This window comes from Coturnix japonica, chromosome 7 (genome assembly GCF_054131305.1).
Source record: "Coturnix japonica strain WE chromosome 7, WE-NBRP24, whole genome shotgun sequence".
NCBI classification, from domain to species: domain Eukaryota; kingdom Metazoa; phylum Chordata; class Aves; order Galliformes; family Phasianidae; genus Coturnix; species Coturnix japonica.
In genome coordinates, this window is record NC_140669.1 from 33041724 (window position 1) to 33147852 (window position 106129).

At 52.8% G+C, this 106129-nt stretch overlaps 4 protein-coding genes across 59 annotated transcripts; 3 read left to right on the forward strand and 1 right to left on the reverse strand.

Moving 5' to 3' along the window:
- Positions 1 to 1488: 1488 nt before the first annotated feature.
- COL18A1 (collagen type XVIII alpha 1 chain) lies at positions 1489 to 18383 on the forward strand. 5 transcript variants are annotated; one of them, XM_085553663.1, is made up of 41 exons: positions 1490 to 2849; positions 6236 to 6780; positions 8842 to 8922; positions 9007 to 9066; positions 9144 to 9282; positions 9387 to 9490; positions 9583 to 9609; positions 9736 to 9915; positions 9991 to 10017; positions 10108 to 10170; positions 10285 to 10371; positions 10473 to 10526; positions 10595 to 10744; positions 10854 to 10916; positions 11064 to 11108; positions 11931 to 12071; positions 12159 to 12230; positions 12331 to 12402; positions 12491 to 12553; positions 12729 to 12764; positions 12844 to 12933; positions 13149 to 13178; positions 13274 to 13300; positions 13381 to 13443; positions 13528 to 13602; positions 13686 to 13721; positions 13814 to 13867; positions 14085 to 14159; positions 14293 to 14364; positions 14481 to 14514; positions 14641 to 14703; positions 14776 to 14819; positions 14922 to 15035; positions 15165 to 15309; positions 15386 to 15459; positions 15538 to 15666; positions 15781 to 15816; positions 15894 to 16145; positions 16228 to 16425; positions 16609 to 16724; positions 16947 to 18383. In XM_085553663.1, exons 1-41 carry the CDS (start codon positions 1547 to 1549, stop codon positions 17158 to 17160), a joined length of 5253 nt encoding a protein of 1750 aa, XP_085409789.1. In that variant the 5' UTR covers positions 1490 to 1546; the 3' UTR covers positions 17161 to 18383. The 5 variants fall into 5 exon arrangements, with proteins under 5 accessions (XP_085409790.1, XP_085409791.1, XP_085409789.1 ...); XM_015867689.3 differs by having other exon boundaries at positions 1491 to 2108; XM_085553664.1 differs by lacking the exon at positions 13149 to 13178 and having other exon boundaries at positions 1489 to 2849.
- On the reverse strand, positions 18178 to 23666 carry SLC19A1 (solute carrier family 19 member 1). 3 transcript variants are annotated; one of them, XM_085553719.1, is made up of 6 exons: positions 23510 to 23666; positions 20749 to 21041; positions 19560 to 20334; positions 19210 to 19402; positions 18974 to 19115; positions 18178 to 18897 (listed from the first exon to the last, which is right to left on the reverse strand). In XM_085553719.1, the coding sequence occupies exons 2-6, from the start codon at positions 20968 to 20970 to the stop codon at positions 18733 to 18735; spliced, it is 1497 nt and encodes a 498-aa protein (XP_085409845.1). In that variant the 5' UTR covers positions 20971 to 21041; positions 23510 to 23666; the 3' UTR covers positions 18178 to 18732. The 3 variants fall into 3 exon arrangements, with proteins under 3 accessions (XP_085409845.1, XP_015723185.2, XP_015723186.2); XM_015867699.3 differs by lacking the exon at positions 23510 to 23666 and adding an exon at positions 23166 to 23264; XM_015867700.3 differs by lacking the exon at positions 23510 to 23666 and adding an exon at positions 22466 to 22580.
- Positions 23667 to 23957: 291 nt separating this feature from the next.
- PCBP3 (poly(rC) binding protein 3) lies at positions 23958 to 71192 on the forward strand. Of its 50 annotated transcripts, none has more exons than XM_085553693.1 (16): positions 24467 to 24673; positions 31835 to 32009; positions 32962 to 33060; positions 47894 to 48039; positions 48145 to 48168; positions 48956 to 48988; positions 49587 to 49703; positions 50000 to 50131; positions 50417 to 50566; positions 52965 to 53108; positions 55111 to 55152; positions 57526 to 57604; positions 58229 to 58288; positions 60723 to 60775; positions 63365 to 63534; positions 70994 to 71192. In XM_085553693.1, exons 4-16 carry the CDS (start codon positions 47971 to 47973, stop codon positions 71034 to 71036), a joined length of 1116 nt encoding a protein of 371 aa, XP_085409819.1. In that variant the 5' UTR covers positions 24467 to 24673; positions 31835 to 32009; positions 32962 to 33060; positions 47894 to 47970; the 3' UTR covers positions 71037 to 71192. The 50 variants fall into 50 exon arrangements, 48 of the variants coding, with proteins under 48 accessions (XP_085409839.1, XP_085409830.1, XP_085409833.1 ...); XM_085553696.1 differs by having other exon boundaries at positions 52965 to 53039; XM_085553698.1 differs by having other exon boundaries at positions 50417 to 50545; positions 52965 to 53039.
- Positions 71193 to 75452: 4260 nt separating this feature from the next.
- On the forward strand, positions 75453 to 95291 carry COL6A1 (collagen type VI alpha 1 chain). Its single transcript, XM_015867694.3, has 34 exons — positions 75453 to 76035; positions 76703 to 76832; positions 77908 to 78108; positions 78339 to 78498; positions 78742 to 78864; positions 78956 to 78976; positions 79129 to 79149; positions 79241 to 79285; positions 79520 to 79573; positions 80552 to 80596; positions 80694 to 80720; positions 80867 to 80893; positions 80992 to 81036; positions 81210 to 81263; positions 81677 to 81739; positions 82042 to 82104; positions 82249 to 82338; positions 82449 to 82511; positions 83032 to 83094; positions 85747 to 85809; positions 86306 to 86368; positions 87055 to 87105; positions 87190 to 87225; positions 87685 to 87747; positions 88085 to 88150; positions 88282 to 88317; positions 88960 to 88996; positions 89424 to 89432; positions 89982 to 90115; positions 90859 to 90968; positions 91406 to 91589; positions 91794 to 91968; positions 92498 to 92527; positions 93263 to 95291. The coding sequence occupies exons 1-34, from the start codon at positions 75942 to 75944 to the stop codon at positions 93871 to 93873; spliced, it is 3057 nt and encodes a 1018-aa protein (XP_015723180.1). The 5' UTR covers positions 75453 to 75941; the 3' UTR covers positions 93874 to 95291.
- Positions 95292 to 106129: the final 10838 nt, after the last annotated feature.

Consider the following 106129-nt stretch of genomic DNA (forward strand, 5'->3'; position numbering starts at 1 on the left):
CCCTGGGCAGCATGAGCTCGTGGGGGCAGCCAGTCCATAGCACAGGGGCTGGAAATGGGTGATCTTTGTGATCCCTTCCATCTGTGATCACCCAGGACTTGTCCTCCAAACACTCATTTGGGGTGGAGCGGCCTTGAGAAGCGTCACGGAGCCCTGTTGGGACATGACGGGGCAGGCTGACAGGAGCTGCAAGGAGCTGCTGAGCGGGGGGTGCACGTGGAAACCCGACCATAAAGGCAAAAAATGCATGACATTGGGTGTAGGCTGTGCTGTGTCAGGAGAAAGCTGTTCCACAAAGCGCTCGTGAAACAACATTAGGCGTGTTAGCGTAGCATTATTCCCGTGCCAGCCACCATTTTAGTGGGAAAACCTGCACAAATCACACCAAAAAGGAGCGTGGGAAGCAGTGCATGGAGCTAATGGACATCTGAGAGTTAGTTTCACACTTTTCCTGACTACCAGATCCTTGCCAAAAGGCTGTTTTAAAACGATCGCAAGCCTCATTGACCCCGTTTTGTTCCTGTTTAATTTCTTTACAAATTGGAACAGCGGGAGAAGCAGGACTCTGTAGGGCTGTGGAGATGGTGAAGGGCCTGAGGGTGAGATGTGTGAGGAGTGGCTGATGTCCCTTGGTTTGTTTGTTTAGCCTGGAGAAGAGGAGGCTGAAGGGAGGACTCGTGTCAGCCTGCAGCTCCTCGCAGGGAGTGGAAGGGCAATGCTGAGCTCTGCTGACAGTGACAGAGCCTGAGGGAATGGCATGGAGCTGTGTGTGGTGGGGGGGAGGAAAAGGCTGCCCAGAGGGCAGTGGGTATGGCCCCAAGCACAGGGAGCATTGGGACATCGCTCTCAGCCATTGGGGTGAGGTTTGGGTGGTGCTGTGTGAGGCCTGGGTGTCCCCTGTGGGTCCCTTTCAACTTGGGGTATTCTATGGTTCTCCTGGTCAGCGTTGGGGGGACACTGTGATATTGCAGATCTGGGCTGTCCCTGTGTGGCTCCAGCACTGTGCTGCTCGCTGCAGGCTTTCGCAACCAGCTCCAGCAGAACTGTAGCTCCAGGCTGCTGTTGCTCACACCCTGGCTTGGAGGCATTATGGCACGTGGTGCTGGGGGGGCCCGTCTGTGCTCCTCCACCTCACTATCTGCTGGACCCATTTGCTCACCATCCTTCTGCAGCACATTGGGGTTCTGGCCATGAAACCGAGCAAGGAAAGGGTCGCTGCTCTGGGGACTGGTTGCTTTCATGGCCAGCAGAAATCTTGGACGTATTTTCTGGGTCATTTTCCCTTTCCTTTCTTTGGGGGAGAAGGAGTTAACGCAGGAGCAGCAGCAGCTGGCTAGTGTGGGCCACGAGCCCAAGGAGCTCGCACCGCTGGCTCTGCTCCTGGGCACTGAGGGGCTCGGGAGGGTCGCGGCCCGGCTGTGCGCCCCCCGGGGGCCGTGCCTGCTGCCAAGAGGCTGGCGCTGGGAGAGGAGGGCTCGCGACCGGCGGCGGGGCCACTCCTCCCAACGCTCCGGTTTGAAGGCTGGGAGCTGGAGAGGAGAGAGCGATGCGAGCGCTGCGGGCGCCTCGCTGGGGCCAAGCTGCTTCCTCTGCCCCTGAGCCCCTCTGGTTGAGAAGCCAGGGGGCTCGCTTTCCCCTCCCCATGGCTCTGCTCCACCTGGGGCTTTGGCTGCTGCTGGCTTCCTGCTGCATCTCCTCCTCTAACGCGCAGCTCCTTGACTGGATTTGGGGCAGCCCGAAAACATCGGGGACCCCCACGGCACCCAGCACTGCAGAGACGTCGCCAACTCTGAGCACACCACCAGCAGCAGGGGATGTGGCCACCACGCAGCGGCACTCGGAGCCAGAGCCCAGCATGGCAGCACCCACAGGACAGGAGAGCACTGAGAGCACGGATGGCACCGAGCAGGGGGACGGGAGCACAACGGGAATCACGGTGCCGACCAGCACCGCATGGACTGCCGCTCCCCCTCGCAGTACAGCACCCACCCACAGCCCCACCGAGACTCCGCTGCCCCTGGGAACGGGGAACTCCAATACGACGGAGCTGCCCCGGCAGCAGGAGGGGACGGTGGGTTCCCTGCAGAGGCCAGCAGCCACCCGTCCAGGTAGAGCTCCTTTCCCTTTCCCATCAGGTGACAGTGCCCACCACCCTGCGGCGCAGCAACACGGAGCATCGCCCACGCCACATGCTGCAGACCGTGCTGGGACACGGGGCTGGGGACCCTGGGCTGCCCCCCGGCCGTCCCCCGCCACTCCCAGCGCTGCAACACTGGGTGATGGGGACCCGAAGCGCAGCATCGACGGCGAGGGGCTGGCACTGCTTGGTGTCAGTGGGAACCAGAGCCCTTCTGCGCCCAAACTGAGGGCAGTGAGCGGTGCGGATTCTCCTCCTGCTGGTCCTCCCGAGTTCGATTTACTAACCTCCACCCTGCGAGTCGCTGGCGCGGGGTTCGCTCCCTCCTTCCCCAGACTGCTGCCAGCGGGTGGGCGCTGCCTGCCCCTCCCAGCCCACCTGCCCTTCTGCTCCATTCTGGGCACCAACCATATCAGATTGCCGAATTATCTCAGCCACGGCAGCGAGGCGGAAATTCGGGCTGCTTTGCATGAGTGGGAGGGGCTGCTTGAGTCTCGGTGCCACCGCTACTTGGAGTGGTTCCTCTGCTTGCTCCTGGTCCCTGGGTGTAGTGCCTCGGTCCCTGTAACTCCCCCGCCGTGCCAGGGCTTCTGTGAGGCCGTCAGAGACCTGTGCTGGATGCACTCGGCTGGTGGGCGCCTGCCTCTGCCCTGTGACTCTCTCCCCGAGGAGGACGGAGGGTATTCTTGTGTCTTTGTTAATGTATCCGCAGGTAATGTGGCTGGTGACCCTTGTCCATGTCCTCCCTCCGCATGTCTTACCAGCCTAAGCCTTCCAGCGCTACTGCCTCATCTCTGTGAGAGACCCCTGGCCAAAAGCCTCTCTACCCTACCTCAATTTTTGGGTTTTCACTCCTTCTGCAAAGAGGAACATCCTTGTCCCATCCTCAGGTTGTCCCTGCTGGAGAGGGATGTAGTGCTCACCATGGGGGCTTCAAGGTGACCCCAGGCTGGAGCTGGAGGGAGGCGCGGGGCATCACTCCCCAGCATGGGGCCAGGGCTGTGACCTCGCATATGTACACTCACGTGCCTGCTGCCCTGCCTTGAGGTTAATGATTTACCCACTGCTAATGTTTGATCCCCCTGCTCAGAAAGCAAGAGAGGTGCTTGGTGCTCGACTATTGCCATCAAGTGTTTTTGAGCCCTGCGTGACTTAGCCAGCGGGGTGAGGAGCCAAGGGTGGCAGCTTGGGGACAGAAACACTCCCCTGGAGCAGGGGATGAAAGCCAGAATGGGAACTCCTACTGCTGCCCCTTGCAGCTCCAGTGAATGGGGCTGTGTTCTCATGCTGGACCCTGTGCCCTCAGGTGACGTGGAGCAGACAGATCTGGGGGGTCACGGAACGCACACATGGCCTTGTTGGCCCCCTGGGCTGTCAAAGCAGCTCTCTGTGGGATGCGACGGGAAGGGGGAGAGGCGGGGATGCAGAGCAGCCTTGAGCATCTCTGGAGCCCTTCCAAGGGCAGCGGGAGCCAAAGCTCGGTCACTGTGGCCTCAGGCATCCCTGTGTGATTCTGTGCCAGCACCACCTGGAACTGCAGTTGTGCCCATGTGAGAACTGCGTGACCAGCTGTGAGGGTGCTAACAGTCCTCCATTGCAATCCATGGGCTGCCCAGGAGTCTCTCTGAGACAGTTTGGGGTTGGGATGGATCCATGGCTGGGGGATTCCCCTGCTGCCCACTGTGCATGGTCAGGAATGTCGGCAAGGCGGGAGTCCCGCTGCGGGGGTGAGCGCACAATATCGCATTGTAGTTGACAGTGCTGGCATGTGAGTGCTGTGCTGCAGGCAGATGGACCATCCCCACCCTGCAGATGGGATCTGGATGTGCCTGTGGCCATCATGGGCTTGTTCGCGTGTTGCAAGGTGCAAGCCTGTTTTCTTTGGGAAGCTTCCTTGTATCGTCGCCCAACTCCTGCTCTGTGCCAGGTGCAAGTGTTTGGAGAGGAAGGGGGAACCCAGAGATGGTTGAAATACCAAGGGAAAACAGGACTGTGAATTGCATTGCTAACAAAAGCCTCATTCAGCCTTCCCCTCTCCCCCCCCCCACCACCAAGCCTCAAAGCAGAGGATGGGCTGTCTACATGAAGAACTGCAGAGATGGCTCCTACATCCCTGCCGGTGTGGACCCCTGGGAGGAAGCTCTGATTTCCTCTTAGCTTAAAGCTTTTCTGAATTTGGCTTCCTCCAAGCCAAGATAAGCACCATCCATGCTTCCCAGTGGTGTCTCTTAAGGCCAGTGCTGCTGCACAGAGGGGCAGCTGACGCAGCATTGCATGGCATGGCTTGGCATGATGGGAGCAGCTTTGCCTTTTGCCTGCATGTGCCATCATGTGTGGGGCAACTCATGGTTGACCACCATCCACAGAACTGAGGTTGGCAGTGATAAATGTCCCCTGGCCTCTAGAATGAAGCATTTCTGTCATCCCTCCAGCAGGGCCAGCCGTCCTTGGCTTGGCAGCCACAGGAGCTGGGGGTGCTCCATGTGCTCCAAGTGCCGCCATGCTTTGGAATAGGAACCCAGGTATTCATCTCTTCCTGCCATCCCAAGGGACGTATTTCTCTCCCAAGCTGGGCTGAGCTGATTTGTTTATCTATTTTTAATATATATATTTGGTTTTCTTTTTTAAAATTCTCTGGAGGAAAATGCCTTGCTTCAGAGCAGGGTGAGGGTTCCCAGGCTCCTGCGCATACCCCGATATACCTGACTTGCGTTCAGCAGCAGGGAGGGAGGGGGGCACTGAATTGTCTCAGCTCCTCATATAGAGGCCCTTTGTGCTGTCTTGGTTGGCAGCATGAAGCCCAATCCCATGCTGCAGTCGTCGGCTGTTTTGGGGACCCCAGAATGGGAACCTGCAGCTGGGAGCGGCTGTTGGATATCTGTTTGCTCCTGGGAGATCTGGAGTTAAAAATCACCGACGCACAGCACGCTCACTTACTTGCTTGCATCAAGTTGGCACTGGCCCGAGAGGTTGACATAGGAGAGGAGGAATCCAGCGCCCATTGTGTGGGCGATGAGGATGTGCGTGCTGCCAAAACAACAGGAGTTTGCATCCAGAGGGCTGGCTCACACGGCCAGATGTTCAGCTGTGCCTGGTAGGAGAGACTGTCCTGACCAGAACTCCCTGAAGTGCCTTGAGAAAATGAGCTGGGGCAGGAGACGAGCTCGAAATTGAGATCATCTGGGAAGCCGGCGGGGTGCATGTCAGCCCCAGCCGCTTTCCCAGGCGGTGCAAGGGAAGGGCTGGGATGGTTCCCAGCCGTGGTTGACCCTATGGGGACTGGGCAGTGCGAGGCTGGTCACAACTTTGGAGCAGGCATGGGTGTGCAAGGGCATGACGTGCAGCCGTACCTGCGAGATATCTCACTTTATTGAGTTCTGGGATGCTACACCACCCTAACTGGAGAGCCATCAGCAAGGATTGGGAGCTGCATCCTCACTCTGCAGCTTGAGAAACACTGCTGCCTCATCTGGCTTGTGGCCCTGCTCCCCAGCACCCCCTGCTCTGTTCCAATGCACATCCTGGACCTTGGATATGGTACTGTTCCATTATGTGGATGTGCTTACCCCTGCCTTTTGTTGAACCTTTTGTTCAGAAGAAAGGTTGTCCATCCAGGTCCAGCAGAGCAGCAGCCCATTGGAGGCTTGAGACCTCTCTTGCCGTGTATAAAAATTCCTCTCATTTTCTGGACGAGGTCCCTACTGACTTTGGGAAGCCACATCTGTCCAGTTGGTGGGGCTGGGAGCAGAGTTAGCTTCAGGGAAAAGCACTGAAATGTTCCTCTGGGGACAGTGAGTGTTGGGGTCACATCCACAAGATGAGAAAATGAAGTAGCTATTAATTGACACAGGCTCGAAATAGCCTGATAGTTCACTGTTTGGTTCCCTCGTGGCTGGATGGGACTTTTAGGTTCAGCAGCTGCGATGTGAAGCAGTGTCGCTGGCTGGCTCGTATCCCCAGGCTGTGGAGCAGCATCACTGTGAGAGCAGTGGGTGGCCCTGGGCAGTGTCCCCAAAGGCACTGAAGCAGAGGGACCTGGTGAGGTTGCGTGTCCTTGCTGTGCTGTTTGTCACCATCCCTTCTCCCTCCTCTTTGCAGAGAACCTGAGCACTGAGGTCAGCCTCCTGGAGCTGATTGGAGACCCGCCACCAGAGGAGATCCTCAAAATCTATGGCCCTGAAAACAACCCTGGCTATGTCTTTGGACCCAATGCCAACACAGGCCAGGTGGCCCGGTACCACCTGCCCAGCCCCTTCTACCGAGACTTTTCTCTCCTCTTTCACATCCAGCCCACCACCCCACGGGCCGGTGTGCTCTTTGCCATCACAGACTCCTCACAGAGCATCATCTACGTGGGTGTTAAGCTCTCAGACCTGCAGATGGGCAAACAGCAGATCATCTTCTACTACACTGAGCCGGGCTCACAGAGCTCCTATGCGGCTGCCACCTTCACCGTGCCCACCCTGCTCAACCAGTGGACACGCTTTGCTATCAGCGTGGAGGAGGATGAAGTCGTCCTCTACCTGGACTGCGAGGAGCACGAGCGGGTCCGCTTTGAGCGCTCCCCAGATGAGATGGAACTGGAAGAAGGCTCCGGGCTCTTTGTTGCTCAGGCTGGAGGGGCTGATCCAGATAAATACCAGGTAATGCCTTGGGTCATCCCAGCCAGCACCTCTGAGGAGGAGAGAGGCTGTAGGGATGTGTCACCAGCCCATTGGTTCAAAGAGATTGAACTGAGCTCTTTGACAAGACAAACCAAAGGACGTGCTGTGCGCATCACCTAGGCAAGAAGGATTGGCTTAAGGTGCCATCATGATGTTATGTCCTTGGGCATCCCCAAGGCAAAGCTCTTAAGGCAAGGGGTGATGCGGTAGTGTTGTGGCATCCACCATGACCCCCAACTTCTTCAGCAAATGCTCTCTTGGAGCCTCCGCTTACTAAAAATACCCTTCTCCTTTGGTGCCTGCTAAATGGGCTGGTGAAATGTCTCTCTTAGCTGGAAAAAATGTTCAGGCTGGAGCATATCTTTGTTGGGCCATTATCTACAGGAAGACGGATGAGAGCTGGGAGGGAAGGTGATAGCTCAGCCTGTGCCTTGAGAATGGTCCATGTGTTAGATAAGATTTACTGGAAGTGTGGGGAAAATGCGGCTGACGTGGAAATCCCCCATAGTGTGTGCTGGAGGAAAGCTGCTCCATGAGGTTTCATTTGGGCTGTGTACTGCCCAACAATGGGGCAGTGCTTTTACCAAGGAGCTTTGCAGGGTGCATTTGTGGAATTAAACATTGCCTTGGCTCATGAGCAGAGCTATTAAACCACATAGGGCAGGAGGCAGCAAAAAGGTCCCAGGAAGGTGTTAATGCTTGATGCACCATGGACCAGTGGTTGAGGAGGTTCCAAGAGGTGTCAAGGACGGCCTCTCGCTTTGAACCTGCGGGGATGAAAAGCCACGGCCATGAAGGAAATCCTCCTCAGGAGGTTTGGTGGAGATTTGGCTAGCGAATGCAGGAAGAAAAGCCTGGAGCAGAGCATAGACGCTTTTGCCTTTCTAGCAGGTGATGTTTGTGCCTTGGGGAGGAGGCTGTGAGCCAGCTCTTGCAGAATGGCCCTCCTGCTGGCTGCCCCCAGTTCTCCTGCAGGGAATAATAAGCAGGCATCAAGGAAGAGGAGGCTGAGTCCTTGCGGCTCCACAGGTTCTGCCCAGCAGGCTCGGCATCTGCTTGGCATCTGACTGCCTCATGACCCAGCCCATGCTATTTGCAGCCGACAAGGCTGATTAAATCCTGGCCCCCAGACAAGCAGCAGAGCCAGTCACTGGCAGGCTGCATTTACCATAGAATATCCTGCATAAGGGACCCGTAAGGATCAGCTCGTAGGGTGTGCTGGATATTGGTGGTACAGAGCTGAGCATCCCCCAGAAAATAGACTGGAGAAGCTCAGGGTCCATATGGGTGGCATTTCCTTGGGGGGGTGGTTGCAGTTCCATGTTTTTATGCACAGTGCCTGGCTGCGCTGTAGCTGCCTCTGATTCTTGTTTTGTCAAACCCCTTGTGTTTCCTGAGTGCTCTGTGCTTTCAAGCAAGCTGAAATGTTATTTTAGGTGTCCTGCCCAGTGACAAGGCATCTTTCCTCTTCCAGCTCTCCTCCCTGCTGGGATCAGAGCATGGCCGTGTCCTGTCCTTGCAGCGAGGAGCTGGGCTTTGCTGGGTTGTGCTGTGGCCTCCAACCAGTGCCCTCCTATCAGGTAGCTCTGCTGTGAGGCTCTTCCTGAGGTGGCCTACTTAGGAAGGAATTTGTGGAGGTTTGTTGTATAAATAAGCATTCTGAACGCGCACAGCGCTTGCAAAACCCAAATAAATGGTAAGGAAGTGGGGATTAGCCTAAGAAATACAAAATAGGAGCTTTCCAGCAGCAGGATGGAGCTGGCAGGTGTCCCTTGGTGGGGAGTGGTGAAGAAGAGACGCCAGTTGGGATGGGGAATGCTCTGGCAAGGGGGAAATGAAGACTTGCTGTAAAAGCCTTGCTGTCTGGCTGCCCAAAGCCCGGCTGCAACCTCTCGGTGACAGAGCAGGCAGATGGCTTTTAGCTGTGGATCAGCATCCGGCAGCTCAGGGCTGGTGTGATCCACCCCCATTCTGGGGATGTGGTGGCAGGGTAGGAGGTACCCAGTGTGCATCCATCCCCAGTGGCATGATGTCTTGCAGGGTGTGATTGCTGACCTGAGGCTGCGAGGGGACCCACGGGCGGCTGAGCACCAGTGTGAGGAGGAGGAGGATGACACCGAGGTGAGCACAGAGCAGCTGCAGCCTGGGGGGGCTCCTCCTTGTCTCCCGGGCTGAGCCACTCTGTCTGTCCCTGGTTGAGTGCAGGCATCTGGAGATTTCGGCAGTGGGGCAGAGGACAGGCATGGTCACTTGGGGAAGGATAAGGTGAGTTGGCATTGTGCTCAATGGTGATACACAGGTTGGGGGAACTCAAAGTCAGTGTCCCCTTGTCACTGGCACAGGGAATCCCGGGGCTGCTGGATGCTGTCCCTGTCACCTCCCCACCCGTGGTGGAGGGCAGCGGGACAAGGAGCAGCGTGGGATCCCCCCAGCAGGCAGAAAGGACCAGAGTGGAGGAGAGGCTGCAGGTCTCCACAGGAGGTAACAGCAGCTGTCCTCTTTCCATTGTGCCACCACCCCAGTGGTGCTGGTCCCTGGCACAGTGGGGTGCGTCTGACATCTGTGTCTCTCACACATCCCTGCAGGCACTGGCCCCAAAGGTGAAAAAGGGGAGAAAGGTGAACGTGGCCTGAAGGGAGACTCAGGGACCAGTGGCATCTTGGGCACAGGCAATGCCAAGGGTGAGAAGGTAAGTTAGGGGCCGTTGGGGCTGCCTCCCCCACCAGTCTGCAGCAATGTGTCCACATTTGATGCTCATCTGTCTCCATTTCTGTCCTGCAGGGGGAGAAAGGTGAATTGGGCATCAAGGTGAGCACTGTCGGGGAGCTGGTCAGGGCTGTAGGGCCAAGCTGTGCCCATGCTGGCCACAAAGTCTGGGGTGCAAAGAGGTCAAGCCACTGGTCACAGTCAGACACTTTTCTGTCTCTTTCCCAGGGCAGCGCTGGATTTGGCTACCCTGGCTCTAAGGGCCAGAAAGGTGAGCCAGGAGAGCCTGGCCCCCCTGGCCCTCCCTCACAGCACACTGACGGCATGTCGCTGGAGCAAGTCACTGGCCCCCCCGGCCCCACTGGCCCCCCAGGAAAGGATGGGGCCCCTGGCAGGGATGGAGAGCCTGTGAGTCAAACCTCCCTCTCTTGCTCCCCCTTTCTCCCCTGCGCTGTACTCATCTCTCTCCTTTGCCATCCCTAGGGTGATCCCGGCGAGGATGGCAAACCTGTAAGTGGGAAGGGTTGTGGGATACTGTACAGGACAGCTGCTCTGTGCCCCACCACCCCCTGATGCCTGTTCTCCTGCTCCCCTTTACAGGGTGAGATGGGGCCCCCCGGGTTCCCAGGGACACCAGGAGAGTCTGGACAGAAGGGGGAGAAGGTAAGAGTAAGCGTGCTGGTGGTTGTGCTGGTGGCCATGCCAAATAACTGTGGCCACAGTGGACCAGGCAACCAGTCTGTGCTTGTGAACCATGATCTCTTCTCCGTCCCACAGGGTGACCCCGGTGTGGGGCCAAGGGGCCCCCCAGGACCACCAGGTCCCCCTGGACCTCCAGGACCCTCCTCCAGGCAGGATGGGCTGGTGAGTACTCCTGGGAGGCTGTAGAGCATGGCACCGTTGGACAGCATCCTTGTGCTGTCAAACACCTCAGCCCTGATGTTTCCTTTGTGCTTCTTCCCTAGACATTCATCGACATGGAGGGCTCTGGGTTTGGTGGTGACCTGGAGACCCTGCGGGTGAGTGGAAGACCCCTTCTCTGCAAAGTGTGAGGGATGCACTTGGCCATCGTCCCCTTCTTTTGCAGGGCCCACGAGGGCCACCTGGTCCCCCAGGCCCCCCAGGTGTGCCTGGCTTGCCAGGGGAGCCAGGAAGGTTTGGGATGAACAGCACAGACCTGCCAGGACCACCAGGTCTGCCGGGCAGAGATGGAACCCCTGGGCCCCCAGGGCCAGAGGTAGGTGCTGAGTGACCAAGGGGACCATCATAGGGCTGTCCCATGGTGGTGGCAGCTCTGTGCCCAGTGAAGCCACCTGCACTGAAGGCACCTCCTGGGCACCTTGCAGGGTCCTCTAGGTCCTCCTGGAAAAGATGGGATGCCTGGACCACCAGGGCCTAAAGGAGAGCGGGTGAGCACCTCCTGTTTCTTGCACCCACAGTGTCTCTGCTCTCTCTGGAGGCAGCTGCTGCTTGATCCCCTGGAGCATCTCTGGAGGCCTCAGCTCCAAGGGCCCGCAGCTCACTCATCTTAATATCTTCTTCCTCCTCTTTTCCAGGGTGATGTGGGTGATCTCGGTCTCCCTGGAGCGCCAGGACCCAAGGTAGGGTTCTCTGGGGTGCTGCACTGGGGGTAAATCTTGTGCCACATGGAGAGGGGACTGCTGGAACTCTTGGTGCACGGGCTTAAGGGTGCATGGGGCTGCTAGCCACATGATGTCGTGGGCCTGTAGGATGTCCCCAAGCCTGGAGCACAAAGGGAGGGGTGAACTGCCCACATAGGAAATGTTTTTCTGCCTTTAAAGATGAGAATAGCCCTTAAAGGAGCCAGTGGGCACCTGTACCTGCTTGGAAACACACTGTCTTGCATATCTATCTTCTCTCTGTCTCCACTCCTCCTCTAACCAGAGCAAACCACCTCCTCTCCCTTCCTGCCTGTTCCGGCTTCTTTCTTTTCCTGTCTCTGGGAAAGGCAAGAGGTAACAGCATGTAGGTGGCATGTCTGGACTGCATGCTTGTCCTTTCCCTACCTATGGGGTGAGGCTGCCCCTTGCCCACCACAGCCCCACAGCTGAGATGGGGTCAGGAGCTTTAAGCTGCAGGCCTGTGTGAATTGACATTCCCAGGTGCTATGAGCAGTGAGAGCATAGGTGGGGTGGGAGATGGAGCCTGCACCACTTAGACACCCATAACAAAATGCGGGATGCATGTGAATGCCCCCCTTTGGTGCAAAGTTCACCCTGGTGTCAGGGCAGCATGTAAAAGAGATAAAAAGAAAAAGAAGAAAAAAAAGAAACAGAAGTATTTATGGTTGTAGAAGAGCCTCTGGTGGCCATCATGCACATTGCACGGTGACCTGGCGCACTGTGCTATGTGGGGACAGCTCTGCACATTTCATCCACTCCTATGTTCTTTTCCCTTTGCAGGGCAGCAAGGGAGAAGCAGGACCAGTGGGTCCCCCAGGAGAGCCTGGCTTGGCTGGCCTCCCTGGGCCAGTTGGACCCCGAGGGCAGCCAGGGCCCCCAGGGCCCCCAGGTCCACCAGGGCCGGGATACGAGGCTGGATTTGTAAGTGCTGGGAGCTTTTATGGGGGTGGTGGCAGTACTTGTGGGGTGAGGGGGACAGGCACAGCTCAGCCCCTTCTCTTGTTGCAGAGTGACATGGAGGGCTCTGGACTGCCACTTGCCACCGGCTCCCCCGGACCACGTGGCCCCAGTGGACCACAGGTAGCTGTTGTTGCACTCCATCTCTCCTTCTTGCCCTCACCTGGTGTGTGCCTTGTGGCCGCTGTGCGCTCATGTCCCCTTGTCCTTGTGGTTTCTGCAGGGTATGCCAGGACTACCAGGGATCAAGGGCGAGATGGGCAGCCTCGGGCATCCTGGCCCTCCAGGCCCAAAGGTAGGAGTGGGATGCTGGGAGGGATGGGGTGGATCAAACGTGTCAGGGTGCTGTGCCTGTGGCTCACACCATCCTGATGCTCTTGCAGGGTGATGCTGGTGTGCCTGGTGTAGATGGCCGCCCTGGCCTGGAGGGCTTCCCTGGACCACAGGTAGGATCCACAGCCCCATCCCTGCCCCAAACCTGCTCCTTGCTCCAGACAGGGATGCTGCTTTCTTCCCAGTCCCCATCATTCTGTGGAAACCTCCATCCTTCCAACATCACCCCAAGCACCTTACAGGGCCTGGGTTTCCCCTGTGCTCACCCACGCTTCCATCCTCTTGCAGGGTCCAAAAGGCAGCCGTGGCAGCCCTGGTGAGAAGGTAGGTGTGGGCTGGGCACTGCTGGGATATGAGTGGGGCTGCTTTGTGGCAACTGGGTCTGACAACTTGTGTCCTGCAGGGTGAGCGAGGCCAAGATGGCTTGGGGCTGCCAGGTCCCCCTGGCCCACCTGGTCCCCCTGGGCAGGTCATCTACATCTCAAGTGAGGATGTAAGTAATAGCTTCTGGCTCCCTTGGGTTCGTGCCCAAGTACTGCGCCATTCCTATACTGGAGGGAGCTGAAGCTGGGGGCAAAAGGGCCTGTCCAGCCCTGTCACATGGAAAAAACAGGGGACCTCTGTGGTAGCTCTGCCTGTGCTGCAGGCTGGCCTCCAGAGCAAAGATCCCATTAAAAAAAAAACAACATGTTTTGACTGTTTTTCCAGAGGCCTTTGGCAGCTGTGCCGGGCCCAGAGGTAGGTACCTCCCCATGGCCCATCCCTCCCCCATCCATACCTGGGCAGTGCTCCTCAACAGCCATCTCTTTGCTCACTGTGTGCTCCTCCTATAGGGCAGAGCAGGACATGCTGGTTTCCCGGTGAGTGTCGGGATGTCAGCAGTGGGGCAGCCCCTGGGTACCAGCTGGGTAGCTGATGTGGGCTCTGCTCCTCTGCATAGGGCCCAGTGGGACCGAAGGGGGATCCAGGATCACCAGGCATCCAAGGTGCACCAGGGATGAAGGTAACAGCTTCTGGTCCCTCATTCTTCTGGATGGTGCCAGCCCTACAACACTGGGTGTGTGCTCCATTTGTGTGCCTCTTGCAGGGAGAGAAGGGAGAGCCCGGCGTCATCATCAGCCCAGATGGGACCATTGTTGCTGCCAATGTGAAAGGACAGAAGGTGAGTGTACGATGCTGGAGCATGGTGCTGGTGGTGGTGCTGCCATCCTGGTGCTGACATTTCCCTTTCTGACATTTCCACAGGGGGAGCCTGGGCTGCCGGGACCAATGGGCCCATCAGTAAGTCAGCATCGCTACTCTCCTTGTGCTTATGGAGGGATGGGGCTTTTTCGGTGCACTGAATGTTCCTGTCCTCTCTCTTCTCCCTCCAGGGCCCCCATGGACGAGCAGGGATGAAGGGAGAAATTGGCTTTCCGGGCAGACCTGTAAGACCCATTCTTGATTTGTTTTACATCCCTGCCTCTTGGCCACTTCGGTGCTCTCCCAGCACGCCCACCTGACCCCAAATGATTGTGTCTTCATGGGATGGTGGGGATGGAGGCAATACTGGGGAGGGAACACAAGGGCAGGAACACCAGCTCTGTCCTCTGTACTATGACATGGGGACAGGAGTGAGGCTGATGTTGTGCTGCTCCTCCACAGGGACGTCCTGGCATGAATGGGCTGAAGGGTGAGAAGGGTGACCCAGTGGACATCAGTAGTGTGCTGAACTTGCGAGTGAGTACAGCTGGGTGCACGTGGAGAGGGGAACAAGGGACCAAAGGGTCCTGCATCCCTTTGGCACAGGGCCCAATCCCCTTTGGGAACCTGTTGCATTGTCCAGGACCCTGATGCATCTTCTCTCCTCCAGGGTCCCCCTGGCCCTCCAGGTCCCCCTGGCCCTCCCGGGCCACCTGGCAGTGTGGTCTATGACAGTAACAATGTGAGTAGTCTGTGGTCCCCTCGGTACTTGGTGGGGTTGGAGAGGGCACCCCAGTGCTATCTGCCAGAGCTGGCACATTGGGCTGGCACCAGCAGCTGCTCTCTATGTCCATGCAGGGCTTCAGTGATGCCAGCCGTCCTGCCTTCCCGGGTAAGGGGAGTTCTGCATCCTGAGCACCTCCTGGCAGCCTGTGGACCCCAAGCAAGGGTGCCTATGTTGGAGTGGTGGCCATGGGGCCGCTCCTCTGAGATGGCATCACCCGTATGCTCCCCACAGGTTTCCACCAGTTTCCAGGTCAAAAGGGAGAGAAAGGAGATGTGGGTGCCCCGGGGCCCCCAGGTGAGTGGCACATCCCCATGGACAGAGAGACAAGTGGTGGGTGCCCTGTGTTCACACTCTGTCTCTCTCCAGGCCAGTTCCCCTATGACCTGAGCCGGTTCAGTGCCAGCCTGCGGGTAAGCTTTGCCTCATGGGGATGTCCTCAGCACATGGCCTGGCGCCATCTGGGACTGCGGGATGCACCCAACTACTTGTCCTAAGGGCACACTGTCCCACAGGGTGACAAGGGAGAGGCAGGTCTCAAAGGAGAGAAGGGTGAACCAGGTGGCTCCGCACTCTATGGCCCCAGTGTCACTGGGCCACCGGGGCCCCAGGGCTACCCAGGTCCACCGGTGAGTACAGCACACACTGTCATGAGTACCCCCCACCCTGATGGGGAGTACCCCATTGCACAAAGGGCAGGAGGCTCTGGGTGCTGGGGCTCTGCCTTTGTTTCAGGGATGCTCTTTCACACTATCCAGGGTCCCAAAGGGGACAGCATTGTTGGACCACCAGGGCCTCCTGGACCACAGGGACCCCCTGGCATTGGCTACGAAGGGCGGCAAGGCCCCCCAGGCCCTCCTGGCCCCCCTGGGCCACCCTCTTTCCCAGGTCCCCACAGACAAGGTGAGTATCTGCCCTGTGTCTCTGTCTGCTCCCCGGCACAGGACATCACTCACCATCTCTCTCTCCTTCCACCCAGCAATCAGCATCCCTGGCCCCCCTGGACCACCAGGCCCTCCTGGGCCACCAGGCACCAGCAGGACATCCCTGGGGGTGAGCTGGGGATGGGATGGGTTGAAGATATCACTCATGTCCCCACGCTGAGGCTGAGCCCTGTCTCTGTGCCTGCAGCTACGTGCCATGCCCACGTACCAGGCGATGCTGAGTGCAGCACACGAGCTGCCTGAGGGAGGACTCATCTTCCTGGCTGACCGGCAGGAGCTCTACATCCGCGTGCGCGGGGGCTTCCGCAGGGTGCTGGTGAGTGGGGGCAGGTGGCACTAGGATGCTCCAGCTGGGGTTTAGCATCGTCCTTCTGGGGATGCTCTTGGGGAGGGAAGAGCAGCTCTGCTCTCACACACTGTGTCCTTGCAGCTGGAGGAGCACAACCTGGTCCCCGGCTCGGCATTGGTGAGTCCCGTCCCTGTCCCTTCCATGTCCCTGTGCAGATTTGGGCAGCCCTGAGTGCTGTCTCCCGTTTGCCTCAGGACAATGAGGTATACGACAAGCTGCCTAGCATTCACTATGGAGGGGCCCAGCAACCCGTGCACCCCCTGCACAACCACAACCCACCACCCACTGCCCGGCCTTGGCGTGGGGATGAGGTGGTGGCCAACCAGCACCGCCTGCCCCAGCCACCCCTGCTGCAGCAGCACGAGCTCCTCAACAGCTACTACATCCACCGCTGGCCAGATCCAACCCCTGTGGCTGCCCACGTGCACCGGGACTTCCAGCCTGCTGTGAGTGCCACCAGTCCCTGCCCTGGGCAGCGAGATGGCTTAGGGAATGACGTGTCCCTAACACTGTTCATCTCCTCTGCAGCTGCACCTGGTGGCCCTCAACACCCCACTCAGCGGTGGCATGCGTGGCATTCGTGGTGCTGACTTCCAGTGCTTCCAGCAAGCTCGGCAGGTCGGGCTGGCTGGCACCTTCCGTGCTTTCCTCTCCTCCCGCCTGCAGGACCTGTACAGCATCGTGCGCAGGGCTGACCGCACCACTGTGCCCATCGTCAACCTACAGGTATGGCCTCAGACCCTCCTGGAAGCCTTTCACTGTGGGGTGTCCCTCCAGGTGGCACCCAGAGCTGCCATGAGATTGCTTGGCAGGAATGGCGACTTCAGAGCATCCCCTGCTTGGGGCTGCTGGGAGCCGCAGGTCGACGCTCTGGAGCTGTGATGGGCTGACCCCCATTTCTGCCCCCAGGACGAGATGCTCTTCAGTAACTGGGAGGCCCTCTTCACCGGCAGCGAGGCACCGCTGCGCGCTGGAGCCCGCATCCTCTCCTTCGATGGCCGGGACATCCTGCAGGACTCAGCATGGTGAGTGCAGGGCTGCTGTGCATGACAGGGTGCAGGATGTGGCTACTGCAGGCAGAGAGGGGACAGGGTTGGACTGGACACTGGGTGCCTCGCACTGCATCCTGTGCTGACCATCCTGAGCACCGGGTGTTGCATGTTGCATCCTGCTTTAGCCATCCTTGCAGGGAGAGTGGCTGGGGACTGGATCCCATCACAGCAGCCTCACATCCCTCTGCTTTTCAGGCCACAGAAGAGCATCTGGCACGGTTCGGATGCCAAGGGCCGTCGCCTGCCCGAGAGCTACTGTGAGGCATGGCGGACGGAGGAGCGTGGTACCAGCGGGCAGGCTTCCTCGCTGAGCTCAGGCAAGCTCCTGGAGCAGTCAGCCAGCAGCTGTCAGCACGCCTTTGTCGTCCTCTGCATTGAGAACAGCTTCATGACTGCCGCCAAAAAATGACCCTGCTCTCTGAGCACTGCACACCTCCTTGGGGAAGGTCTGATCCCTGCCACGCTCCTGCCTTCACCCCACTGGGTTTCTTCTCCCCCAGACCTAAAGCCAAAGAGTATCGCCATTGCCACTGCTCTGGCCTGGAGGGGGCTCACCCCTATCCCTGAGGATCAGGGCAGCTGTGGGCTGGCTGCCTTCTTCCTTCTGTACCTCTGGTTCCACTTCTTTTCTAACCCTTGTGTTTAACCGCTTCAGCCATACCCTTGTGTCAGCCACCTGCTCCTCCTCCCTCCTCAGATGCTCACCAGGGAGGCTGGGTGGGGAAGGATGCTCCGCAGGCAGGTTTTGGAGATGCTGTGCAGTGTCACCTGCTGGAAAACCCTGCTCGGTCCTGGACAGGAGCTCGAGGACAGCCCCAAATCCACATTGCTAGGGGTGTGGCATCTCCAGCCTACCCAAGGAGGACCCCAGCCATCCCCTCCCAGGTGAGGGACCGCCCCGTGGTGGTGGTGGGGCTCCCTAGTGCCTCACTCCAATGCAGTCTCCGTCCTCCCCAGGTAAGACCCATCCCACCCAGCCCTGCACCTCCTCTCCATCATCTATCCCTTGCTGGGCACAAGGTGAGCCCTGAGGTCTGGTCCCCATATCTGCCCCAAAGCCCCCTTCCATTTCTGCCTACTCCTGTATAGGGTCAGGCTCCCAGCCCTCTGTGTGCTCCCTGCTCCACGTGCTTTCTTTCAAGCACAGCTCAGTTGGGACCGAGGGGGTGCATAGGGCAGTGGGGCAGCCCCATAGCCAGGGCAGGAGTGGGGTGGCCCAGCATGCCCTTGGCATGTGTTTACATGTGTTTGCATGTGTGCATGTTGACCACATGTGGTACCTAGGCCAGACACTGCCAGCACCGCTGGGCCACCGCTATTGTGCCCCAGGGGCCAAGGCAGAGCAAAGACAGTTTGTATTGGTGTGGGCATATCCAAGGTGCTAAAAACAAAACAAAAAAAAGAAGAAAAAGGAAAAAAAAAAAGATAAATCTGTAACTAGCTTTTTATTATTTTATGGAAATCATTACCATAAAAGCTGTGCGAGTCACACGGCCTCTATTTCTTACAGTCTACTGTATTTTGTGTAATTAATGCAATTTAAAGCCTGTGGATCTTTATATTTTTTTTGTCAGTTGTGTCCCATAAACCATTTTCTAAAGGCACTGAATAAAGAAACGTTATCCTCTTGTAGCCTGGCTCCATGCAGCTCTGCAGGACGACGGGGGTGCCCCTTGCATGGTACCCTTTGGTGCTGCCATGGGCTTCCTGCCTCTGCTGGGGTATGTTTGGGCCCCAAGTAGGGGGTGGAAGGATGACCCTCAGGGCTGGGTGCTAGCTGTGTACTGCCAGCATCTTGCTGTGCACCCCGGTCACGGGGTGGAAGGGGCAGAAAGCTCAGCACCATCAGAAGGGTGGGAGGTGGAAGCATATGCTGGCGGTGACACTCATTGGTTGAGCCATGCCCAAGGTTGACTGAGCCATGCCAAAGGAGCCTGTCCATCCATCCGTCCTGCTATCCTGCCTCACTGGGTGCTGGCACTCAGGCTTGCACAGTAGCTGCCTCAGGGCTCTTCTCCTGCACCTGCCCCTCAATGGGGATCAGCTCTGGTGGCTGCGCATGGCGGCTGTGTCGGATGACCACCACCGTGGCCATCAGCAGGTAGACCAGTGCCAGCAGTGAAAAGTAGCCAAAGTACACATAGAACTGTAAGAGAGTGGTTCAGCAGCCAGCCCCACACTACTACGGGAACCCTCCCTCCTCCTCCCCAGTCCCGTCCTACCTGGGGGTGCACAGAGAGGCCCAAGCCCCTCTTGTCGGCCACAATGATGGTGATGATGGTCTTCAGCACGGTGCCAAAGAACGTGTTGACCCCGAAGACGAGGGCGCAGAGCTCTTTGGATAAGGAGGTAGCTATCTGGAAACTGCGAGATGAGGAGGGTGGTGAGCACCAGCCCCACTACCACCCCACACACACACCCCAAAGCCCTCCCAATGAGGGGTCGGAGTACCACACACATGGCAATGGGAACCAGAAACTGATAGGAGCCACGGAAGAGGACATAGGCCATGTAGCAGAGCCAGATGTTTCCGGTGGTGTTCATGAGTAGCAGCAGCCCTGCTTGTATGGCTGTCACCACACCAATCACCAGCGCTGACCACAGTGCCCAGCGGATCTTCAAGTAGCCAGCCGCGAAGGAGGCGATGGCTCCTGCACAAGGAGACACGAGGGACACCATCAACACTTCACCATCACAACATGCAGCTCCGCCATGTCCTCAAAGCCCACTGACACCACCCCACACAAAGCATCATGAAGACCCTGTCCCCAGGGCACACAACGGGATGAGGATGTCCCAGACACGTACCCAGCAGCGTGGAGGCGGCGTCCACCCCACCATTGTACACCCGCTGGTTGTCCCTGGCCGGGTAGATGTCGTTCCAGAGGATCTGCACGTAGTACAGTACCAGGTAGTAGCCAGCTGAATTGAAGATCCACCAGAAGGACCAGAGCTGGAGCCGGGGCTGCTTGGCCACCGTGCACACCTCCCGCAGCATGCGGCACAGCACGGCTTGACGCCAGCCCCCCATCACCTTCCCATCGTCTGCCTTGTCCCCGCTGTCCATCTTGTCCCCACCAGCCATCTTATCCAGCTCAGTGGGTGAGGCACCATTGCAGGCCACCTCGGCCCTGTTGAAGAAGAGGCTGCGCTTGGGCCGTTCCAGGAAGAGGGTGAGGAGCAGGCCGAAGGTGACGAAGCCCAACGAGATGTAGTTGAGGGTGAGGAAGCGAACGCTGCCAAGTGTGACACAGAGCTGCCCCAGCACCGAGCTGGTGAAGACGCCCAGGAGGACGGAGGAGCGGGAGTAGCTGGCCATGCGCTGGTAGCGGGACGGGGCTACAAGGGAGAAGATGTAGGAGGAGTAGGCGATACGTGCAGCCATGGTGATGCCGTAGAAAAACTCCATCAGCTGCATGGCCAAAACGGAGGTGCCCAGCACCAGTAGAAGCCAGATGGAGATGTGGCTCAGGCTCTGCAGCACCAACACTGGCTTGTAGCGCAGGTAGTCCGTCAGCAGGAAGATGGGCACCAGCACCACCATGTAGGAGTACGTCAGCACCGGCATGATCTCATTAGTCACCTGCCATGTGTGGGAGAAGGCTGAGTGCTCCCCAGCCCAGGGAGGAATTTGGCCCTGCAAGCTTGGCCCAGCTGAGCCCTGACCCCCTCCTGCGCTGGGAACGCGGCGTTCCCATGGAGGCTAGGAGCAGGGTCAGCAGCGCTTAGCAGGGGGCATCCTGCCTAACCCTCTCGCTGCCGGCAGCCCAGCCATGCACTCCCTGCTTCCCCATCCCCAATAGCACAAAGCAAGCTCAGCCTTCTATCCCACCAAGAACCCCCTGCCCCCGACAGCAGCTTCCAGGCATGTGGGGGACAGCAGCTACCAATACCCCATGCTGCCTGGTGCTGGCACCCATGATGGGAGGTGCACAGTTCAAGCCCTAATGCCAGTGGCTGAAAGTGATGCGCCAGAGCGGAGGTACACACGTCTCACCTCCACCCGTGTGAAGTTCTTGTCGGGTCCCAGCAGGTAGGGTGTGATGAAGCTCTCCCCAGGCCGGATCTGTGTCATGAAGCCATAGAAGCACAGGTAGAAGACCTGCAGCTTCCAGCGCTGCTCCGGAGCTGTCTCCACGGGCGGCTTCTTGCCCTCGTCCCGTTGGGGCATGGCGACAGCACTGTGCTGGGGCAGGGGCTCACGCCTGGGCACTGTCATCTACGCGGGTGCCGTTGCGCTGGGCTGCTGTGCTTTGGCTGCCGGTGCTCCCCAGCGCATCGCTGCAGCTTCTGGGGAGAGAGCAGCATTTGGCACAGCATCAATCTCCTCCGTAACGGCAACACAAATAAACCACAAACTTCTCTCCCCAGGAGATGTTCTTGCAACAATGAGAGCCCACTGAGATCAAAAAGAGCTTTATTTTGCCAAAGGGGGCCCTCTGTTTCAGGCAGTGTTTTCAAAGCATAGCTCAAGATCCTATGGATGCACCGTGGTGGGGCTGTCCATCCCCACACCCACCTCACTGCCACCTGTTTTAAAGGCAGGGGAGTTTTACCCCCTCCCCAAAGCAAAGCTGCCCTTTGAGTGCATTTTCCCAGCAGCTGATCCATGAGGATTTTAGAGAACCCAACGATAGTGACATTACCCAAAGCTGTGCTGGAGTGCTCAAGCAGCAGCAACCAGGGAGGGAAGTGCCCTGAACTGTCACGAGGTTCATGGTCTGCTGAAGGATTAATGTCCAAATCCCTGAACTTGGCACCGGGAGGCCTGATTAGCAGTCATGGGATGGGATGGGGAAGGCAGAGACCCCTGATGAGCACACAGGCTTTCAGAAAGGACTTCCAGGAGCTGCTTTTCTGCCTATGCTGTCGTGTAATAGACCTCGTCCTGTTTAGTATCTTTACTAATTGTCTGGACAAGGAGATGGAGTGCACCATCAGTAAGATTCTGGATGACATCAAGCTGTTGGGAAGCATTGATCTGCATGGGGGTAAGAAGGCCCTACAGAGGGATCTGGACAGGCCAATGGAATGAGCTTCAACAAGACTGAGTGTCAGGTCCTGCATTTTGGTCACATGCATCGCTACAGGAGAAGGGTCTGGAGCACAAGTCTGATGGGGAACAGCTGAAGGTTGTTCAGTGTGGAGAAGAGGAAGCTCAGGAGAGACCTTATTACTCTCTACAGCTGCCTGAAAGGAGGCTGTGGTGAGGTGGGGGTTGGCCTCTAACTGTGATAGAGCAAGATGGAATAGCCTTAAGCTGGGCAAGGAGAGGTTCGGGCTGGACAGCAGGAACAGGCTGCCCAGGGAGTCACAATCCCTGCACGAGTTCAAGAAATGCAGAGATATGGCACTGAGGGACATGGTGGGATGGGTTGGTGGTTGGACTAGATGATCTTAGCGGTCTTTTCCACCTTCTACAATTGATTCTGCATCCCCATGCAGAAATCCCTTCACTCCATCCCATGCAACCCCACAGCTGCCAACGACCACATCCCCAAAGCTTCCCCTGCCTACATCTGCCTTCCCAGAAGGCAGGCTCTTGGATGCCGTTCCCCTTCCAGTTGGCATTTCAAAGCCACACAAACGAGGGCACGCGCAAAACAGAGTAAGGAAAGGGGTCCGCAGCTCACCGGAGGAATGAAGCTCCCTCCCCTCCCCACCGTCGCAGCGAACTCCCCCCGCCCCGCCGTCCTCTCAGCTCTCCTCCCTACCCCGCAGTGTTCTCCACGCTCCACGTGTGCGCGCACGAATCCGTGCCACCGGGACCAAGGTCTACGAACCCCGTGACCCGTTCAGCGCGGCTCCTCGGCGCCGTTCCAAGCCCTATCCCCAAATAACCGCAAGTTCACGGCCAGCGCAGACCCGCGAGGACTCGTCCCTATGGAGGGGTCCCTCCACCGGGCTGTCAAACGGCTGCCCTATGGAAATACCCGTAGGGCTTTCGTATGGGGCTCCGGGCGAGACCCAGGCACGCGTGAGGAGGACAGAGCGGTGGCTGTGACCTTGCGGAAGGGCCGCGGGCGGCCGGGAGAAGGCACAGCGACCCGCACAGCGACCCGCACAGCGACCCGCACAGCCCGGCCCGGCTGCGGGGCTGCCGTCCCACGGCGAGAGCGCGTGGTTCTGTGCGGACACGCTTCGGGGGCAGCGGTGGGAAGGGGCCCAGCGAGCAGAGAGGGAGGATGCACGACCAACTGGAGTAACCCCACCACAAAGTACACCCCAGAAATACACCGCCTGAGGGGCATCTCTGCCTCAGATCCCCGCAGCCGAGGGACGGGCGCGCATGGGATGCACGTAGGAGAGGAGTGGGGTGCGGGGTGCCGGGACCCCCGCACGGCCGCATCCCTCGCATCCTCGGTACCGCGGCTCCCTGCATCCCAGTGTCCCCCCCCCGGTGCCCGGCCGTACCTGCGCGGGGGCGGGCATAGGGACGCGGACAGCCCCGCTGCCGCAGAAGCGGAATGAAGAGGAAGAGGAGGAGGGCGAAAATGTTAGGGGGGAAGAGCCGGGGAGACCCGGGAAATGTAGTCCCATGTGCGCGGGGGGAAGGAGACTACAGCCCCCACAGTGCTGCGGGAGGAAGGAAGAGGAGGAGACAGAGCAAAAGGACGAGGGGGAGGGACGCGCTGCCCGGGCGCCAGCCGCGTGTCTTCATCGTCGTGCCGCCCCTTAGAGCTCTGCCTGCGGATCCTCCCGCTGGGTGCTTCGTGTGTCCCCTCCGGGGTCCATGCCGAGCCTTCGGAGCTGCGCACCTCTCCAGGCTCCTCGGAGCCCATCTGCAGGTGGCGGTGGTGTCCCGCCGCGTAGAGATGTATGTCCCCGCTGCTCCCCCCCTCCTGTGCCCCCTAGGGTCGATGGGGGGATATTTCCGATGTCACGGCGATGATCTCCATACGCTATAAATAGCTCAGAAACGGGTATTAACCACGAGTGCTCCGCCCCCTCCCCCTGCCCGCAGCGTGGGCCGGGCTGCGTGTCCACCTCCGCCCCCAGCAGTCACTGTGCCAGAAGCAACTCGACCCGACAGCGCTCGGCTGCTCCATGAAATATTCATAGCCCCGCGCCCGTCTGGCAGGGGTCCCAGCCCGGGCCTTTCTGCGCCCCAGCACCGCACAGCGCGCAGGCCCTGCGGGCAAACCTCTGTTTCCCCTGCTGTAGGGACGTCCCATCCACCGCCACAAGCCTGTATTTATTTTGCTTCTATATTTTTCCACCTTATCTCAAACAATCGGAGATGTTTGTTCGGGTGCGGGACACCGCGGCTGGATGCCGCCTGAGTGCGCACAGGTTTTGCCGGGGGATGCTCGTTTTGTCCCCTTCCTTTTAAAGAGATGAGAGAGGCCCGGCGGGGTCGTTGCTTATTCATAGGGGTCAGGACCCTCCCTTACGTCCTGCAGCATCTCGGTGCGCACTCGGGGTGTTTGCCCCCGCTGGGACCCCCAGCAGCACATCCCGACCCCACACCCCAGCAGCTGCGTCTCGGTGCCAACGCGCTGCCACCGCCCGCTCCAGCCGCCGGCCGAACGTTCCCACTCGGGACGGCGCACCCCAAATCGCACCGCCGGGCTGTGGCAGGGGTCAGCGCCTCCCCAAAAGCCAAGGGCTGTCACCCCGCGGTGCTGCCGGTGGCGGTCCCCAGGTGCTGCGGCGGCAGCGGGAGGATGAGGGTGAGGATGAGGATGGGGTGGGCTCAGCTCGGCGGGGTGGGCAGGGCCTGCGGGGCCGGGCAGGGCGCACAGCTCCGGCTGCCGCCGCCTCGGAGCCAGCCCCGCCGCGCCCTGCCGCCTCCCCCTCCGCCCCCGGCCTCCCCTCCCCGCTCTGCCCCTCTCCTCCCTCCCCGACCCCCTGCCCCTGCCCCTGCCCCGTCCTTCCGCGCCTCTCCAGAGCCCGTCCGTCCGTCCGTCCATCAGAGGCAGGTAGGATTTTTCTTTCCCTGGACTTTGTTCTTTTTGGGAGGGTCCGGCCGCGTCCCCCCCGTTGAGGCAGGGTGGGAGGGAGAGGCAGCCCCCAGGGCTGCTCCCGCCCAGCTGTGCCTCTCCCGGGGCTGTGCCATCTCCTGCGCTGCTAGGGATTTTGTGTTCCTGTTCCCATCCCGGGATGGGATCCCATCCCTTCTTGGATGATGACAGCAAGCCCTAAAGCACTGCCCCTGCATCCCCATCCCCAAGCTGCACGGATGGGAGCAGCTCAGGCCCTGAGATGAGCGGTGGCAAGGATGTTGCATGGGTGGGTTTGGCCCTGGGCACTGCCTTTGGGGTGCGAGCCCCTGTAGGGTCCTGCATGCGCCATGTACCGGGTCACTGGTGGTGTCTGAGCCCTTATCTCTGGCCCTCCTAGCACCCACCAGGCAAACTCGTGGCTGCACCCACAGCCAGGTGAATGTGCCCCCAGCCTCAGTGCCCATAGATGAAGGAGGCCCTTGTACTTTGGAGCCCGTGTCTCCAAGCATTTGGACATCCTGATTCCTCCCATGGCTGCTGTGCTGCGGAGCGTCCCCACCCTGGCACGGATGTTGCATGGCCCCCCGGGAATGGTGCAGAGCGCTGTGTTGCAGTACATCCCCTCTGCCCTGGGTTGGGCAGGTGTTCCCTAGAGAGTGAGCAGCAGCACCCCATGCAGAGCTGTGCCTGCTTGTAGCCCTAGGGATGGGAGGTGAGGAATCTCATCCATGCTTTCGAGGATTGTTTCCATTGCAGCCTTTGGGCGGATGTGATTGGGAAACCCACACCCAACTTGTTTTCATATTGTGAAGGTGCAGCTCTGCTGCATGATGCAAAGCAGTCCCTAGCAGGTGCCAAAACCCGTGCCACTGGAGTGGGTTGGAAGATGCTCAGCTCTCAGGGCTGTGTTGGGGGTCTCCAGCCCAGATCTGTCTGGTGGCTGAGCGTGGGACTCCAGCTTCTGTCTCTGGGCTGTGCGAAGGATGTGGGAGAGTACGGGCATATTTTGGAGCTGAAGCTCCCACCAGTGCAATGGCTGTGCCCTCATTGCTGTGCTGCAGCACCGCCGTGTGTGGATCCCCGTGCTGGCCCTGCAGGGAGCTACGGGTGGGGAACCAAAGCGCATTCTCCTCCCTTCCGTTCCCTCACAGAGATTCCCACGATCATCTTTGTGACCACAAATAGATGCTCTCATCCCTCTCTTTTATCACAGAAAAACTGCTCCTTTAAGCGTCCCCAAGGAGCCAGCTGTGTGTGTCACCTCCCCAAGGTGGCAGAGTGTCCTTGCCTCGGTCCCCACCACCCCATGGCCATATGGCCAGGATGCAGGCAGCCCCAGTGGCCAGTAGAGCTGGCGGTGACAGCATCTTGGAGTTGTTACCTCCCTGGAAGAGGTTAAGCCTGGAGCCAGGCTCTGGTGTCCTGCTGATAGCTGTTTTGCGTCTGGGTGCGGTAAAAGCTTTTACGCCTTGGCTGGGTTTCAAGGGCAGAGGCTGGAGGATGACTCACACTCCCCAGCTGCCAAGGAGCAAACCTGTGCTGCTGACTTCTGCTAGCACAAGGTGATGGCTTCCTGAAAATATACGCGCCTGCTGCATTTAGGGGTGTAGCAACTATCCCTCCTGCAGGTGGGAGGGATTCCTCCCTCGGGAATGACGGCAGCTTTCATCCTTCTACCGGCTGTGCCGCAGACCTTCCCATGCCACCACACCATGCAATGCTAGGGCCCATCACCAGGGGTAAGCAGAGAACATAGGGGAGACTGATGGGCTGCCGGGATGCTGCTCCATGCCTGTCCTGGTGATACTGATGATGTCTTAATGGGAAGTGGATTGATTGATGGCAAGGTCCTCGCTGCCACTGCACTGCTGGGCTTGAACCTGGACAGCTTTAAAGTGTTACAGAGCCAGTCCAGCCCATCACGCTCCCAGAATGGCCAAGGTGAGGGCTTTGGGAAGTGGTAGAAGAATGAATTGGATGAAGAATGGATGTGAACAATTTCTGGAAGAATTTGTAGAAGGATCTGGAGAATGCCCGTGGGGGCACGGAGCACAAAAGGCTGGCTCTGCTGGAGAAGAAAACAGACTGAGATTTCAGAAAGGGAGGGAAGGACCGAAGCTCTCCTCTGTCCCTAATAACCGGAAAGGGAAGGATAAGCTTCGGCTCCGGCGCAGCGAGGCTGCTCGGCGGTGCGGGGTTGCCACCTAGTGCTGCCACTGGCGTCAGCAGGGTTGACATCTGGCTGGATGATGGGCTGAGATAACATGGGAGCTGCCCACGTTACCTGCATCTCTGCAGCCTGAAGGAGATGTGTTCTAAACCAAAATTTGCCTCTTTTTATGTGTTTCCTCTCATTCAGCTTCGTGCCAGCATCCCTGTGCTCAGGATTTGCTTGGACTCAATTATCTTAGAGGTCTTTTCCAACCTAAAAGATTCTGTGATTCCATGAATTGCCACAGAGCTTTGAGTTTTCAGTGTGAAACGATTCCAGCTGGCCACAGCCTGCCATCACCCTGCTCAGAGCAGGACTCAGAGACCTCCAGAGGTTCTCACAGCCTGAGTTACCCCATGGCTCTGTTTTATGTCCAAACACAGGAGCAGTTCACTGCTTAAAGGCATGAAGGCAACATTTTGGGGAGCTGTAGGGAAAAGAGCCCAGAGCACGACTGGAACAAAGCCATTGTCTGGGAAGGTGCTATTCCATAGGGCCACAGTGTTCGGTGACTGCTGCACACAACACACCTTGAGTCAGGCAGACAGCTTGGGAAGCCGCAGTGCCAACAGCAAGCAGGCACACTGCTGACATTCCTGACATCTGTCAGCTCTGGGGAGGATGCATCTGCTTTGGATGCTTTGTGGCTCAGAGGGCAGGCTGCAGCTCCAAGGCGGGGAGGGAGGAGCAGTGTGTTAAATGTCCCAGCCAAGCTATATGGAGATGGTACCTTCTGCTATACTCAGTGCTGGGATCATCCCTGTCCCCCGAGCCAGGGCAACACGAGTGACTGAGGGATGAGAAGCACAGATTTGATGGCAGTGGTCCTCACATGGCCACTCATCTCCTGCTCCATCCCTCTCCCATGGTATGGCACCATGTGTGGGCTCAGCTCCAGGGGTCTGGCTCCCAAACAAGCAACAGAAGCAGCAGAAAGAATGGAAGGCAAAACAAAAGCAGAAGCTCCAAGGAAGGATCTGAATTTGCTTTTGGTTCACATTTCTCTGAAACCACTGCTGGCCTGATATGGGAGGAGGAGGCGAAACATCGAGCATCCCCCTTGTCAACTGCTTTGTCCTCTAAAAGATTACTTCCCTTCCCTGGCTTATAGGGATTTATGGCTGCTCCATCTGCTCCAGCACACTGGGGCCATCAGTGCTGGGGAGGGGTCTGGTGGCTGTCCCCACACCAGGGTTTGCCCCACGGCTTTGCAGCACACACTGACTGCAAGCAGGCACCTTTCTGCAGCAACCCCACCAGCAGGAGCACAATGATGTCGTGAGGTGCATTACAAAGAGCACGGACAGCAGGTCAAGGGTGGTGATCTGCTCTGATCTGCCCATCTGCTCTGCTCTGGTGAGGCCACATGTAGAATACTGTGTCCAGTTCTGAGCTCCCCAGTTCAAGACAGACTGGGAACTGCTGGAGAGAGCTTAGCAGTGGACCACAAAGATGGTCAGGGCATGGAGCATCTCCTGGGTGAGGACAGGCTGTGGGAGCTGGGGCTGTCCAGCCTGGAGAAAGCTGCCGAGACAGGCTGTGGAGTCGTCTCCTCTGGAGATATCTAAAGTCACATGGATGCTTTCTGTGTGACCTGCTTTAGAGAAGCTGCTTTAGCAGCATGTTGGGCTGGGGGATCTCCAGAGCTCTCTTCCAGCACTTATGACTCAGTGATTCTGTGACAGTGCGGCTCCTGGGACGCTGCTCCCACCCTGACCTCATGTGCGGCCTTACATGATTTCCTGCACCTTGTGGCTTTTATTTTTTATGGGTTTTTTCCCCCAAGATTTCCATCAGAGCTCTGCATTTTACATTTTTGTTAACCCTGAGGATGCTCGTAGCTGCTGGGGTGTGTGGGGGGGGGTGTTCTCAGGGAGGTAGCTGCCTAATAAAACCCCCTTGGCCTTGGAGGAAGGAATGGGCAGTTGGGAGGAAAGCATCCTCTGCATGAGGGCAAGAAATGGGCTTGGTAGGCAGACCCATGGTGCCTGGCAGGGCTCTGGGGGATAAATCGGGAGTTGTCTGGCTCATAAGTGCTTTTAGAGCTGTTTGTTTCTGGAGGTGAAGGCTCTCCCCTCTCCCGCTCCATCACTCCTGTCTCGTCACCAGGCACTGGTGAAGGTGGTGGGTAGCACAGAGGCTGGAGGTAAGCTGGAGGAGAGTTTGTGACAAGTGGGCTTGCTGGATTTATAGAGACTGACTGAACTGGGTTTGTGGAAGCGTCGGGGGGGGGTAGTGGTGGTGACGGGTGCTGCTGGGGCTGCACCATCCCACTCCCATGTGCTGCAGCACTGATATGCTGCAGGGGGATGTAGGACATGGGAGCCCAGAGCAGGTCAGCACACCACTGCTCCCGGCACCTCTCCCCACACCAGTGCATTTCAGCAGGTGCAGGGCTGTACTGGGTTGTGAGGATGCACCCAGCGGGGCTGCACTTGGGAAGCAGCGGTTTCACTTCCCACTTGGTTACAAAGCAAAACATTTCAAAGAAGGGAGCTCCAGGTGATGAGATGTGCCACCCCATCCTATATCCCAGGTGCTGTCCCCCTGCCTTTGCCCCCTTCCACCAGGAGCGTGGATGGAGGCCACCAGGTGTCAGCTGGGAAGCTTTCTACCTTCCCCTCTTCTTCCCAAATGGACAATGTCTCTGCTCATTAGGCACCTGCCCAGGGGGCAGATGTCAGCTCAGCTCATGTAGCTCATGGCTTTTCTCAGCTCATCGCTGCTGCAGCTCTGACGGCTCTGGAGCGCTCAGTTCTGATCACATCAGGCAACGGCTGCCTCCCTGCCCGCCCTGCCTGCCCCGCAGCCAAGACGCTCACCTTCCTCCCGCACCCCCACCTCCCTTCCCGAGGAGCAGGGCTTCCAAGGAGGCTTCATTAAGGGACTGGAGAATAATGGGCACCATTGGCACGCATGCGCTCACATCTTCATTCCTCGCTGGGCAGCGCCTGGGAGGAGAAGCCATCTCTGCAGCCTGCCAGCTGAGGCTAATGCGTCCCGACAGCTTGTTCACTGGGACATTAAAATCATTGCCTCTGTCTGTGTAAAACACACAGAGAGTTAGATGATGGGAACACAGGTCAGGGGAGGATCGTTCTCTCCCTTTTGCAATCAGCGGTGCCACTGGGAAGCCAAACAGCAGAACACAGCAGATTTCCCCAGTGCTGCTGCGTCCCACCCAATGCAGGTCCCCACTGACACACAGTAGGACCAGCCCACTGTGGGAATGTGTTACAGCTCAGGTGTTGGGGTGTTGGGGAGAGCACTGCAACCCCACTAGGCCACTCCCTGCCAGCTACACACTGCCTTTTTTTCAAGGGCTTTAGTTTCCCTGGGATCTGCAGCAAAGTATGAGCCTCCCTTTGACCCCATGCTCAAAACACAAACCAAACAGGCAGCAGGAGAAGTGCAAAGTGCCCACAGGTGAAGAGAAGCTAACATCAAGCTTGTCTGGCTGGTTTTGCTCAGGGCACCTGTGCAGGCCGCTTGTGTTAGTCTTTAAATAGTGGTGCTTGTTTTGTGTGCTTGTAGTTAGCAGAAGAGACAGTCTGGGTGCTATGGTCATGGTCATGGTCATGGTCATGGTCATGGTCATGGTCATGGTCATGGTCATGGTCATGGTCATGGTCATGGTCATACCTGTTGGTATTTGGGGCTGTGCAGAGGAGCTACTTCTGCATTTTCAGCCATGATTAGGTTTAGTAATAGGGAGAGTCTCGGCTGGGTCCCTTAAAATCCCTTTTTGCCCAAGCAGCTTCCTTTTGGCACATGTCTGTAAAAGGTTTCCTATGTGTGCTGATGGGTGGGCCAGAAGTAGCCCACCCATGGCTGAGTAGACAGGCAGGGCAGTGTGTGAGCTAGTATGTTCTGTATTCCATGAGGCTGATGGGGAGTGGTGGCACTCAGCATTGGCCAGGATCTTCAGCACATAAGTGGCATCAAGCAAGGAAATGATGCTACCGAGCTGGTATTGATTGCATCCTCAAGGTGCTTTCACCTGGGAGCAATAGGTGTGCTTTGTTGGGATCAGACAAGCAAACATCACGGATTCCCTGATCTCTTTCTCATTGCACCATTGAGTTTTACACAGGGGCTTTTAGCCAACATGGAGAGAGGATTTGGGAGGTAATGGTGAAGTTCTACAAGCAGACAAAAAATCACTCGTCTATAAGCAGCCTTTTAATACAACCACTGACTTGCATTGTCCCCAGATGATCCAGATCCTGCCGTGGCTGGGTCCTTGTTGTGCTTGGCAGTGTATGGGCAGAAGGGTTGTGGTGCATGTAATAAGAAGCAGAGCTTTTGGAAGATGGACCAATATTTGATTAAGAAATCTGCTGACAAGGTCATTAGTGATGCATTTCCTTGATTCTCGGGCTTGGGATAAGCTAAAAACTGGGATCTGGAGGACAAATAAAGCTTTCCTTCTATGTCAGTTCTCAGCAGACTTTTCCCCATAAATGCTTAGAAGAGCCTTCCAATATGTGCTGTAAATGTTTACAGGGGAAACACACAAGCGCTAAGTAGCAGTATTCTCAGAAACAGGCTCCTCTCCTCACATCTGTATCGCAAAGTGTTCCTTGCACCCCTTCTTCCTTGCAGAATTTGAGCCCCTCAGCTCATGTGCACTTTGGTGGTGAACTGGAGCTGTGCTAGGGGATGATATTGGGCAGTGGGGAAACCCTGAGCATCAACATACTGCTCATGGACAGGCCCTGGCTCTGTCCAGAGCTTCACGTTTCTGCACCATCAGCTGGTCAGGAGCTGACGTTGCAGAAGAACAGCTGTGGTGTGGGGTTTGTAGAAGGGTATGGCTTATAACCAAGAGTGAATGTCTGGGAAGTGGGGATATGACCTACCTGGGAGTTTGACATAGAGCAGCATCTGAGCTTCATTGTTTTTTGGGGTTTTTTTCTTCTCAGGGGTGACCAGCAAAACAAAAACCTGCCAAGGACCCCCTGCTTGAGGCTGTTTTATTCCAGCTGCCAGGAGGATGCTCCCATTGGTTCCCAGAGTGCTGAGGTGTCACACCCTCTTCCAGTTCTCCCCCTGCTGCCTGTGCTGCTGACCTCAGCCCTCTGCCCCTGGCCCCTAAAGGTGAGTCTCACTCCACTACTGTTCCTTGTAGGGCTTTGCTTGTGTTTTCCTTCCTTTCCTTTGTTTTGGTGATTTATTTTGATCTTTTTTTTTCCCCCCTGTCTTCTGGGAGCCCATGGGAAAAGGATGCTACCATCTTACCATATATAAACCATTGTACTTCTCATTGGCCTTGGAGGGCAGGGATGCTGTCCAGAGACCGATCTGGATACTTGCAAAGAATCCACTTGCAAAGCAGGAGCTGCCCCAGTGTGTTTGGAGCAGCGATCAGCAGGAACCACAGCTCACCCATCCTGCTGCTCAAAGAGTATTTTGGGCAATAGAGAGGTTTTCCTGCCCTCTGGCACTCAGCTTATTAACTACTCCGGCTGCTTGATTGATTGTATTGACGGGTAATGCATGCCCCAGTTAACTTATTGGGAGCAGCAACAAAAATAAAGCAATAAAAATAACCCTGTGCCCATGTCACCAAAACGTGTAGGAATGTTGCCATTGCTGAAGCAGAGCCATGACCCCCATGGGGCAGATCACAACCTCACTGCTGGGCTCTGGCTAAGACCCTGCCCCTCCATTCCACCCTTCTGATGGCTCTGGTTGGTGGCTGCTGGGGCAGGACCTCCCCAAACCTGAATCTTGAGGAATGTATTCCCATAAACAAGCTGATGGCAGTGCTCCCAGGTGTTGTGTTGCAACCTTTGGATGGGTCTTGTGAAGAAAGAGGAGGGGGGAATGACCCAAAGCATACTTTATTTCTCAGTGAAGTTGGATTTCCCCAGTGTTTCAAAGCAACTCCAGCAGAGCATCTCTCTAGCAAAGGCCCAGCTCTGCCAGCAGGGACCCCCAATATGGAAGGGAACATGGGACTTACAGGGACCATTCCACCTCCAGCAAGGGAACTGGGGCTGAGGGACGTTGGGAAAGACCAGGAATCAACCTTCAGCCCTATACCCAGCTCTGCAGGCTCCTGCTCTGCGCTCAGCATGCCCCTCCCTGGTGGACCCCAACCCTCTGAGGAGTCGCTCTGGAGCTCAAGGCCAGCCTGCAGGGAGAGGTAAGGCAAGCCTGGCCCCTCTCCAGCTCCCATCACCTCTGCCCCTGTCACACTTGGTCACTCACCTTCTGCCGTGCTGGTCACAGGGGTCCTATGGAACCAGCAAAAGAGCGAAGCTGGGCAGAGCAGAGATGGGGTCATGTTCATCAGCCTCTCTGCTTTTGTTACTAAAATAGATCTGCTGTGGCCTGAGGCTGTCGTGCCGTCCCAGGCATTGACTATCACATAATGGAAGGCAGGGCAACATTTTCCATTAGCGAGGAGGAGTATGTGCAATTCTTGGTGAGAAGATGGCCCTGCTAAGCAGGAATGTTATAGTGACTGGCAAACCCAGCTCTCTTCCTTCCCATCAAACAGCTCTATGGTTCTATGAGGCGGGACCAAGGTCACGGTGCCACGGTTGGAGCTGGTGTGCATACATCTCCTGGGGTGTCTGCTGTCATGGGCTGCAGCTGTGTGTGCTGCACGCAGCCTATTGCAAACACATCCATCTGAAGTGGGATTGGGGAGGGGAGTTTCCAGAGGCTCGGAGGCCATATGCTCAGGGAAGGATGTGCTTTGGGGAGCAGTGAGGAAGGCTCTGCTGGCAGCCCCCAAACCCTGTGAGTCTCAGGGAAGGGCTCCCTCTGAGGAAAACCAGGGCATGTCCTTGCTGGAGGACTGCGTGTCTGATGAAGGACCACAACCCCAAACTGTCTTCCCACAAGCTCTCATGACCCTGCTCTGTCTGGCATGCGCGTTTTATCCCCTGGCTTAAGTGAAGATGTTTTTCTGCAGTAAGTGGTTATTAAAGCTCCATTTGGATGAACATTGTGACATCTCGCAGCTCCCATCTCCTTCAGGCAGGTCTCCAGCCTGCTTCCTCTGCCTTCCCACGCTCCCTGACAGAAGTGCCAGCCCCTCTCCCAGTGCTGCATCCCTGCCCTCTGCTGTGTCCCCAGACACGATAGGAGCCTGGTGCCTAGATCTATGCATTTGCAGCTCCTGTCCCCAAAGGCAAGGCAAAGCGTGCTTTCTTTTAAATACTGACACTTCCTCATGGCTGCATCTTGGACATCTCACCCCATGGCACCCATTGAGACACCAGGTTAGAGCTTGGGGATATTTGTCCATGTATCCTTGAGCGTGCCTGCAATGCCCTTCCTCCATCCTTTACATTCAGAGGTGATGCAGTGGATGCCTATGCTATAGCAAAACTGTGTGTACAGGGGAAATCTGAAAAAGGACTTTTTGAGGGGATCGGTTGGCCTTGGGAAATGGCTGCTGTTCCATCTCAGACCCAGGTAGTGTTAGCTCCAGGGCAGGTAAAGTGCTTGCATTGCATGTCCATGCTGGCACAAGGCTGACCAACAGCTAACGATTTCCTAGTTTGACCCTTCTGCTTAATCTGAACTTGAAGGTGAACAGGAGGAGCTAACATCATCGATCCGGGCTGCGGCTGATCAGCGCTGTGCCCCTCTCCCACTGCATTTTCCCTGCCTCCCCTTCACGCCTTTCAAAAGCCATCCGTCAGAACGGGGTGGCGTGGCACTGTGCGGCTGACCTTGCTGGAGGACAGGGGGACAGTATGCAGGCGCCTGCTCTGCCCACACTGCTGGGCACAAGGCTATGGGGTGCCTGAGGCTAAGAGGGGCAATGCCCACGTCCTGCTCCATTGGGGAATAAAACATAAACCTGAGCATAGATTGGAAACCTTGAACTTACTGTTGTTAATGCACAGAAACCTCTTTTTTTGTTTTTTTTTTTGTTTGTTTGTTTGTTTGGTTTTTTGTTTGTTTTTTTTTTTTTTTCTGTCTTCCCTTAGCATCTTCCATGCTTTAGCCATGGATTTCCTGCAGCTGAAAACAACAAACCATTTTAATCTACGTACTGCTTGTTCTGATCTTTTAATCCAGCTTGCTTTCTATCAGCAGAGCGGCCTAAAATCATTTCTCTGCCTGCCCCTATTATATAATTATTCAGCAGATTACTCAGGGGCCAGATGTGGCTGGGCACTGCTCTGAAGGGTTGAGGGGCTGCGGAGGAGCACTGCAGGGTTGGGAGGGAGGGGAAGTGTTGAGCCGACTGCACTGGGATGAGTCCTTTGCATTCCAGCATGCAATAGCAAGCAGGGTTGTCCCTTGGCTCATGTTTGTTGAAAGAAAAAGCCCCATAGTCCGGTTGGAGAAGTGTGGCCTCCAACTTGGGGAGGATCTCACTGCGCTTCTGTGGGGTATTTTATGGCTGTATTTCTGTCTCTGATCTCACTGAGGTGTTATCTACATCTTGAGAAGGAATGGGACGTGTGGATGGTGCTGCCTGTGCAGAACTGCCTGGCATCTCTGTGTAGAGCACTGGGTGGGGAGCAGCCTGGGTGAAGGACCAGCAGTTGGGGGCAATGTCGTGGTGACACTGAGATGACATGGTTTCATCATCCAAGCCTGATCTCAGCCAGCTTTCAAGGAGCCTTAGATGTTTACCTTAGATAACAAAGTCTGGAGCCCTTGGGTAATGGGGTGGTTTGGGATGGCTGCCTTGCAGAAGCAAAATCATTACAACTGATGCCAAAGGAAGATTTGCCCAAGGGCTTCCAATTTGCAGGGATAATGAAAAAGCGAATCTGATGAAATACCTTTTAGGTGTAGGATCCTATATGCATAGGAAGGCGTAGCTGAAGGATTTGCCAAGAGGGGATGGTGTTGCCAGCAAATGCAGCTGCTGACTGGTTTAACTATGGGCTTGAGCCCATAGGAAGAACAACAGGATGTCCTGAGCTCCAGGAATTCCTTTTCTCCTTAGCATCCTAACTCCATTGGGCTGGTACAGAAGAACTGTATTTGTCTTAAACACAAGAAATCCAAAAGCTAGAGGCAAAATCACTCAGAATTAAGCAGCAAGCTCCTTCATCTACTTCTGAGCTCACGTTCCCTTTGGAGCCTGAACATGCAGGTCCACCAGAACTGGTAGTTGAGGGGAGAAAGCCAGGGTTGATGCTTAGCCTGTGGACCACAGCTGGCTTGGATATGATTGGGATGTTTTTTTTGGATTGAGCAGGTGTTCATGGAGGTGACTTTGACATGCCCTTTGTGCCTGGCTTAGCCATGCAGTTTTGGGAACAGATGGTGCCCAACTTGGAGCATGCTGCACTCCGTTTACAAGACACCAGACATCTTGGTCCTTCTTCCATATCAGCTTTTTCAGCTGCTCCTCTACCTCCAAGGTAGGGGATCCATTGGCTCCTGGAGCGGTTGGTTGATAGTAGGGTACTGGTGGATGTGAACAGCCCAATTACGTGAGAGGTCCAAAGCAGTGTGGGGACATGAGATGGTCTTTGTTTGGCCATGCAGTGCTTACAGTGCATTCCCTTCCTTGGAGACCCAGGGAGAGGGTGTACCAGTTGAGATCTGGGGTCTGCAGTCAGTGTTCCAGCCGGGTCCCTCCATCACTGCTGCCTGCTGCAAGCTGGCTGTTCTAACTCAGCTGGCGCCAGCAGCTAAATGTGTGCTGCTGAACACGCTCCTCCCTCCCACAGGCTCCATCCCTGGCTGATACCCTGGCCAAATGGCTCTAAATTTCCCCACGTACAGAGCCCCAGCACTCATTTCGTAGCAGAGCTCTTTCCCCTTCATGTCGATAGCGTTGGCTGGTTTGTTCTCATCGCCTCGAGGCAACCCGATTTGCTCAGTGGCCTTTAAAAAAAATGATGGGAAAAAAAGAAAAAGAGATCAGAGCCCACTGAAATGACAAAAACATCAGTGATGGGTGCATCCCCCTTTACAGCAGACCAAGGGATCTGGGAGAAAATAGGTCACGTGCTCTCCATCCCATGCCACGTGGTTGCCGTACCAGGGCCAATGAGGTTTGGAGCCCTGCGCGCTGTGCAGCAAAAGATCACTGGGATTTTTTTCCCCATAGCATTTTTCATCCTTTCCAAACGTGAAAAGAGTGGCCATCTGCGCAGACCCCGTCACGCGAAATCGGTACGAAAGCGGCTCTTTGGGGAAGGTAAGAAGATTTACAAGGTTGTGTTGGTGGAAGACCACCTGCCGCGCACAACTTCTCCTACAGATGAAAACTGAGGAGGTGATACGAGATATGGTTTAGTAGCTTAGTGCTGGTAGTGGTGGTGGTAGGATGGTTGGACTAGATGATCTTTAGGTCCTTTCCAATCGTGTGATTCTATGATTAGCGAAGAGTTGGGAAGTGAGTCGGATACGGGGCTCCAGCAGGGGCTAAAAGAGCTCTGAACACTTAAGAGCCTTCCTAAGTGCATGTCTTGAGTAGGGAAAATAGAAGTCCATGTTGAACAGAGGTGGGACTGTGGGAGCAGTAGGTAGTGAGCTCCAATGAATGGCTGCTCCTCCAACTATCTGGGCTTGTGGAATTGCCATTCTTTGCTGTAGTTTGGGTTTTATACAAATAAAGAGCATCTTTACTTGCATATCATAGCTAATGCTAACAAGCAGCGGGTCGGGAAGCGCCCAGCTCCGCATTAGCTGGGATATCCATCTGTTATGGATTTGTGTGGGCAGTGCTGCTGGTGGCCGTGTGTGCAGGGTGGGGGCAGCCAGAATCACATCTACCCAAAGAAACAGGGGCTAGAATAACATCGGTGCTCACCACACTTGGGTCTGTCCGTGCAATAGAAGCCCCAAGCCTATTGAATTGGATTTTTGCGTTTTGGTGGAGTTTCCATTAATTTTTGCTCTCGCGCTGAGGAAATGGGTAGAAACTTAATGTGGGGAGGGGAATGCTTTCTATAATGGTTCTCCTTCTGTTCTTTGGTAACCATTTTCCCCGTGGTCGATGCATTTTCTGATGCCGTCGCTGTATTTCGTCTCCAGTGGTGTTTTATTTGGTTGAAACGTTTCTTTGTGAGTATAAGATTGAGTTATTAGTTTTGAAGATTAGGGAAGGCTGAAATGCTCTTGAAACCAATCCCGGGATATCACATCCTTATTATAAAGGGAAAATATTCTCAGATATATTTGTCTTGTAATCTGAGTTTTCTGGGATCGTTTTAATGGGAGCCACATTAGAGAAACCCATTTTATTATTGGGGGAGTCACGTCTGGCTCAAAATAAACCAAAAACAGTGGATGAAGGGCATTGTGTTTAGGTTTCCATAAAATGATTGACCTTTGCTTTGGCAGATGCAAAGGCAGATGCTATAGCTTGTATTTTGATACAGAAACCAATCCCTGAGAAGTCGTTGTTTTACATCAAATTCAGGCTTTCATCTTCAATTCCAAAATAATTTGGTTGTATTTTTGAAGCTCTTAATCTCAGTTCTTCCCTCTCTCTTAAGGATTAATTTGTGCAAACGTTTGTAGTATTTCCGGATATAAAGGCACATTTTGATGTCTTTCCTCTAGGCTAATAAATATCAGAGGTGTTATTTTAATCTAGTTGGATTGAAGGACGTTTGTTTCTGAAGAAAACAGACCATTGTGGGGGGGAGAGGGGGAAATACTGATCAGGATGAAGGAGGAACAAAAGAAGTATTTTTGGGGAGCGGGGTTTGCTGCAGGGAAGGGGAGGTAGGTACCATGTCTGTGGGTCTCCCAGTGCATGAGAATGAGCCCCAGCCCACCGCTAGCCCTGGAGGAGAGCACTCTCCATCGCTGCAACACGCTCTTCTGCTTCTCGCTCATTGCACCCATCCAGGTGCTGTGGCTGTGCACGCACATACAACTGTCTTAATTTATTTTATTCAGGCTTTGCTTATGTGAGTAAATGATGTCAGAGCACCAGACCTGCTCCTCTGGGGCCAGATTTAGGGACAGGGGTGGTAATGGCCCCCTCCCCACAGCCCTGGTCCCATGTTCAGCATGCGTACAGGTTTCTTCCTCGGTGTGCTTGGCTGCGTGTTTGGACCCGAGGTTATAGAGGACCTACCACAGGGAGAAGGAGAGAGGGAAGCATGGCTCTCCTTGATCGTAATCGAGGCTGAGGTTTAGCTGAAGTGAAAACAGATCAGGAGTGACAGTTTTGGAGCCTGCTGTCAGGGTCTGAGCATGGCGCGGCAGCAATCCACCCCCAGCCGCCCAGGGCCACCCTCCTACTCTTCTTCCTCCTCCTCCTCCTCCTCACCGGTGAGCATGGGACAGGGTCACCTGCCTGACTCCATCCATGGGGCATCTCATGCCTGGGGTTGGTGGCACAGCCACTGATGTTGTTGCATGCCACCCCTGCTTGCATGCCCAGAGGCCAGAGTGTCTCTGGCCAAGGTGATTGACATGGGTTTGGGTTTGCGGAGAGCCAGTGGCATGGAGGAGCAACACATGCAGAGCTCTAGGTCCAGCCCCACAGTCAAAATAACACACGCCTTGCCTGTCTCGACCTGCAGTGTCCTGTCTGCCCTCGTGCGCTCCAGGTCAGTCTGTCCATCCAGCAGAGCCTGGACAGACCCCTCCAGGGCAGCCCTCGTGCTGCAAGCCTCATCCCTATTTCCAGGGATTAGAGAGAGAAATGGGGCTGGGATGAGATGAGGCAGGAGATTGCTGCGCTCGCAGTATGAAGGGATTTGTGAGCTGCCCCCAGATCAGGAGATTGAAAATGGAGGGAAATTATTGGGATGATGCTGCCTGGGATTAAAGCCAGTCTAGCCAGAGGCAGTCTCCTTCAGAGGGGGGTTGTGGATGGGCTGCAGGATGCCTGCTGCTCTGCAAGCATTGTCTTCTGCTGCAGAAGACACAGTGGAAGTGGTGCACCCTATCCTCAGCACTCTGGGATGCCTGGAATTGCATGCAGTGTGGTGGACTGAGGTGGGGAGAAGGGGACAGGAATGGAAAGCCACCTCCTTGGTGGCTCCTTGTCCAGCAAGACAAAGGTGCCCCTTGTGTTCTGCTGGGAAACCCAGAGGTGCTCTCCTCTCAGCCGTCCCTGCAAGCAGAAGGATGCTGGGAGCGTGCTTGGAGCTCTTTACAGAGCTGTGCCCTCTGATTTCCTAGCTGCAGGACAATCTGTGTGTCCTCTGAGGGCTGCAAAGCCCCATGTGGCCCCTCCTCCTTGGTGAGCACTCGTCATGGACCTCCGGCCATGAGTGTCCTCTTCTGGGTGTCCTTTGGCCTTCCCCTGAAAAATGGTGTGTAAGAGATGTGTCCCAATAGCATTGCAGGGCATGTGTGCTTACAAGCATCGCTCTGAATGTAACCACTAAAAAATGATGTTCTGTGCTGATTTCTGCTTGATGGAGCATAGGCATGGGGAGATCTTTTTCCATTGATGATGAATGTCGATTATATCATCTACAGGACAGTGTGATCTGGTGTCAGGCTCAAGGTAGCATAAGGTGGTAGAGGGACCCTCTGGGATGGGTGAGGTGGGTGGACCACCAGGCAGCCTAGTCACAACATCTCCTCACTCTGTTTCTTTAACAAGGCTAAATTGGGTGCATCCCCGCAACTGACTGACCCTGGGCACAGCATGTGGCTGTCCTGCTGTGAGGAAGCTGTTCTCCAGCACTAAGCCCAGATCTCCTTTGCTGCATTTAAGACCCTGTGTAATGACCTGTCTCTTGTGGTCCTGCAGACCTTGGTTCCTCTGGCCCTTTCTTCAGTCCCCCACAGGATTGCTCTCTGCTGGCTGGATCTCCCATGAAGACCCATCTCATTATTCCTGGCTTTCTTTTGCAGATCCCAAGCTTTCACGTTGAGCTGTTACTCCCAGCCCTTTTTGGGTGGGTGAGGAGCTCTTCCTCCATGCCTAAACTACACAGAGCCAAGTTCAGTACTTACCCTTCCTGAATCATCTCTTTTCTCCCCATTGCCAAGCTCTGTTTGGCTCCTTGTCCTGCTCTCAGCTATACTAACTCCCCTAACCAGGCTTTTCACCTGGCACTTTAACAGGAGAGCCTCTGATACATGCTCTTTGAGCACTGAGAGGGTTTCCCAGCCATCTCCAAACAGTTTCCTTTACCCTGGGCTTCCCTGGCTCTTTCAGGAAGATGTCACATAGGAAGATATTAGCAGCCATGTTCCTACCACCACCGTACCACCTGTTAGGGCTTTCTCTCTCTGCAGAAGCTCACCTTGGGGCTGCAGATGCCTGCAGAAATGCTTGGCTCTGCTTGTGCCACGTGAGGTTCTCTGTTCTCTGGTGGTTTGGTCCAGCCATCCTCTGCAGCACTGAGTCTCACGACACATGCAAGATGCAGATATGGAGCATAGCATTGAAGCTCTTGGCTTCTAAATCTCAGCAGTGCAAAGCACTTTTTCAGCTAATTAGTTAAATCTTATGGCACAATTTGTTAATGGCAGCAACACCTTTCAAGGGCACTTGTGCTCAATGGAGAGTAGCAAATGCTTGGCCTGGCCCAGCTCCTCATCAGCACCTCCTCTACTTGCTCCCCAGAATCTCCAAAGAGTTGGCTTGAGCATGGGGGGACAGCTGGCATTTCAGAGAAAAAAATCTTCAGCGTGTTGCTTTATTATTTAATTTTCTGGCAGAGTGAAATCTGTGGCTGAGAAGCCGCCTTCCTTATCCAAGGAGATGGTCTATTCTCAGCACAAGGTGTCTTAAGTCCACCCAGCCCCTCCTGGAGGCTTACGGACATCTGCAGATGTGCAGTTGCTCTTGGTGACTGAGCAGTAGTAAGCCCAATGGAGTAATGCCTCTTTCCAGGAGTGGCTTTCATTCAGTACAAAACAAAACCAATTCATTGCAGACCTATTACCATACCAAGCAGTGTTCTTTCACCTTGTTGAGATGGAGGTGTCACAGGTGCAAATTACTGTTTCCTCATTGCCTGCAAGACCTTCATCCTGGTGTGATCAACAGGGAAGTGTTGCAGCTTCTCTTGCTGCCATCAAACAAAAGTTGTCTATAATGGCCATCAGGGCAGATCCAGTACTTCTCTTTGGATTGGGGTTGCATTAGAGGCCGTGGATATTAATGCTGTCTGACATCAAGGGGCCCAGTCTTGTTTTCACATCTGACTTCTCACCCATTCACCATCCACACCAGGGTGATGCTTCTGCAGGAGGCTGCTCACCATTAACCTCTGAGGTGTGGTAGGTTAAGATGGATGCAGTGGCACCCAGCAGATAAGCAGGGACTCCTGGACATCACAAGTGCCTGCTGGCAGGACCCAGGGGTTTGTGGGGTTTTCTTTTGTGATTGGGACTCACCAGCTTTCTGCATCTGGGACAGGACTCCAGTGTGATGCTGCATTTCTGTTCCTCTTGGCTTGCCAATCAGGTCAGAAATCTCACTGAAATGCCTGAAATTTAAAGTAAGTAACCACTGGAAAGAGAGGTGAAAATGGCTAGGGAAGGATTGCACGTTATGTAGAGCTCCTCTTTATTTTCTTCTCAAGAAATGGAGGAGATGGTCTTTGAGAGCCAAGCTTTGACACAGGGTCTCGCTCAGCAGTACCACTAAAACACTCAAATTCAAGGTGTGTTCAACAGAAGGGATCCCAAAAACAGGAAGCACAGCCCAAAACAAACTGTGTGGTGGCTGGTGGATGTGCCACGTAAAGGAGAATCCCAGGAAAGCAGTGGAGAATTTCACGAGGGGGAGAGCAGGTTTTAGCACCTCTTTGTGCTGGTCTGAGGGCAGAGAAACCAACACCTAGAGCCAATATTTCTGTCTGGAAGGCCACCCAGAGTGAACAAGCAGCCCTGCTCTCTGGAGGGCAAAGGACCTGGGGAGCAATCTGTGCTGGCTTGAAGGGGCTAGGAATCAATTTAGGAAATGGAGAAAAGCTTTCAAGAGTTCCATCTAGCAGAGAGATTGGGGGCAGCATCAGCTGGTAGAAGACAATCAGAGGTAATAAGGGTGCAGCACTGAATTTGTGGTCATGGGAGCTGGAAGAAGGGGTGGAGCAGAGGGTCCAAAGCAGGAACGTTTGCATCTCTGCAATAGTAGTTGGGGTAAGTTGGCATAAAAGTGAGGGAAGCTGGAAGAATCCCATGGTGCAGAAGAGCAGATGGGAAGGCAGGTTACCATTGCTCTTCAGCAGCCAATGGGTGACACTGTGGACCATGAGCAGGGACACATCACCTGGAGGAGCGTGGGGGAGTAGGTGGCCAAGAATGAAACATCCAGAAGGCAAGAGCAGGGATCTGTAATGATGATGATGTAATGGTGAGTTGTAATGATGCTGCATCTGCAGTGATGCTTGGGAAGACCAAGGGCTGGTGAGAAGTGGGGATATCATCGTTGATGTACCAAGCTAGAATAGAGGTATCTCTTTTCTGTTGGCTATTAGATTTTTCTAATTTGTTCTCAGTGGAGGTGGAGAGTGAATGGAGGAGACATTAATCAAAATAACTCCTCTGTTTGTGGAAGCCAGCAGCAGCTGCAAATGCAGCTGTGTTGCAAAACAATGTTAGGCATCATGCATTTGGTCTTCCGTGCTGCTGTCCTCTCCTGGCTTCATCTTCAGACCACTGAAGCCTGCCGGTAGCTGATGCATTTCCTTTTGGAGCCTGGCTTTCAGTGTGTACCAGACTTTGGTTTTCACCACAGCAATTTTTATCCTTTCTCTTTCCATCCCCAGCCTGATCTGGCCAGACTGCATTGTCGTCATAATCCTGAGCTCACTGCGGCGCGCTGCCCCCAGCCGCTAAAATGTGATGCTGAAAATCGCTGGATTAGGTTCTTAATGGCAGGATCAACCCACAGGGAGATGAGTGGGGAGAAAGCTTAAGCAAGTGTGCAGGCAGATCTTGGGAAAGGGTATAACCTTGGAAAAAAATGGCTTCTTTCCTAGGCTGCCTTCTGCCCTCTTCATTTAGGGCATGGATTTCAGTCTCCAAGATTCAGAAAAATACTGGCCCAGGATTTAGGAAGTGGGTATCAGGAAGTCAGAGGTGCTTAAATATTTCCTCCCTCTTGCTTAAAAACATACTCTTAGTATGGAATTTTTTAGCCAAGGTGTTAATCTCAAACACAAAACTCAGCCAATGCATTAGAAATATGGCCCTTGCTGTAGCATATCGTGGTGTGCTGAAGGATGCTGGAGCTTTGCAGTTGGAATCCTGCTGGTGGGACTCCTGAAGCACCGAAGAGCTCGTGATATGTGCTGAATGCTTTTCAGATCAACATTGCCTTTGAGCAACCATCAAGGTGCTCTAGAGCAGGATCTTTGGGTAGTGCCTGGGTGGGTGGCACATGCTCCTCATGCAGACCCCTGGCTGGTCCCAGTGCTCTGCCTACATGGACCTACAAAAGCTCTTCCCTTAAGGGTTCCAAGGCTTTGGAGTTGGGGTGGCAGCTTGGACTGAATAAACCTACCAAGAAGGAGTGGTTTTGTGAAGGCCATGCAGTGGGTGACGAGGGTGATGGAGACTTTCTCTGAGTTTTACTTGGCAATGCTTGTGAACATTCCATCCAAACCCTTCTTGGAGGGGGTGGGTTGTGCCTCTGGGATGTTGTTCTCTCTGATTGTTTTTGGACAGCTTGAAGAAAACATTGCTGTCCCCCAAAATAAATACCTAGTCTGTGCAGTGAAACTTGATCTTTGTAACACTGCTGAGAATATTCCATGTTGGAATCTGGGGAGGAAACTCTACCTTATGCATCTCGCTTCTGGCAGCGCGTGGTCCCAGGGGCACCATGGTGACTTCAGTGCAGATAACCTAAGCATATTTTCTGCCTGCTCTCTAGCTTTCTTGTCTGGCTTGGAAGGCAGGTTTAAGAACAGACTTGAAAAATGGTGTCAGCTCAGGACAAGGGTGCTCTTACTCAACTGCAACTTCCACAGATGTCTGGGAAATAACTAAGAATTGTGGCACTGCAAAGAGGGGGCACAGGAAGGAAAACACCTACAAAACCCCAGAGGCGAGGAGGAGAGGAGAGCTTGGGACTGCGTGCCCTATCAGGAGCAGGGACCCTCAGCCTCAAAGGGTGGGATGTGAGGTCTGTGGGCAGCAGTTACACTAGTGATGGACGTCTCTGGTAGCAGATGTCCTGGTTCTCCACCCAATGTTTGCAGAGGGGCTGCAGGCAGCTCTGGCTGGAGCCATGCCCAGTAAGTGCCAGCAGATGCATAGAAGAAAGAGGAGGGCTGGTACAGCACAGGAGGGAGCTGAGGATGTTTCTGCTGGGAAGCAGCTGAGACAAAGAAATGAAGCATTCTGAGGGAAAATGGAGCCATTTGAAGCCTTTTTTTTTTTTTTTTCTCTCTTTTTTTTTTTGTTTTTCGTTTTTAATCTCGGTGATAGTTGGAGGTGTGTGAAATGGCATTTTGGTGACAAACAAAGTGCTCTGAGCCACTGCCTCGCTGTGGTGGCATTTGGGTGCCCTCCGGGAAGACATTTCCGAGTCAAACATGCCATGAGCTGGGTGACTGTGGAGGCAGGAACAAGCCATGTTCCCCCATGGGGACACCAGCACTGCTGAATGGAGGCTTGGAAACCAGGCTAGAGAATGAAGCCCGGCTCAGCATTCAGCCTCCCTCCTCATGTTTTGCTTCATGTTCCACCTGCTGTGAGGGGGCCAGGCCATGAAGATGATCACAGTCTTAAATGGACTAAATTGAATTAAATTAATACACAGTGTTCAGAATTCTCTTAATAATTAGAGTTTGTTCAGTCCTCTGGTGCATGTCACTGGTGCATGTGCTGTTTTGCAGTCAGTGGGTATTCCTGGTGTATTAAGAGCATTTCTTGGGATCTAATAGATTTGTTTTCAAAACCAAAGGAGAGGGGAAGAGCTGGGTTGTTCTGTGTGCTGGTGATGCCTTCTGCAAGCACTCTTTCAAAAGGCAGGTGGATTTAAAACCTCTATGTTTCCTCTGCAGTCAGGTCATCCTTTAGAAAGACATTCTGGGACAGACCAGCATAGGGCGCCATGTCCCCAACCCTGCTCCTTTGCATGTGGTATCCCAGCCATCATGGCTCTCACTTGGTTTGCAGTGTACCTTCCATTGTGGGTCCAAACTCATCTCTTCCATCTCACGGTGCTGCATCTTTGACTTCTGCAGGGCTGCACCAGCTCTGTGGTGGGTTGGAGCTGTGCACTTTGCTTCATGTGTTGGGCTGGACGTAATGGTGTCCTCAGGGCTTCTGAGGGGAAGGACAAAGAAGCAATTCTGAGGATGCTGTGAACAAGGCAGAGCTTGCTGGCCCTGTGAGGAGATGGGTCCTAGTAGATGGGTCTGTCTTTGGGCTGAGAACACTCTGAAATGCTCAAAATGGTGTTTCGGATGAGATTTTTTTTCTCAGTGCTTTGTCTGTGAAGAATGAACAATATTGGAGGGAGTACATGGACAGAGTAAATGCCTCTGATCTATTGTTCTCGTAGCTTCCACCGCATTTATGAACTCCCATATAAAAGACTTACCTTTCACTAGTATGATTAAGAAAAGGCCAATGTAGCTTTCCTGCTTGCTGGAGCATGAAGCGTGTTTAATTTAATAATGCTGATAGATCTTAAAGCCAGGAGCATTTGGCTAACACATGACCCACTTTTTCAATCAATTGGAAACATTTACATAACGGCCAGCTTCAGGGTCTCTCATGTGAGGGATAGGGAGCACAGGGCGGTGGTAGGTGGCTGCAATACAGTGCGTTTGGTGAGAGCAAAGTGGTGGTTTTGATGTGCCCTTGGTGGGAAAGCTATGGCCCACCTCCCTGAGGCTGCCAACCCCTGTGTGGAACAGCTCAGCCAACGCGTTGGCTCTCCCAGTGCTGGTTGGTTTGTGACAGCCCTGTCTCCATTCAGCTGTAGCTGTTCTCTTGCGGAAAAGCATCACCTCCCTGCTCACCACCAGGCTTCTGCCCATTTTTGAGCTCTGTAGGAGCGTACTGGAAGAGGATGCTTTCTCTCAAGCCCATCTCGCAGCCGTTCCTGCACTCCTACATTTCTATACATCCCACCTACCTCTTTGCTTCCAACTGATACTTGAGCACTGGTTTACTTCCCTTTTTTTTTTTGGCCACAGACGCCACTGTATGAGCACAGAAAAGTAGCAGATGCTCGTGACAGAAAAATTTCCCATCTGATGCATACCGAGGGATTAAATAACATGGAGGAGAACTGCTACAGATCTCCTGGCATTGCACACAGTAGGACTGGTCTCCCTATGCCATAGACTGCAGAGATATTCAGCATGCCCAGTCTTTGCACAGAGATGCTATTAAGGAGACACTGGGAAAGAAAGTGGGATTTGTTTCCATACTGTGATTTATCTTCCCCTGCCTCCAAAATACCGGCAGCATTTTTCCCTCTAGAGGGCAGAGGAGGAAAGAGAGAATGAAGGGAAGGGAAGGGAAGGGAAGGGAAGGGAAGGGAAGGGAAGGGAAGGGAAGGGAAGGGAAGGGAAGGGAAGGGAAGGGAAGGGAAGGGAAGGGAAGGGAAGGGAAGGGAAGGGAAGGGAAGGGAAGGGAAGGGAAGATGTCAGCGCCTGGAAAATGGGCAGAGGTTTCATGAGATATGTACAGCTGGAAATGACGTCATTCTTCAGACATAGCACCCAGCTTACAGCTTACAGATCCTTACTCCTTGCTCTTGGGGTCTGATGGATATTTCCACTTACAGAAGAGCTGGCTTTTCCAAAACCCACAGCTCCAGATTTTCTGAGTGTCCGTTCATGCTCAGAATGGTGAATTTTGGTTTGCCAGATGCATGTCCTGAATCTTTTAAAGTCCAAGCTCTGCAGTCAGTCTTTGGACAGAGGGTTCCACCAGCCCTGTGCTCCCTTGTCACAGAGTCACAGAATCATAGCATCATTTGAATAGGAAGGGACCTTTGAAGGTCATCTAGTCCAGTGCAGTTAACAGGAACAGATAGATGACCGTGTGCTGATGCTGGGGTGGCATATGTAGGGGTGGTGAATCCACAAGGAAGGATCAGAAAGGCAAACTCACCCCAGGGGTGCCCATTCTTGCCCCTCTGTCCCCAGGTGATACGGCTGTGCCGCTGCCTTCTCTTGTGCCGGGGCTCCCTCCCTCTGACACTGCCTCCCATCCCTGGTAGGAAATGGAGTCGAAGGTCTCCGAAGGCGGCCTGAACGTCACCCTCACTATCCGGCTGCTGATGCATGGCAAGGTAAGGGCTCCCAGCAGGGCTGCACCCTTCTCCCTCTCCTGCTTGGGTTATACTCATGCCTTGCAACACCATTTATTCTGCGGTGTTTTCTTTTTCTTTTGGTAGGAAGTCGGAAGCATCATTGGAAAGGTAAGCACATATTTTGGGTGTGTGTTTTGGTTCTTCCCGAATTGCCTGCAGCTTTTACTCTCTGTGCTGGGGTAGACACCGGTCATCTCTTCCCACAAATATCCCTTAGGTGTTCGGTCTCCATGAGCTGCATTTGTGTGACAGAAGTGCTGAGAGACTCACAGAGAGGTCAAAGGCTGCTCCCATACAAAGAAAGAGCTTATCTAGAATCGGAGTCCACAGTGCACCATTTAGCTCATGTAGAAAGCTTCACATGGTGTTTTTACTCCATGGTTAAGTCCTGGCCATTTGTGGTGGTGAAGATTTGCAACATGAACTCCCTATGCTTTGGGCTTGCACCTTATTTATCCATCAACTTTTCAGGCCTGGAAGGAATCACAGTTGCAACCGTTTTGTGTCTCGTGATATTAGAGCTTTCTACAGATACTAGAGCAGAAACCATCCTTCGCAGCCACTCTAAAGGGCCAGCTTTTTTGATTATCTGGCTCATTCATGAGCCTTTCCATGAGGTTTTTCTCTGAACAGGAAATCTAGAGAGGGAAATGTAAGGTGCAGTTGTGCTGTTTTGTCTGTATGATGCCTTACAGACGTGAGAGCAGGTCTGAGCTTGGATCATCAGCTCTTCAGCTCACCCATCACATAGGTGTCAAGGCCAGGTGTCACAGAGCTCCCCAAAGTCTTGGTCATGTGCTGCAGTTTGTTAGTGAGATGCATGTTTGGAAAGGTTGTTTTGAAGGTGGAAGTCTTGAGTTTTTACAGTGGCCTGTATTTCTGCTTCTTGTTTCAGAAAGGAGAGACTGTGAAGAAGATGCGTGAAGAGGTGAGCAACTCTGATCTGTGAAGTGATTTGAAAGAGAGGGATGAGGAGTGGGAAGGGCTGGCACCTCCTGACAGCACACAAAGCAGTGACCAGAGCTGTCCCAATGGCTCACTGCCCTGTGAGATATTGTGTTTACTGGGAATTTTCCAGAGACAAGAGGTTTCTACTTCTGAAACAGTGAAATAAGATTGCTCGTGAGATGAGAGAGTTTTCCCATGGTCTTTGTACCTTTAACTGGCAAAGAGCTACCAGATCACTAAGCAGAGCTCTTCACACGCAGTGGTGCCATAGGCCACTCTTGCCTTGAAAGCACAGGTTCATGTTGCAGTAAAATATCCTGGTCAGGCCTTGGAAACTTTTTGGGATCTCAAGGTGAGGCAGGGCTGGAAGTACCATGGGGCAGGGGTGGGAGATTTTAAGGTTAGATGGGATGTCTTCATATGGTGACCAGGGAACAAGTGTGCAATGTGCTCCTGGAGCACTCAGAGTTTCTGCTCTTGGGTGCTGAGGATGCAGCTCAGGAAAAGAGTTGTGCTGGAGGCTGCATCCAGTCACTTGCCTGGCTGTGGCTGCTCTAGGAATGCCCTTCTGTTTCCAGAGTGGGGCAAGAATCAACATCTCGGAGGGAAACTGCCCTGAGCGGATTGTGACCATCACCGGCCCCACCGATGCCATCTTCAAGGCTTTTGCCATGATCGCCTACAAATTTGAAGAGGTGAGTAGTGTGACCCCTGAGAGGGCACAGAGTGAGGGTTTGCATGCAGCCCTCTGTTGGGTCCAGCAGTACATTGGATGCCTTCAACCCACATGTGCTTGGTTGGACTCACTCACCTGGTACACAACCTTGGCCACAACGCCCTCCCATTTCCTCCAGACATCTCTCAATGGGCAAGAACTGGGGCTGGAAGATGTGATCCCTCCTTATTGGCTCTTGGTATTTGGGTTGGGGTTGTGTGGCAGACATCTGGGTTGGGGAACAAGGGCTGATGCACTGTCCTCTTCCTTCCCCAGGACATAACCAACTCAATGAGCAACAGCACTGCTACCAGTAAACCTCCGGTGACGCTGCGACTGGTCGTACCAGCTAGCCAGTGTGGCTCTCTGATTGGCAAGGGAGGCTCCAAGATCAAGGAAATCAGGGAGGTAAATCACACTCAGTTACTGCGAGTAACTGCAGCTCCTCAGAGCTGATCTGCATCCTTGCAAAGGGGGATGCTCATGAGCTGGCATCGTGCGTCAAGGCAATTCCCAGGACGGTCCCTGCTGATGCAGTAGTGGTATCACGGGTTTTGCCCCATGGGACTTGCCGTGTCCTCACTAGCATGGGCCTGCAGCTCTCTGGGGGCACATGGCACAGGAGCTGAAGCTGGATGAAGGGAAGAAGGCTTCTGCATTGAGATTCCTCCTCCTCTCTCTTTCTGTCTCCAGTCCACAGGTGCTCAGGTTCAAGTGGCGGGGGACATGCTGCCCAACTCCACGGAGCGGGCGGTGACAATCTCGGGGACACCCGACGCAATTATCCAGTGTGTCAAACAGATCTGTGTGGTGATGCTGGAGGTACAGTCTGTAACAAAGGGGGTAAAGTATATAGGACAAAACCTGCCCGGCATCACAACAGCACTGAGAGCTGTGGATCATGTCCTTGTCACTGTTCACCACGCGTTAGTGGACCACTCTCATTTCCTGGTACCTCTGTGTGAAACCCACCCAAGTGTGCTTTCCCCAGTGTATTTGTGTTATTTCTAGTTTGCCAAACTGGAAACCGGTTGGGTGCCTGAAAGGAGAAGGTTTGTGTCGCAGCACCAGGAGGTTTTAGGAGTGCTGGGAAGAGGCAGTCAGTGCATCTGCTGTGCTGAGGGAAGGGAGCGGTGGGCATGAACCCAAGCCCAAGCTCCAGTGACGCTGAGGAGGAGAGGTGGTGAGGACGGCAGGTGCAGAGCAGGAGCCATGGCATGCATGAACGTGTGGCAAGGGTACTGTTTGCTGGGAGAAATCATTCACAAAGTCCTCTGCTGTGGAGCAATGCTGCTGTACCAACAGCAAGTTGGTGGAGCTGACTGCAAGTGCTCTATCTCCATGCCCGCTACCTTGGAGAAGCTCAAGAAGGAACCCATTGCTGTCGCAACACAGTGACATCCCTGCTCCTGGTGCCACCCAGAGCCAAATGCACAGACACACTGCTCTGCTGGGTGGCCTTAATGCCATTGTTTTAAAGAAACATAATAGTGGCAGGGAGGAACACATTTCAGAATCACATAATAGTTGAGGTCAGCAGGATCTCTGGGTCCATCTGGCCCACCCCCTGCTCCATCAGGGACACCCAGAGCAGGATGCTCAGCACCATGTCCAAGTGGCTTTTGGGGGTCTCCAAAAAGATACCTCATAGCCTCTAGGTACATTTGGCAGGGCTCAGCATCACCTGCACAGCACAGAAGTGCTGCTTGATAGTCAGAAGGAGCTTCTTGTGCTCCAGTTTGTGTCCAGTGCCTCTTGTTTTGGCACTGGGATATTTGCTGCTGCAAGAGCTCCATAAGAGGATGCTGAGACATGGTTGAGATGAAGCAACTCCTGCCATAAGCAGCTTCAGTTTGTCAGCAGAATGACTAGAGAGGAAAGTCCTTGAACCTTGGTGCCAACCACTGCTGGTGCTCACGTGGACACGCTGTGCTGTTGGAGGAACATGGATTTAGGCACACAGTGGTTCCAGGTCGTGCTCTGCACTGTGGCAGAGATGGGCTCGAGGTGATGTTCACTCTGTGTTATAAATCTTGGGTGGTTGCTGTTCCCACTGACCAAAACAAGGGCTGATGTTCCTCTGTAAGGCTCAGCAATGGGGAAGTAAAAGAAACAACAACCCACATTCATGTTCTTGCAGTCATAGGTCTGGAAAGTCCCCCAGCTTTAACAGTTTGCAGAGCTGCTCCTTGTAGCTTTTATGTCTTCTGTTATCTTGCCACAGAAATTCTCACTCATCCCCTCCAAGATCTGTGATGTGATAAAAGAAAAAGCAGCTTTGTGGTTATAACACAGTGCTTTGATCACACAGCTTTCCTACAGACTAGTACTAAGCAAGGAGATCTGAAAATGCCACGTGGCTACAGGCAGGAGTGTAGAAGAATGTAGAGAAAAATGGTGGGATTTTCTACAAGATAACGTAATTTATGTTGGCTATCCTTACATATTATCAGCGACTGAGCCATTTTGCCTCTGGCAGACTCGTAAGGCTTTCATCTGAAATCTCCCATGATCCAAAGAAATCTCCCAAATCTCAGCTCCTCTGCTGCTGGCACCTGCCTGGCTGCTCCAACAGCTTCCACTGTGAAGCTTGGGGGTGAGATCTGCAGAAATGCTCATCTTACTTTCTCAGTAGGCTTTCCAAAAGGAGTTGCCTCCAACGCCCAGCACCATGGCCAAAGCAGTGAATGAAGCGTAGGAGGCAGTGACAGTGCTTTGCAGTGGTGGTGAGAAACCAAGCCAAGCCCCAGAGGTGCCACTGTGCCCATGGTGAAGATGTGATGCAAGGAGAGCTGCTGAGTGAGGATGCTCTTGTGGGTTTGGCAATGCAGTGACACATCACATTCCTCCCCACCTCCCTGCACCTTGAAGGCCTTTGGAGTGTCCTGAGAAGGATCTTGCAGCCCAGCATCACCTGGTCTAGGGGACAGAATGTGTGTAGAGCAGAGTCAAGGTGGGGAAGCTTGGCAGATGTTCCAAAGTGCTGTGCATTGGCAGGTTAACTCCTGAGGGTGTCCTCCTTGTCCACTAAACGCCCATTTCCCCCATGTCTTCCTGTCCAGAGATGCTGTCTGCCCAGTTCGGGTGCTGCTGGCCGTGGCCCCGGAGGCTGTGCTCACCCCACAGCGCATCACGGGTTGGAAGCCCGTGCTCCGTCGGGTGCTTTCTAATGCTCTTTTTGCTGCTGTTTCAGGAAAGCTGTTCTAATGTTCTCTCTCCCTTTCCTTGTCCCTTTTCCTAGTCCCCACCAAAAGGTGCCACCATTCCCTACCGCCCAAAGCCCGCCTCCACCCCTGTCATTTTTGCAGGTGGTCAGGTAAGAGCCGACCCGCTTGCAGCCTCCACTGCCAACCTCAGCCTTTTACTGCAGCACCAGCCGCTGCCCGTTAGTGCACTCAGGTTTCTTGCCTTCTGACTTGCATGGTGTCATCCCATCTGTGTCGTGCCACAGCAGCCAGACCAAAAGCTCCTTGCAGGACTGCAGGGGACGGGGGTGGGGATGGGTCAGCAGAGAGCATGGAGTCTATAGTGCCCTTAGGACAGAGCTGGGGGACAGCATAGATGCTGTTCTATATTGGATGTGTCTATCTATCTACTTAAGATGCTGATTTTGCTCATAGTCACACTTCTAGGAGACCTGGCTCAAAAATCAGCTTGATTTTTTATCAGCATTTGCTGATAGCTATGTGAGGGTCCGTGCATGTGTGAATATTTCCTATTTTCTAGCATTACCAATCTAATGACAAGGAACATCGCATGTTGCAAATTGGTATCAGGTGGGACAGGCTCCTTCTAGCCTGATCAGGACTGGGCTGTTCTTCTCCTCCATGGGAGGGTCAGTCTCTGCCACCAGAAGGGAACTCCTGCTGCAGGAATAAACCTCACCTGTATCCATGGGACAGCCTGTGTCATGTCATGCCACGGTAAACCAGGCTAAATCAAGGCTTGCAGTGGTTTCTAGCAGCTCTTAGAGGTGACAGCAGACTTCTGTGTGCAGAATAGCTGTGTATGCAACACGTGCCTTACGTCTACATGAAGCACGTGTTCCCGGTTGTGCCTCTGAGTTAAACTAATGAGCAATTGATCTCTGTTAAGCATGGCAGGAGTGAGCATAAAGCCTGGAGGCTTTATCAAGTTGGCCCACAGCCTGACATGAATCACCTGGTGCCAACTCCTACACCACGCAAGCTGTCTCATGCTCTCCCGCTCTATAACAAAATAGCAGAACAACAAGCCCAAAGCACGGACTGTCAGGCAGCGTGCTGTTAGCATCTCGTGGCCATTGCCAGCACCAGGGCAAGGGTTTTGTGCAGCCTGAGCAACCATACTGGAAAGGAGCTTTGGGTCCAGCTGCCTGGCGAGCAGTACTTCTCAAAAGGGAGAGTAAGGGGCAGCACCCTCCTGCTGCAGGGATGCTGCAGGGATGCAGTGGGCAACATGGGCAGCAGAGCTCATCCCCATCTACCTGCCCCAGTGAGCCCCTCTCAGCCCTGGCATCTCCTCGTCGGCCAGGCTGGAGTGAGAGGCACAGTCTGCATCACCCCAGTTTGCCTTCCTGCCTTTCATTTTGCTGCTTCCAATCAATGTCTAATCAAAAGCCAAAGGCCAAATCAGGCTGCCTGGAATTGCCAGGTTCTGCCTGGCATTAAAGGCCCCATTATTTGTGAAGGATGCAGCATGTGTTCGGGAGGTGGTCCATTTTGGTTTTCCTTTTTTTCCTGGCCATCTTTACTCTCCCTTAATCAAGTGCTATCCATCTCTTAGAGTGTTTCTTTCTGCATCATCTGAATAATGTGGCATCTAGCAAGATATATCTTGCTAGCTGGTGGAATCCAAAACGTTGGGCACTCTGGTGGCTCTCAGCCCACAGCAGTGCTTATCTTCAGGTTATTTACAAAAGAGGAGGGATTACCACAAGCAATGGTAATAACAGCAAACTGCCTGGCCAACATCTGCATGGGTTTGCCTGTTGTAAGCCACGGGACATGCAGCCTCACTGCATGGACGCAGCAGAGTGCTGGAATGGATGGGAGGTTTGGAGCCAGCTGGGAGCTGTGTGCCCTAACGGATGGCACTGCTCCCTGCACTGCCTTGCCTGCACTAGGATGCACTTTTAGGCACAAAGGGGGGTAGCGATGCCATCAAGCACCCCTTGCACAGAGCTCTGGCTGCTGAGCACCTTTACACAGTGAAGCCCACTGCAGCTTTTCCTCCCACTCCATACAGCCCTGGGACGTTTGAAGAGCGGAGTTTTTCTTTGGGAAGAGCCAAAGCTCTCTCTCTGGGCTGGGAGGGGCTCCCTGCAGCCCCAAACCCAGCAAAACCCAGGGCTGGCAGGGCTTTGCCACCTCCTGCCTCCTCTAACAGCCTCTGTTTTTCCTTTGCAGGCCTACACAATTCAGGGACAATACGCCATTCCACACCCGGATGTGAGTTTTACTCTTGTTTTTCTTATACCCTGTTATGTCACCTGCATGCTACCGTTAGATGACGGAATATTAATATTAGATAATAATATTAATAGCATATTCTCAAAGTGACTGGCCACATGTAGTCTCTGTAATACCTTGAGTAGCCTTTTAAACTGTGAACACACACTGGATTAATTCTGAGGACTTGGCCTGATGCTAAATTGTGCTATCCCTTCATTATGAGACCAAACAGATCACGCATTCTGTGCCTTAAAACAAGCAAAGGAAGGGGAAAAAAAAGAACTTATCTTCTGTTTCCCCCTTATCCTAGAGCATCGGTCATCCGATGGCTTGCCAAGATGTCTGGGTGGGATGGGAAAAGCAAGAGCTTTGTCAGTGCATGGTTTCCTATTTGAAGCAGGTCCATGTCTCTTCCATGGGATCCTCATCCAGGTGACGAGGGATGGGGATGCTGAAATCCCAACCTGCTCATGGCTTATTCTGATACACAACCAAGGATGGGTGTGGGACCCGCAGTGCATATGCTGGGGGACACATAGGGAAGGGATGCTTTTATAAGATGCTGTTCTTGTAGTGCAGCTGTGTTGGTTTGATGTGGCTCGGGGCTTCTCCTGCCCATTGGGTGAGTTGGGTGTTGAGTCATTGCCATACTCCATCTCCAGGCCAGCAGGCACTGTAAGCGCACGCTGTCCACGGCCCCACTGGGGATGATCTGGTCCTGTGCTTGGTCTGCAGGCTGGGCTGTGTCTGTAGGAGCAGGGACATCCCCTGCTGGTAGCAGAGGAGCACAGATATCACTTTGTTTTGATGGTTTGGCTGTCTATGTGGTACCAGAATGCACGTACTTTGAAGAGCTCGCTGTAATGCTGGTCAGAAATATTCTGAATCACATGCCTTTCACTTCGGCTCCCCAGAGCAGAAGAGAAACAGGGCTGTGTGTTGCAGTGGGTAGATCACCACCTTCTTGTCCCAGTTTTCCTTTGCAAACCCTGGAAGCAATTCATGTTTTCCTTGTTACTATTCTCCTCTGTCTGACAGGAATAAAATGCAGCATAGCACACATAATGCTTTGGAAGTGTTTAAGCTTTCATCAGCACTGGCAAGGCAGTGTCTGATCCTTGCTGCTGCTCTCTGCCCAGCTCCATGCAGATTTGCTGAGATGTGGAATAAAGCCGTGCGTGCAAGAGCTGTGCTCGCCATCCCACCCCTCCTGCAGCCCCTCTCATGAGGATCTGTCATCTTAAATACTGTTCCATAAAGAAGCCCATCCTGAAGATAGTTTGGGGGCATTGCCCTCACTCTTGCAGGTTGCTGTGTTTAGCAGATCCCTTCTGCAGACCCATGGCAGCATTTCAAACACCAAAGCTGAAATGTAAGCTCCTGCCCCCCTGGTTTTTCTCCCTCTCGCAAAACCTACACAGATCTGTGGGAGCTTTGTCTCCTGTAGGGCTTCAGCATTGCCTGGGGTTGCTAAGAACCAACATCAGAACTGTTTCTGATTGCTTGGAGAACACTGTTGTTCCTCAATTAAGCAGCAGTAAGTGTGATGGAGTGTGGGAGGTGATGGAGATCCCCTCCTGCTCCCCACTAAAACCAACCTGCCCACCTCCGGCCCCCTTCATTTTGTTTGGTTTTAATTTGGAACGGTGACACAGAGCCTAAAATGTATTCCCAACAAAATTCTCGCTTCCTGACGGGGCTCCAAAAGGTTCCCATCACAACAAGGGATGCAAGGATCTGAACTACTGCTGGCCATGGCTGAAGCCCACCTTTCCCTGTGCTGCCACAGGGTCGTGCTCACAGTGTCCATGTTGCAGGTGGCATTAGGAGCCACATGGGCTGTCCATCACATGGAGACATTTCCTACCTGAAGGCAGCATCATACGATGCCAGGGAGGTGGTCACAACCAGAGGGGCCACCCATGGGCAGATGCCCCTCTGCTGGAAGCCAGCAGCGAGCAGCAGGCTGCAGACCTGGCAGGGGCTGGAGGTGTTTTTGCACAAAGCCCTGCTGCTGCCTTAGCAGATCATGATGTGGAGGGGCTCTCTACAAAAAGCCAGGACATCTGATGGGCTGAGAACAGGCCTCTTTCTATCTGGTATTGTACTTCAGACCCTGACAAGCACTTCTGCAAAAGATTTGGGCTTTATTGCATCTTACCCAGGCCAAGTCCTTCTGTTAATGCTGGTTTTGCCATGTCTCAACATGGCTTCCAATTTTTTGTTAGCTTTTTTTTTGTTTATTTTTGGTTTAGGTTTCTTTTGGTTTCTTTTCTTTCTCCGTTATGATTTTGTTCTTGCTTTTTGGTGTGACTTGTTGTACTCTATAACAATAACCTTCTTAGCTCTAATGTCCCTCCTACCCCTCAGCAGTTGACCAAGCTCCACCAGTTGGCTATGCAGCAAACCCCCTTTACTCCCCTTGGACAGACCACCCCCGCTTTCCCTGGTACGTACCCACACACCCTTTCTAGATATCCTTCTCTTCTTACCTGTAGAGTTTCTCTCTCTTTCAAAAATCTCTGTATCTAACAGAAACAAATAGGAGAAGTGAAGCTGAGGTCGCAGTGTCCACGGGGAGAGGCTAGCAGGGAGGTCAGGTTAGAAAACTGGGGGATGTGGCAGCGGATAACCTTGCATGCTCGCTCTGCTCCCAGCTTCGCTGGCTTTCTGAGCATAAGCACAAGTGCCAGCACCACCCTTCCCAGCCAGCATCCCTCACCATGCGCTGGGCAGGATGTCCCTGCATCCCGCAGCACCAGTGAGAGATGCTGCCCTGCTGGATGTGGCTGGAAGAGCAGTGGGGAGAGCAATGGGAAGGCAATGCAGTGCTGGGTGCTGGTGTGGCTCACCAGCCTGGGCTGCAAAAACGCTGCTAACAGCTTCACAGAGAGCTGGGAAGCAGATGTAGAGCGCAGGGGATGGCGATGCTGAAAGCTCAGTGGTCGAGGTTCTGGATGGAAATGCCTTTTCTGACCGTATGTTCATCATATTTTGAGCTTCCTAGATGAAGTGACATTGCTTATCTCCTCGAAGGCAAAAGCATTAAATCTGTTTCTTCTTTGCTCTTCAGGAGAAAAGCTGCCCTTACATTCCTCCGAAGAAGCTCAAAATCTGATGGGCCAATCATCAGGTAAAACACAAAGCTACAGGGAAATCAGTAGGCGGCTGCTGAAATATGTATCTGAAGTAGGACTGTGCCACTGTTGTGCTCCTGGATAAACTGTCTTGTTTGTGGAGAAGAGAGCATGTATCCTGGTGGGCAGTATCATGCCCTCCATCCCCTCTGTGAAGCATGTCCAAAGGGAAGTACATGCAGTTTGTTACCTGTTATTGATGTTTTTGTATAGTGGCCATCTATCTAATGGAAAGACACCAGTGTCACCACACCGTTATTCTTCTGTTTAATTTTGCACAAACCTCATCTAGAAAGCATAGAAAAAATACTTGTGGGAATAGCAATAACATGAAATTTTAGCTGTCTCTCAAGTCATTCAAGGATAGCTGCGTTTTTAATGGAGCAGGACCCTGAAGAGCCAAATCACAGCCATCTTGGAGACATTTCCATTTCAGATGTCCCTGGCAGTTGCAAGGCCATGTGCTGAATGTGCTTTCATACCCTACTGTTGCTCAGGGAAATCACCCCAAGACCCCCTGGACATTCTGGGGCGCGGTTCCTGCCTGCCTTGAAAGCATCTGGGAACATCACCTAATCACAGACCATGGAAAGACACCCAGCCAGGTGGTAGCAAAAATAAATGTCGTAATATTGCTCCACAAATCCTTGTCCTCCACACACCCTTCTTTGCCCTTTGCCGTTACCTGTGGCACTGATCCTGCCCTAGCCAAGGATAGGGGTGGCCCATCCCTGGAGATGCTCAAGACCAGGCTGGATGGGCCTTGTGGCAGCCTGCTCTATGGGAGGTTGGTGGACTCCTCAACCAGGAGCCAGGAGTTGGGCTCAGTGATCTTGATGGGTCCCTTCCAACTCGTGATAGTCTGTGCTTTTATGACTCTATGAAATAAGATGTCCCTGATCATGGCAAGGGTTTGGAACTGGGTGGGCTTTAAGGTCCCTTCCAACCCAGTCTGTGATTCTTTGATTCTGTGTCTCGTTGTGTTGCATCCATGGGGACTGCATGTGTGTATCAGAGGGGAAGGAGCTGGTGTGCCAAAATAAGTAATCTCCAGGCTGTAACAACAGCCGTGATGACGCAGAGGGTGATGCAATGCCCCGAAACCCATCTGGGAGAGGCTGTGGAGGGCTGGGATGGCATGTGGGAGGAGAAACACATGCATGAAGGGCATTTAGCATCTGTGGACCCGTCCGCCCTGCTCCTGCTCTCAGTGGCCCAAGGGACGTGGCCGTGGCTCTTCATGGACACCTCACTGTGATGGTGCCGTGCCCAGACAAGTGTGGGTTCAATACTGAGGCTGCTGCTGCCAGACAGACAGATGGGAGCCCATCTTCCCGTGGCACAGAGGGAAGTGCAGACCGGCAAAATGCAGTCATGGCCTGCAGTAGGTGCTCAGTGCTCTCAAGGCAATGGTGCATTGCCATGCAGATGCCCCTCTGGTTTTTCTGACCAGGGCTTCAGTGCTGCTGCTGCGTCATGTCACAGCAGTGTGGCAGTGCCAGTCTTCTGCTGCTTTTTTTCTCCAACCACCTTAATTCCACTCTTTGCTGTGACGTAGGCCTTGCAGCCTTTTGGGCTCTTGCACACTCTGCTGTTAAAAGCCTTCCCTGGTGGTTTATATGTTGTATAGATTACTGAAAATTCCCTATTAGCTGCCAGCCAGCTTCTGTCCTATGTATTAGTATGTCCCTGCCCCAACAATTAGATGATTTGACAGGGAAACCTGTGAGAAATGCAGGCTCCCTCCTGGCTGCAAGCACCCATGCAGCTGTACAAGCAGGTTGGTCTCCCAGTTCCAGCCTTTGCCACTGCAAAGGTGAGCATCTGTCCTATCTCAAGAGAAGCTGGGAGGGAGCACTGTGCTGTGCTTGCTCCTTGCTGCAGGCAGCATGTTTCCATGTAGTGTTGCAGGGAAGCAGGCTCTCCATCTATGTGCTGTTTGCCTTGCCCTAATAGGGTACATTGGCCTTGACTCCAACCAGTGTGTACATCTTCAATTCAGCACTTTATCTGCTGAGCTGCTTTCCTAAGCGAGCTGTGCCCAGGGAGGGCTGGAAGGCACATGGACAGCCCTCCTCCAGGGCTGGGTTTTCCTGCTGCTGTGCAGAGGAGGGTTTCATGGGGATGGGGCTTATCCCACCTCTGAGGGCTCCTCTGCAGTGATACTGCAGCCCTGTGCTATGCACACCTTCTTGGAGCCAGCCCTATTGGGGGACAAAGGGTCAAGTGGCACAGGAGAAAGTGGCACCCCGCTCAGATGAGGCAGGTAGAACCGTCTTCCTCCTCCTTGTACCGGAGTGTGTGATCCCCTTCCTCTCCCAGCCCCTGAGCAGGACGCAGCCTTTGCAATGTCGACTGCTGCGGGGAAGTACTGGCGACCCGCTGCACTGCTGCTGCGAGCTGTAACCATTTTCCCTTGCATATGCCCAGGTCTGGATGCCAGTCCCCCGGCCAGTACTCATGAACTCACCATTCCCAATGATGTAAGTACCGTGGCGCCTCCTCCACCTGTGTGTGTGTTTGTATGTCCACACACATATATATATGCATATACGTATACATATATATATGTAAATTGCATATGTACAGCTTTGTTACATGCGTTTAGAGATGCCCCTTCACTGTCTTCACTCATACCTTGTGCACAGCTCCGCAGTCTGGTTGTCTGGGGTCATGGAGCACCTCATGGGCTCTCCTCTGTTGGTAGCTTTTCTAGGGAGAATCCCCCTCTGTGCTCCGTTTTTCCTTCCCAGGTGAACTTAGTGCTCACGAAAAAGGCCCAGCTGACAGCAGAGGGAAGGGCAGGGAGCTCTCAAGCCCCAGTGTAATTCTTAAGGTACCGCTGGCAGATCTGAGAAGTTTTGGACCTGTCCTTCTGACAGTGCGTTGTGTTTTGGTACGGGCAGCAGTCAGTGTTCAGGTCTTACAGGAGGCTCTGTGGTGAAGTGGATATTGTACTCAGATGTTGGTCAGAAGGAGGTTGGAGTTGTGGTGGTCCCAGAGAGATGCAAAGAGGCTGCTCAGGATGCTCGGGTGGGAGGAGGTGAGATGGAAAGCCCAGGTGGGCAGCACCCACACCTGAGGTCTCACTTGCTTCTGGACTAGTTGCCATGGGATGAAAACCAGCTTGTGCTCAGTGGAAAGTGGAGAAGTGATGTCATGATTTGGTCCCCACCACCATCACCTACCAGCCCATCATTCTCAGAGGTTTCTGGATGGGGTCTGGAGGCTGTTTGCTTTTCTTCTTCCTGCTTAGCAGTCTTTTGTCATCCCAGTGAGAAAGCCTGGGGGACCTGAGCACTGATAGCAACAAAGGCAACTTTGGTAGTATTGGGTGACACCTGAAAAGGGGCCTTTCCTTCCTCTTAGCATGTGGAGCAACCTGCCATGGGACACAGGACCATTGGGAGCACTTGCTAAAAGCCTGGCTAACATCAGAGCTGTGTGGTGTTGGCTGTTATCACCTGCATCTCCTTCCCATCTAGTGGAAGTGATCCCTGTTGCTTTGGTGGCTCTGAAATTCCTTCTGTTACCTTCCCTGGAAACAGAGGACAGTCTTGGCTGTCTCAGAGTGAAGCACCCACTGTCAGGTTTGGGCAGTGCTGAGCAGACAGCAATTGCACTGCAGAGAAAGGAGAGTTTGAGGGAATCTTGGGATGAAGTCCAGCTTGTCACTCCCATGACTGCCAGAAGCTTGAATGCTGTGCAAGAGAACCTTGGATTCTTCTGGAAGTCTCTCAGAATAGGTCTGGCTGTTCATGGCCCCCCAGCAGGCTCACAGCTGTACATAGATCTGTTTGATGAAGCACCTCAGGGCTCTCTGAGCTATTTCTGAAGACCTGGATGGGTGACTCTTGGGCTGAATATCACACAGCAGCCCTGGAGACAGCAGATCTTTCCAGTTCTGTGATGGGCGCATGTTCAGATCCCTTAGCCTTTGCTCCAGGCAATGATGAGATGGACATGGCTGGAAATAGCTCTTGCTTTGGGGAGCTAAGAATCCATCACCGTGGGCTGACAATGGAGCCTTCTTTAGGACTTACAGAAGGAAATCTTTTGGAACAGCATGGTGTATGACAGCGTCATTACTCAGGAAAACTGCAGGTCATTTCTCTGCTCTTCCTAACCCTCTTCTTTGCTGGGAGCTCTAGTGTCCTTGCTGAGAGAACTGCAATGAAGGTATCCACCCAGAACCCACCATCTAACATCAGGACCAGCCAGCATTTGGAGTGGTGATCATCTCTCCTTATTCAGCCAGCGACAAAAGTCCAGCAGCTGATGAGATGAACGAACATCCCACATACAGATTTCCTGTGTGCAACTGTGGAAGGGCATTCAAATGCCAATGGTCAGAAGGGACAGGTTGGATATCAGGAAAAGGTTCTTCACCAGAGGGTGATCAGGCACTGGAAGAGGCTCCGCACAGAAGTGATCACAATACTGAATTTGTGGGAGTTCAAGAAGCCTCTGGAGAACAGATGTCTGGTCTGATTTTTGGGTGATGCCATGTGGAGCCAGGAGTTGGACTCAGTGATCCTTGTAAGTCCCTTCCAACTCAGGAAGTTCTGTGATTCTGTGACTCTCAGGAACACCACGTGCCTGTGTTGGAAAAACACACCTTCATGTGCCTTACCCAGTTATGGTGGTGCCTGAGGGACCCGTGGTTTGGTGTGCAAATACTTGAGAGAAAGCATGAAGACACCCTCAGGGACACCGAGAAAATTCACACTTCTATATGGCTCTAAGGAAAATTAGTTGTTTTTGAAACAGTGTGGAAGACATTTTCCAGTACAATTCTCCTGTCCTGCAGCATCCTTGTTAGGCAGTGAGGGAGATGTCGAGAGTGCAGAGGTCAGGATTAGTGAGTGATGCTAGCAGCAAGTGGCTGGGGGACGCCTGGGGCTGGGCTGATCCCAAGAGCCCTGTGCCCATGTTCAGGTTGGGTCTCCTAGTTTCGTGAGCACTGAGGTCACGGTGTCTCCAGGCAGGGCAAGGAAGGCTCCGGCCGCGCGGTCATGCTTGCGTCCTCAAGGTGCGCTGCTTCACGCCATCCCCCCGCGCTTTCTTTCTAGCTAATAGGCTGCATAATCGGACGCCAAGGGACCAAAATCAATGAAATTCGGCAGATGTCTGGAGCACAGATCAAAATTGCCAATGCTACGGAAGGGTCATCGGAGCGCCAAATCACCATCACAGGAACCCCTGCCAACATCAGCCTCGCTCAGTACCTCATTAACGCAAGGTGAGACCTGGTGGTGGGACGGCTGCCACCCTCACTCCAGGAGGGTTTTGCTCATAGCAGGGCAAAATCGCCGTCCTCCCCCCGCTGAGGAGGTAGCACTGGGTCAGGGCACGGAGGCGGATCTGGTCTGGTGGCGGGAAGGCATAATTTGGGACCTTGCTGTGAAACCAGCCCTCTCTCGCTACCTCCTCGGAGCCTCTCCCACGCACTTCCAGGCCTCCACCAATGCTTTCCTCCATCGAAAGAAGTCAACCGAGCAGTCGAATAAACAGCAGACATGGGAATGGCCTGATCGCTTCCTTTCCATCTCCTGGCAGGGCAGCATGGCAGGGCCGGTGATGATGCAAGCCGGGCTGCGCGTGGGGCTGCCGGCCATGGAGCCATTGGGGCAGCTGGGTGGGCCGAGTGGGCAGGCGGCCCATGAGCAGGGGGGCATCTGGTTGGCTTCGTGCTGTCTCTCAAGGCCATCCATCTGTCTGTCCATCTGTCCATGCTGTTGCTGGCAAGAAGAAGGGGTGAGGACAGGGGAGTGCTGGCAAGGTGTGCGCAGGCTATCCCCCTCCCTTGCACCCACCCCACCTCTGCCCTGACCTGCAGCAGGCTCCATCACCCCCTCCTCCCTGCTGCCCAGCCCCACAGCACCTCTCCACCACCTCCTGAAGAAGGAGAGAAAAGAAAACAGAGTGGCTCTGTCATTGGAAAGGGCTGTCCAAGCCACGGCTCATGCCATGGCAAAAGCAGAGATGGAGGGTGATCTGGTTGAGGGGAAGGATGGGACACAGCTCGGTCTCTCCTTCAGTTTGTAAAGGCAGAGCAAATGAAGGAACTGGGGGAGTTGTAGGTGACAGGCAAATGGGATGAGGATGCTAGGACTGATGCTTGCGTCTGGTAGGAAGGATTTTGGTAGGAGCCATGTGCTGGGACAGTTCCTGCCAGCACCTTTTGTGCATGGCACCTCTGCTAGGGGCATTCAGTGAGGGTCTGCAGCATCTGTGCTTGAGCATTCTTGAACTGACCATGGTGCTCCATGTGCTCAGGCCACCAGACATCAGGCTGGTGACCTTCTGCCATATGCTGTGACATCTCCAACAATCTAAGAACCTCTTGAGCACCACCTGGGGAACCCACTTAGACACCAAGAAAGAATTAACACTTACTTACCCCCAGCTCAGGATAGGAGCAGGGTGATTGGAGAGAGTGGATCTATCTGCACAATGCTGAGCCCGCGGGCGCCTCACTGGGCATCCCAGGGGTCATAAGCAGGAGAGACAGTGCTGCCCCACAGGATCTGTGTTTTCTTTTCTACTCCGTTGATTAAGCGCTTGTTTTTGTCTCCCCCGCCCCTCTCTCTGCCCCTGTCTATTCTAGGCTGACGTCTGAGGTCACTGGAATGGGCGCACTCTAATTTCCACCCACCATCCTCCACTCCGCACCACCCGACCCTCTCCAGCCAAGGGCACCTCCACCCAGCCTGTACAACCTATACATCTTCCCCTTACCTCCGCAGATACTCTTTTCTTTACTAACAGATATATATATATAAATATAAATACACATGCATAATGCACCCACTGGAACATTTCTTTATGACCTCCTTACTGTGCTCCTGAGATCGCTCTTTGATTATGGTCCTTGTTTTCAGCGTATGGTGTAATTACTTCATCTTCTTTCCAGGGGGGTCAGGGAGAGGGGGTTTCACTGGTGTGACTCAAGAAGATGCCGGGTCTCCAGTGTCAGTCTAGTGTAGCTACTTACACATTTGCGTTGACATTGGCTGTTCTTGCTGTAGCCTATGGCCCCGTGACACCACCCAGAGCTGTGCTTGCTGCCCTCCCCGTGGTCTCCCCAGTGCTCCCCCTGCGTTTGCTTCATCCCCTGGCCTCCCCTTACCGCCTCATGCCCCTACCCCAAGGATAAGGTGTAGTTTTTCACCCCTGTGTTGTTTTGGAAGCAGAATGTGTGGGAGCCAAGCCTACGTGCATGCATGGGTTCACGCACAGATGTCTCTCTGCAACATGGCAGGGTCCAGACAAACCATTTTTAATACTCAAAGAAGGGAATCTCACTCTCTCACATACACAGACACACACACACAAAATTCCCTTTTTATAACTAATGAGCAACTGGATGCAGGATGAATTCAGCTGTACAGTATTCACATCCCCAGGGGCATGAAAGCACTCTTTGACAGTCCCCACAAGCAACCTTTGGACAATAGCTCAGGAAGATCTGTGAGCCAGCTGTGTTTGTCATTGTTTGTGTTCAATAAATGTCTGTGCAGCTCTGCTACCAATGGGCTTTGACTGTTCTTCTCCTGGGCCACCCCGCTGTCCCCAGTGCCATCCTTCCCTCTGCATCCTTCTCCATTCAGCAGCTCAGAGGGAAGGTGGGGGGTGTGTGTAACAAAACCTTTCTGTTATGATCATTTTGTTTATGAAAAGTCCCAGTGGGTGATGCACTTCCTGAGTGAGCCTAGGCTTTCTTTTTCACCAGGGAGAGTGCTTGGCTTGCACAGTGTTTGGTTTTCCAAACCATGCTATGCTTATCCTTACGGTTACGCTCATGGTTATGATTATGGTTATGGTAATGGTAGGAAAACAGATATCTCACCACCCTCTTGTCTGGACAGATCCGCTATGTCTGTGCCCTAAGCCCTTTCCCTGCCTTCTGCTTCCAGGCTTTACATCTCTTTATTGCCACTCAAAAGTGGAAACAAATATATTTTCCATCAGCTGATCTCCTTCTGTACAAAACGTGTGTCACCCATTTTCCCCATACTGCAACCACTGCAATACATTTCTGCACTGTGACACATGGGAAATATATTGCTTCTCCTGGCAAGCCCCGGGGCTGGATGCCTTGTCCCTCTCCCCATCCTGCAAAGCCTCCCCTGGGCAGGGCGGGGGGCACAGGGAGCAGCATGGCAGATGCTCCTGGACAGGAGGACACGGGCGCTTTGGGCACAGCTGATGGGGTCAGATGGAGCCTCTGTGTCTGTGCAGATGCCAGAGCTGCAGTCAGTGCGGTCCTTAAGGTGCTGTCCTGGAGGATGGATGCTTTGCCCAGGGACCAGTGGTTCCTGCAGACTGAGGCTGTTCTGGATCTGCTCTCAACCCCACAAGAACCCGTGGGTGACATCCTCTGCCTGGACCATCCCCACCAGGAGTCCTGGTCCTCCAGTTCCATCAGAATTCTGCTTTTTGCTTTGATACAGGCTGCTGTTTTGTTTTAGCTACCTGGGGACAGCCTACAACAGAGAAAACCATCAGAGCAGCTGTGGCTGGGCAATGCTGTGCTCCTGCTAATGAAGCTGGGGATTGCTCAAAAACTGGGAGTACAGAACACAACAAAACCAGGCTGGGAACCTTCAAAGCTTGTTCTGCTGCTCAGGGATCCATCCTTGAGGGAGAGGGGCATCAGCCTTTTCTCCTGCACATTCAGGCTTCAGCAAGTATGGCAACGGAGCTGAGCCCTCCCTGGGTTATTTTGCAAAGAGAAACAACAACAACGAATCAAACCCCCTAATTTTATATGGGAATCCAGCTGCTTGTCCATTGTTATATGAGCTTAAGCAAGGCCTGGAGAAAAAGCTAATTAAACAACAGTTGCAGTATCTGCTGGGAACATGCTGATGACAGCAATGATAGCAACAAAATCATAAGGAATGCATTAAAGTCTTTCGTTTTCTTGGTGCAACTCAAAAGAAGTTGGCATGAAGACTCTCTTTTTCTTTGGAAGAAGTCACGGTGTCTCGCTTTTACTTGTGAGATGGCCTAGTTTTACATTCAATAGGAACTCAGAGCACTGCAGCGCTGCATCCACAGCCATGTCAGAAGGAGAAACATCTGTGCATCTTTAATACTGAAGTGAATATTCAGGACGATGTGAATGTCACAGTTAATTAACAGAAGAGCTTTAATGCATTGCTTGTCTCTCGATGCATTTTATCCAGACAGAGTGAGTCAACATTTTTGGAAGTATCTGGCTCAGTGAAACTCTATGGGAATGTGTTATTTAGTGGGAAACTGGGATTTTGGCAGGAAAGAATTGGTGCAATGCCTCATCCTGCTCCAGACCCCAGAGTGAAGTGGGGCTGCAGACCAGACTCAGCCCCTTGCATGGCTCATGTCCATGACAAGTCATGCTCCCAAAACTGAGTGCTGGGAGTATTGCTGTGTGCATTTGTCTAGAATTTATTTGCAAAAGGTTCTTGGGTTTTTTGCAAAAATGGTACATAATCAGAGTTGAAAAAGATTTTTTCCCCCAAGGGAAAGTGACTTTCATTAGAGAGGCTCTTTAAATTGAAATTATTCTCATTTAATTGCTTTTTTTTCCCTCATGTATTGATGCTAGTCACTTTTAATTATGCTAATTTCAAGTTTATGACCTATTAGAAAGGGTAATTTCCCCGGCAGAGGCAGGGTTTCCAGCGGTAAGGACGAGCCCTCGCTCTCGCATAGCTCCCATCGCAGTCACTAGATGTCCCCCTTGCCCCACGCACCCCGCTCCCGCCGCTCCAGCTTGACCTGGCCTCTCTCTGTGAACGGTGTGCATTGTCTGATCTTCCCTCCACTCAAGCATACATACATCCATCCACTCGCCCACCCATCCACTCACCCACCTATCCATCCCTCCCTCCCTCCCTCCCTCCCTCCCTCCCTCCCTCCCTCCCTCCCTCCCTCCCTCCCTCCCTCCCTCCCTCCCTCCCTCCCTCCCTCCCTCCCTCCCTCCCTCCCTCTATCTCTCCATCCCTCCATCTCTCCCTCCCTCCCTCCCTCTCTCCCTCCCTCCCTCCCTCTCTCCCTCCCTCCATCTATCCCTCCCTCCATCTATCCCTCCCTCCCTCCATCTATCCCTCCATCCATCCATCCATCCATCCATCCATCCATCCATCCATCCATCCATCCATCCCTCCTTCCCTTCCTCCCTCCATCCCTCCATCTATTCATCCATCCACCCACCCATCCATCAATTCATCCATCCATCCATTCCACAGACTGTGATCTGGAAGCTTTTTGTACCCTAACAGTAAAGAACAAAGTTTGTAAAATCCCAAGATATGGGCAATATTTTGATGTTTCAAAGAGTAATGATGTCACAGTAAAAAAAGGATAGGATTGTATTAGATATTAGAAAATGCTCCCTGTGAGGTTGGTGAGGCCCTGGCACAGGTTGCCCAGAGAAGCTGTGGGTGCTCCACCTTCACAGTGCTCAAGGCCAGGCTGGATGGGGATTTGGGAAGCTGACTCTAGGAGGTGTCCCTGCCCATGGCAGGGGTTGGGGCTGGGTGGGTTTCAGTGTCTTTTCCAACCAACCCAGTCCATGATCCTGTGACTCTGTGGCTCTGTGATTCTGTGTGCATGCTCCCAGCCCCAACCCCTTCCCACCTGGGGATGTTGGCTCCTTGTGCCAAGGAGCTCCTTGTGCTCCATGCTATGGGGAAGGGCATGTACGAAGAGTGTGTTGGTGGCCAGCAGTATTTCCTGCAGTGGCAATCAGAGTAGCTGCCTAGCAGGAGATCAGCACCGTGTCCCAATACAGGATTGGTTCCACCAACACTGGGTCCTTCATGAAGACCCCCTGGCCTGTTGGAGCACATATGTGGCCAGGTTGGCACCAGCTATGGGTCTGCCAGCTTCAGGTCCCCACCACACGCTCTTCTTGCACCACTTATACCAAGGGAGGAGGCTCCCAGCACACAGCCCCAAGCTGCAGCTGGCCTGACAAAGCAGATTTGATCTTGCTGGCTTGGCGTTTCGCAACAGAAGGATGTTTTCCAGAGAAGGTCCTCAGTGGCCTCACAGACCTTTCCAGTGGCAGCTGGCGCCGTTACAGAGCTCGAATGGAAGGACGTGCAGGAAGGTCAGGGTCTGAGTCCAATTTCCCTGCTCCCATGTTCAATTGCAAAGATCTGCTGAGAGGGTTATTTTTGCTTAAGAAGAAAAGAAAGAAAGAAGGAGGAAAAAAAAAAAAAGAAAGAAAGAAAAGAAAAAGAAAACAATGCAGCTGTGGATCTGAATCCAGTGCAATGCGCGGAGCCCGAGGCCTCCATCCAAAGGGTAACGTGGCAGTGACTTTGAGGAAGTACTGAATGTACCAGATGTGTGGCTCCTCCAGCGCCAGATGTGCGCCTCCCCCGCCCCAGCCCTTCACTGAAGAACAAGCGATCCTGAAAGCATCCTGCAGACTAAACCTTGCCAAGCGTGAAACTGAAGCGTCTCTGGATTCCCACAGCCGTGTTCATGTGGCTCAGATCAGGGATGTCCCTCCCCAGAACATGCACTGGCGCCTGCTCTGCACGCAGGGAGCAGACCCAGCTGGGCAATGTGGGGTGAGCCATGCCCTGTGCCCAGCCCCAGCCTGCTACTGATGTACAAGGCACATGCTGCTTCTATAAAGAGCTGCTTTGGTTCCGAAAGGGAATGCTGGGCTGTGTGTGCTTGAAATGCTCCCCAAGCACTGCATTCTGCCTCCCTGCAGGCAGCGTCTCAGTGGCAACGTTTGCTTCTGGAAGAGGTCCTTTGTCTGAATGCATTTGTGTCTGCAGCAGAGAGCAAGCCAGCACCAGGAGAGGGGATTTTATGCTGCTTGGCTCTGGTGCCTGGTTACATTCTGCCCCTCTCAATGAGCCCTGGGGAGCCCTAGGACAGAGACCTGGGCTGGGAGGGTGGAGCAGCATCACCCTGATCCCAGGGTTGCACCTACTGCTGGGGCCAATCCAGGATGGCAATTCAACAGGATTTTCCCAGGCAAAAGGAAGTGAGGCAGCTCCAAGAGAAGTTTGCCCCAATCTTTTCCTTCAGTGGGTTGTTCAGAGCAGTCCTTCTGGGAAGAGTTGTACTGGGGGGGAAAGGAGCAGCCAGCCAGATGCTGGTTCCTGCTGTAGGCAGTGCTGTGTCCTTCTGGGGACGTCTGCATGTACAGCTCAGCACACAGCCCTTCTCCTGCCTCCCACGTTGGAGTGCTGTGCTGTAAAAAGGCAGTTAAAAAGGCAGCACTTTGAGTCCTGAGAAACTCAAAGCTCTGCTTAAAACCAGTTTCCAGTTACACACAAATGCTGCTTCTTCTCTTGCCTTGAGTGGATTTCTATTACCTGTGTGAAGCACTGTGGTCTCCAGGTGTGCCTCTGATCACCATTTGCCAGCCCAAACAAGATGTGACAAATGGTGCAAAAGATGGGCTGTGGAGAGCGGGGAGATGCTTTACATGAGGATGCTGCCACACTGTCATTGGTAGGGGTGGGCAGCTCTCATAGATGGTAGGTTCTGAAACCAGGAGAGAGCAGTGGGCATGGCAATGCAGAGAGGTGTGTGCTAGTGCCACGCTCCTTGGTGCTGGGGATATTGGGGCATCCTTTGGGGCCCTGTGGCCTTGCAGCACTTTGTGGGGTGTTTCTGGGAGGAGGAGGAGGAGTAGATGCCAGCCTGGGGCCTGACCATCTCTTTTGGTTGGCCTCCAGCTTTCCAGATCCAGAGCCCCACGGGAGGACCTTCCCTGCGTGACCAGCTGCAGCGGCTCACACCCGCGGTGCCCACGGTGCCCCAGCGCTACCTGCTTCTGCCATCAGCCTCACTTCTCCACCCCTTGGCCTCCTGCTGCTTTATAATGTATTTTGTGGCTTTTACGTGCAAATGCAATAAAGCTCTCACTGACTGTGATCCCAGGTGGTTGCTTACAAACGAGAATGCTGGGGGGCAGCAGGAGTCCCCGCAGCAGAAGGGTTAAGGTGAAGCTCATCCCACACAGCCCACGCATCAGCTGGAAAAAGCTGCTCAGTGCGCTGGCTGTGCTCAGCATCAGGAAACAATCACGCGCAGCAGCCAGGCTTCCAGGAGGGGAAGGGGAGCGGGGCGGGGGGGGAGTACCCTGAAACAAACCCAGAGCCCTCCCAAAAGGCAGCAAAGGCCAGGATTCATTACCCGCCGGGAGACGTGTTTATAGCAAATGTGAGTCACCGCCGGGGACGGGCTGTTGGGATGGGTGCGTGCTGCCCATCCGGCCCCGCACAATGGCAGCTCTCAGACCAGCTGCCCCACGCCACGCGCCAGCAGCTTGGAGCAGCCCCAGTGTTATTTCGGGGCATGCCTTTTGCCCAGACCATTTCGTTTCTCATTGCAGAAGCACTGTCAGAGAGCTGCCACTCCCCATCACGCTGGCTGCCGGCCCTGTGCCCCTTGGAGAGTGGAATACTACCCTATGGGGAGCAGAAATGGAGCTCTGTGCCCAGCTGGCCCCTGACACACAGGCAGGAGAACCCATCTAGATTTTGTCCCGATTGTGAAGTGAAGGAAAGTGAACCCTTTTCAATATTTTCTCGTGCCTCTGTGTGAAGGGAAGCATTCTACCACCTTCCAAGCCAGCCCAAGCTGCGTTCAGCCCATTTTCTGTGGACCAGACCCATGGCACACAGCATGTGCCCCATATGCAGCTGCCAGCCTGCAGCACAGCCTGGATCGCTCAGTCACTCCACCAGCATCACAGAGTGCCCATTCCCAGCCCTCCTGACATCCAAACCTAACAGCATCCCCATGCTCCAGCTGCCCACTACCAGCCCTAAATCAAAACAAGTGATTTGCTGTGGAAAATCATCACTCCACACTTGCTCTCCTTCACAGCTCTCTTTATTTCAAATGAGATGACATTGAACCATAGAATATCCTGAGTTATGAAGCACCCATAAGGATCAAGAGCCACTCCTGTCTCCATACAACACTGCCCAAAACCAGTATGGCAAAGCCAACACTCGCCAGGGCTGGTGGTGCTGTGCCAGGAGCAGCTCCATGGCTCCATGCTTCATGCCTGGCACCATCACAGGTTTCTGGGCTCCATGGGCAGCTGCAAGACAGCCATGACCCATGGGGACAGTGGGCAGCCCCAGCTTTACTGTTGCTCCAGGGGGCCGACAGGAGTGAGAGTGTCTGGGGATATGAAACAGCCAGCTTAACTTTTCCTCTTAACAAATTAGAAGGAGAAAAAAAAGACAGCAAAGATGTTTATCTTTGCTTATCATTATGATAATCCACCGGGATTTTCCCATCTGCAGTGTGTGCTGGTGGCCCCTGTGATGCCTCCTCTGTGAGTCGTTCTGCTCTGGGCCACAGCCACTTATCCTCCCCTCCTGGGCTCCTTTTGGGGACAGACACTTCTTTTCAGCACTGTGGAGCCAGGGAAGCAGATCTGGGGAGCAGCAAGATGGGTGTTGTACATCTGCTCTTCATTATCCATAGAAGAGCTGAGGACAACACTTGGCACTAAGCTGGGAATCTGCCCCTGCCACCAGCCCAGGGGGGATTGACTGGAGATTGTGCAAGTGCCATGCATCTTGGAGCCTGCTGTTAGTGCAGAAGGAAAATGAAACCGTACTAAAGAGATAAGGCAGCAAGGAAAGCAGGGATGGGTTTTTGGCTCCCTGAGAGAGGTCAGAACCAAGCTGTAACAAAGCAAACCGGGGTTTGCATGTTGTGGAGGTCAGAGGATGGTGTTGCAGTGGCTCAAGAGCTTCACATCTCCTCCCCATGAAAATGAGCCCACTCAGCAAGTGGGTCCAAGCTTTGGTGGGTGAAGGGACCAGGTCTGGGGATGAGGGTACAGCCTGACAACAGATCCAGCCCTGGATAAGCTGCCCTGCAAGGTACCACCACGAGGGTGACAGCATGTGGCTGTGCCTGGTGGCACATGGGTGATAGAGGTGATGGTGAGCCATGCCTTCTCTTCCAGCTCCCACGCTGCATCCAATGCCTTCCCTTTTGCTCTTCTCTCTGAAGAAAGCCAGCCAAGCATTCCCGCAGGCTCAGACAGCTAGAAGAGAAATATGATTACCAGATGGTTTGTTTTTCCATAGGACCAGAGGCCAGTGTGAGGTAACAGGGAAAATTTTAACCCACCCCAAGCCAGCCTGGGTGTGGGGCTGCTTCTCTGCCTTTGGGGCTGTGCTGGCATGCATGGGGTCTGCACAATGGTGGTGTGGGTACTCTGGGTGGGGTGGATGGAAGCCTCCCACTGCCAGCCCCCAGCCCTTTTGCAGCCCTACGGGGCAGCCTGGGGAGCCATGGGTAGGGATGCTCACCATTGGGCATGAACATGGGCTGCTAGGACCCCCGAGCACATAGTGGAGGAGGAAGAACTCTCTGAGCTGTGTGCCCAGATGTGAGTACCCTTGCTGGAAGGGAAGAATGCTGAAAAGAAAGATAAGGAACCCACCCTGCCAGTGCTGGCAGATGGCAATGTGGAGGAGTTCACATCAGGTCAGCAGAGGCAGTGGTGCAGGTCCTCCCCTGGCAGAAAGGACAAGCTGTAATGCTGCTGCTCACAGTAATGGTGCCAAGGTGATGGGAGGTGCTGCATGGCTGGGGATGGCTTTTCTCCCAGTTCCTTCTGCAGGGAGGTGAAAGAATGTGAGACCCTTCCCAGTGCCCTTGTGTGGCTCTGTGCCCACTGGGCATTGCTGTCAGGGTGGCTTTGCACTCCCAGGGCTCTGTGCCAGTGGCACCATTGCCATCCTGCTCTGAGGGCTGCTCCTCCTGCAGACACCTCCGTGGACAGAGGGTGGTAGCCTGCTCACCAGCTGGACTCACACAGATCAGCTTGGACTTCTCCAAGGAAACCATTGTTTGGTGCCTTGGGATCCTCACTGGCCACTAGCCCTACTTTTAGTAGACCTGGAAAAGACAATAAGCTCAAAGGCTTTTGAAGCTGGGTGCAGATCCAAGCCCCTGGCTGGGTCAGATAGCAGAGGGGACATGTTTGGGATGCTTTGATGGTCTGCAGCCATGCAGAGCCATGCACAGTCCATCCATACCATGCACAAGCTGCAGCATCACCACCAAGATTCACTGGCACAGCCGGGCCAGACTTGAGATGGCTGAGGTGTCCCCCTACTGCAGGGCAGAGAACTCAGCTCCTCTGCTGCTCCCACCAAAGCACGAGGAGCAAAGCAGCCGAGCAAAGACTCTCTGACTTCTGATGATGCTCATCCAAAGAGTCATTACTGAGTGCATCTTCCTCAGCAGCTTGCAGGCATGCTCCTCCACTGATGGGACTCCTACTCAGTGGGACTACTCTGAAGATCTCAGCTTGAGCCTTCTTCCCACCACATTCCACAGACCACCTGCACAATGACGTTGCCAGAATGGTTGTGTGGGGAGGTGGAGAGGCACAGCGGTGGGATAGGAAACGGGAGAGAAGAAGGAAGGGGCTGGGTGATGTTTGAGGAGAAGCCTCTGGGTCTGGGTATGATGACTCCCAGGGAAAGGCCAGGATCACAGGTCATGTCTCCATGTCCTGGAGAATGAAGAGTAGGAGTGTTCTGAGCAAACTGGCAAGGAACCTGAGCAGTCATCTCCAGCAAGTGCAGGAGCTCCTCTGGAGTAGCTGTGCAGGTGCAGAAGCACAACACTGTAAGCAGGAGAGCAAATGCTGCCTTCAACTTGTCTGTATATAGGTCATTGAGCTGGGTTTATTCTGTCGACTCCTAGGTTTTTTTCCAGCTAAGTACTCCTTGGCCTGGATAACACATCCATTTGCCCCCTTCCATACCATGAAAGGGGGCAAGCATCCTTGTGAGCAAGCTATGGCTGTAGCAGGAACAGCCCCAATGTTTCCCTTCTCTCCCAGGTAGCAGTGAATGCTGCTCAGTGATGAGGGTTGGGCAATACCTGCCCCACCAGGTGAAAGCCTCAACCTCAGCACTAAGGCAGAGCCTGGCTGAGCAGCGTGGGGCTCACTCCCTGAGCCAGACATGGAATGCAGGCTGTTTGCAAGGGCTGTGGGTCCCAGTGCTGCTGTGGGTCCTCATGGCACCCAAGTGGACTAAAGATACATCTAAAGGTTGGGGTACAGCTTCAGCCCCCATAGACAGGGTGCAGCTGGGGGTCACTCTGTGTATGTGTGGGGGGGTCTCATCTTGACTCTTTGGGAGAAAGAGCAAAAAGCCCTGCGAGCAGAGGAGGAAGGCACTTCTCAGGCTGAACCTGTTGCCCCTGTCATGCCCCCTGCCCAGGTGTGCCCTGCAGTGGGTACCCTGCTTAGCAGGCAGCAGAGCACAGCTTCTGGCTATCTGGGATGCAGAGGGCTGCCTTCCTCCATCCCCCGGTGGGCTCAGCTCAGAGCTCCGAGCTCCCAGGTACCTCCAGGGTAATCTGGAGGACGCCGGAGCTCCGCACGAGGGGTGCTCACGGGTACAACGAGCGCAGAAAGGCAGCGAGAAGTGCAGGCTGGCTTCTGAGTCAGCACGGACAGCCCTGGTCCCACCCTCCATCTCGGCTACGGAGTCTCCTCCTCGTCCTTTCCCCCCCCGCCCGCTCTTCCTTCCCCAGGTCCCGAGCGCTGAAACATCCCCCGGACCCGGACCCGGCCTCTCCCTCCTTCCTCCTTTCTCTGAGACTCGATGGGAATCTGAGCCCAGCGACATGGGGCTGCACGACTCCTTGGCGCTGCTGCTCCTTCTGGGGGGTGCCTGGGCTCAGCAGGCTGAAGTCAGCGCCCGTGTCTTCAGGGCTCAGGGTAAGCGGGGCACAGCCCGGAGGAGCGCGGAGCTGCCGAGCTTTGCGATGAGTCGTGCTTGCGGTGCGGGCGCTGATCTTAGAGATCTTTTCCGACGGTAGCGATTCTGTGGTTCTATAATTCTATGGGCTCTGATGAAGCGGATCCGCTTGTTTTGTGCTGGTTCTCCTCCTGTCAGGTGTCCTTGTCAGGGCTGGGATGCAGGGAGGGGATGGCGAGGGTTTGTCTTTGTAAAGGACATCGATCTGGGCACAGACTATTGGGGCGCGTTTTTAGTTTCACTCTGCTCTGCAAAGGTCTTTGTACTGGAACGTGTTGGGAAATGGTGAGTTTCTCTTTGTGGTCGTAGCTGCCATGTCTTGGTTTTGTTTGCTTTTGTTTTAAATGGTTGCTGCAGCTGTCCCTTCTTTAAAATACGAATGGTGGTCTTGCAAGCGTGGATGCAAATAGGAAAGGATGAAAGAATGCACAAATTGGTGTTTTATGGCTATGTGCTCAGACACAGCCTGGCTTACTGTAAATGCCAAAGCAGAACAATCTCAGCCCTACGTGCCTGCTCGCATGTGGGATTAGCAACCCAGCACTGTGCTGCTGGTGTTTGTCCCACAGCTGTGCCGGGGGCTCACTTGAAAGCGGTGCTGTGCCACACTGCTCTGCTTGCCCCCAGACTGCCCCGTGGACCTGTTCTTTGTGTTGGACACCTCTGAAAGTGTCGCCCTGAGGGTGAAGCCCTTCGGGGACCTCGTGGCGCAAGTGAAGGACTTCACCAACCGCTTCATCGATAAGTTGACAGAAAGGTACAGTGCTCATCACTGCCCTTGGGGGGGTCTCTGGGGCTGTGCCAGAGCTGGGTGGGATTCTGGAGGAGAGCAAAGCTGTGGGGGGTACCAGGACACCAGGCCATGTCTCTCCTCTGCACACCTATGGCCACTCTGGTCCCACTCCAGCCATTGCTTAGGTCTCCGTGGGATTCTCTGGTGTTAATTGTGATGATAAAAGGCATCTGTCTCCCAGGCACTGAACCCAGCAGTCCCATGGGACACCACCAACTCTTCACCCAGCAATCTACTCCTAGATGCACCCTCACAGCTACCAGCCCAATCTAACTCAATTTCTAGGTGAAGGGCACCTAGGGGTGTCCAGGGACACCTGAGTTCCCCAGAGCTGGAGGGGCAGGATGCTGGGAAGGGTCACCTCGCATCAGCACCACATCACCACGTGCTTGGGGACGACCAGCCAGACCCCCATCAATGCAGCCTGGCTCTTAAATGAGGTGCCAGGCTTTGTCCTGAGACTCTGCTACATGCCGGCAGATAGACAGATGGGCTTCCTGAGCCCAGCATCTACTGGCCACCCTTGTGCTCTCTATGCACCATGGGGTCATGGCCCTCCATGCTACTACCATGTCTGCAGTATTACATGTAGTACAGTGGGCTTGGGGTGCCTCAGGGATGGGTGGGTGGATGGTGATGCTCAGGGAGCTTTGGGGAAGGTCCTGATGGGAAGGGAGAAGACAGGCTTGGGAAGTGTGCGACTGCACATCTGTTTGGGATTGGCCCCAGCATCCTGAATGTGTCATTTTGGGGGATACTGGTTATGACTTCAAACCCGAGCATGAGGTGCTGTGATACCTCTCTCCCAGGCAGTCACACTGGCAAACAAACCTATGTTGGTGCATGGGAGAAGGCTTCAGCTCCCATCACTCTCTGGATGCAAGCATCCTTCAGGCAGTGACACCCACCTGTTCCCTGAGGCTGAGGGAAAGCAGGGAGCCCTTGCAAAACTTTGGCAGAGGAACTGCAGGCAGCATAGGTGGCAGTGTGGTGGCAATAGGGCCAGGCTGAAGGCACACATCCTGGTGTCCCCATGCAGGTACTTCCGCTGTGACCGCTTTCTGGCATGGAATGCTGGGGCTCTGCACTACAGCGACTCTGTCGTCATCATCAAGGACCTCATTGCTATGCCCAGCGGCAGGGCTGAGCTGAAGAACAGCGTGTCAGCCATCAACTACATTGGGAAGGGCACCCACACTGACTGTGCCATCAAGCAGGGCATCGAGCGGCTGCTTGTCGGGTATGGCAGTGGGGCTGGGGTGAAGAATAGGGTGGTGCTGCACTGAGATGGGTGGTGGTTGGGATGTCCCTGTGCAGGTCTGTCCCTGGTGTGAAGGAAGTCACCTAATCGTAGGGTGGCAGGTTGCTGCTGATCCACCTGTGCTGGGATGAGACAAACCTGCCTGTAGGCTGGGGCACTGGGGCTCTTAAACCCTTGTAGCACTAAATGTAGTGTTTAAATCCTTGCAGCGGCTCCCATCTCAAGGAAAATAAATACCTGATCGTGGTGACTGATGGACACCCTTTGGAGGGGTACAAGGAGCCCTGCGGAGGCCTGGATGATGCTGCTAACGAAGCCAAACATTTGGGGATCAAAGTGTTCTCTGTCGCCATCTCACCCCACCACCTGGTAGGGACCAAGCAGCAGTTCCAGGGCAAGCAGTTCCAGGGCAAGTGCTCCAGCAGCACTTGGTGTAAAGGGGCTCCACTGCCCTGTCTGGAGACAAGTGGTCACACAACAGAATAAGTGTGAAGGAAACACCAAGGGCTGGGGACACACTGAGGGCTGGAGGGAGGGTGTGGGTCCCCATTTTGTCCCCTGGGCACATCCTACATGAGTGCCTGCAGATCTTACTCTGCCTCCCAACCCTAGGACCAACGTCTCAACATCATTGCCACGGACCATGCCTACCGCCGCAACTTCACTGCCACCAGCCTGAAGCCAACCCGGGATCTCGATGTGGAGGAGACCATCAACAACATCATCGAGATGATTGTGAGCACTGCCTGTTCCCCTGCTCAGCCTACCCCTGCCCTGGGCTCCCTGTGCTCTCACAACCCACCTCTCTTTGCTTTTTGCCTTGCAGAAAGACAACATGGAGCAATCGGTGAGTGTTCCCCCACACACCAAGCCCACTCCCTGTGCTCATCCCTACACTGCAGGACTTGGTGGGCCCAACTCTGCCCAGCAATGAGGATGCCCCTGAGCAGAGCATGGTTCTACCACTTCTGATGTTGTTTTTTCCTTTTATCCGGCCAGTGCTGCTCCTTCGAATGCCATGTGAGTCAGGCCCTCAAGGCCTCTGTCCCCCTCCTTGTGCCCCCATCCTGTGTCTTGGTGGCTCCATCTAACCTCCACCTCTCTCCCACAGGCTCCCCGAGGACCCCCAGGACCTCCTGGTGACCCAGGCCATGAGGTGAGGAATCAGCCCTGGCCACACAGCAATGAGTTCAACAGGGATGCTCAAGATCCAGTGGGACATATGTCACTCCTTGACCAAGGAGATGATGGGAACAGCTGTCCCATGTGGCCTCTGTCCTTTGCTCCCCATACCCATGGAGCATTGCCCTGATCACCTCCCTGCTCTTCTTTCAGCCTTATTTTATTCCTGGGGAAGGTGAGCTAACTTTATTTCTGTCCTGTATTTCAGGGAGAAAGAGGAAAGCCAGGTCTTCCTGGTCAGAAGGGAGATGCTGGAGACCCTGTAAGTAGAAAACTCTGGTGGTTTTCAAGAAGCATGGAGATGTGGCACTGAGGGCTGTGGTTTAGTGGGCATGGTGGTGATGGGCCAGAGGATCTTAGTGGTCTTTCTAACCTTAATGATTCTATGATGCTGTGTTTCTAGTGGACTAGGCTTGGTGGCTCTGCCAGAGCTCTCAGGCACATCCCCATTGGCAAGGTGATGGGGAGCTGCACTTGGTGTCAGCACTTCCCATCCCTGCACCATCCCTTGTAGGACACCATCCTGTAACCCTGTACCATCCCATTACCATGGTGGTGTCCTAGCCCACTACTCCTGGAAAGGAATGGTGACACAGAGACATCCCCCCTGCATCTACCCACCCAGCACAGGGTCCCACAAGGCTGCCTTGTTCCTTGCCCCAAGCAGCTGCCCCTCCTGTGGGATGCCTCTCTGACTCATGGGGTGTACCCTGAGCTCTCTCCCAACACCGCAAGCACAGCAGTGTTATGGAGAAACCTTCAGTAAATAAGCTAATTGTACAAGGAAACCATTTTCCTCCTCCCTTTTTTACTAGGTAACGTTTATTTTGGGAGAAACATTTCTCCCACACACGTGTGCAGTTACTCAGCCTTTGTGGACCCAGTTTGGAAACCCCATGGCATGAGCATGTTTTTCCTTCCCTGAGGGTTTTCTTGCCCTTCCATTTCACCCCAAATGATGTGTCCCCATTTCCCTCACCCTTTGGAATGGCTGGGGATGCTGGAGGTCTACCACCCCACAGCATCCTGTGCCACATGAGCAGGCAAGGGAAAAGCAGGGCTAGGGGAGAGGGCTGTGGTAGTGGGGACAAGAAGCATATCCAGCAGAATGTGTCAAGAGACATTACAGAATCATTGACAATGTAAAGTCAGTGCTGTATGGACCTAAATGGGGACTGTCCCCTTAGTGCTGACCTGGCACCAGTGTCTGCCTACATAACACCATGTTTCTGTCTTCCAGGGCAGGCAAGGCGACATGGGGCCCGTTGGCTACCAAGGAATGAAGGTATGTGGGGCTGCAGGGCGGCGGGCACAGTTTCTAGCTGGGGGACAAGATGCTGGTGTCCTCATTCTCTGTTTTCCCTTTTTCTTCTCATTACCAGGGTGACAAAGGAAGTCGAGGAGAAAAGGTGAGGAAAGCGAAGATTTGAGGGGGTCTTGGTGCCCTCTGCTTGGCTGGCAGCTCACTGCCTATGCACCCAACCCTCCTGCCAGCACTGGCGTCTGACAAGGACAGTGGGTCTGAGGGTCCTGACCTCTCTGTTTCCCTTTGCAGGGCTCAAGAGGAGCCAAAGGAGCCAAGGTTAGATTTTGCACAGTTTATTCTTCCCCACTGATGCTTGGGTTGGAAGGGAGGGTGTTTGGAAGTCACTTCCTCATGGTCCCTTATCTGCATTTCAGGGTGAGAAAGGCAAGCGTGGGATTGACGGCATTGATGGCATGAAGGTAAACCTTCCCCCCTGGGGTGTCCTACTCAGCCTGAGGACTCTGGGTGCCACCCAGACACCCTGACAACTATGTTGGGGCCCACAGCAGAAGGCCATGTCCCACATGGTACCCATGTGCAGGGGCATCCACAGGTACTACTTATAGCAGCACTTGTTCTGTCTGTCCCACAGGGAGAAGCTGGATACCCTGGGCTACCTGGCTGCAAAGGCTCGCCTGGATTTGATGTACGTACTCCATGGACAACTCCTGCTTGGGAATACTTGGAAATGCTCATGATGTCCTACGTGGTTCCTGGACGTGTCCCACTCCCCTCCTGGAAGCAGCCCCTGTTGCACTGTGATGTGTGAGAATGCCATGTTTGGCTGGAGGCTGCTCGGTGAGAGGAAGAGTTCAGTGCAAAGCATCAGGCAGCTTCAGGCTGTTGTGCCCAAACAGCCGGAACATATTGAAGGTTTGGATGGCAAAGCTGCCATCCTTGGACTCGCACAGCCCCACAGTGCAAGAGTGCTGTGTCATCCCGTGCCACCCATCCCTCTTGCTCTTCATGCTGAGATGCTGTGGGCCAGGTTGCCAGAATGCTTCCCAAATGCCATTTTCTGCAGGTAATTGTGCTGGGTTTTTTTTTTCTTTTCAACAGGGAGCTCAGGGCCCACCTGGACCAAAGGGTGATCCTGGTGCTTATGGACCTAAGGGAGGAAAGGTGAGCCCACTCCCCAGCCTCGTGGACCTTGGGATCAAGCCCCTACTAGAGTGTGCTGCCCCTTGCCCTCAGTGAGGTCATGGTTGGTGAGATGTGAGCTGTGCACTGCTTGCCCCAGCTCCAGGATGTTCCCAAAACTCTGAGAGGTTCCTGAGAAATGGTGGCTCACATTGGTGGGGTGGTGGAAGGGACTGTGGAGGAAAAGGGAGCTCAGGGAGAGCCAAAGCTTCAGCCACCCACCTCAGCATAGGAACCAAAATCCACCCCTTGGTAATGATGTGTCTTCTTGTGTCCTTGTGAAGGGGGAGCCTGGGGAAGATGGCAAACCTGGCCGGCAGGGCATTCCTGGGAGCCCCGGAGAGAAGGTTGGTGAAGAGCTCACACAAGTCCTATGCAAGGAGGAGAGGTCTCTTCTCCAGCCTCTTCCTCAAAGCAGAGCTTGCCCAAGGCTCTGCTAGCATGCAGGGCTTTGCTTGAAAACCCTCTGACTTGTCTTTGCTTTGTTACAGGGTGCTCCTGGCAACAGGGGAGAGCCTGGCCCCATAGGGGAGACAGGAGATGAGGGCTCCCCAGGTGCAGATGGTCCTCCAGGAGACCGGGTGAGCATGGGCAGGCTGTGGCAGGGCTGGTGGCTGTGGGTGGGTGATGAGGGAGTGTTGTGCAGTGCTGGGAGGGGTCCTATATCTGTGTTCCCACAATCTTCTTGCAGGGCAGCAATGGAGAAAGAGGACCCCCAGGCTCACCAGGTGACCGTGGGCCACGAGGAGATCTGGTAACTACATCCATGGGGAGCCTGTTGGTATCTGCTTGCAAATGGTTGCATATTGGGCAGCTGGGGCTGAAAATGGGTGGGCAGTCAGCAAGCTTGGCTCATGCACCTCCCTGCCCAATGGGCACCTGTCACATCCTGCCTTGGCAATCACACCTTCACACTGATGGGTTCTCAGCAATCAGACAAACCTCAGACAAGGGCATGCCCAGAGATAATAAACCAGTTGGTGAGAGCAAATGAGTAGGGTGTCCTCCTTGGGGAGCGGTGGGGTTCTGCAGACAGACAGAGCTCAGTAAGGAGGGCACAGTGGTAGGCAGGCACCTGGGGGAGGAGAAAACCTCCCTCCCCTTGCAGGAGTGAGTGGGAGTCAATAGGAAATTATTTGTTGGGACTGTCAGGGGTGAATCACCTGCTGCAAGCATGGGGTGAATGAGGCCAGGACAAGTGGACAAACACATGGCCAATAGCACAGGTGCCTGCATGCCCCTCTGTTTCTGATGTCCTCTGTATGTGTTTTCAGGGAGAGCCTGGACCACCTGGTGACCAAGGGCGGGAAGGACCTCTTGGACCACCTGGAGACCAGGTAAGACTTTGGATTAACCTTCTGAGTCACGTGTGGAAGTTCATGGTGTGGCAGGAAGCCTGTGCTCAAGGGCTGAAATGATGCCACAACATCTTGGAGCAGCAAGATCTTAGCATGTTCCAGATCAGGCAGCAAAGCCAGTGCAAAGGGGCAGTGATTTCTAGGAGAACTCAGAATGTGAGCAGGGCTAGAAAATGGAGACTTGGCTGCTGGGCTGAGGACAGAAAGACCTCCACGTCATTTCCCAGCCCTGTGGAAACAGATGTCAACACGTCTCGCAGGCAGATCTGGAAACCAGCAAGTATGAGCTGCAGCAGTGCACAAAATGTTCAGGCCTGGGGCCAGACACTGTTCGCCTTGATCATGGGAGTCAATGAGATGTCTTGTGAGAGCAAGGACAGCCTAACAAGGCCTCAGCAGTGGCCTGACACCCCTGGCATCTGCAGATGGTCTGTCCCAAAGCCAGTTGCTTCTCAAATCTGCCCATTGTGAGGCCCAGTCCTCCTACTATGAGCCCCGTTCTTCATGTGCCTTCAAGAAACTGATCTCAGATCTGCTGTCTTTCTGGAGCACAAAGCTGGATTCCTTCAGCTGAAGGAAGGCTTTTATCCCTTCACACAGTTTTATCCCTCACACAGTTAGAGGTTCTTTCCTCTCAAGGTCATACCCAGCTCCCACTCAACTCCTCTGGAGCCGCTGGGTTAATCCTCAGTGGAGATAGCACTGTTGGCAATAACCAGCATGGCCTTCCCACCTGAGTAAGCACGCTTTGATATCACCCTTGGATGAAGCTCTGTTGCACAGCTCTCCTCCTATTCCTTTAATCATCAGAGCTTCAACAGAGCTCAAGATATAGGAAAGCACTGAGATAAATTTTCTCACACCATTGGAAGAGGACTTTCCTGAAGGGTGAGGAATGAAGACACTAGTCTTCATTCTAGTGTGAGCTTTGGAACTCCTTCAAGGTCAACTCACTGTTGAAGAGCCCTGTAGGAGATGTGGAGTGTGGGACAGACAGAAAGGGGCTGAGCACCACTGTGGCAGACCTGCCCCATACTTAGACTCCCATGCTAGGGTTGGGCTTGCCCAGAGTCAGTCTGCCCTCAAACCTGCCTTGTGCTGGTGAAAAGCAACAAATTTGCACTGCATTGTACAGATATTTCTGTTCTTAACTGAGCTAATCAGCTCTGGCCACAGTCAAAGAGTATCAGACAACATCCAGCTTGTTGGACATGACCATGGTGGGAGGTGCCACTGGTCACAGGGCGGTTATTTGGATGTGTGCATATCATGGGCTGGTGCTATGGGTTGACACCAGTGAAGGAAGAAGGTCCAGAGCTGCTTTCCTTTTATAGAGTCTCATTCCAGTTTCAAGGCAGGACTGGGCAGGATAAGATAGAATTCAGGTAGAGGAATTTGACCTAAGCCTGGGAGCCAAAGCTGTATAAGCATAACAGGAAGAAGGATCTTCCCCAGCCTGCCTTAACTGGCAGAAAGGAGAGGAGGCTGTCACCAAGCTTATGGGGTATCCATCTTCCCTTCCCAGGAGCAGTGAGTTCATTCCCTGTCACAGAGGGAAGTGCTACAGCACTGATGCCTCCCCAGAGCAGTAGCTGCCCTAGTATCCCAGTCACTGTAGGGAGATTTAAAAAGCGGTTGTAAAGTTAAGATTTTTTTATTATTATCCTTTTCCATAAACTGAGGGAAAATGTTTTTGCTTGACCAAATTAAAAATAAATGCGTAATTGGGCTTGGGCAAGGGAAGAACTTAGGCAAACACTAGTGCTTTTCAAGCCATGTTATCTGCAAGCTCTGGCTCTTTGAGCACATTTATCTTGGCAAGGAGGGGGAGTTCCTGCTAACCTGTGACTGTTTCACCCTCCCTTCTGTCTGCAAGAGAAGCTGAAGGTCAGCGTGCTCATCCCCTGATTCTCTGGGCTGCTTTGGTGGTCCATCTCCATGTGGCTCTGGTGCCCATCCCTCCTACAGTTCTTGTTGCATATAGAAGGAAGATAGGTCAGGAAACTGCTAGGGACTTCACAACTCAAGATCCTACATCTTCACAAACCCCATCAGGGCTGCAAAGGGTTTTAACTTGTTTGTTACAGTGAAGGCACCTATGACCAGTGTGAGTCAGGCGCGTCTGGAATTCAACTTTGGCTGATACGAATGGTCATAAGATTCAGTCCCTCCTTCCCAGCTTTCTCTCTTTTGGGCTCTTATGCAGAAATAAGGGTCACACGCCTCTAAGCAGGCTCTTCTCCACACTGCACAATTTTGGTGTTCTCTGCCATCTGTGTGCCTTTCCCTGGAAGAAGAGTGTGTGAAGTGGAGCTGCAAGGACAGCTGGAGGGAACTAAAGCTTCCTCAGCTTGTGGGTGGTGAGAGACAGCAGCTGCAAAGCTGCGCTAAGCTGTGCAACACGTGAAGACAGCTCCCATTCCCCCACATCTCACCAGCACAGACCATCTCAAAAACCCCAACCCACCTTCTTCCTGCCTCCTTTCCTCGTGCCTCTTGTCTCTGAACATTGCTGGCCAGCCCTGCTGACCAGTGGCCGCTGCCCAGATGGATATGGCACATCCACTATGAAATGAAGGAACCAGCCCCTCCAAGGAGGGGTTCATGTGACAGCTCTTTGTGTTCTCCTAGGGTGAGCCTGGACCCCCAGGACCAAAGGGCTACAGAGGAGATGATGGCCCCCGTGGCAATGAGGTCAGTGCTACTTCATCCTCGTATCTTCCTGGGAGGAGGGAATTGAGGGAAGACCAAGAGATGCTGCCCATTAAGACTGTCCACAAATCCCATAGGTCTTGGAAACCCTTTTTGGGGTACAAAGTGAGGTGTCAGCTTTCCTGGCAGACATTTCAAGGCATTTTTGGTGGATCCTTTGGTGGATGCTATGAATACCTTTTTCCCTGTCTCCTAGAGAGGGTATAACTGTACCACAAGTGATGTGGCTTCACCTTGCAGTTTGTCCTTCCTCTGGCAGAAGCTAGGGGAGCAAAGTATCTCCTGTGGCAGGCTTAAGTAACCCTTGCCTGCTTCTCCTGAATGAAAGGGGCTTCTTTCTAGCTTCCAGGTGTGTTCTCAGAGCTGGTATTAGGTAGGAAGCAAGGGACCAGAGCACTGCGGTGAGCCTCAGAAGGCACCATCTTCCCAGCTTGATGGATGGCACACAGTGCTTGACTCTTCTTTCTGATCCTTCCAGGGCCCCAAGGGATCACCTGGAGCACCTGGGTTGCCTGGAGAACCTGGCCTAATGGGAGAAAGGGTGAGTAGTGTTTATGGAGACTGCACGCAATGTGGGAAGGATCTACAGCTGGCTGCTTGGTCCAGGTCAGGGAGAAAAGAAATGGTTCTCATAAACAGCTGAAATATGGTGGGAAAACTTGAAAGCAGCTTTTTTTTGAGCATGCATCCACTTTGCAGGCTCAGAGAGCCCTGTCTTAGAATGTACTTTCAGCAGTGGAGGTAATATTGCCCAGTGTTCCCAGCTTGTGCCCATATCCCTGATCTCTGAGAAGCACAGTGTCACCATCAGAACTTTTGGGGCTTGTTCCATCTCACTCTTTTCCATTTTCCTCTTATAATAAAGAATGAGAGGTGGCCTTCAAGAGGGGTACAGGCAACTCATGTCCCAGTGCTCCCTGTGCTTTATAAAGTGCTACAAAGGGAGCAGCATTCTCTGGGTATGCAGCTGGGGGGAGTGGGAGTGGGCATGGTAAGTTGGGGGACTCAGCAAGATTGGTCTCTGTCCCAGGGAAGAAGTAGTAAAAACAGTATTCAGCTGGATATAGCATAGAAGAATACAATAACTGTTCTAAACACAGCTCTGCAAGTAGAGCAAGGAAGGATGTTGCTTCCTCTTGGTGGCTGCAGAGGAAGGCAAGATCCTTCCCCATGCTATCTGAGAACTCTGCTTGTCATTGTCTCCTCCACTTCTCTCTTCCTTTCCAGGGTGAGGATGGTCCTCCTGGTAATGGCACGATTGGATTCCCAGGTGCCCCTGTAAGTTCAGTCTGCTGCTTTGAAATCATAAGACCATTACTGATGCTTATCTGACTTAACACACTTCCTTTTCTTCATTCCCAGGGTCCGCAAGGAGACAGAGGGGACCCTGGCATTAATGTAAGTGTGTTGTTTCCTTCAGTACCAACAGAGAACTCCCTGGCCAGTGTCTTCTGGTGTTACTTTGGCTTGTAGAGCCTCTCTGTCTATTGTATGGTAAAATGGACTCCCTGAAACAGCCTGATCACTCAGAACCCAGTTTATCTTATTCACAGACCTCCCTACCTCCCTCCTCTACTTCTCATAGAAGTGTCCTGCCTTTGTGCAACACCCAAGGATGGCAGAGTGCTCTCAAATGTAGGTCCAAAGCCAACATTTGGTGTTGGAGGAACCAGCTGGAGGGAACTGGACAGTGACTATAACAGGGAAAGCCAACTAAGGAGATGTACCCCTCAATAACATTGACATGTAGTGCTAGGAATCTTATAGATAGCTCTCTGTCTCCTCTCCAAGCCAACTTTCATAAGGTCTATGCATGAACCTCACCACACTATCAACATCCTCTCTGTTACTTTTCAGGGAACAAAAGGATATGTTGGTCCTAAAGGTGATGAAGGAGAAGCTGGAGACCCTGGCAACGATGTGAGTAATCTCTATAAAGCTGCATGACTTTTCTCTTTGGGGTTAGTGTGGGAGTGTGGAGCTGGATCTAGTACTATGCTGCCCTTGGGTCAGAGCCCATCAGCTTTTGTGAGCCTGCAAGTGCCCATTGCAGCTGTTCACTATCTAGATGTTCACCTGAGATTCTACAGCTTAAGGTTAGCAAACCTCCAGCTCTGTTAGGCTGAGGTTGGGTATTATCTCCATGTGGTGCTGTATGCTTCCTGTCAGCATCAAAGTTTGCTCGAAGAGACACTGGGAATTCTCCCTCCACAGGAGAGGACAAACTTTGTGAATTTTCTTTTTGTTTCATCTCCAGAACCCAACTGCTGGTCCCAGTGGCATCAAAGGAGCAAAGGGCCACAGGGGTCCTGAAGGCCGCCCGGTAAGTAAGGGCTCCAGAAGGATTTGCACCAACCAGATGAGAGATGGAAAGCCAAACAACCTTTCCAACCTCTACATTGCATTATGAGTTCTTGCTCTTCTAAATGCTCTCTCAACACTTCTGTTTGTCAGGGACCACCTGGACCTGTGGGGCCGCCAGGACCAGATGTGAGTATGACAGGATCAAGGCACTGCTTGCTCACTTGGTCTTTGCTTCTGGGAGTTGCTGCTGGGAGGCTCATGCTCGTGGGCTGGGTGATACCTGCCCCATTACTGCCCCGCTGAGTCTTGCTGGCCAGGTTTCCTTCCTTCATGTCGGGCCATCACCAGCAAGCCCCCTGTGCAGTGTGAAAACTTAGCTCTCACATAAGTGGGAAGACCATGATATTATCCCCAGACTGGCCCCTCCTCTTTGCTTTGCTGGCTTCTTGATTAATTTGCCCACCAACCAGGGGATCAGGACATGTCCTGACCATGGGTCACAAAGACTCAAGGCTTCCCCGTTTTGTGGTAAGCTTGTGATAAAAGCAACAAAGAGAGGAAAGTTTCTGCCAGCTGGGTGGTGGTGAGACGGGGCTTTCCATGCAGCCTCTTCTACACGGTCAGTGTAATGGGTGCTCTTCACTGCTGGCAAAGCCTAGCCCTGGCCTCCTCCAAGGGAAGCAGCCCCAACTGTGCATCACTTATTTCCAGATCAAAATCTGTTTTGAAGGCTCAAAAAGCAGCAGGAAGGGTGGTGGGTAGCAGCACTTGGGAGCGAGGCAGCTACCACTGCTGATGTCCATAGAGTTTCTTCATCTCTGGTTTCAGGAATGTGAAATCTTGGACATCATCATGAAGATGTGCTGTAAGTATCCTTCAATTTCTTGTCCTCTGCTTGGCTCCATGTGGAGTGGGGTGGCTGCACCTTGGCACCCCTGGTAATGAAGCGCTGCAACAGCACAGGGTGCTTAGGGAGTCTGAATGTGAGCTTCACAATTAGCAATTTAGTTAATCTCTCCAGGATTAGCTTTTTTATTTAAATAAGAAACCCATAGCGTGTTTGGAGATAGAGCTCTGCCACACACATTGCTTTAGTTCAGGGCACTGTGATCTAAAAGAGAGAGATCTGGATATATCAACCAGGAGGGAAACCTCCACAAATGAGCAGGAGCTTGAATCATCCAGGTCTGGTGTCGCTATGTTTGCAGAAACACAGACTTGCTGTCTGTGTTGTATGAAAACCTCCATCTGCAGCAATTTAATGCTCTCTCTTTCTCTCCCTTCTCCTCTAGCATGCTGTGGTGAGTGTTACTTGGCAAAATCACTCTGCAAGTGTTTGCTAATGCTTCTCCCTCTTTCCCCCTCCTTCTTCCTACTCCTCGCCTTCCACTTGGTTTGCAGTCCAAAAGCCTTAAGCAAGGACTGAGAGTACATTATGTCCTTCAGTTGTGGGCAAGAGGGGAGCAAGCTGAGTCAGCCTCCTCCAGCCCACCAGTGTCACCTCCATCCTCCTGGGCTGGGCAAATGGAAGAAGTGAGGAGGCTTCTGAGGAAACAGATTTTTGGAAATAGTTACTGACTGTTTGGTGGGTACTCACAGCTTGGCAATGTTACATGACTTATAAGGGGTGCTGAGAAAAAATGTACAGGGAAAAAAATATTAAGCTGGTTCTTAAAGCTCCTGTGTGGCTGTTTTGCTGCTGAATTTTACACTGTGCTTTGCAGTCCTTCCACCCAGACTAACAGCAAACACCAGCTGATTGCTTGGGTATGCCTCCCTGCAAAGCATGTTGCTCTGAGAGCAGCTAGGATAGCAAAGGCAAGCCTCACCACACGTGTGCTTTACTGCAGAGTGCACTTGTGGTCCTGTCGACCTCCTCTTCGTGTTGGACAGCTCGGAGAGTATTGGCCTGCAGAACTTCCAGATTGCCAAGGATTTCATCATCAAAGTCATTGACCGCCTAAGCAAAGACGAGCGTGTGAAGGTGAGATTTCCTTCAGGTGCCAGGATACATTTATTTTCAGTCAGTTTCCTGCTCTCTCCCTTGTTCCAATGAGTATTTCAGGTGGCTGGAGCAGTGTCTTCCCAAGGCCCCTGTCAGCCTGCCCCCAGGGAGCCTTGTCTGCTCCCAAACCTTAGTTAAGTTTACCAGTTAAGTGCACTGCAGAGAGAGAGATTTGCAGCACAGAAGAGCAGTGTTCTTCAAGTCCTTCTGTTTGAAGGGCAATAAAAATATTTACTCTCTGAACTCTTCCCTGGTAACATGCTCTGCATGGGAAATTCCACTTATCCCTCTGCTGCGGAAGAGATGTTTGAAGTTCAGACTTTCTGTAAGATGTAACTCAACATGGGCTGTAAAGACATGAGGACCTGCTGTTGGACATGACTGTGGACATGCACAGGTCTTTGGCTGATAAAGTGCCAGTAAATAGCCTGGAAGACTAGAGTTGGGCAATAAAATTAAGAAGAAGAGCATGTTTTATTTAGAACATCTGTTCCTAACCACCCAATGGTTTATGTTGAGAGCGCTGAAGTGGGAAACCTGAGTTTGGGTCTTGTTTCACTGGGCTTGCCTGCATCCACTCCTGTTGGAATAATACCACCACCAAGGTGCAGCTGCATTGCCTGCCATTAAGATGTCCAGGATGAAACCTCTAGGAGTTTCCTGAACTCTTCAGATCCCCTGGAGGTTCCTGGCTGTAACTGGCTTCTTTTCTTCTCCAACAGTTTGAGCCTGGGGAATCCCGAGTGGGCGTTGTGCAGTACAGCCACAACAACACGCAGGAGCTGGTGGCTATGGGGGATGCCAACATAGACAACATTGGGGCACTCAAACAGTGAGTCTGCAGGGTCTCAGCACATGGTGCAAAGACCTGACCGAGCACACCCTACTCATGTCCTGTCCTCCATCTCTAGACCAGCAGCTTCCACAAATGCTAGGATGCTAAATGCGATGAAAAGTCTCTTGGTGGCTTTGTGGGTGGTACTGAGACCAAGGAACTTGCGTAAAACTCTGTGCAAGCAGGATTTTGCCCTGCCTTGCAAGCATGCTCATGTGTCAGTGAGATCATAGAATCATAGAATTACCTGTGTTGAAAGGGACCTCAAGGATCATGAAGTTCCAACCCCCCTGCCTGGCAGGGCCACCGAACTACCACAATTACTAGATCAGGTTGCCCAGGGCCCCATCCAACCTGGCCTTGAACACCTCCAAGGACAGGGCATATCAGGGCTTGCTCACGGGGCTTTCAGGCTCTCTGGTGTCTGCTTGCAGGGCAGTCAAGAATCTGAAATGGATCGCTGGGGGCACCCACACAGGAGAAGCCCTGCAGTTCAGCAAGGAAAACCTACTGCGGAGATTCACCTCCAGCAATAACGTGGCCATCGTCATCACAGACGGACGCTCTGACACACTGCGGGACCGTACCCCTCTGACATCTCTGTGCGAGGTCACCCCGGTAAGGGCATGGTGGCACAGGGAGGCTAGCAGGGAATGGATATGGAATGATGGTCAATTGGAGTAGTGCAGGATCCCCAGAGGCCTTCATGTTCTTGCTTTCCAAGACCCGAGCCCCTATTACTGGAAGCTCTCTTATGCAGTGGCAGGTAGTCAAGCTAATGAATGAATCAGGTGCCACTGAAGCACTTTAACTTTTCTACAGGTGGTTTCCCTTGGAATAGGCGACATTTTCCGGAACAACCCAAACCCAGACCAACTGAATGACATCGCTTGTTTAGGCATGCCAAGGAGACAAGGGCTGTCCATTCAGAGGGACAACTACGCCGAGCTCCTAGATGACTCCTTCTTGCAGAACATCACCTCATACGTCTGCCGAGGTAAGTGAAAAGCTTCTATGGGGGCACCTGGATCTACGTGAGGTCCTGGCTTCAGGATGTAAACCCGGGTCTTAGTCCTTACCCCTAGAAAGTTGCCAGTGCAGCATAGCTCTGGCTGGTGGCAATAAGGGCCGTAGTAAGGATTGTAGCAGCCAAAGGGTGAGGGATGCAAACTGCTCTCCACATGTAGCCCTGGTCATGCTCTTAAGTTGTGCTCAGGTATTGAGGGAAGAGAGCAATATTCACAGTTCAGTCGATGAGCAACAAGGATGTCTTATGACTCAGAACATCCTGCAGCAATGCCCAGGTCCTAACCCACTGCAGGATATCTCTGCCCCCGGAATTTTCAAGCACGTGTTCTGTGCTCTTTGGTGTGTGCTTATAAATGTTGCATGGCAACTTGTGTGAAGAGGCTACAGCCAAAGTGAGCATTTATCCCCACTGTGGCTCTGTGGGAAGCTGTGCTACGCTACAGAAGCAGTTTTCCTTGGTGAGTTGGTGATGTTACTCTTTTTGATTTTCTTAACAGAGAAGAAATGTCCGGATTATACCTGCCCAAGTGAGTACCTGCTCCTGTTGTCATAATACACACAAAGGGGCTGTGAATGCTGTGGTGAGGGAAGTGGTAGTTGCTGTGTGGAGTGACATAGAGATGGAGATATCCCACAGCAGGGAGGCTCCTGAGCTCTGCTGCTGGTCTAGGGAAGGAGCAAACCTGGAATCTCTCATGTACACCCCAGCTCAAAGCATTTGGGGGATAGGAGCGAGAAGAGGCTGGACAGTGGCTTCTCTAGTTCCTTAGGAGTCTGTGCCAGATATAGTCCATGTAGGCTTTAGATGAGACAAATGAGATTGGTTGTGATGTGGGGGGAGGGCCAAGCAGCACTGTGGCAGGATATCTGAGAAAAGTGGTTGAAAAGCAAGGAATTTAAACAGATCCATTTTGATGTCAGAAGAGTATACAATCATTAGACTCATGGAAATAGGCCAGTCTGGGAAGATGTAATGATTCCCCAGACAAAAAAGGACAGTGTAAGTCAAGGAAAACACCCACTGCATTAAGTAACAGAAGTCATAGACTAAATAAAAGAAAGAATGAAAGGGTAAAAGGACGCATGTAGGATAGCACTGGAGTAGGGGAAACCAAAGCAGCTAACCCATAAAGAGTGGGGATTTCCTAAGCCTAACAAAGCAGGAAGCATGCGAGACAGCTGGTGAATTCACCAGCTTCCCATGGAAAGCAGAAGGTAAAAAAAAAAGCAGTGTAACGAGCCCTGGGTCTGTCCTCTTGCAGTCACTTTTGCCAACCCGGCAGACATCATGCTGCTGGTGGACAGCTCCACCAGCGTGGGCAGCAAGAACTTTGACACCACCAAGAGCTTTGTGAAGCGGCTTGCAGAGCGGTTCCTTGAGGCCAGCAAGCCTGCCGAAGACTCTGTGCGTGTCTCAGTGGTCCAGTACAGTGGCAGAAACCAGCAGAAGGTCGAAGTCCCATTTCAGCGCAACTACACGGTCATCGCCAAGGCTGTTGACAACATGGAGTTCATGAACGAAGCCACAGATGTCAATGCCGCCCTGCAATACATCACGGGGCTGTACCAGCGGTCCTCTCGTGCTGGGGCAAAGAAGAAGGTGCTGGTGTTTTCTGATGGCAACTCGCAGGGGATCACCGCAAGGGCCATTGAGAGGACTGTGCAGGAAGTTCAGCAGGCTGGTATTGAGGTCTACGTGCTGGCAGTGGGCAGCCAAGTCAACGAGCCCAATGTCCGAGTCCTGGTAACAGGGAAGAGTGCAAACTATGACGTTGTCTACGGGGAGCGTCACCTGTTCCGTGTGCCTGATTACACCTCTCTGCTGCGTGGCGTCTTCTACCAAACTGTCTCTAGGAAGATAGCTGTTGACTGAGCACTCGAGTGGGTTTCTACCCAGACCACTCCGGCTCTTCTCTCACCTAAAAATGAAAAATGACAAGACAAAAAAAATTAACAGTATTCTTGACCAGCCTGAGGAACTTGCATCTATACAGAAAGCCATAGTGCAACAGCCTGTCTGTGCACAGTCTCCTTCCTTCTCCACCTTCTTCTCCATCTGCATCTCTGCCCTCCTAGCTTTGAGCCTCCCACCCCTGCCCTGTGACTGCCTCTCACTAACTCTCTGCAGCAGGCAAGCATAAGTACACCTAGCAGTAACCCTCCTGAACACCAAAAGCAATCTCATCTCTCTGGTTTTTTGCCAAGAAAGAACCAGGATGAGGAATGTTGTACCACTAAGGACTTGCTCAGTCCCACAAGGTTGATTATAGCCTTTTTAGATATAGTTTTTTTCCTTTATTTGCCTCTTTCATTCATACATCAGCTGAGCACTTTCCCAGCTGACAGTGGTCCTAACCCAATGCGTTTCAGTAAGTTTTGAGAGAGGATCATTGTCATGGCTGGCAAGTTTGGTTCATGTCTCCCATGCTGGTGGGAAGAGATGGACTTATTATCTGAACCACCTGTGCACCAGGCAGAGCTGGAAGCATCTCCAGCCTCCTGTGCAGTGCGATGGACCACTGACTTCCCAGTGCTGGGTTGGAGGTGGGTGGTGGAGCACACCTCAGCGCTGACATTCCCATCCAGAGCAGGGGGCTGGGTGCTGACCAAGGAGAGGTGGCCAACAGCAACTGGGGAGGGGGGAACATGAGAAGAAGTTGCACTCTTTCATTAACTGATTTAGTGGTCCTACAGTGAAACCAGGAACCTCATACGTAACCTGATGACTTGCCTTATGGTCCAAACACCATGCTGGAAAATCTCTCTGAGCCCAGTTAGTGGTTTTTTGTTGTGTTTTGTTTTTGTTTTTTTTTTTCTTTTCATAAGTGTCAAGCTGTCTGTTTCCCAGTGAGCTCTCTGGGAGTATTGTTTCTACCAGACTATCTAGGAGTTGGACACCTAGGCCTACTAACTCTACTATATATTGAATTAGGGCCTATTCCGCAGCACAGCCACGTCAATAGAAAGGCTGCCATTATCTGCCAGGGGCTTTGAATCACACCCTGCAGATATCAAAGGTGCTATCACTACGTGGGTGATGTGGGCCCTTGGTGTTTACACTTTTGTTTCCAGGACCACACTGAAGATGTGGTTTGGCTGGGTGAGATTTTGTTCAGTGCTTCCATTGGTGCTCTTGCTATGAATTCATGCGCTTCTGAGAAAGCAACAGTGATTTCCAGGTATCACCATCACCCCAAACTATTTTGTATCCAGAAGTTACCTTTATTTTATGCCTGTGTTTTACTAAAAGTTGTCCACTTCCGAAATTTGTCAAATAAATTGTTTTCCACAGTCTCGTTGGAAGCTTGTCTCTCTTGAGCAGCTGAAAAGTGAAATATGGGATATTAGGATCTTGGGAGGACTTCAGCGGGACTCAACCAGCTTTACCAGGCAGGCTGCTACCTAGGTATTTATTTTACAGCCTAAGGCAGCTCTGAAAGATGCCTGTCTTTAGGAATGGCTGCATGCCCCGGGGGCTTGCTGTGACCTTTCACTTTGCATGCATCCAACATCAGTTAATCCCCAAGTGCTGTTCCCCATTTATATCATGTTTCTGGGAAGGGGAGGCACCTCCCTGCTCCCTCCCTCATCTCATGTTCTCCTTGTAGCAGTGCTCTCTTTTGACCAAGATCTCAGCTGAGATGAGAGGGCAGGCTGGCAGTGCTGGGGACACCTCACTCACAGCTGGAAACTGAGGAGCACCTCTGAAGAGGCTCCAGGAGTGGTTTCACTTTGCATGGTGTCCTCCTTCCAGGGGTGTTTCTGAAAGATGTCCTTCTGTCCTCTCCACAGAACCCTAGGAAAAAAACCTTCATGCCTGTGCCTAATAAAAGCCACTGTTGTTGCAGCCAAGAAGTATTTCTTAAGGACCTGCATGATTCATTGGTGAAGGAGGGGAGTGGGGCACAAACCACAGGATTACCCAACCGCCACCAGCATTGAGCTTTCCATGATGGAATGGGAAGAGCAGAGGGGTGGGCAGGAAACAGCTCCACTATTCCTGCTGGGTGACGAGGAGCAGGAGTGGAGCTGGAAGCTGGGAGAGGTCTAACCCCCCCAGGCTCACTCCCTGCACTAATGGAAACCACATGTCCTGCACCTCTAGCCAGAGCAGCAGGCTGCAGGCAATGGGGAAGGAGACAGGGCTACTGCTGTCCTGAGCCTCCTCTTAGGGACTCAGGGAGACTTTGTGCTGCCTCTGCCCCTTGGGACATGGGAAAGATGGGAATGCAAAAGACACCTAGGAAAACTTGGGGGGAACACACTCTTTCCTTGATCTGGTTGGCAATAATTTGATTGCTCTCAGCTGAAAAATAAAGGGTGGCAGGAGGGATTTTTCCTGCTTCCATGAGCCTGTTTTCTCTCCTTAACCGTGCCCTTGCTTCTCCCCTTTTATTTAAAGAGGGTGAACAACACAAACCAGCAAACACTGGCAGTTTCCATTTCCAAGCCTCAGTTTTGAAGCATTTGTCACTGTTACCAAGGGAAGAACTGAACATTCTCTGTAAGCTGCCATTTGCCCAGATAGAAGCACCATTTTGGAAAGGACTGGATGGGAAGCTGACTTCCCATCAAAGCAGGGACCAGCAGCAGCTTCCCAGCAGTACCAACACACAGTGTTGATGTGCATTGCCTTGTCTCTCCCCAAGCTTGTGTGCTGTCCAGATGGGATTGCAGGAGTCCTTGTCAAGCATTTAAGCCTAAGTTGGCCAGTGTGTGCTAGACCCGTTTTGTGTTCCATTTCTGTTTCTATTTACTTCCATTCTTTCAGTCTCAATTTTTACGCTTCCATTACAGGGAAGGTCAAAAATGCCTCTGCCTGCAGGCCTGCTTTGTTAAACTTTGATGTTCCCCAGATGTTCAGCAAGGGATTTATGTAACTGTGACAGAATTTGGGCCATATTTCTGTTTTCCTCTGAGTAAACTCTCCTCATTTGAGACAATGCTGATTCACAGCCCTTCATGGGATGATGCTGTCTTGAGAAGGGGGACATCACAGAGGCTGCTTTATCAGTCTGTTGAGACTCGTAGATACATACCCTACAAGCAACAAACACAAATAACAGCAGCTTAGCAGACTGAGGCAGCTCCTCGGAGGCACTGTCCTGGATGGCACAGGAATGCTGGAGACCACAGGACCATGGTGGTGATGTACCACCAGCAGTTTCCTTGGTCCATAGGAAACTTTGACCCAGATGGAGCCCCTGTGGAGGGAGGAGGCTCCAAGGCTGAGGCTGAGAGAGAGAGAGAACAGAGGAGGAATGGAGACTTGGTGGGATCAGAGCCCAAGCCATGAAGGAGTAAGCAGGGAGAGGTTGGAAATGTGTTAATTCTGGTAATGACTAAAGGACCCTCTTGCTTTACAAAGAGGACTTGAAGTCTGGGTAACTGTCTGTGCAAGGGTTATACTGCTGCTGCTGAGAGCACTTGTGAAAGATCCCTCTTCTACCTGGCTTCACCTCTTTCCTTGCTGTTGGTGGTTTGGTATCACTTCACAGGCTTATCAGGGTAACTCATCCCACTGCTTCAAACTCTGAAGCTCAGACAAATTGTTGTTGATGATGTTGGTGCAGGACACTGAGCTGTATCACAATAAATATCTAGTCTAGGATAACTTTGAATAGTGCATTCAATATTACTATTTCCTGTGCCTGTGAAGTGTGTAGGGAGCAGAGGAGCTGGCCTCTAGCAAAATAAGTGAACGCTCAAATGCCTTTTTCTTATCCTGTGGTTTGGGGTTTGTTTTAACTATATTATTCCTAAATGTGTTTTAGCTTAAGTTTTACTTTGCTTTTGTCCAATTGCACGCTTCTCTGCCTTTTAAGCTTGTGGGCAAACAGCAGTGGAAAGACTGCAACCCATTACGAAATGTGGGGTTACACACAAAAGAATTTCTGAGTAAACTCAGGACTGTGGAGGAATAGAACCCCACCACACACACACTGTCAACACCGCACATCATCAGGTAAAGGACATCAGAAGCTGGTGGCCCCCCATAACAGTGCATAGGACCCAGGCACATTGCATGGTACAGCCCTGAGAGATGTGCATACCACAGTTTTACTTATTGCCATCAAGAACTAAGTTATCTGGATTGTAAGTATTTGTAACTGGATGGAATTAGTTGTTTGTTGTGTTCTGGTTAGGCCGAAAGGCATTAATTAGACAAACAATACATTCTTGGACACACACTTCATAGCGTCTTACATGGTAGCATGCTCTGCCATGGTGTGTCCTCTCAGAATATGACCTCACTGTCTGCCAGGAGATCTGGGTCCACACTGTATGCTTTCCCTACTTTCCTGCAGAAAGGATTATGTTGCCTAATTCCTGCATCCCTCCCAGCAGGCAGGGAAATATCTCTTGGGTCCTGCAGCAATTAAAAGCTCTGGAAGGCACATGGAAGAGGGGAAGCTGCAGCCAAGTGGCTCAGCAGTTGCCTCTCCAAGAAGCTAAGAATGGACTCCAAGGACTGTTGATATATCTCCAAAGAAAGTAAATGTTGCTGTTCATTTTCTATTTCATTGTCTTTCCTCTTTGTTGAAACACTTTCTTACCCATTTTACTCTTTGGGTGTGAAGAAAATCAGTTCACAAACAGAATGCTGGCAAATAGAGTCCTAAAGACAATCAAATCAGTTCTGTAGAAATAGATGGTCTCTAAGGTTTCTCCCAACCCAAGGTGTTCTATGTTTCCATGATTCTACAGAGGTCCTCAGTTCTGCTAAGAGATGTTCTGAACATGAGGTATCACAGGGACAAGTTTTTAACATTTTGATTCCTAGCCAGTCCAGCTCCTGGAAATGGAGCATGATGCAACCAACCAAAGGCCCATCCTCGTTGCAGGGACAGCCAGAGCCATATGGAAACTGAAGGGGTGCTCCCAGGGGAGGTTTGTGCCATCTTTCTGCCCCCCACATGGGAGCTGCTGAGGAAGATTCCCAGAGACCTAAGAGCCTTCAATCCTTCTGTAAAGCATGCTGAGACCTCTACACGGCCTTTCCAGTGGAGGCTGAAATACACGGCTCAACTCATCCACATGAAATGTCCACTGGCCCATCATCTCAGCAGAGCATTGCTCCTCATCCCATCCATCACAGGAAACGCTGTTTGTCCTTCATCCCTCTGGAAATGTTGGAGTTTAACATGCAAGCCATTGAATCAAATGCAAAACACAGCTGGGGAATCTCTTCTTGATAGTAACATATTAAAAAGGAAAAAGAAGGAAATAGCAGAAGCTGGAGGCAATGCAGACACGTTCTACCCCTGTTATGTGTCTGGAGAGATTTTTCATTCTTTTCTGGACACAGGCAATCTTTCGTTACAGCACTTTTCCTGAGTGAGTCCAAAAGTCTTGGAAGACAAGCTATTGCTTTAAGTAAGATGAGTTAATGCATATTCAGGGTAGAGGAGCCCTTCATGTTACAGTTCTTCATCTGTAATACAGGCACAGACTGTTCTGCCCTCCAACCATGTACTGGAGCCAAGAAACCAGCTTTGGACACTCCTTTGGATTAGCATCAAAATTGGAATGCAACTGAATAAATTTTTGATGCAGCAGAAGTCCTGTGTAGATGTCTTGCTGCCATTCTGTTTTATGGCCCCTGGGTCAATTCTGCATATTCTACTCTGGAATTCACCTGAAATCAAGACTTCTGCACACCTACAGCTTCTCCATCCTCCGAAACGTGACACAAGCACTCACATGAAGGTGTCTCCTTATGCCAAGCACCAGCCCTAGAGACTTCTTCCTGCCCAGCCAAACATGTTTTCTGTCTGTCCCGTTGCTGGGATGCTGTGATAGTCAGGTTGGCGAGGTGATGCCAGGAAGAGATGAGAGAGAAAAGAAACAGAATTTCCAACCTGCAGGAAATTCCAGCATACTGACATACATTTTTTTTGTCTTGGGCCAGCACAAAGAGTCATAGTCCTGGATTATTGCTATGCAACGAAGTTGTCCTACAAAAAAATCAAAGATTTTACATCAAGTCCTTTCCATCATTAAGAGGCACCTCCTGCAATGTGTTTTTAGATTCCCCAGCAACAGATTCTCCAAGAGAGTGAACAACACAAACTTTAACTTAGGTTAAGATGAAGTGATGCAGGTGGTGGTGACAGTTTGAACTGACTATTTGGAATAAGCAGAAAATGAAGGTCCCTCATCTTTCCAGACACACCGGACGACACAATGAAGAAACCTTCTGATATTTGCAAGAAACCAAAGGAAGTTTCTAGTAGGGAAAAATGGGAGATATCTAGGATTGTCTTTCCTACACCATCATACAACTTGACCACACGGCATCCACTATAGCAGTCCTAGTAGAGATATGGGCATATGGATTGTCTAAAAACTTACTAATTTTCAGTTGAATGGCCAAATAACAACTAGTTCGGTAGCTGGTTAGGAGACTGATAGTAGTAGGGTTTCCTTCCTCTTTGCTGCTGGAGCTGCCTAGGGCTGTTTCCATGTATTGTTGAGAGTCTGCATGGCCAAATTCTCCTCTGAAGTCAGCTCGTGGGTTAACTATATGCAAGTCTCACCTCCGTGCTGGGAAAGAACCAGGAGTAGATAAGCCATGTGCTATATATAGATGAGATGTGGGCTGGCATCCTGGAGAATACAAGCAGCGCTCCCACTCACAGGGGATAAGGCCAGCAGGTCCTTGACAAGAGCAAATAAATTGTGTCTTTCCACAGAACTGAGCTGAAGAGGAAGGATGTTCTGCCAGACCACGCAGTTGTGTGTACAAGAATGTGCCTGCATCACACAGATGTGCACGGTGACACAGCTGTGCGCCCTTTCTTGGGGTGATCTCAGGGTCATCCCTGCTGTTGCTACTGTTCTCCCTTTGCCTGAGGTTGTTCCCTGTTGGTTGCTAGGTTGACAGCCACTGGAAGCCGGTAGTCTTGTTGTTAATTCCTCCTGCCTACATGTGGGTAGTCACTCTTTGGTGTTTTTTCAGCCTTCCAGACAAAAAGCTTTGCTTGTTATATGGTATGGGGGTTAAATCCTACTGGGAACTGATGTAAACCAGAATGGGCTTTCTGTGATGGCACATACACATCTGTTACAGTCAGACTGAACCAAACCTCTCTTAGATCAGTCCTCAGATGCTCCATTCTGCACTGTGTGTGGAGGTCAGCCAGCAATTTCAAGATCCATCTTGCAACAGATGTTGCAGGCAAGAGAGGAGCCTTCACCACCCTTTGCCCGTGCTGCTGCTGCCCCAGCTCTGGGACAGCAGGACAGGCTGAAGACAGGGTGGGTATGGAGCACCCTATTTCTGCAAGGAGGGCCTTCTGCATGGCACAGAGCTGTTGTAACAGACCCAAAGTTTGCTCCTAGGGGTTTCCTATTGTCTCCCTTTTCTTCTGCTACAACAACCAAATACAGTACCATCCAACTGGCATTTTTCATGTCTTAGGAGAAAATAAAGGGTGCAACAATAAGCACGCCATGTGAACACCTAGAACACAGTTCCTCACTGCTCCAGAAGCCTGGAGAAACATCATCTCTGTCAGGTCCTGGCTGCTGTTTGTCTCCTGGCTCAGTTCTAGTTGGCAGTTCAGTCCTTCATAAACACGGATATTAACTCAAAGCGCTTGTCTATAGCTTCTGAAATCCCCACAAATCCCTCTCTTTCTCTAACGAATCCAAGTCCTCAGCAGCCTCCAAGCGCTCGCTGCTGCCTCTGAGTCACACATATTTCTGCATAAATAGGAAATTAAGCCCAGAGTGTTTCTGAGGATTTGGGGTTTGTGATAGTATCCTTGATGATAAAATTATCCCTGCACATAAAACGATGCCTTATTCAACGTGTGTGAGAGCTTAACACAACTGCATGTGATATTTTCCACTGGATTTGAAGCACTTTCTTTTTTCTATTAAGGCAACCTGTAACAGCAGCACACTGCTCTGCTGATTCTCTGGGGCACACAGGCCTGGATATGGATGAGGCCAACAGCATCAGGCTGCAGCTTTTCTGGGCACACACTTACCTAGGCGCAGCCCTGGCCGCTTCCCATCTGGCTCTCTGCAGCTCCTTTGAAAAGTATGTCAGAAGGGGTTTGGCATGGGGAAATGAGAGCATGTGGTGGATCTCTGCACTGAGACCCAGAACAGCCTGGTAGGGCAGCCCAGTGTTGTCCCCAGGTCCTGCTGACAGCATCACACTGCACAGCCTGCGTGCTTCACCAAACGCCCTGTGCTCAACGTGTGGCACGTGGCCAACAGGCACCTCCTTCCCTCTGCCCTATCAACGCTGCACAGTGCAAGAACACTGACTATGACTTCACAACAAAATGACCAGCTCCTCCCTTGAACCATTCCGCTGAGAATTAACAGCAATAGGCTGGCTTGTGCTGCTGCTGGTTTCACTGGCCTTAGCCACACATGCAGAAGCCACCACACAAAGCAATGTGGGAGCAGGAAGGGCTCACGGGCTCGCACAGCTTTTCTGTGCAGCACCCATGGGTCTCACAGCTCCCTTCCCATGGCTACCTGCAATACAGGAGGGCTGCATGCAACAACGGCAGCACTGCTTGGAGACACAGCATGCTCTGAGCTTGTGAGAGCTGTGTGAGCTGGCAGAGAGTCCCTGTGGTTTCCAGTTTCAGTTGATGTCTCACCATCCAACCCACGCTGTCCCACTGCTATGCAAGCCAGTGGTCTGGCCAGCTCATTTGCAGGCACTCAGGCACTGGGAACTCGGTGCTGTCCAATGCAAATTGAGCTTCTCCTCTCTTCGTTGTCACTGAGGGATTTGGGATTTCCTGAAAATTCAGGTTCCCAAAACATTTCACGTCTTCTGGATCTGGCTGGTGAATCATCAAATCATGGAATCATTAAGGTGGAAAAGATTTCTCAGATCATCAAGTCCAACCACTGACCCACCCATTCCCACTGACCACATCCTTCAAGTGCCACATCCCCATGGTTCTTAAGCACACTCGGATAGTGACTCCCCCACCTCCCTGGGCAGCCTGTGCCAGTGCATCACTCCTCTTGCTGAGAAGAAATGCTTCCTAATATCCAACTTGAGAGCACCTGGTGCAACTAAAGGCCATTACTTCTTGCATGCAGCAGTACCTTGCCAAAAATGTACCCTACTGGTAAATGCTGCACGAGTGAGCAGTGAGTCAGTGTTGGCATCACCACTTCTCTCAAGCTGTGTCACTCAGCTGATGATGAGCTGCTAACCAGGTGCTCTGGTAGCCTCCATTTGGCTGGTACCACTCAAGCAGTGAGGGCACAAATTGTGCCAAGTTATCAGCTTTTCTGTCTCCTTTTTGGTGTAAGAAAGGGAATTCACAGGAGAAGACAATTAAGCATGAAAAACTATAATGCAGCCAAACCTGACTTGCTTAATAAAAACAGAAATGACCATGTCAGGATCTTCAAAGTTCTTGAGGTGTATAGAGTCAGGGAGGCACTGACCTTTTGACACTTCTCTTTTGAAATCCAATCGGTTTCTGATAATCTTGTGTCTGATCTCCAGGTAATGTCAGGAGATATTGCAGCAACATAGTTAACAAAGATGGGACAAGGAATAAATGTGTCTGGACTAAAATCAAATGGTACATTTTTAGACTTTTCAGAGTGACAGACTGGCCCATACAGATCACAGCTCCACAAAAGGTGGCTGTTCAGAAGCTACTTATGATCATCCAGCTTTGCGGAAGTGTTATCGTGTATTTCTCTGAACAGATTTTCCGTGAGCTCAGATAGTTGAATCAAGGCTGCGTGCACCAGTTATTTACACTCAGTTGATACTGAGAACCAAATTAGAAGCACATGTTCGCTGTGCAGTTGACCCACAAATACATTTTTCTTATTGCTCTTTAACTAGCGATGGTTATGTGTTGCATTAGTGAAAATGGGTGTATTACTTCAGGCCAAGAAAGGAACGGGAGCATCTCCCCTATGAGAACAGTCTGAGAGAGCTGGGTCTGTTCTGCCTGGTGAAGAGAAGGCTCAGAGGAATCCCATCCATGTGTATAAATACTTGATGAGAGGCAAGGAATCGGTGCCCAGTGAAAGTACAAAAGGCAATGAGCACAGACTGTGACACATGAAATTTTACCTGAACACAAGAAATTACACTTTTTTACTGTGAAAATGATCAGACACTGGCAAAGGTGGCTTGGAGGTATCTGCATGTGGAGATGTTTAGAACTCAATTGGACATGGTCCTGGACAACCTAACTCTTTACATGGCTCTACTTGAGCAGAGGTGGTAGACTCAACTGTGCTGCTGTGATTCAGTTGGCTTTTGTCTATATGAAAGCGCAGCAGCTTACAGGCAGTACAGTATCTTGTGCTGATTTTGCTACTTAGTCATACTGCAGTAACTAACTTGGCAGTTGATCTTAGCATGTTCCTTGCAAATGTTTCCATTTATGGTTGGGATTCTTATTTCCCTTTGCCTCCAATCACCACGCAGAGGAAAGCCTCCAAAGGGGACGGCCATACGACTTACATCAGAACAAACCAGTTCTGTCTATTCACTCCATGCGTCTAAGATATCTCTTTTGGGAGCACACCACCCAGGATACTCAAGGACTGAGTAGGGATCATTCTGGCTAGAAGCATGTGCTGTGCTGTCTAGTGATGGGAGCATGGATGTCATTTGGTTATCTATATTTTCCTTGCTTCAGCGATGCTGCTTAAGGAGACGGCGGCAGCCATTTGACCTACCAGTCCCCTCTGGCCACTGATCATGGCCATGCCCAGTCCTTTCAGCAGTGCCGCATGCAACAGCAGCCAAGAAGGGTACAGGAAGAAAGCCTGAATGCTCCTTGCTGGCCTCTGGGACAAAAGGATCCACTTACAGAGGGACACAGCATGTGGGATCCAGGTTCCCTCCATGGGTAACAGATGTGCAGGTTTATAATGCAAGTGGAAATAGCATTCCTGGCTTAGGAAGAGCTTTAGGGCAGATAAAATGGACTCATGATGCGAGCTGGAGACAGGATATGCCTGCTGCCAGTGTGTTGCTCTGGCTGGGTCTGGGGCCCAGGGGAAGTGCTTCCTTCATGTCCTCCCAAACCTTGTTTTGTTTGCCAGTCCCTTGACCCCCTCTCTGTCCCCTGCTCATGTGACAGAGGGCTGAGAAAAACTAGCAAACTACAAAAAAACCTGCCATCTTTTCCTCACCCAGAGGACTGGGTTGGAAAAATCATGGATTTCCACTTAATACCAGACTCCAAAGAGGCTCTGGAAATCCTGTGCTTTTTGCTGTAGCTCCATGGTACTTCCATAAATGAAGATGGTATCTAAGTGAAACCTGGGCTGAGCTGCCAGCTGTGGCTTGATGTGGAGGTAAGAAAGGTGCAAGGACCGTAGCACCAGGCTGGCAGCTGCTTCTTCCTGCTCTTCAGCAGATCATGGATAACCCCTCCATGTCTGGAACGTTTCCTACCAAATGTTTGGCTCAGTTCTAGGCATTCTGTACAAAAAATGTGATTTCTGGAGAAACCTTTTGAAAACAGAGCATCGATTTCCCAGCCAAACAGCCTAATCTATGCCAGAGCGGAGTCGTCCACAATCAGAGCATTTAATTCCTATAACAAGAAGAGCCCTGGTTGTGATCAGCATCTATGAGGGAAGAACAAACATATTACTATTGTCTGGACCCACTGATGAACTCCTGTCTATAGCTCTTGGCTTTCTGGTCACACTTGAAGAGAAGAAGGTGAGCCATCAAAACCCTAGACCAGAGACAAGCTTGACATTTGTTGGTAGAGCAGAAACATAGCAGAGGCTTTGCCAAAACCAACTGCTCCCTGCCATCTCCTGCTGCCAGACTCTGGCAGGCCCCAGTCCTCCCCCAGGGAGACTTCTGTTCCCTACCAGCCAAAGCAGACAACTCTTTATGGGATCCATCTGTGGTTGATGAGAGGCCTGGAGAACTTAATCATCTCTGGTCTGGGGTTTTCTCTGAAGCACTCTCACAGCCTCCAATTATCTGGATTCTCCAGAAGGAACGTGGGAGGCTGATTTCCCCGCAGGGTTTCCAGTGACTTCCACAAATCCTTCCTTCCCCATTTCCCATTTCTAGTCCCTTTCACCCTTCATCCTTTCTCTCTGTGCTTGTCCTCACGTATCTGTACATGTGGATGAGCTTTATC

Excerpts from the sequence above, each read along its gene's own strand:
- COL18A1 (XM_085553663.1), top strand. The coding sequence starts at position 1,547 with ATGCGAGCGCTGCGGGCGCCTCGCTGGGGCCAAGCTGCTTCCTCTGCC. Across the intron at positions 12,934-13,148 it reads TCTACATCTCAAGTGAGGAT|AGGCCTTTGGCAGCTGTGCC; the intron begins GTAAGTAATAGC and ends CTGTTTTTCCAG. Across the intron at positions 13,444-13,527 it reads AAGGTGCACCAGGGATGAAG|GGAGAGAAGGGAGAGCCCGG; the intron begins GTAACAGCTTCT and ends TGCCTCTTGCAG.
- PCBP3 (XM_085553693.1), top strand. The coding sequence starts at position 47,971 with ATGGAGTCGAAGGTCTCCGAAGGCGGCCTGAACGTCACCCTCACTATC. Across the intron at positions 48,169-48,955 it reads TCGGAAGCATCATTGGAAAG|AAAGGAGAGACTGTGAAGAA; the intron begins GTAAGCACATAT and ends TTCTTGTTTCAG. Across the intron at positions 50,567-52,964 it reads TACAGTCTGTAACAAAGGGG|TCCCCACCAAAAGGTGCCAC; the intron begins GTAAAGTATATA and ends CCCTTTTCCTAG.
- SLC19A1 (XM_085553719.1), bottom strand. The coding sequence starts at position 20,970 with ATGACAGTGCCCAGGCGTGAGCCCCTGCCCCAGCACAGTGCTGTCGCC. Across the intron at positions 20,335-20,748 it reads AGAACTTCACACGGGTGGAG|GTGACTAATGAGATCATGCC; the intron begins GTGAGACGTGTG and ends CACACATGGCAG. Across the intron at positions 19,403-19,559 it reads CGCCGCCTCCACGCTGCTGG|GAGCCATCGCCTCCTTCGCG; the intron begins GTACGTGTCTGG and ends CTCCTTGTGCAG.
- COL6A1 (XM_015867694.3), top strand. The coding sequence starts at position 75,942 with ATGGGGCTGCACGACTCCTTGGCGCTGCTGCTCCTTCTGGGGGGTGCC. Across the intron at positions 79,286-79,519 it reads CTGGTGACCCAGGCCATGAG|GGAGAAAGAGGAAAGCCAGG; the intron begins GTGAGGAATCAG and ends CCTGTATTTCAG. Across the intron at positions 79,574-80,551 it reads AGGGAGATGCTGGAGACCCT|GGCAGGCAAGGCGACATGGG; the intron begins GTAAGTAGAAAA and ends TCTGTCTTCCAG.